Raw genomic sequence first — 141,172 nt, forward strand, 5'->3', positions numbered from 1 at the left:
CAAGCTTCCCACAGCCCTGGCCTGCTCTGGCCTCCACTCAAAGTTACAAAGTTTCAATTATAGGAGATAAATAAATCCCAGATACCAGGGCCTCCACTTGGGTCGCCAGGGGGTGTGGCCGGCCTGCAAACCACCACAGGCCCCAAGCCCAGGCTGCCCCACACCCCAAGGGAACCCCCACTCTGATCCAGAACACCCTTCAGGGCAAACCAGCCCCGCCACCCATGCATCAGGCCTCTATCCTATCTAATGAAAGAGTAATATGCAAATTGACTGTCACTCCAACACACAAGATGGCTGCCCCTATGTGGTCCAAGATGACTGCCCCCCTGTGGACACAAGATGGCCGCCACAAGATGGCCAGCAGGGGAGGGCAGTTGGGAGGAACCAGGCCTGCAGGGAAGGGCGGTTGGGGGGGACCCAGGCTTGCAGGGGAGGGCAGATAGGGGCAATCAGGCTGGCAGGGGAGCAGTTAGGTATCAATCAGGCTGGCAAGGGAGTGGTTAGGGGGTGATCAGGCTGGTAGGCAGAAGCGGTTAGGGGCAATCAGGAAGGGAGGCAGGCGAGCAGTTGGGAGCCAGCAGTCCTGGATTGTGAGAGGCATGTCCGACTGCCCGTTTAGGCCAGATTGGAGAGGGTGCAGGCTGGGCTGAGGGACACCTCCCACCCCCCCCCCCCCCGCCCCGTGCATGAATTTCATGCACCGGGTCTCTAGTTTATAATAAAATGGGAAATTTGTAATCACTGGACACTGAAAATGTGTGGTATAGAAAGGAAGTGTTTTCAGTTAGGTGGAGCTATCAGCAAGGAGGCTAGGTTTGAACTGTCCTATGGTAAGCAGAAGTAGGAAAGAATGGAAAATTCGTTATCTGAGGGCCTGGAGGCATTCTGAGTCCCAGGGAACAAGGGTCTCATAAGAGCTCCAGAGGTGGGGAGACATGGTATGAAGTGGTCAGTCAGCCACCCTGCCACATTCTCCCTATTAAGACCTGTGCCCGCAGGACAGGAGCAGCAAAAAAGACAATATATTTTGGCCTCCTTTGCAAGAGCCCCGCCCTGCAACTCTAGCAACAAACCCCGTGCCCATGCAGAGAGACAGAGTGAAGTGCTGGTAGACTAGAATGAAGTGCTGAGCAGGCTGACGGTGCCACCTCAATGTCATCAGTGAGACCAGTGCCAGTTTGGAGGTGAGGGGTGGGGCATGTTGGGCAGACGAGTGAACCAGAGAATCCCAAAGAAATGAGGTGGCCTTAATCTCCCAGACTCCCCACCCCTCATTAATACAATCAGCTTGGGTCGAAGAACTGTGAGACACTCTTCTAAAATAATGACAGCATGTCAGGTTTGCCTTCCCATGAGAACTGAGTGCAAGGGCTAGAGAGTCTCTTTCCCCAATACCTGTTCCATCCCAGTTCAGCAACTCCCACTCCCATACTTCTTTTTTTTTAAATATATTTTTATTTATTTTAGAGAGGAAGAAAGAGGGGCAAGAGATAGAAACATCAACAGTGAGAGAGAATCATTGTTTGGCTGCTTCCTGCATGCCCCCCCCCCCCCCCTGGGGATCGAGCCTTAAACCTGGGCATGTGCCCTGACCAGGAATGGAACCATGACCTCCTGAATCATAGGTCAATGCTCAACCACTAAGCCACACCAGCTGGACTCCCATACTTCTGATGAATAGCCTAAATGTTCCATCATCTAAGTGGTTTCTTACCATCTCAAGCCAAAATTCCTCTGCTTCCAAAATCTAGTACTCTCTACCTGATAATCTCATACCACTCATCTAATACACTCCAAGACTCCTCTACTCTCTGTGTCATGGATGTTCATGTCCACCTTGGGGTGGCTTTCTTGTACTGTTCCTACCATCTGAAAGACCCTTCCCCCTCCACTCAGAACAAGAAGGTAGAAACAAAACAACACTGGATTAAGAAGCAAAGAGCTAGGGATAAAGCCAAGATGGTGGCATAGGTAAACATCTATACTTGCTGCCTCTCACAACCACATCAAAATTACAAGTAAAAGGCAGAACAACTACCACCCAGAACCACGGGAAAGCTGGCTGAGTGGAAGTTCCACAACTAGAGAGGTGAAGAAAGCGTAGTGAGACTGGTAAGAGGTGCAGAGGTGCGGAAAGTACTGGCACCTGGATGTGCTACTATTTTAATCAGGAGGGAGATATAAGCTCCTGCTTGCTCTGAACTGCAGTGCCAGGCGAGACTCTGGGAACCCAGACACATACGGGGAGAACATGGGGTTGGAGGGCGCGGATGTGGAGATGCAGGGACCTCTCTGGTGCAGGGCTGACTGGCAGCCATTGCTGTTTGCTCTGCCCTGGTGATCCCCAGAGACCCCGCCCCACCCAAACTGTGTGCATTGGCTTTTGCATATGAATGGCCTGTCCTTTCTCCTTCTAAAAACCTGTCAAATTGCAACTGGGTCAGAGAGCCCCAGAGTTTCCAAAAGAAGGCCCAAGGCCCGGCAGGAGCAGCTAGCTTTGCTTTCACAGCTGGGCCTCGTCTGGGCACTTCTAAACCCTATACAGAGAGGAGGAATCTGCAGATGTCTCTGTAGCTCCTGCTGGGCAGCCCCAGACAGTGGCTGACCTTGCACCTCCTTGGAGATCCAAGAGCCAGTGTACCCAGTGGTCAGAGTGAGACCATACTGGATTACAGCTCTTCATAACCATAAGAGTCACATCCATAAGAGATACACTCAAGGGGCAGACTCAGTGAGCACCAAAGCCCCACTGAAGCAAGTCCTGCCCAATAAGGGTGTCTCCTGCACAACAGATCTTCCAGTGTAGACACAGCTGGTCATCACAGCCAATTGGACTGGAGGTCAATTCCTCCCAGTAATACCAACAGCAATCAAGTCTTACCTATAACAAGACTATGCAAACAGCCCACAAAGGGGTGCACCAAGAACATCCACCTCAAGTGATGTGGGAGGCTGAGCCCCTGAACCCTATAGGACACCTACAACACAAGGCCACACTATCAACTCAAGGAGACTTAGCAGCTACCCAGTACATAGAAACAAACACAGGGAAGCAGCCAAAATGTGGAGACAAAGAAACAAGTCACAAATGAAAGAAATGGATGAAAGCAAAATACTGAATATAGAGTTCAAAACCACGGTTATAAGGTTACTCAAGAATCTTCTAGAAATCTCCAAGAAATTTAGTGAGACCCTCAAGGATATGAAAAAGGACCAATCAGAAATTAAGCATACACTAACTTAAATAAATAATAATATACAGAGATTCAACAGCAGACTAGAGCAGTGGTCAGCAAACTCATTAGTCAACAGAGCCAAATATCAATAGTACAATGATTGAAATTTCTTTTGAGAGCCAAATTTTTAAAACTTAAACTTCTTCTAACGTCACTTCTTCAAAATAGACTCACCCAGGCCGTGGTATTTTGTGGAAGAACCACACTCAAGGGGCCAAAGAGCGGCATGTGGCTCGTGAGCCGCAGTTTGCTGACCACGGGACTAGAGGATCCTGAGAATCAAGTCAAAGATTTGAAACACAAAGAAGCAAAAAACACCCAACTGGAAAAGCAAAAAGAAAAAAGAATCCAAAAATATGAAGATAGTTTAAGAAGCCCCTGGGACAACTTCAAGTATACCAACATCTGAATTATAGGGGTGCCAGAAAAAAAGAGAGAGCAAGATATTGAAAACCTATTTGAAAAAATAATGACAGAAAATTTCCCCCACCTGCTGAAAGAAATAGCCTTACAAGTCCAGAAAGCGCAGAGAACACCAAACAAGAGGAATCCAAACAGGACCACACCAAGACACATCATAATTAAAATGCCAAGAGCAAAAGACAAAGAGAGAATATTAAAAGCAGCAAGAGAAAAACAGTTAGAGAAACCAAGATGGCGGCATAAGGTATATACCTGTACGTGCTGCCTCTCAAAACCACACCAAAACTACAACTAAAAGACAAAACGACTATCACCCAGAACCACAGGAAAGTGGGCTGAGTGGAAGTTCTACAACTAGAAGGAAAGAAAAAAGCGCATTGAGACTGTACAGGACATGCAGAGCCGTGGAAAAGCAGAGGTACGGAGATGCACAGGGAGAGGGCTGGCAACTGAGGATGCGGTTGTCTTTTTCAAGCGGGAGGGAGACATAAGCTCCCAACTGCTCTGAACTCCAGTTTCCAGCGAGACTCTGGGGACCCAGACTCCTATGGGGAGAAATTGAACTGTCTGGCATCAGGTCAGAAAATGAGGGTCGCTTTCTCGCAGAGGTGAGCGCAGGAATCATTGTTTACTGAGCTGGGGTGCAGGTCTCGGAAACACAGAAATAATTTAAAAAAAATAAAATAAAATAATAATAAATAAAAGTAAGTAAAATCAATAAAAAAATTTAAGTCAAAACAAAAAAATGCTAAAATATTAGCACAAACTTGATGGCTTAAAATAATATTAGTTTATTATTTTACAGTAATTAAAGTCAGAAGTCCAAAATCAGTCTCACTGAGGTAAAATCAAGGTGTCAGCTGGGCTGAGTTCCTTCTTGAGGCTTCAGGGAAAATATGTTTCCTTATCTCTTCCAAATTCTAGAGACTGCTTCTATTCCATGGCTTATGGCCCACAGCACACTGACTTCTGCTTCCATTGTCACATCTATATCTCTGATGTTGACCCTCCTACCTCCCTCTTATAAAGACCCTTGTGATTCCATTGGACCCACTAAGATAATCCCCTATTTCAAGATCCAAGGTCACATATTCATAGATTCTGGGGATTGGGATATGGACATCTCTGGAGGGCCTCTATTGAGCTTACCCCTATGCCATACACACTCACACCTCTCACAAATCAATAACAAAGACAACTTATTTTTTAATAGGTAAAAGTTATGAAGATTCTCTTCACCAAAGAAGATATACAATATGGCAAATAAGTACATAAAAAGATGCTCAACATCATTATTTATTAGGGAAATGAAAATTAAAACCAGAATATCTCTCTGCATACCCACTAAAATATTAAAAGACTATTTGTATTGGGCAGGATACAGAGCAAATGTGATCTTATACATTGCTGGTGGAAATACAAAGTGGTACAGACAATCTGAAAAACAGTTCAGCGGCCCAGCATGCCTGGCTCAGTGACTGAACCTATGAACAGGAGGTCACGGTTCGATTCCAGGTCAGGGCACATGCCCAAGCTGCTGGCTCGTTCCTCAGTGTGGGGTGTGCAGGAGGCAGACAATCAATGGTTCTCTCTCATCATTGATGTTTCTGTATCTCTCTCCCTCTCTCTTCCTCTCTGAAATCAAAAATACAATTTTTTAAAAAACATTGCTGAGAAAAAATAAAGCATACCTAAATAAATGGAAGCATATATCATATTCTTGGATTAGAAGGCTTATTAGTTAAGATGTCAAATCTCTCTAATTTGATGTATAAATTCAATGGAATCCCAATCAGAATACCAGCGTTTTTTAAGACATTGACAAAGTGATTCTAAAATGTGTACCAAAAAAAAAAAAGAAAATGGAAAAAAAAAAACACACAGAAGAGCAAAGATAGGGGACTTACACTACCAGATACCAAAACTTATTTTAAAGCTAAAGTAACTAAAACCCTATTGGCACAGGAACAAATTAACAGGCCATTGGAACAAAAGGGAGTCCACAAACAGACATTAATACAGTGACATCTGACAGATGACAAAGGAGCCATCACAATTCAGTGAGGGAAGGTGGTCTTTCAATAAATGGTGTTGGGTCAATTGTACATCCATATGTAAAAAAATAAACCTTGCCCTGGCTTGATTGGTTGGACCATCCTCTCTTACACCAACGGGTTTTGGGTTCGATTCCTGATTATGGCACATGCCTAGGTTTCAGGTTCAATCCCCGGTGGGGCATACCTATGGGAGGAAACCAAACAATGTTTCTCTCACATCAATGTTTCTCTCTCTCTCCCCACCCCTAACCCCTTCCTCTCTCTCAAAAAAATTAATGAAAACATATCCTCGGGTGAGGATTCATATAAATAAATAAACAAATAAATAAATAAATTGATGTAAATAAATAATGTAACATATCCTCAGATGAGGATTAAAATAAATAATGTAAAAATAAACTTGAGCTCTGGAGGGTGCACTCAGTAATTAGAGCATCGGCCCTCACACCAAAGGGTCATGGATTCGATTCCCTGTCAAAGGCACGTATCTGGGTTGCAGGTTCAATCCTCCAGGCCCAATTGGGATGTATGCTCGAGGCAACCAATCAATGATTCTCTCTCATCATTGATGTTTCTCTCTCCCTCTCCCTTCTTCTCTGAAATCAATAATAAAAATATACTTTTTAAGAATCACTACCTTTCTTCTCAGATGACACGCTCACCCATGTAGAAAACCCAAAATATTCCAGTTGGTGTAGCTCAGTGGTTGAGCATCAACAAACCTATGAACCTGGAGGTCATGGTTCGAATCCCAGTCAGAGCACTTGCCCAGGTTTCCATCTCCATCCCCAGTTGGGGGTGTGCACGAAGAAGCCAATCTATGAATCTCTCTTATCACAGATGTTTCTATTTCTCTCTCCCTCTCCCTCTCCGAAATCAATTAAAAAAAAAAAAAAAGAAGACAAGAAAATCCAAAATAATCAATAACAAAAACCTAATGGAACTAATAAGGAATTATAGCAATGTTGCAGGATATAGGTTTATATGCAAAAGTCCATTGCTTTCCTATACACCAGCAATAAACAAGTGAAATTTGAAATTAAAAACAATATACTATTTACATTAGCACCTCCCCTCTTCCAGTAAATTAAATACTTAGGCATACATCTGACGAAGTATGTACAAGTTCTATATGAGGGAAAGTATAGAAAAACAAGAACGATTAAAAATTTCAGCAGAGTACGTGGATGCTGCACGAACATGTTCCCAGGAACAAACTGGAATTACAACTAAAATACAGACAAACTTTCAGAATAATCAACGAAAAACTCGCAGGAAAGAACCCTGATACCCAAGGACCGAAAGTGGAGACTGCATAGAGACTGGTAGGAGGGGAAGAGGTGAGAAAGGGTGGGGTGGGAGCCCAGACAGCAACTGAGGTCCCAAAGAGATATCTCAGCCATGGGGGGCTCCCACTGAGAACCCTAGGATCTAATCCCCAAACTGGGCCCCCCAGCAGAGAGCACCAGAGCTGAGAAGGGTACCCACATAACATCTGGCTGTGAAAAGCAGTAGGGTGCTATCTGCCAGGGAAGGACAGCTGAAAGTTTAGGCACCCTCTTAAAGGACCAGCACACAGGATTCCCTGTGGAGCCACTCACCTTGTGCTCAAGCAGAGGGAGAGTGAAGTGGACTGGAGCTGTGAGAGCGAGGGCCAGGATTGGGGACTTGGGGAATAGAGCTCAGAAGGCAGACACCCCAAGTTTCCTGGGCTGAGTCATTCCCTCAGGCAGTGGAGGACATCTTTCCCACATAGACATTTGCCTTGCTTGGGGGGAGGGAGGAGAGAGAGTTGACACACACTATTGGAAAAACACCTTTCCCTGAGGCCACTTAAGAGATTAAAAATAACAACTAGCCTTCAGGCAGAAGCAACTGTCCCAACCTATTGAAAAAACTCTCACCACACCTGAGGACAATTGCCTGAGGGGCAGTTCAAGTTGGAATCCTATCAGTCTATAGGCTGAGGCAGTTTCTGGAGGCTCTGAGTCTTTGCCTGATCTAATTAGTCAGAAACAGCCTTAAACACTGTCCTGCACTAGAGATTGAGAGGTGTAGAGGATCTACCTAATACATAGTCACAAGCCCAAACAGACAGCCAAAATGAGAAGACAAAGAAACAACCCCCAAATGAAAGAATTAGAGAATTCTCCAGAAAAAGATAAATGAAGCAGAGATAAGAAATTTATCTGAAACAGAGTTCAGAATAATGATGGTAAAGATGCTCAACAGCATGAAAAAAGAACAGTCTGAGATAAAGACTGACACAATGCAAATAAAGAACACATTGGAAGGAATACACAGCAGATTAGGGGAAGCTGAGGATCAAATCAGTGAATTAGAAGACAGTTTAAAATATCACTCAATCAGAGAACCAAAAAGAAAAAAATAATTAAACAGGAGGACAGCTTAAGGGAGCTGTGGAACCATGTGAAACATGACAATATTAGAATAGCAGGTGTGCCAGAAGAGACAGAAAGGGAGAAAGGAATAGAGAACGTGTTTGAAGAAATAATGTCAGAAAAATTCCCTAACCTGGTAAGGAAAAAGTCACACAAGTTCAGGAGGCAGAGAGAACTCCAAGCAAGAAGAACCCAAATAGGCCCACACCCAGACACGTCATAATTAAATGCCAAAAATTAAAGACAAAGAGAAAATCTTATAGGCAGCAAGAGAAAAGAAAACTATTACCTACAAAGGAGTTCCCATAAGGAGTTCCGATTTCTCATCAGAAACTCTACAGGCCAGAAGGGAATGGCATGAAGTACTCAAGGTAATGGAAAGCAAAGATCTGAAACCAAGATTACTATATCCAGCAAGGCTATCATTCAATGTAGACTATAAAGAGCTTCCCAGACCAAAAAAAAAAAAAAAAAAAAAAAAAAAGCTAATGGAATACATTGCCAAGCCAGCATTACAAGAAATGCTAAAGGGACTGCTGTAATAATAAGAAGAAACAGAGAGAAAATCCTAGCCATACAGAACTAAAATGGCAAAAATAAGTACCTATCAATAATAACCCTAAATGTAAATGGATTAAATACTCTAATCAAAAGGTGTAGGGTAGCTGAATGGGTACAAAAACATGACCCAACTATATGCTGTCTGCAAGAGACCCACCTCAAAACAAAAGACACACACAGGATGCAAGTGAAGGGATGGAAAAAAAATGTTTTCAATGCAAATGGAAAAGAAAAAAAAGCTGGAGTAGCAATACTCATATCTGACAAAATAGACTTCAAATGAAGGCCATTACAAGAGACAACAAAGGTCACTACATAATACTAAAGGGATTGATCTAACAAGAGCATATAAACCTGGTAAACATATATGTACCCAATATAGGAGCACCTAAATATATATATTTTAAAAAAAGTTCTAGAGAGGACTTTAATGGAGAGATTGACAAAATATAGTCATAGTAGGGGACTTTAACACCCCTTTGACTTCCCGGGACAGATCTTCCAGAAAAAACTTAACAAGGAAACAGAGACTCTAAAGAACATACTGGATCAGATGGATTTAATAGACATTTATAGAACATATCACCTCAACGCAGCAAAATATACATTCTTCTCAAGTGCACATGGATCATTCACAAAGATAGACAACATGTTAGGACACAAAACAAGTCTCTACAAGTTCAAGATGATTGAAATCATATCAAGCATCTTCTCAGATCACAGTTGAATGAAATTGGAAATCAACTACAGTAAAAACTTCCAAAAACATTCAAACACATGTAGGCTAAATAGCATGTTATTAAACAATGAATGGGTTACCAATGAGATCAAGGAAGAGGTCAAAAACTTCCTGGAAACAAATGACAATGAACACACAACAACACAAAATCTCTGGGACACAGCAAAAGTAGTCCTGAGGGAAGTGCATAGCACTACAGGCATACCTCAAAAAAAAAAAAAAATCAGCAATAAACTATTTAACCCTACAACTTAAAGAACTAGAAAGAGAAGAAAAAGAAAAGCCCAGGGAAAGTAGAAGGAAGGAAATAATAAAGATTAGAGCAGAAATAAATAATATAGAGACTAAAAAAAAAAAACAAAATACCAAAAAAAAATCAATGAAACCAAGAGCTGGTTATTTGAAAGGATAAACAAAATTGATAAACCGTTAGCCAGACTCATCAAGAAACAAAGAGAGAGGAGACAAATAAATAAAATCAGAAATGAAAGTGGAGAAGTAACCACTGACACCACAGAAATACAAAGAAATGTAAGAAAATACTATGAACAACTATATGCCAACAAGCTGGACAATGTGGATGAAATGGACAAATTCCTAGAAAAATATAATCTCCCAAAACTGAATCAGGAAGAATCAGAAAACCTGAATAGGCCAATAACAATTGATGAAATTGAGCAGCAATCTAAAAACTCCCACCAAATAAATAAATAATTTAATAAAAATTAAAACACCCACCAAACAAAAGCCCAGGTCCAGACAGCTTCACAGGGGAGTTTTACCAAACATTCAAAGAAGAACTAACACCTATACTCCTCAAACTATTTCAGAAAATCCAAGAGGAAGGAACACTTCCAAATGCTTATTTTGAGGCCAGCATTATCCTAATTCCAAAACCAGATAAAGACTCTACAAAAAAGAAAATTACAGGCCAATATCCCTGATGAACATAGATGCTAAAATCCTCAACAAAATATTAGTAAATCACATCCAACAATATATTAAAAAGATCATACACCAGGATTAAGTGTGATTTATTCCACGGATGCCAGGCTGGTACAATATTCGCAAATCAATAAATGTGACACGTCACATAAACAAACTGAAAGGCAAAAATCACATGATCATATCAATAGATGCAGAGAAAGCATTCGACAAAATCCAACACCCATTTTTGGTAAAAACTCTCAGCAAAGACAGGGAGCATATCTCAACATGATAAAGGCCATATATGACAAACCTACAGTCAACATCATACTCAATGGGCAAAAATTAAAACCATTTCCCCTAAGAACAGGAACAAGACAGAGATGCTCAGTTTCACCACTCCTGTTTGACATCATACTGGAAGTGCCAGCCATAGTGATCAGACAAGAAGAGGAAATAAAAGGTATCCAAATTGGAAAAGAAGTAAAACTGTCATTATTCACAGATGACATGATATTGTACATAGAAAACCCCCAAAGACTCCATCAGAAAACTATTAGACTTAAAAAAAGGAATTTGGCAAGGTAGCAGGATAAAAATTAACACCCAGAAATCTGTGGCTTTTTTATACACCAATAATGAACTCACAGAAAGAGAAACTTTAAAAAAATCCCATTTACCATTGCACTAAAAAAATTAAGATACCTAGATATAAACTTAACTAAGAAGATAAAAGACCTAAATCCAGAGACAGAGAAACATCAACCAGAATGTCAAACCTCAGGGAAGGTAGGGGACAGTGGGGGTAAGGGGAAGAGATCAACCTAAGGACTTATATGCATGCATATAAGACTAATCAATGGACACAGACAACATGGGGGTGGGGGCATGAATGGGAGGTGGGGGGTAATGGGGAAATAAGGACGCATATGTAATACCTTAATCAATAAATAAAAAATAAAATAAAATAAAAGAAGGTAAAAGATCTGTACTCGGAAAACTACAGGATGTTTAATAAAAAGATAAAGATGTAAACAGATGGAAGAACATACCATGTTCATGGATTGGTAGAATCAACATCATTAAATGTCCATACTACCCAAAGCAATCTATAGATTCAATGCAATCCCCATTAAAATATCAACTGCATATTTCACAGACCTAGAAAGAACTCTCCAAAAATACATCTGGAATAAAAAAGGACCCCGAATAGCCACAGCAATCCTGAGAAAGAAGAATAAAGTAGGAGGGATCTCAATACCAGATTTCAAGCTGTATTACAAAGCCACTGTTCTCAAAACAGTATGGTACTGGCACAAGAACAGACATATAGATCAATGGAATAGAATAGAGAATCCAGATATCAACCCAAACCACTATGCCCAATTAATATTTGACAAAGGAGGCATGAACATACAATGGAGCCAAGACAGTTTCTTCAATAAATGGTGTTGGGAAAATTGGACAGATACATGCCAAAAAAATGAAACTAGATCACCAACTTATACCGTACACAAAAATAAACTCAAAATGGATAAAGGACTTAAACATACGACGGGAAACCATAAAAATACTAGAGGAATCCACAGGCAGAGAAATCTCAGACATATGCCGAAAGAACTTCTTCACTGATACTGCTCCTAGGGCAATGGAAGCTAAAGAGAAAATAAACAAATGGGACTACATCAAAATAAAAAGCTTTTTTTACAGCAAAAGAAACCATCAACAAAACAACAAGAAAGCCCTCTGTATGGGAGAACATATTTGCAAATGTTATCACTGATAAAGGTTTAATCTCCAACATCTACAGACAACTTATACAATTTAATAAAAAGAAGATAAATGATCCAATAAAAAAAATGGGCAATGGACCTAAATAGAATCTTTTCGAAAGAAGACAGAAGGAAGGCCAAGAGACACATGAAACATGCTCAAAGTCACTAATTATCCGAGAGATGCAAATCAAAACAACAATGCGGTACCATCTCACACCTGTCAGAATGGCTATTATCAACAAATCAACAAACGACTAGTGTTGGCAGAGAAAAAGGAACCCTCGTGCACTGCTGGTGGGAATGCAGACTGGTGCAGCCACTGTGGAGAACAGTATGGAGTTTCCTCAAAAAACTAAAAATGGAACTCCCATTTGACCCAGTAATCCCACTCCTAGGAATATATCCTAAGAAACTGGAAATACCAATCAGAAAGGATATATGCACCCCTGTGTTCATAGCAGCACAATTTACCATAGCTAAGATTTGGAAACAGCCAAAATGCCCATCAGCAGATGACTGAATCAGAAAACTATGGTACATCTACACAATGGAATACTATGCTGCCATGAAAAAGAAGGAATTCTTACCATTTGCAAAAACCTGGATGGAACTGGAGAACATCATGCTAAGTGAAATAAGCCAGTCAATGAAAGAAAAATACCACATGATCTCACTCATTTACGGATAATAAAGAACATTAGCATCAAACAGACTGTCAAATTACAGCGGGAAGGTTATGGAGAGGTGGGGGAGATAAGAGATCAACCGAAGGACTTGTATGCATGCATATAAGCATAACCAATGGACACAAAACACTGGAGGTGAGGGCATGTATGGGAGTGGGGGGGGGGCGCGGGGGCAATGGTAAGATATGTAGACGTATAATACCTTAATAAAAAAACAGAAAAAAATAAAATAAAAAATGTGTAGTAGCTGTTTTGCTCAGTGATATAGTTTATATGTGGTTTTTTTTTCAGTCAACAGACACCAAGAAATTATGTAAGGATACTTAACATTTTTGGTATTACTTTTTTTAAAATTGATTTTTACAGAGAGAAACATCAATGTGAGAAACAGTTGCCTCCCACATGTGCAAGGGATCATACCTGAAACCTGGGTATGTGCCCTGACCAGAAATTGAACTTCCCCATTTTTTAGTGTATTGGACAATGCTCCAACTAACTGAGCCACACGAGCCAGTGATTTGGTATTATATTTTTGACATAAATCATAATGGTAATGTTCTAATTCCTAGCTTGGGTGGTATATCACCAAGGTTCATTACATTGGTATGTTACATAACATGTGTGTGTACATGTATATACATACACACATTCTCATCTCACATTCTTTTAAATGATCCAAATATTATACAATTTTTTAATATTTAATAGCACTGGTAGTCTAAGAAGAAAAAATAGCAACTTTAAAACAACAAGGGGTTTTCATGTGTGAAGGATGGGCTTTGCATTAGGAAGATGAACCAGATGAGCTCAGGATGGCTCCTTTCGGCAATAAAATTTCTAACCTTAGCATGAGTCATTTACAGAGTATGGCGGGTGATTTTTTTTTTAAGTGTGCTCTCTCTCTCCAGCAAAAGGGGAAATTTTCAGAAGGATTTCGCATGACTCAATGATACTGAATGAAAATAATTGCATTGTTTAATATCTTTGATGAGAAAAGTAATTCAAATGGTGGGTGGAAGAAAGGGGTTAGGAAGAGGAGGGAAAATACAGAACATCTGTGCACGTTCTACATTGAATATGTGTTAAGTTTTATAATTGGAAGAATAGAACGTAAATAACCAGAAAAAAAATCTAGAAACAATAAGGTCCTGAAGAGATTGAAGAACCCAAAGCCTATTGCCCCTCCCTCCCCCTCCCGCCTCCCAGACCCCTCATCTACTCACTCACTGAATGGGGCAAGAACTTTTTTGATAGAAACCTTCCCCTCTTGTCCTTCCCCTTCCCTTCCACTCTTGTCTTTCCCCTCTCTTACAGATCTTTGTATTCTTAGCACTTTGTTCCCATCTCCACCATTGCACTTAACCACATTAGAAGGTGGGCACCATGCTAGAGAGCTAACATACATTTCCTCCACTTTAACCATCACAACTACCCTCATCGACAAATGTTACTAGCTCCATAACCTGCCCCAAATCAAATGATTAGTACATGGGCGACCCAATTCTGTGCTTGCTCCAATGCATATGCTCATTCTACTGCAATTGTGTTTATGCACAGCTTAAGTACTCGATTAAGGCGTGCTGACAGGAATTAAAAGACATAGGCTTATGCTATTTGCTTTCAATGAAGAAAAATATTCAGAAAAGCATTGCTTTAAAGGTGAACTTTTCTCTTCTATCCTAACATGTTCTGCCAAATAAAACCCAGTGGACCTAGCATTAAAAGAAACTAGCACGTGTTGAGAATAAGCAGGTGCATAAGCCAACAGCAAAATAACTGCCAAACCAGCAAGCCAGCACCCTGCCCTCCTTCCCTGTCTCCTGGAGTTTTAGAGGGTTTGGGCACGGTTACTTCCTTCTTACCCTACTTAGGAAAAGTGTAGAAAATAAACAGATTTACCCCTAGAGAGTCAACCAACTCCCCAAAGTATCCTCCCAGGGTCTCCCCAGTCATCTAACAAGAAATGTTATAGTGGTGGCTATACTCATTTGCTGTAAATTGCTGGAGAAGACAGTTTCATTTCTTCTGCATCTCTTCCCAGTAAAGTTTGGTCAGAAAGAACTACGATGAATTATTAAATTACATTAAGGTATTGAAATTTTATCTGTAACTGCCTTTTTGATTACCTATCTAAATGGGACAGTTTGTGTACAATAGCCAAGTGCCAGGCCCAGAGTCAGGGCTCAAAATAAAGGTTTATTATTATTGGAATACAAATTTATAATAGCCAATGATTATTTGATATCCCTCACCAGGCAATGCTAAACTGGGATGAAGCCCTCGCCGGTTTGGCTCAGTAGACAGAGCACTGGCCAGTGGACTGAAGGTCTTGGGTTCGATTCCGGTCAAGGGCACATACCTCAGTAGCAGGCTCCTGCGGGAGGCAACCTATGGATGAGCATGTCTCACATTAGATGTTCCTGTCTCGCCCCCTCCAGTCCACTCTAAAAATCAATGGGGGGAAAAAAATATCCTCAAGTGAGGATTCAAAATAATAATTTAAAAAATAAGCAATCAATAAAAGATAAACGGGTTAAGTTCTGAGCAAAATGAAGACCCTCTCCAGAAGGATCTTTTGGTCGAAAAGCTACTGTTCGGGTAACTAGGTGTCGCGGAGCTCTGACCCACCACACCGATGCTCTGCACTCCACGGGCAGGTGGTACACACTGGGGAATCAAGTATGAAGAAAATATACCTTGTTGCTGAAACCGGTTTGGCTCAGTGGATAGAGCGTCGGCCTGCGGACTCAAGGGTCCCAGGTTCAATTCCGGTCAAGGGATTCTTGGTTGCCGGCACATCCTCAGTAGGGGGTGTGCAAGAGGCAGCTGGTCGATGTTTCTAACTCTCTATCTCTTCCTCTCTGTAAAAAATCAATAAAATATATATTTAAAAAAGAAAAAGAAAATATACCTTGCACGGGTCTTTAGTAAAACGGAATGACTTCTTTCGTGAGTTGAAACCATTTCTGTTTTTAGGTATTAACCGAAATAGCAGTTTTATTATTGTCCCGGACGGACCATGAAATACAGCCGCGTGGTAAGAATCCTTAGCTCAGCGGGTCCTTTCTTGCAAACCGGCTGCCCCGAGGGTTTTAAAGAACTGGAGGCCGCACACCTTCCGGGCTCTGGGGAAGGCAAGGCTGCCCTCGCCCATTCAGGGCCTGGGGGTTAGCGCTCCTCACTCCAGGCCGCTCCCCCGCCCCGCCCCTCCCTGCCGTCCCCCCTGGTTCGCTGAGTGTACCCTCCGAGTGAACGCGGGGAGGCCACACCGTCTTGTGTGTACGGTCGGCTTTTATAAATGTGCGTGTCTAGGGTCCCGGGGACACCGACGGGCTGCCACTCACATCCGCCACACAGCTCTGCACGCACCCCGCGGCGGACTGCAATCCACAGGGCGGATCTGGGCGGCAGGCTAGGAGCTGGAGTGATGCAGGGGCATCGAGAAGGCTCTGGAAGAATCCGGTTAGGTCGGGAAGCGGGAAAGGGAGCCCTCGGGAGAGCGTGTGGCTGGGGGAAGGGCGGCCCCAGAGTCCGAGGGTCCCAGGAGTCGGGGCCGCGGACCCGGCCGCCTGCAGAAGGAAACTGCGCCCGCAGCACCGGAGCCCGAACCGGCTTGGCCGCCGCCGACTCCAGAAACTTCTCCACCCCCACCCCTTCGCCTCCCGCTCCCGCTCGGCTCCTCCCAGCCCCGCCCTCCGCGGTGGGGGGGGACCAATCGCTCCCGCGGCCGCTCGGTACCCGCCTTCTCCCGCTCCCCCGCCGCACTCGCCGCGGCCCGCGAGCGCCGGAGGCTGAGGGCTCGCGCCGCAGACCAGGTCGCAGGTCGGAGCCCGCGAGCCGGCGCCCGCGGCCCCGTGCGGACAGGCCGGCGGCCGGGAGGGTTTGGCGCGCGCCCGAGGCCCAGCTCCCCGAGTAAACGGCGCACGGAGCGGCTATGACCGCCGAGGAGATGAAGGCGGCCGAGAGCGGGGCGCAGTCCGCGCCGCTGCCTATCGAAGGCGTGGACATCAGCCCCAAGCAGGATGAAGGCGTGCTGAAGGTGAGGGCGGGAGGCGCCGGGGGCCCGGGGCCGCGGGGGGCCACCGAGCCCCGAGGCCCCTCGCAGCCGCCCTCCCACCGCGCCTGGAAGCGCCCGGCTGGGCACTGGGGAAGGGGAGGCGGGGACGGCCGCCTCTGCAGCCTCTCCCCACCGTCGCCGAGTGGTCGTGCAGCCCCCGACTGGTTGCAACGCCTTCCTGGACTCGGCTGCGTAGTTTGGGAGCGGCAGGGCGGCCGCCGGCTCGGAAGGGGGTGGCCTAGGTGCGCGCACCTCCCCTTGGCCCGTTTTCCGGCCCCCTTGGCAGCTGTAGTCGGGGCTCAGGCCCCCGGCCCTGCAGCGCCAACTCCGGCGTGCGCTCGCCGAGGGGCGGGGGCGGGGGAGAAGCGGGAGGAATGGGGCGCGGCGGTGCACGCGAGCTAGAAGCTAGGGGGCCTTGGGCAGCGTGCACCCGGGGCGGGCCTGCGCCAGGCCGCCCCTCCCTCACCTCGTCTCGACCCCCCAGCTGCGGCCAAACTGCCGGCTCCCTCCCTGCCTGCAGCAGCCGGGAAGGCCTAGGACCGCCGTCGTCGTCAGCGTGGTGCGAGCACTCGCCTACTAGCGCTAGCAATTAGGTGTTAGCGGGGACTTGAAGCGGGTTACAAGAGTAATGTCCTGACCGAGAGGCTTTTGTGCAACTTGGTGCCCGGGCCTGGCCGCGAGGAAGGTTCTGGCGCCCTCCGCCCTCGCATTAGCCCCTTTCTAAAGGTTGGGACTTAGCTAGGTCACCCGCTCAGCCACGCTGTCCCCTTCCCCCAAGCCCCGGGAAAACCAGGGAGCGGTGCATGCCGGGACCTGTAGTTCCCCTCCCACCTCGGATTCCCCACCCCCCCACCACCCCCGCCTTTCCTGATTTGGGGCTTGGGGTGTGGGGTGCGGTGCCCAGAGGAGGTGCTTTGCTTGGGAGGGTGCCTGCTGCTGTGTACCCGCCAGACTGCAAATAGCCAGAGTAAAGGGGGAGGTGTCAGGGACTCAGGGAGCAAGGCAGCTTGACCTGGGTCAGGACAACCACTGGTGGTTCAGAGCAGGTTCTGCGGAGTCCAGGATAGCGAAATCCCAGCCCGGATCTCATGCCCACCGCTGAACGCCACGTGTGTGTGCGACCTGGAGAAACTTCCAGGAGCCCAGCCCCTACCTGGTCCAGAAATGCATTGCAGATCTTGGAATCTCAAGTTGCTCTCCCCGTGGGCATGTGGCTTCCCCTTCTCTCTCCAGTGTCCTGGTGATTTCTACAAGGAAGGGTCAGTTCCCCTTTTATCCTCCACTCCTTTCCCTTAACTTTTCTACTCCTTAATCCCTTGTCCATTCTATCTTGGAAATTTTGCTTAAGAGGACAATGACAACACCTACCAGGTTGCCCATGGAGGGACCTTTTATAAATGCTAAGGAAGAGAAGCAGAGACTTATAAGTTCCTGGGAAATACCTGTAGCCCAGAAATGGAGGAGTTAAACCAGCCTACCAGTTCAGAATGCCCATGTTCTGAGTCAGAGTTTAGGGCCTGACACCTTTGCTCATCTGCAATCCTATTCTATATAATCCTCCTATATAATAAAAGGGTAATATGCAGATTGACCAGTTGGCAGAACAACTGGTCTGTGACGTGCACTGACCACCAGGGGGCAGGTGCTCAACACAGGAACTGCCCCCACCCGTAGGCCCAATTGGGGCCTGCCAGCCACCACCTCCTTCCCTCCCCACCACCACCCCATCCCCGCAGGTAGGCTCCAATTGACTGGCAACCTGGGAACCAGGAAGGGGGGGGGGGGGGGGGGGGGAGCTGCCACAGCCAGGGAAGTTGGCCCTGATCGCAGGCCAGGCCTAGGGACTGTACCCATGCACAAATTATATGTGATGGGCCTCTAATCTGGTATGTTCCTTTTGGACTTTTCATTTCTCATATTCCTCTCCTTATCTCCAAACCAGACCCTGATCTGATAGTCACTGGCATTTAGAAAGAATGAGAAAATAGAGCATAAATACTTCTTCTTTGCTGCTGATACAAATTTTACCAATTTAATCTTCCAACCACTCGGAAACGGATTATCATCACTACTTTACAAATAAGATCTAGAGAGTTTGAGTGTCTCCAGTTTTTCAAAACAAGTCATATCACACCTTAAGAAAGATTGGGAAGTCATTTGGCTTCTAGCCAAGCTTGGTATCAGAATCCTTTGAGGATTGGTCCTTTGAATCCATTTACAAGGAGGCAGAAGACCTCCTCTATGTTCCTGTCAGGGGTGTGCAGGCAGTTTTTTGCCTCTTTCTGTCCCCATCCCTGGGGATTCACCTTCTCCCCCTTCCTCCCAGGTCATCAAGCGAGAGGGCGTGGGCACAGAGATGCCCATGATTGGGGACCGAGTCTTTGTTCACTACACTGGCTGGCTGTTAGACGGTACCAAGTTTGACTCCAGTCTGGACCGCAAGGACAAGTTCTCCTTTGACCTGGGAAAAGGTAGGCCAAATCTAGGCTTGGTAGATAGGCTTTGAGGAGGGTGTAAGCTATTATGAGCGGAATCCATATTTTCAGAAGCTTAAGGAGGAATGGTTTATTCCAGACTGTTGATTATGTTGTTGTAGTTACTCCTTTTTCTTCCACTGTCCTGTAACTATATTGATTTCTCTCTCTTTTCCCTTGATCACCTCTGAATATCTCACTTCCTCTTCAGGAGTGAACTGCTGTTTCTTTAACTCCTTTGTTCTAGAGTTGAGTGTGTGTTGTTGTTTTTTTGTTTGTTTGTTTTAAGATGCCTGGGACGACAGCACTGGTTGCAACCAGGTTTTCTACCTTTCTGGTCCCATTTCAAAAGATTGTCCAACTTCCCCTTGGACATGGTACTCTGAGGCCACTGAGCCTTGAGTCACATCCCTACCAAGGAGGACCTGTTTGCTCTCTGTACATACAGGGGAGGTCATCAAGGCTTGGGACATTGCTGTAGCAACCATGAAGGTGGGAGAAGTATGCCGCATCACCTGCAAACCAGACTATGCCTACGGTTTGGCAGGCAGCCCTCCGAAGATCCCTTCCAATGCCACACTTGTGTTTGAGGTAAATGTCCGGCCAAAGACCAAGGCAAAGAGCCAGCGTTATCTCAGCTCAGGGTCTGGCTGCCCTCCAGTCCTTCCTGCTGCTTAGAGACAATGTAGCCAAGGCTGAGGGCCTGGCCTCTAAGGGGAGAAGAAAAATGCACATAGCTTACTGCTACCAGAATGTGGGCTGTAATGGAGATTTCCGGTAAGAAGAGGGGGCCACAAATCCCTTTTCAAACTCGAAGTAGGATAAAATGGGTTGAGACATGTTTATCTCAAAAGCAGTGCCCAGAGGAGATGGGGTATAACTTTAACTGAAAGGAGTCTGGAGGTCAGAATCTGCATGCAGTTATAAATGACAGTATAAAATATTGGCGCCTAGAGATCAGAGGTGGGGAGAGCTGCCTCCCTCCATGGGCCAAGGAAGTGAGGGAAGTTTTCACTGAGGAGGTGGAACTTGACACCATTCAGCCTGAAGGTAGTTGAACCCTAATGGCCACTAACACTTGGAGAATGTTCAGAAGACTACTGGGAGATGTTGGGTCATTTCTAATGCCTATCAGATTGGGCATCTCAATTAACCAAGTTAGGATTGTCTGGAACGTGTCCTTATTATGTGGAGCAGGTAGTAAATAGATCGATCTCCTCTGGTTAATCTCTATGCCTTGCCTCTGTTAACCAAAGTTAACCCTAGGGCAGATCTTGACAACTTAGCAAAAGTGTCACTTTGTCCACTCCTAGAGCAGCTGACCTAGGGACTCTTCTGAATAAAAGTTATATCTCACTGTTGATGAGTTAGTGCTGAAAGGAGTTGTGTCACCTTACATCTTTTCCCACAGGTAGAGTTATTTGAGTTCAAGGGAGAGGACCTGACAGAAGAGGAAGATGGCGGAATCATCCGGAGAATACGGACTCGGGGCGAAGGCTATGCCAAGCCCAACGAGGGTGCTATGGTGGAGGGTGAGACAATAGTCCGGTTTTAATGTGGTTTCTGATACTTAGTCTCTGGGTGGCTTTGGGCAAGTCACGTCCTCTCTCTGATCCTCTTTTCTTGTCTATAAAATGACGGATTGGACATACCTTCTTAATTATCCTTCCAAGTCTGAGAACACAGCCTGGGCCTCTTGGGGGCAAGAAGTGATACGGTAATAGAGGGAGGCTCATGGCATCCTTCTTCAATCATCTGCCCTCACACACCTGGTACATTGCCTCTCTTGCATGCCAGTCGCACTGGAAGGGTACTACGAGGACCAGATTTTTGATCAGCGGGAGCTCCACTTTGAGATCGGCGAGGGTGAGAGTCTGGATCTGCCTTGTGGGCTGGAGAAAGCCATTCAGCAAATGGAAAAAGGAGAACATTCCATTGTGCACCTCAAGCCCAGGTGAGGAATGGGCACTTTGTAGAGCAGGTGGGTGAACCAAGATCAGAGATCTACATGTCCACAGTGAGTTGTATAACTGGCCATGTGTATCCTTTCCTCTGCATGTGTTCACTTCCCCCACAGCTTCATTACTGTCCCCTGTGCCTCTGGGCACACCAAACATAGACCATTATGATCTCTGCTGTATTTGGGAATGTGGCCACAGTTGTCCACATCTCCTTGGGTCAGAACGTAATCTTTTCAGTCATGGCTGCTACAGGCCCTCCTTTTTTTTTTTTTTGTAATATATTTTTTAATTGATTTCAGAGAGGAAGGGAGAGAGAGAGATGGAAACATCAATGAGAGAGTATCATTGACTGGCTGCCTCTTGCATGCCCCCTACTGGGGTACAAGCCCACAACCCGAGCATGTCCCCTTGACTGGAATCGAACCTGGGACCTTCCAGTCCGCAGTTCAGTGCTCTGTCCACTGAGCCAAACCAGCTAGGGCGACTCTCTACTGACATCGAGATTTCCATCTCCCATGAATTCCTTCACTCATTAATGACATTTATTAAAACACACCTACTCAGTGCCAGACACAATGCTGAAAATTCCTGGGTATTCAGAGACATTGTTCCTGCCATCTATTGACTCATTTTTCATTGAGATGCCATTTAAATTCGTAATCATGCCAGTGTGTAGTATGAGTTATTGCAAGGGTATGTAAGATACTAAGAGACCAACTAACTGATTGTGTAAGGAGGTCCGGGAAGATTTTGCTGAATAGGAAACATTTGAACCAGGTTTCACGGGATGGGGAGGTACTTTCAGGAAACAGATAATAAAGCCTTTTCTGTGTGGAGCAGGTTAAATGTTGCTGAGATGACCTAGAGGGTTTTTCTTGTTTGTGTGTTTTGTTTTTGTCCCCACAGCTATGCTTTTGGCAGTGTTGGGAAGGAAAAGTTCCAAATCCCACCAAATGCTGACCTGAAATATGAAATCCAGCTCAAGAGTTTTGAGAAGGTGAGTTTGCTCAAGGTCTTCCCTATCCTGGAGTCAGGTCCCACCCTGCAAGTGGTTCTCAGGGGTAACTGACAGTTGTGTTTCTTCTTTGGGGGACGGCAGGCCAAGGAGTCTTGGGAGATGAATTCAGAGGAGAAGCTGGAACAGAGCACCATAGTGAAGGAGCGGGGCACTGTGTACTTCAAGGTAAGCCAGCAGCCATGGTCCCCCGATGGCTGAGGTCATTTTCTGGCAGGGAGTAGACAAGTGGCACCTGCAGTCTTCACTCAGTATATCTGAGCTAGCTGGTCTTGCTGGGGGCGGGGGGGGGGGGGGGGTTGGGCAGGGGTGGGCAGGACTCTCTTATGCCCATGGGCCCACTGGTGTCTGCCAGGTATGACCACCTGATGCCACTGGACCTGTGCCGTATGCCTGAGCCTCCCTCCCATTCCAGGAAGGCAAGTACAAGCAAGCTTTGCTGCAATACAAGAAGATTGTGTCCTGGCTGGAATACGAGTCGAGTTTCTCTGATGAGGAAGCACAGAAGGCACGGGCCCTTCGGCTGGCCTCCCATCTCAACCTGGCCATGTGTCATCTGAAACTACAGGCCTTCACAGCTGCCATTGAAAGCTGTAACAAGGTGAGGCCCCTTTAAAGAAGGCCTGGGAGCAACATTCACAGGCAAGGTTGGGGGTGAGCTGCCAGCATGTCTGAATCTTGCCCTCAGTGACTAGGATCGAAGTGAGCAGGGTAGAACGTTGGGAGCTCAGAGATTAAGGGTCCAGAGGCAGGGGCTGGGAGAAGCAAGTGCCTTAGCTTCAGAGGTGGGAGGCAGTTGACTCAGACATGGAAGGAAACACTGGATGGTAAGAGCTACTTAAATGTTTTGTTCACCCTGGTTCTTAGCCTTTCCCTCTCACATACTTGGTTTATTCTAAAGAGAATGGAAATGTTGTCAGATGTCCTTCTCCCATCTGAAGACCTGTCTTCCCTCTCTGCCTCTTGGACTAAATGAGGTCCTTTCCTAGACCTTGGTCTTCTCCATTTAACGCTCCAAGACTCATTCTTCCTGGAGTAGAGCCAGCTGTGTCCATTCTCCATCATCCTCTGGAACCCGGTGTTGGCCAGATAAGCTACAGGAGCTGAGGTCTTGCTTTGCTTCCTCCCTCATCATTAGGCCTTGGAGCTGGAGAGCAACAATGAGAAGGGCCTTTTCCGCCGGGGAGAGGCCCACCTGGCAGTGAATGACTTTGACTTGGCACGGGCTGACTTCCAGAAGGTCCTGCAGCTCTACCCCAGCAACAAAGCCGCCAAAGCCCAGTTGGCTGTCTGCCATCAGCGGATCCGCAAGCAGCTTGCACGGGAGAAGAAGCTCTATGCCAATATGTTCGAGAGGCTGGCTGAGGAAGAGAACAAGGTGAGGATCGGGACAGACACAGGGACGAGTAATGTCTCTTTCTGCCCATCTCATTTCCTCGTCCCTCTGCCCAACCCAGCTGTTGTGGGCTCTTTGTGATTGTTTGTGCCAGTCCTGGAAACCAGAAGTTGCCCTCATCCCTGAATCAATAGTGTGGGTGTTCCTCAGTGAAAACCCCTGCTGTCAGGGCCGGCATTCCTCATTGGTCAGGGCTGGGAACCTACTTGCAAGCTTTAGAGGTCAGGAGTTGGTTGCTGAGTGTGCTTTCCAACATAAGTTCTCTATGCCTTTTTAAAACACCGATTTTAAACATCTATTTTAAAATAGTAATACATTTACATAGTTCAAATTGTACAAAAGAATGTATAGTAAAAAGCCTCCGACCGTCCAAAAGCAACTGATATTACCAGTTCTTGTATCATTCCAGTATGTTACTACATGGATAACCAGATACATTTATGTTTTCTCCCTTTTTCCTAATAAAAAGTAGCATGCTCTACCTGTTTTCTGTACTATGCTTTCTTATTATCATACCTGGATACTTACTTTACATCAGCATCCAAAAGAGCTTTCACATTCTTTCTTATGCTTATATAGTATTCGATTGCATAGGTACATCATATCTCACTTACCCCACCCCTGTCTCTAGTCTTCGGTGTTCTAGACCAGCATTGTCCTGTAGAAATATGCAGGCCATAACTAATTTTTAAATTTTCCAGTAGCTATGTTAAAGAAAAGAAAGGTGAAATTAATTTTAATACTATTTAGTTGACCCAATTTATCTAAATATTAAACATGTTTAAATATTGCATTTATGTATTTTCAAACTAAGTCATCAAAATCCAATATGTATGTTATACTTAAAACACATCAGTTTGAACTAGCCAATTTAAAGTGCGTGGATAAGTACAGACTAAACAGTATTGCAATGAATGATTTTATAAATTCATAGTTTTGTGCAAGTGTATCTTTAGGACATATCTGGAAAGGGAACTGTTGTGTCCATGTAATTCTGCTGGAAATTAATGTGTATGTGTTTATACTTGGGGGATGAGTATTTGTGGGTACAGACTATATACATGGTGACAGGGTGCGAGGTGTGTGGCACCAGACCAGATGAGTGCAGGCAGGCAAGAGTTGAGGACATGAAATAAAAGTCAGCCTTCTCATCAGGTGACTAGCCAGATGAGAGCTGGAATTGACCCTCTTTCTTTTCGCAGGCCACGGCAGCAATAGCTGCAGGAGACCGTCATGCTGACGCAGAGATGAAGGACGAGCAGAAGGAGGTGGCAGGGAGCCCGCCTCAGGTGGAGACGGAAGCATAGCCTCTCCCCAGCCCTATTCCTGCAGCTGCCTGCTTCCCCTGCTCCCTACTCTGCTCCACTGTTTGTTTTGTAAAAACCGAAGAATTTTGAGTGAATTAGACCTTTATTTTTCTATCTGGTTGGATGGTGGCTTTGGGGGAAGGAGGAAAGGAGGAGTAGACTAGGGGATTGAGGTGGGGTATCATTTTAGGTGTTTTCATCCCCTCTTCCCCTCCTCCTTCCCCCATTACATATGAACGGATGTCCATCCACACACACATCAGAATGTTAATTTATTTTGCTTCTTTTTGCTATGCCTGTTTTTCAAATGGTAGAAGGGTGTTAGTAGGGATGTGGGGTTGGATGTGAAATCAGGGTGGAGAGGATACCTCCTTGGGCAGCCACTTTCCTCCTCCTTTCCTCCTCCCTGTCCATTTCTAAACATGTAAACTCCATGTGGGTGCTAGGGGCATGGGAAAGACCACTGTTGTGCCCACTACTTCTCCATTCCCTTCCTCACCCAGATGGTGTGGTTGATGCTGTCTTCTGGTGTCATGGTGACCACCCCCTGTGTCCCCTTCCAGTATTTTCCTCTCCAACCTGTTTCTCTTCTCAGCCAGGTTGTGACCCCATCCCCACCCCCCTCGGCCTCTTCTCTGCACGTTGCTGAAGGTCCAGGCTCACCTCAAGTTCTACACTTGAGCAATAAAGTGGAAACAATAAAACCTGGGTATCAGGCAATCTTTTTGTTTTGGCCTCAGAGGGTGGGCATGGGTGGCTACACTATGGGTGCAAAATTGACGGAGTCACCCATCACATCCCCAATCCTGCTTGAGATGCAGCACCTGATAGAGAAGCTGTAGTTGAACAGGTGCAACACTGCCATACAGGGCTTCCTGGGTACTGTTTAGGCTCCGACCGGGGCCTGTGCTGAGGCCTTGCCATAGGTTTCCAGCACTCCCACCCCCCTCCAAGCAGCCTGGCAGTTTTGCCAACTCGAGTTGTCTTCGCTAACACTTAGGAAGAGGGAAATAGGAACCTTAAATCTAACTTCAAAATAAACAAGGATCACTTGTGTATTTTGAAGTTAGATTTGGCTGTTTCCACCTAACTAATTCCATAGAAAGCACAAGCTTCCTTGATTTCTTAAGGGAAAATCCTGGTGTCACACCTATCAGACACCTTTTACACAATTAAAAGGGAAGAACAGTCCTCAAGCCAGGGAACACAGGCACTCAGGCCTGTTTTCCAGCTTCCCTGTGCCTAACAGGAAAACACTTTTGACCCTTCACTCCTATAGGCATGGGGCCCTGGAGAAGAAGCCAGGGGCATAAGGCAGTTGTGCTGGCCAAAGCCTACATCTATGCCCCTATTCTCGCCTGTTCATGCTATTGAGTAATTCCTACACAGTGACAGCTAGTCTGACTACCCACAGGCCTGTACAGTTCCTTCCAGAATTTTCTTCATATTTTTACTATTGAAGGTGAACATATGTGTGAAAAGTTTCACCTAGTCATACAGCATGGCTGGTGCTGGAGCCAGAATTAAAATTTTGGGTGTTATAGTTTCCTTATGTCACCACTTTCTCTCTTGCTGGATTCACGTCACAGTCCTACAGCCTGGACTCTGTGTCTGGGTCTTTTTGGTATTTCAAGATTAGACGTGGCCCTCCCTGCAGCCAACAATAATAGGTAACCATAGTTAACATGATGTAAACCTAGAACTAACCTAAGGGCCTCATGTGGATTAACCTTAATCTCTAACCATCCTACTAAGGAGGTATTACCCCCATTTTTTTTTATTAGAGAGAAAAAAACATTGGCTTATTCCACTTATGTATTCATTGGTTGATTATGTGCCCTGATGGGGGATCAAACCCAAACCTTGTGTATTGGGATGATACCCTAACCAACTGAGCTACCTGACCAGGGCAGTATCACCCCATTTTACAAGAGGAAACCAAGACTTGGAAGTTAATGAAAGATCTGCCTGGAATGTAAGATCTCAAACAAATCCAAAGTCGGCCATGCGGTTTCTGTGACCTTGGACACGTAGAGCCTCTTTCCTCAACTGCAAATAAAGGGAGAGGGACAAAGTGCTCCTTCCGGCTCTGAATGCTTCTGTAGGAATCCAGGAATTTCAAACAACTATTTGTGAGCACCCTGCAGCTGGACAAGCCTTGGTTTGTAAGGCTGTTTTATTGAAGTGGCCATGCCCTAGCCAGTTTGGCTCAGTGGATAGAGCATCAGCCTGTGAACTGAAGGGTCCTGGATTCGATTCCAGGCACGTACCCCGATTGCAGGTTTGATCCCCAGCCCTGGTTGGGGCATGAGCAGGAGAAAATCGATGTGTCTCACATCGCTGTTTCTATCTCCCCCTCCCAAAAACCAATGGAAAAATATCCTCAGGTGAGAATTAACAAAAAACACCAAAGTGGCTATAAGTCTAAGCTTAAAAATGAACCCACCATCTACTCCACTTCCCTCTGGGTCAATGCTCAAATTCATTACCCAGATAGTTGCACCTTCTTCACCAACACTTAAATCTTTCCATATGGAGAGAATGTGCTTGAATGAGGAAAACTAGTAGGAACCAGTACTTTTAGCTGTTAGTACACATTTGCAAGTAGTTTCTGGAAAAATTTAACCCTACTGCTGTTTCAAACACCAAGTTCTACAAAGTTTACCTCCTAAGTACATTATTTCAATCTCCATTCTGTCAGCCTCCACCAGAATCTATCACAGGCCAAAAACCCCTTTAGGGCCTAGCCCAGCCTGCCTTACCCACATCAATACACACCTGACACGCCTTCACTCTACAATAGCCACACCCACCCTGAGTGTAAGGATGAATTGTGTAGCTCATTTCAATTGGAGAAATAATATGTAAAAGACATTTTAGGCGGGACTACTAAAAAAATAGTACCTTTTTAGAAAGTGGGTCTAATTGTAAACCTGTCTTTTTATCCATCCAAATGTTGATCCATTTGTCACCTATCATCTATTTCTCAACTTATTCGTGAAAGAACATCTAGATAGAAAGAATACTGTTGGTTAAGCATACAATTTTAAATAAACAACTGGTTTATTTAAAAAATAGAATCAATGGAAACTTACATACCTTATTTCTTCTGCCTCAGTGACCAATCTTCCCTTTCCAAATGTAGTATACCTCTGAGCCTTGTAACCCTTAAACTGAAATGACAGTGGGCTGAGGGTAGTGTTGAATAAAGCCAATGTAAAAGTTGAACACATTCTAAGGAGGAGGAAAACTTGTCCTCTTTCTGGATATTGTTATTGCTGACTATAGCTGTAGTTCCCCAGCTGCTTGCTAGCCTCAGATAACTTGGATACACCAACTATGCTTATTAAAGCTAAGAATCATAATAAACCTTATTATATAATTAATACTAAATATGCCAATTTGGGAGATAAAGTGAGAATGAGACTCACAATGAGGTTCTGAGGAGGAATAATCAACAAAAAGCAATGCCTTCATGAACTTAAGAGTTCTCTGGCTAGAAGAGATCAGCATACCTTATTACCTACCCCCAAAAGCTATGCTCTTTGGACTGCCTGTTCCACTGCTAGAAGTGCTTCATGCATAAAATGGTTCTGGTTTTGTTTTTTGGTGTGGGTGTGGGTGTGGGGGGGGGGGGTGAAATTTACATAACAAAACATTTTTAATTTAGTGACATTTAGTCCAATTACAATGTTGTGCACCCAACACCTCTATCTAGTTCTAAACCATGTTCATCATCCTTTGTGTTTCAAGTCCATTTCCTCATGTTCTTCTGAGACAATGAAGAACTACTTATCATCCTTTAGTTAATGGTCAATGGAGTCTTGAACAGACAACAACCTTAATAAGTTCTAGGATCAAAGCTTTCCAGAGTTGGTCCTTTTTTTTTTTTTTTTTTTTTTTTCTGCGAGTTGGTCCTTTTTGATAGGGTCAAACTTGTGATAGGTGGGACTCAGTAAAGTTCTGAATAACATCATTTCACTCAACAGGGCTGCCCACACTTCTGCCTAATTTGTAGGTCAAGTAAGTTTGAGAATCAGGTTTCTGTACTTCAGGACTTCTCAGAACCTTTAGTGTGCTAAGGTGCACTGTGAACTACAGGGGGAATGGGAAAGAGAAAGTCTCTCAAACTGAGCCCATTAGAAAGGCCTAGGTCCTGCCCCAGGTTAGTGAGTGGCTCTGGGCCTCACCCATAGAGCTTTAAAGGTCTTGTTTCTTACCTGGGCATCCTAAGCAGACAGAACTTGATAGGAACCCTCTGACTACTCTGGGAGGAAGAAATGGACAAATTACCTCCCTAGAAATGTTTTCCTTTTAATGCCTCCCCTCCCATAGCAGGTTTCTATTGAAACTATTGTTTGGCTGTTTTGTAAAGAATATGCCACCCACACAACTGTATCCATGTCATCTAACCAGGAAGATGTACTGGTTAGGCAGTTCTGGGGAGTAAGCCAAAACTCATGCTGATAGAGTACTTGTCTAAAACAAGGACGGGCTATAGATGGTACCAGTGGAGAATGACCAACCATCCCATTAGCAAGAGCCAAGAACAAGGATGCTCCTTGGAGAGCCAGGGATCTGTCCACATGGATCTGCAGTGCCTAGTCCTGTATTCCACTTACTGTGAATTTAACACTCAATGCACTTAAAGTGATTGACACAAGGTGGGGAGAGACATGGAACGGAAAGATTTGATTCATGAAATATTTCTCTGGAGACTCATCTTTCCTCCCTTTCTAACTTTATTTGGCTCTCTTGACAAAAGCCAGAAGGCATGGTATCCAAGTTGTGATCATAAATGACATGACCTTCATGGCAAAAACAGAACAAACAGGAATAAGCACCCTCTAGGCACAGAAAGGTCAAGAACAAGTGATGAGGAAGACAAAACTAAGGCATTATGGAGAGCTGGATCAGAGTATGATTTAAGAGAACTGGGTCAGGCAAGGACACTTGGTGACAGAAGCAGGGTGATCCTCATCTGTTTTGTGCTGGATTATTTACTTATTTGTTTGTTATTTTACAATGTCATTCAAAGGGCTGGAAAAAGAGAAGACAGTGTAGAAACAGTAGGGAAAAGAAACATAATTCAAACTAGTTAACTTTGCATTTAGAGGTAAGTATTTTTAAACTGGCTTGTTTTTTCACCCTTTAAAAACTTACATGAAGTTTAGGGTTTGAGCTAGGATGAGAGAAGAATAGAGATGTGGTAGGGCAACATGAGGTAGCATGCAATCCCTCCATAAATGAGATTATGTATTTAAAGTACTAGGAACACCTGTGTAACCCAGAGCCTTTGCATGAAACTGGTCAATCCCACAGTACACCAAGAGAAACAGAAACTTCAGGATATCTACAGTCCCAGTATTTGTCTACACTAGGGGTGGGGAACCTTTTTTCTGCCAAGGACCATTTGGATATTTATAATATCATTCGAGGGCCATACAAAAATTATCATCTTAAAAATTAGTCTGGCCTGGCGGGCATGGCTCAGTGGTTGAGCAGTGACCTATGAACCAGGAGGTCACAGTTCAATTCCCAGTAAGGGCATACGTCTAGATGGTGTGCTCAAACCCCAGTGTGGGGTGTGCAGGAAGCAGCCGATCAGTAAATCTCTCTCATCATTAATGTTTCTACCTCTCTTTCCCTCTTCCTTTCTCTCTGAAATCAATGAAAAAATATTTTTATAAAATTAGCCAGCTATATTTGGTCAAACATTTCATTAACTCACCCCTAACGCCTTGCCAGGGTCAGACCAAATGATTTCTTGGGCCTTACAAGGCCTGCTGGCCTGACATTCTCCACCCTGGCTAGGCGTCTCCTGTTTGCTATTCTGACCTGCTGTTCCTTGTTCTCATCTTATCCGGCCATCAGATCCATTGGAACCTCTAGGACAAAATGTGCCGTTCCCCTCCTGTGTCCCCAGGAGCCAAGGTCTTGCCCTCCAGCATCTTCTCTAGGTTCACAAAGCAGAACAAGCCCTGGTCCAACCTCCCCAGGTGAAGTAGATATCCTCACTTTTCCAGTATTGATTCCTGAAAGATCAATGTGTAAATCAGCTTGGGCCAGCAGACCTAAACCTTAAAATGCATACAGCACCCGCAGAATTTAATAAATAATATTCTGACCCTGGCCGGTTTGGCTCAGTGGATAGAGCATCCGTCTGTGGACTGAAGGGTCCCAGGTTCAATTCCAGTCACAGGCACATGCCCAGGTTGCAGACTTGATCTCTAGTAGCGAGTGTGCAAAAGGCAGCCAATTAATAATTCTCTTTCATCATTGATGTTTCTATCTCTCCCTCTCCCTTCCTCTCTGAAATCAATAAATATACATATTAAATAAGAAATACTTTGGTGCCAGTTGAGAGCAACCAAAGGACTTGTATGTATGCATATTAGCATATCCAATGGACACAGGCACTGAGGCAGTGGGGGCTTGCCTGGGGTGGGAATGGCTGGGGTGGGGGGTCAATTGGGGAAAAAGAAGACAAATGTAAAACTTTAGACAATAAAAAATAATAATAATAATAATACTTCGGTGCCTTAATTGATGAGGCACCCAAAGAAAGACTGGACTTGATCCAACATGAAAAGTTTCCCTAAGAAGCCAGCCATGATGGTGATGTCCCATTTATATTACAGAGTGGGGCCTCTGAGGAAGGGAGGCAAGGGCTTTATGGTGGGGGCACACAAGGCAGGGCAGGTCCAGAATCTCAGTAACCCTAACTTGTACCCTGAGGACTTTACTAAGAACTATGACATAAATGATAGAAAGGATCTAGTGTTTTGGATCAAATAATTCTGGTTTGAGTTCCACCTCTACCATTTTCTTCCTTGTTATTTAATCTCACTGACCTGTTTTTCTCATCCAAAATAATCCTATGTAATAAAAGGCTAATATGCAAATCAACCGAACAGCAGAATGACCGGTCGCTATGATGCACACTGACCACCAGGGGGTCAGACGCTCAATGCAGGAGCTGCCCCCTGGTGGTCAGTGCGCTCCCACAGGTGGAGTGCCACTCAGCCAGAAGCCCTGAGCCAGGCTCACCGCTGGCAAGTGCAGCGGCGGTGGCAAGAGCCTCTCCCGCCTCCATGGCAGCGCTAAGGATGTCTGACTGCCAGCTTAGGCCCCTGGGGAGCGAGCCTAAGCTGTCAGTCAGACATCCCCCCAAGGGCTCCCAGACTGTGAGACTGGACTGAGGGACCCCCTTAAGTGCAAGAATTTCATGTACCGGGCCTCTAGTTATGAAATAATATGTGAAATGTGCTTTGCATCAAGTGGTTTTCAAACTATTGATCACAAAGCACACACACTGGTTTGTTTTTTTTTACATTAGCCAGTATATATACATATAAATATATACACTTGAAACAAAGGTTTCACTAAAACAATACTTATCTTATGTCACTAGATATTTTTTATTCTATTCTATTTTGTGTTTTTAAATGCTGGTTCAATCGACCATATAGTTTTCACAACTCCTAACGGGCAACTTTAAAAAAAACACTGCTGTAAACTATAAAATTGGCAGTTAATACGATTATTATGATTCTCAGGGATGATCTGATGACTGGGACTCTACAACTATCAGGGCGACAAAGAAAGAGGTCAAGGTTAATTGATCAAGCACTAGAGAGCCCTGTTGCCAAGGGAATGGATCAGCCTGGTTAGGATTGGTCTGCCCTCGCGATCCAGCCCTCGGGTGAAAACGAGTGGCCCACGCCCCTGTCACTCACATCAGTAGCTGGTCACGCCCCATGCCCAGCGGGCTCGGAAGACCCGCCTCCTTTCTAAGGTCAAGCGAGGAAAGCCGGGATTGGAGGTTTAGGTGGTGACGTAACTTTCCGCTTTGGGTGGCCTTCCGCACTGGCCGCGGCCGGGAGAGGCTCGGGGAGCATTTAGCGGGGTCCCCCCAACCCCTTAGCCCTTGGAAGTGCGATGAGGTCCGTTAGCTACGTGCAGCGCGTGGCCCTGGATTTCAGCGGAAGCCTCTTTCCGCACGCAATCTGCCTCGGAGACGTCGATAACGATACGGTCAGTGCATGCGCACTGCAGGAGACACCGGGGCCTCGCAGGGCCGGGGCGGGGCCAGGGAAGTGGAGGAAGTCGGGCGCGAGCGGCGCCTGCGCGAGAGGACTGGCGTGGCGGGCCTGGAAAGCTTTATAGATAGCGTAATGCCGGGCGTCCAGACCGAATCGTTCTCATTCCCTGGTCTGGTGTTCTGCTAGGAACACAGATGACTGACTCTGTCTAATTCAGTAACTTATTTGCCGTTTAGTTTGCTATTAAACCTTGCTGGCCAAATTCCTGGTCACTGCTCTGTCCTTACGCTCCCTCCAGGGGTATCACTTCTAAAACCATTTTACCTTTCAAAGCCTCATAATAGGCCGGCTGGCGACCTATGAATCGTGAGGTCAGGGTTCATTCCGGGTCAGGGCACATGGGGGGGGGGGGGTTGTGGGCTCCATCCCCAGTGTGGGGCGTGCTGGAGGCAGCCAATCAATGATTCTCATCATTGATGTTTCTATCTCCCTCTCCCTTCCTCTCTGAAATCAGTAAAAATACATTTTAAAGAAAATACAGTTTTTTTTAAAGAAAAGCCTCAAAATGGGTTCTAAAAGCACCTCTGCCGTTCTTACTCTTGGCTCCTTGAGTAAGGTGACCAGATTTTAACATTGGTAAAGCGGGACACCATTGACCGGGGTGGGGGTGGGGGTGGGGGTTCTTGATTAAAAATTTGATCTATATGGAGCAACAAAAATTTTCATAGAACGCAAAAATAGTATTGTAATATATTTTTTAAATTTCAACATAAGTAAAATTTACAAGTATAATAAATGAAAAATTATGTATAGTATTATTTTATTCTATGGCATGTTTCTCATTTGAGTGAATTTTTTTTAGTAGATTGCTGTCGTTTAAAAGGTCATGAATTTGCCGTCACGTAAGTTGTAAGTGTCACTTTCAAGGTCGGCGCTAGACTTTTTGCCGCCACTATAAAATATAAATAATAAGAGTACTGTCTGCTAAATTCAAGAAAATTTATGTACTTATGAAATAAATAAATAAATTACTTACCTAAATTATCTGAATAGCTGATTTGTAATGACATCACTTGTTTAACTAGCTTACTAGCACGCAGTACGATGGGTATCGTCTGAGAGACAGTTACAGAATGTTTTCGTCGTTGCCAATCCCAAAAAATGCCATTGTTCATTAAGTCCAAACAATGGTGGTCGAATTCTAACAACTGATCAACAATGCGAACTTTGATAAGCAGTTCTCGATAATCAGTTCTCGACAATTATTTGTTATTATTAAAGTTTAACATTATAAAATTAACAAAATAATATAAAACTCATATCCTGGCTAAATAGCCACATGGCCGCCGAAAACCGTATATTCCCTTCCGGTTCTCCCGCCGTTCCCTAGCTTGTAGTGCATTCTTTCCAAAAATTGGGACTTTTTTAAAACGCCACGGGACGAGGGACAAATTGTTAAAAATCGGGACTGTCCCGCCAAAAGCGGGACGTCTGGTCACCTTATCCTTGAGGCGCTGTATTTATTCAAATTTATTCTGGTAAACTAAGCTCCTCCAGCCAGAGCGACAGATGCATGCCCCCAGTACCCCAATCTGAACGTCTTTCTATGGTACCTGCTCCTTCATACACGCAAGTGTCTGGAAACTTTAAAGTCCTTAAGTGAGTTACAAAAATAATTTACATCTACCATTTCTTCCCTCGCGTAGTTCTTTTCCCCGTTTTTAAATGAATTAATAAGGTAAAGCAGGTAGCATCATGCCTGGAACACAGTTAAAAGTGTTAGCGCCATTATTGATAAATTTTTATTATATTTTTCTGCAAATATTTATTGAACTGCCCATTAGGCGCCAAGGATTGCTACATTCTGGGAATTAAATAATTAACAAGACAGATGCAGCCTTCAGGTAGCTCATAATCAGGTGGGGTGATAGTCATAGAATAACAAAATGTAATGAGATGCCTTGATTAAAACATATAAAAGGTTCTAGGGTGAAGCATCAAAGAGGATGGGGGCTATTGGTGGTGTGAAACACTCTTTTTTTCCAGATTTTATATTTTCATTTATCTCTGAAAAGTTAACATGGTGATACACGGGCAGGCTAAATAGCCATCTCAGCTGGTGATTAAAGAAAATGCAATTTATTTGAGGAAAGGGGCTGGGGGATGCGATGTCCCAAGGGAAGGGCTGCACAGCACGGAGTCAAAGGGTCATTGGGTCTGTGATGGCAGCACTCGGGCTGGAGTTTCATCCTCACACGCAGTCACTAGTGGGACACTTGTCATCAGTGGGTCTGGGGGCTGAGCTGGTGGGCTTAGAATGCAGGTGTGCGACCAGGTGCCTTCATGCCTTTAGGACAGTTTCATTCCTTGTATGACTCCTGGTGTCCCAGCACATTTTTCCTGGTCTTTTGTTCTCCTGTGGTGGGAAGCTTACAAATGGCCATTAAGGATTGTATTGCCTTATCTAACAATCTCTATTTATATTTTTAATACAGAGCACCTTATTGCCTTTTTCTTCTACCCTCTGTCCCATCTCCCTACTCTGCCTCCCTACTGTTCAGCACTGTCTTTTGCCTGAAAAGAAAAAACAAACAAAAAAAAGGGCTAAAACATCCTCCTCTCTTTCCAGATTCCTTTGTGCTGTTATGGAGAGGTATTTTATGAGGCTTCTTTTGGCTCTACCTCCTCTAAGAAGGAAAAAGTTATTCTCATAAATTTGTATTATGTTTTCTGGGCTTTCACATTTTTTCATATGCCAAGCAGTACAATTTTTATGAGAAAATTAAGGGAGGCATTTTTAGTGACTTTAGATATGCATTATTTTCCTTTTTATCTGAGTGTCTTCTTTGTTTACAAGGGAAATACATGCTTTTTAAAATTGCTTCATAGCCTAGCTCTTTTGGAAATTGTGCTTTTCTAAGTGAATAGACTACTACACACTCTGCTATGTTGGGTAGGTTATTTTTTCCCCCTGAGTTGTAAGTGCCATTAGGATAGGAATTTTTTGACTGTTTTTTAACTATTTTATTCCCAACACTTAGAATAGTGCCTAGCACATAATAGGGACTCAGTACATGTTTGTTGAATAAATGATGATTGTTATGAAAAGCAAATGTTATTATGTATCTCAAAGCAATTTGAAGCCCTCTGCCTACTAATAAATATAATTGAAAGAAGGCAAGTAGTGAGATAGTTGGCTAGTGATCAGATGTGATACACTCAGCCTATAGAAGTGTGGATAGAAATTTTATTATTGGTTCCCCAGGCCAGCATTTGGAGATTTGGGGCAGGAAAAAGACTTATTTTATTCTAATACTAGAGGCCTGGTGCACAAATTCATGCACGAGTGGGGTCCCTCAGCCTGGCTGGCGATCAGGGCCGATTGGGGCCTTCTTGCCCAGTCCCCATTGGGTCGATTGGGGCAGCTGGCCTGGAGGAGGGACTGCGGGAGGTTGGCCAACCATGGAAGGTTGGCCAACTGCAGGAGGTTGGCCAGCTGCGGGTGCATTGAGCGTCTGCCCCCTCTGGTGGTCAGTGCGCATCATAGCTACCAGCCAGTTGTCCCGTAGTAAAGGTCGCTTAGGCTTTTATATATATAGTAACCATTAGCCAAAAGTGATGGCCACAGTGTGTGATTAAGTGCTAGTTCTTTGAAACTAATTTATTTTCTGCTATGTTGGAGGGAGAGGCCATGAATAGAATACATTCCCTCTAGAACTACCCACCCAAGCCTGGCTATACCATGGGAGAGAGAGTCTCTACTTTCTAGAAGGATCTTACTTCTGTTCTTCTTTAGCATCTCTGACTGTTGGTGTACTATCCAGCTGGGGTTCTTTAGTGTCACTGATTGGCCTCCAGAGCCAGAATCAACCAGAGAAGCAGAACTGCTGGGAAGCATTATACAGTAGTCACTCCTTAGCCTCATTTTCAGTTACCTACAGTCAACAGAAGTCCAGAAATATTAAATGGAAAATTCCATAAATAAATAATTTATAGGTATTAAATTGTGTGCTGTTCTGAGTATCACAATGGAATCTTGCTCAGTTCCACTATATCCCGCCTGGGATATGAATCATCCCTTTTTCCAGTGTATTCTCACCATAGACATTACCCACTGTTAGTCACTTAACTGTCTGGGTTATCAGATCAAGACCAACTGTCACAGTATTGCAGTATTTGTATTTAAGTAACCCTTATTTACTTAATAATGGCCCCAAAGCATAAGAGTAGTGACACTAGCAATTTGGATATGCCAAGTAGGAGTGGTAAACTGCTTCCTTTAAGTGAAAAAGTGAATGTTCTTGACTTAATAAGAAAAGTAATCCTACGCTGAGGTTGCTAAGATCTGTGATCAGAACAAATCTTCTATCTGTGAAATTATGAAGAAAGAAAAAGAAATTCATGCTTGTTTTGCTGTCATACATGAAACTGTAAAAGTGATGGCCACAGTGCCTGATAAGTGGGAAGGTGGAAGAAAATATGTTCCAGTTGATGGTAACATGTTACCCTAGAAAGCATTGAGCCTGTACGAAAACTTCAACAAGGGACGCCCCTGAAATGAGTGAGCATACTTGCATAACTTTTATCATAGTATCTCTAATAATAAAAGCATAAGATGCTAATTAGACCAGACAGCTGAACGACCTTCTGGACGTCCTTCCGGACAACCTTCCACACAAAGCCAGGGCTGCAAGGGCCGAGGCAAGCCGCCGCAGCTGTGAGAGCAGAGCCCTTTGCACAAATTTCGTGCATCGGGCCTCTAGTATTGTTATAATTGTTCCATTTTGTTAGTAGTTGTTGTTAATTTCTTACTGTTATAAATTAAACTATCATAGTATGTATTTATAGGAAAAACATAGTGTGTATGAGGGTTCAGTACACTCTGCAGTCTCAGGCATTCACTGTGGTCTTTGAACATATCCTCATGGACAAGGGGGGACTACTGAGGTGCTGGAGAGCAGATAGGCTGCCCTGGCAATGTCCTCTTCCAGTGGCATTATCTCACTCTGCCTAGCTCACTGCACCTACCACACTGTTTTGTGGTTTTACTAGTGGCCCGGTGCACAAAATTTGTGCACATTTAAAGGGGATTAATTAGAGGAAATAATTTAATATTTCTATTTGCCCTTTCTCTATAATAGAAGTGTCAGAGATGAGAAAAAATTAGTAAAATGTATATGAAAACCTTCCTCCTGTCAGAGTCTGGGGCACACCACAGGACCCAGAGTCCAGTCCCCGCCCACCCACATGCACCTCATAATCGCGTGAGACCCAGACCCAGCCGGCCTCCACCCCTATTGGGCTAGATCCAGACCTGGCCAATCCCACCCTTGTCAAGCCCCGCTGGTCAGAGGACGTAGCCTCAGGTTCCCTGGCCCTGCACCAGGACAGGAGGCGTGGCCTGAGGTCCCCCAGCCCAGACCAGGGTGGGGGGCGTGCCTTGAGGTCCCCTGTTAAGCCCTGCCAGTTGGGGGACATGGCCTGAGATCCCCTGTCAAACCCCACTGGGTGAGGGGCATGGTCTGAGGTTCCCCCATCAAGCCCCACCAGGCGGGGTGGGCACAGCCTCAGGTCCCCCGGCCAGGCACTGGGAGGGGGGCGCAGCCTCAGGTCCCCTGGCCCGGTGCTGGGGTGGGGGTGTGTGGCGTGAGGTCCCCGGGCCGGGTGCCAGGTGGGGGGTGCCGTCTGAGGTCCCCTGGCCTGGTGCTGGGGCAGGGGGAGCAGCCTGCAGTCCCCTAGCCCAGCACCAGGACGGGAAGCTCACCTTGAGGTCCCCTGTCAAGCCCTGCTGAGTGGGGGACACGGCCTGAGGTCCCCTGTCAAGCCCCACAGGGGTGGGGGAGGGCATAGCCTCAGGTCCCTGCTGGTTGCTCATTAAGACTCCTTATGAGAACTTGGCCTCAGCTGTGGGTGCAGCCATCTTTGTGACAGAGTGATGGTCAATTAGCATATTCCCTCTTTATTAGATAGGATTCCTGTGTCTGTGCTCTTGTTAAACTATGAGGTCCTTCTCAGCAGGGAGTTTGTGGCATTTATCTTCGTACCCCTAATGGTTGTTTAGCTCTACCTGAAAACTCAAGGGCATTCTCTTTCATTCTGATTTTTTGTTTGTTTGTTTGTTTCTCTTTTTTTAAAATATATTTTTATTGACTTCAGAGAGGAAGGGAGAGGGAGAGAGAGATAGAAACATAAATGATGAAAGAGAATCATTGATCAACTGCCTCTGTCCCACACTGGGGATCAAGACCACAACCCAGGCATGTGCCCTGACCAGAATTGAACCAAGACTTCCTGGTTCATAGGTTGACACTCAACCACTGACCCACACCAGCAGGGCTGATTTTTTGTTTGTTTCTTTAAAAAATCTTTGTTGGTATTTGTCTATTAAGCAAACATTTTACCAAGACCTACTATAGATTCATTTGTTGAATGAATGTATAATAAAAGAATGGATTATATGAAAAGTGCTAAGATCTCTAGCCCTGGAGATATTTAACTAGAGGTTTAAAACCACTTGGTATTAGTGCTCACTGTATGCCAATCACTTCTAAATGCTTTCTTCTGTTAACTCAGTTCTCACAACAATCTTATGAGGTAGCTACTTTTATGATCCTCATTTTATAGATGAAAAAAATAGAGGCATAGAGAGCTGGATTCAAATGCAGGCAGGTGCAATCTGAGCCTCTATGTGCCATGCTTCTCTCTTATGTGTCTGCAGAAGTCCTCCAGGGACAGCTGTAATTGAAATATCAGGTGTATAGGATTTAATGCAAATAAACTTGTTTTATGCTTCTATGATCTAATATTCCCATAACTATTAAAAATCTAAGGTTCAAATAAACTAAATCATATTGATAAGTTCCAATTCATTGCTAACTTTTGCTTACTGTTTTTTTGTTATGTCTTTGTTGCCTTTAAAATGAAATCTCCTTGTAGAATTGTGCACCTGAAAGCTGTATAATTTTGTTAACCCATAAATGAAAAAAAAAATAATTAAATCTCCTGAGACTCTAATATTCACTCTATTTTGAGGACAGGAAGGGGATGTTGGATGTCCCCACAACGGAAATCATGAAGCTGTTAGTGGAAACAGGGTTTAGAGCTACCTTAATATTTATTATCGTTAGTCTCTGGAAAGGGTGGCCAGCTTTTGGGGACCCCTAGGAGGTGGAGTGCCCTAAAACAAATAGTGAAGAGGCTCCATGCAGGGAGCCTGCCCTCTTGAGAGCTTAGTCACCACTTGAGGGCACCAGAGACACAGAGCATGGATGCTGACACCCAGCAGCCCCTTCATGTTACCCCCAACCTCCATCCTATATTCACCCATTCACACCCAGAACAAAGGTCTTTCTAAAGGAGAAGGGCCCCAGAGCTGACATTTTCTTTTTACCTGGCCTCTAATTGAATATGAGGTTTGAAGTTAAATTCTCTAAAAGTTGAATATTTGGGATTGTTTTCAAAATACAGAGTGGGGCAAGAGTAGGTTTACAGTATGAGAAAGTTTGTTATTTTATCCTATATAATAAAAGGCTAATATGCAAATTATCCCCTTGACCAGGAGTTCGACCAGGGGGTGGGGCCAGCCAGCCAACTGCCCACAGCCCCTCGCCCCCAGTTGGCCTGGCCCTATCACTCCCAGTCGGGGTGGGCCAGCCAGATCCCCACCTGTGCAGGAATTTGTGCACCGGGCCTCTAGCATTTATACATATAAATTTGTGCACTCGGGATGGGGGGGAGGGGCGTCCCCCAGCCTGGCCTGGGCCCTCTCACAGTGCGGGAGCCCCGTGACGGATCGCCCCAAAGAGGTAGGCCCCGCCCACCCATCCTGGGCTCCTCGATGGACTGCCCCAAAGAGGTAGGCCAGAGCCGGGGGTTCCCGCCTCAGCAGCACACCAAGCTGCAGGAACTGCCTCCTCCGTGCAAGGCGGGGAAGATTCCAGGCCCTGCCTCCTCTACACGAGGTGGTGGGGACTCTCCGCCAGGACCCGCCTCTGCTGTGTGCGCAACCATCTTGTGACAGCATGAGGACATCACAGCGTCAGGGCATGACGACCACCTAGGCCCGTGGTCGGCAAACTGCGGCTCGTGAGCCACATGCAGCTCTTTGGCCCCTTGAGTGTGGCTCTTCCACAAAATACCACGGCCTGGGCGAGTCTATTTTGAAGAAGTGGTGTTAGAAGAAGTTTAAGTTTTAAAAATTTGGCTCTCAAAAGAAATTTCAATCATTGTACTGTTGATATTTGGCTCTGTTGACTAATGAGTTTGCCGACCACTGACCTAGGCTATTATTAGTGTATATATATATACACACACACACACACACACACACACACACACACACACACATATATACACACACACATATATATACATATACATATATATATTTGTTGTTGTTAATCCTCACACGATATGTTTTCATTTATTTTCAGAGAGTGGAAGGGAGGGGAGAAACAGAGAGAGAGAGAGAGAGAGAGAGAGAAAGAGAGAGAGAGAGAGAGAAACATTGATGTGAGAGAGACACATTGATTGGTTGCCTCCTACAGGGCCGGGGATTGAGTCTGCACCCCAGGTATGTGCCCTTGACTGGAATCAAACCCGGGACCCTTCAGTTGGCCAGTGTTCTATCCACTGAGCAAAACTGGCTAGGGCAACAGTTTAATTATTGTATTATTTTTCATACAGACAACTGTAAAACTACTTTGCCCCATTCTGTATGTCCTATTTGTAATGGACAAGTATGTAGGGCATTAAGTTGTTCAGATGTCAAACTTTTCTGGGATGGATTCTGTATTGCCCTATTCCTCTAATCTCCCCTACCCGCTCACACACACACACACACACACACACACACACACACACACCACCCTTCCCCACTATGGAAATAAAGAAACTGGGAAACTATGGCTGTGTTGGTCACAAAAAATTTTCAGTAAAGTTGATGAAGATTCAAGTTGATGTCCTGTGATTTCCTCAGGATGGGCCCAGTAGAGTTTGAGGTGGGTCAGCAGGATCCCATGCTAACTCTCTTCTCTCTCCATTTGAAGTTAAATGAACTGGTGGTGGGAGACACCAGTGGGAAGCTGTCTGTATATAAGAATGATGACAGCCGGCCATGGCTCACCTGTTCCTGCCAGGGAATGGTAAGTATTCAACTACCGGGGTGTCAGGGAAGGGATTTCTTCTGTCCAGGAACTGTCAAGGCTGAGACCCACACAGGGGCTCACCAGCATGTCCTAAACTCACCAGCTGCTCAGCCTAGGTTGTCTAATCTTATAAATTATAGTAGAAAATGAGGGCAGTATTTGAATACATCCAGAAACGTGATAGTCTGGCTAATTAGAGTTTTTGTTTTCTAAAGATTTTGTTTTGAGCCCAAATTGTCTTCAGGTCTTTGTATTGCCGTCTGGGTAAACCAAATAAACCTATAGCACAATAACTTGATTAACACAGACTATCAGCTTAGGTCATTGGCAACAGGTTTTCAGCGAATGATGGTAATTAGAAAACCTGCTTCTTCCAGCTTCATAGAGATTAGGGAGTACTGGTCTCCCTCTGTGTCTCATTGAGCCTCCCTTTCTTCTTTTGCAGCTGACTTGCGTTGGGGTTGGAGATGTATGCAATAAAGGAAAGGTAAGAACTCTCGGGGACCTTGGAACTTCAATGTTACTTAGATTGATTGCTGTCTCAAGGTGGAAATCAGCTGAGGGTAATGGCTTCGGCCCTGACTTCTGTGTTCTAATGATCAGCCTGTGCTCAGACTCCCTCCCCAGTCCATCTCTCCTATACCTCTGTCTCTCCCAGAATCTCGTGGTGGCGGTGAGTGCTGAGGGCTGGTTTCACTTGTGTGACCTGACACCTGCCAGGACCCTGGATGCCTCTGGGCACCATGAGACCCTAATGGGAGAGGAGCAGCGTCTAGTGTTTAAGCAGCACATCCCTGCCAACACCAAGGTCATGCTGATCAGCGACATCGGTGGGCATGGCTGTCTTTGCAGGCAGCTGGGAGTCAGTTGGTAATAGAGCAGATCTCCAGGGATTTGGGGGGAGGAGGAATAAACCATGGAAAGGAGCAAGAGAGCGTTGAGGTAGAGGAAGCGATTCTAAATGGAGGTGTCAGGGAAGTCCTTACTGAGAAGATGACATTTGATCAAGAATTTAAGGATGGCAAAGGAGTGAGCTGTATAGATACTGGGCTGATACTTTGGCCAGAAACTGTCTCAAAGGTGGTGGTAGGTATGTGGGATGAATCAGGACACCTCGAGTTGTGTGTCCGAGGGAAGCATTGACAGGACCATTTGGAGCAGATGGGTGGGTAGGGCCCAGGAAGAGGTAGGTGTCGTCAGGACAGGAAGGGCAGAGGAGCCTGCACCAGACTCAGAGTGTGTGAGGTGGCTCCACAACAGATGGGGCTTGAAGTCGTACCAGATAAAATGCCAGCAGTGATGTTAGCAGAGGAGTGGGGACGAGATGCTGATAGGATTTAAGCTGACGAATGCAACTTTGGCTCCAAACTTGTCTTATTTTCTGGATCGACACAGATGGAGACGGGTGTTGCGAGCTGGTGGTAGGTTACACAGACCGTGTGGTACGTGCTTTCCGCTGGGAAGATCTGGGCGAGGGCACTGAACATCTGACAGGGCAGCTGGTGTCACTTAAGAAATGGACACTGGAAGGTCAGGTGAGAGGCTGAGTATGGGGACCACAGAGCCCAGAGAAGAGAGCAGGGAGGAAGGCCTCCTGAAGGGGATTGTGGGAGAATAGTCATGGGCCATCATGCAGGGTGGAAAGAAGGGAAAATCACCTTGGTGGGAGAGATCTAAAGATCATTTCAAATCAGAGTCTTAGGGGAAATTGCTAGTAATAACTAATAGGAAGGAACCCAGTGCTAAGAACTGGGAATGTGAAGGTGGGTGTGGTGGGGCCTGTAGCAGGACTGGGCCCCACTGGAGGCATGCACAGAGGAAAGCAGGTGGTGTATGTGCAGAGGGTGGTGCCGCGCAGGAGCCCTGTGAACACTAGAATTCCTCCTGCTGCTACCTTGGAGCCTGGGGGACTGCTAGCAGGGGCTGCCCCCCTTCTCTCCCCTGTCCTTTGCAGGGTCCTACTTACTCTCTCCCCAGCCCCCTTTAAGCCTCTGTTTCCCAGTGCAGGTGGACAGTCTTTCGGTGACTCTGGGTCCCCTGGGTGTTCCTGAACTGATGGTATCACAGCCAGGCTGTGCTTATGCAGTTTTACTATGCACCTGGAACAAGGACGCTAGGCACTCCACTACCTCTGAGGGGACCATGGAGGGCATTAGGTAAGGGGTGCAGGCCTGTGGATGGGGTGGGGTGCATGGGAGCAAGATTGGGTCCCCAGCAGTGGATGATAGGTCTGCAGTTGGCAGAACTTCTTGAGCTAGGAACGGCACAAGCACCTCTCTCCTCGGAAGGGAAGACCTATATTTTGGGACCCAGGGAATCCTGGCTCTAACTTTGTAGCAACTGGAAGAGGTTCCAAGACTGTAGCCTGCTAGCTCCATCCCTGTTTCCTACTTGCTGCACGGGCCAGACAGGGTCAGCAATAGGATTCCTAGCTGGTTCACAGCTTGGTAGCTCTTACAGAGACGGGGCCACAAAGGTGCTGGAACACTAAGCTCACTTGGTCTGCCACTTAGTCCCCTAGTCTTCTGCCCACAGGGAGACCCCGGCTGCCCGAGATGTTGTGCTGCACCAGACATCCGGCCGCATCCACAACAAGAATGTCTCTACTCACCTCATTGGCAACATCAAACGAGGCAGGTTGCTGAGGGCAAACACTGCTTTTGGGAGAGGAGATGCAGTGTTTTCTCTCATTTCTAGTCCTGTCCCTTCCATCCTCCCTCCCTGCTCTTCGCCATTCCTCGCCCCATATGCTCTGATCTTGTCTTTCTCACATTTTCTTCTGGTCCTTCTACCCATAGGGCACACTGCTGAGAATGGTGGCTCTGGCCTCTTTGCCCTCTGCACCCTGGATGGTGAGTTCCTCAGATCAGCTATGGGCCAGTTGTGTGCCTGGGAGATCTGCTCAGGTTCCTGCCTGACCCATCCACCTGCCTCTCATCCTGCAGGGACACTGAAGCTTATGGAGGAAGCAGACAAGCTGTTGTGGTCAGTGCAGGTGGACCACCAGCTTTTCGCCCTAGAGAAATTGGATGTCACGGTGGGTGGAACACCTGGTGGAGAGGAACATTCTTACCTTCTTTTTTTTTTTTAAATATATTTTATTGATTTTTTACAGAGAGGAAGAGAGAGGGATAGAGAGTTAGAAACATCAACGAGAGAGAATCGTCGATCAGCTGCCTCTTGCACACCCCCTACTGGGGATGTGCCCGCAACCAAGGCACATGCCCCTGACCGGAATCGAACCTGGGACCCTTCAGTCCGCAGGCCGACGTTCTATCCACTGAGCCAAACCGGTTTTGGCAATTCTTACCTTCTTCACATGGAGAGAGAAGATTTTAGTGAGGATAAGATTTTAGTGAGGCCATTCTCACTTCACGGTTAACTCTCACCCTTTATCTTTTAAAAAATATATATATTATTTTTTATTTCAGAGAGAGAAAGGGAGAGAGAGGGATAGAAACATCCTATCTAATAAAAAGGGAATATGCTAATTGACCCTCACACCATTGCAAAGATGGTGGCACCCACAGCCAATAAGGAGGGAATATGCTAATTGACTGCCCCGCCCTCAATATGGTGGCACCCACAGCCAATAAGGCGGGAATATGCTAATTGACCATCACACCCTCAAAGATGGTGGCACCCACAGCCACAGGATGGCAGCACCCAGTCCCCTCAGCCCCCCAGCCACCCAGGGCTGGCCCGAGACACAGGCAAGCCTCGGCTGTCAGCTGCCCAGCTGCCCAGGGCCGCCCGAGGCTCAGGTAAACAGGTCTGGCCAAGGCTTGCGCTGCCGGCAGTGGCAGCAGCAGAGGTGTGATGGGCCATCACCTTCCCCTGATTGCCGGGTCGCCTCCCACCCCTTGGGCTCCCAGGCTGTGAGAGGGGGCAGGCTGGGCTGAGGGACTCCCCCTCCAGTGCATGAATTTTCATGCATCAGGCCTCTAATCAATGATAAGAGGGAATCATTGATCAGCTGACTCCTGCATGCCCTCTACTGGGGATCAAGCCCACAACCTGGGCTTGTACCCTGACTAGGAATCAAACCATGACCCTCTGGTTCATGGGTCGGTGCTCAGCCCCTGAGCAACACCAGCCAAGCTCAGCTTTACCTTAGGGCCCTCTTTAGACAGCTCTTACTCCCTTTGAAGTGAGTCATTCCCCTATTCCACAGTGCATAGCACTCTTCTCTGTGCTCTGGGGAATCTCTCTTTTTAGTTCCTTTCAGCAGCAGTAATCACTCCAAAGAGAAACATATAATTACTAGTACTTGGATCCAGAAGTTAGTCATCAGTCCCAACTGCAAACGTATGTTATTTTCTTGTCCTGTGTGAGTCTGTCTTTACTAAGGCTGTGGCTCCTGAATCCGCAGTGGGGGCTGTCCTTTGTGCTGCCGTCATGTGTGCTCAATGGTGTCTGAGAAAAGGCCTGAGGCTTGGAATTCAGGTAGAACAGGCCTGGGTTGGAGGCCTGATTCCACCACCTCCCAGCTGAGTGGCCTTGAGTACGTGACTTTATTTCTATAAGCTGAGGTTCCCTCAGGATCAAATTGGGAGTAATTGATCCTGAGGGAACTTCAGCTTATAAAGTGTTGCCCACTTCACAGGATTGTTGTGAGCATTATGTAAGGTGGCTCATTTGACAGCCCCTCTGGTGCCTGGCACATGGGAGAAATTCAGTAAGAAACATATGGTTGTCTTCTTTCCCAGCTGGTTGTTTGTCATCCAGAGCCAAGTCCACAGCTCCTTATACAGTATTTTATTCATCCCTGTCATTAAATCTCTTTCTGAAATGGCTCCTGGCCACCCCTTGAAATCTTGTCTCTGACCTATTTCAGGGCAACGGGCATGAGGAGGTGGTTGCCTGTGCCTGGGACGGGCAGACGTATATCATCGATCACAACCGCACAGTCGTCCGCTTCCAAGTGGATGAGAATGTCCGAGCCTTCTGTGCAGGTGGGCCCCTGCCCCATATCCCTCTAACACACTGTCTGCCTCTTATTTCCATTCTTAGTGTGTTCCCTAATGTGAGTCTTCATAAACAAATGAGTTCCTTAGCTCTTTCATTGGAGGGTGATGGGTGAGTGCTCAATTGCCATCTTTTTTTAAAAAAATATATTTTTATTGATTTCAGAGAGGAAGGGAGAGGGAGAGAGATAGAAACATCAATGATGAGAGAGAATCATTGATCAGCTACCTCCTGCACACCCCCTACTGGCGATCAAGCCCACAACCTGGGCATGTGCCCCACTAGGAATTGAACCATGACCTCCTGGTTTCATAGGTTGACACTCAACCACTGAGCGATGCCAGCCAGGCTCAATTGCCATCTTTACAGTTTTAAATAAGAAAAAAAAAATAGTGAGATCTCTATTTCTGAATATTTTAAAGAATGTATGATTTTGTTTTGTTTTTTTTAATTTTTATTTTTATTGATTTCAGAGAGGAAGGGAGAGGAAGAGAGAGAGATAGAAACATCAATGATGGGAATCATTGATTGGCTGCCTCCTGCATGTTTGACTGAGCCCGAAATCCAGGCATGTGCCCTTGACCAGAATCAAACCTGGTACCCTCCGGTCCACAGGCTGACGCTCTATCCACTGAGCCAAACTGGCTAGGGCAGAATGTATGATTTCTTATCTATCTGTGGGAAGACATCAGAAAGCTCTTTCCCATCTGAGTATATAAAAACTCTGTGAAGAACATGGTCTTAGCCCAGCGATGTTCAACCTTTTTCTTCTCATGGCACTTGTAAGCTAATCACTAATCTCCTGCAGCACATGAAAATATATATATTTTTCCAATCTGACAAAAAATATATATATAATTTTGGTTCTTTCACATATTTGGACAGCTGTTGTGCTGACTGTTGTCATTTTTTATTCATAATTTAAGGGAAAAGAGAACAGTGCACCTGACTAAATAGTCAGGTACTGCACATTTTATTTTTTTTTTTTTTTTATTTATTTTTTTTTTTTTCAGGGTTGTTCAGATCTTTTATTTATTTTTTTTTTATTTATTTATTTTTTTATTTTTTAAATTTCTTTATTGAATAAGGTGTCACATATTTGTCCTCATCCCCCCATTCCCATCCCACCCCTCTCCCCACGCAGGCCCCAATCCCCTGTTGAACTTAACCGTTGGATAGGCTTATATGCATGCATGCAGGTCCTTTGGTTGAACTCTCCCCCTCCCCCCACCCTCCCCCTACCCTCCCCTATCCTCCCTCTGAGGCCCGATAGTCCGATTGATGCCTCCTTACTTCTGGTTCTGTTCTTGTTCCTCAGTCTATGTTGTTCATCATTTCCTCTAGATGAACAAGATCAAATGTCACTAGATATATACTAATAAGAACTGAATGTGAGATGAGCAATAATATTTATGCTGACAGGCAAATGAATCAATCTGTAGCGAGCTTCCCCCTGGACCAACAGTTCTTTTGAGACCCAATTTCGATGACCAGTAGTTCCTTATGTGTACATGTCAGCACTGACCCCTCAGCTCTGGATGGTGGACAAATGGTGGTAATGGAGGTCCGACTCCCTCTGGTTTGGTCTCGGCCGAACCCAGGGGCACGGCGTCACCTGGACTAAGGGGCACGTGGCCTCACCCATACCCAAGGGGCGCGTGGTCTCACCCGGGCCTGGGACCCAGCCTCACCCGGATGGATCCAGGGGCGCACGGCCTCACCCGGACCCAGGATCTGGCTTCACCCGTACCCAGGGACGCTTGGCCTCTCCCAGACCCAGGGGCACGTGGCCTCACCTGGGCTTAGTTTCACAAGGCCTCACCTGGATCCAGGGACACATGGTATCTCCCGGACCCAGGGACGCTTGGCCTCTCCCAGACCCAGGGGCACGTGGCCTCACCCGGGCCTAGGTTCACGAGGCCTCACCCGGATCCAGGGACACATGGTCTCACCCAGACCCAGGAACGTTTGGCCTCTCCCAGACCCAGGGCCACTTGGGCTCACCCGGGCCTAGGTGCACGAGGCCTCATCCGGATCCAGGGACACATGGTCTCACCCGGACCCAGGGACGCTTGGCCTCTCTCAGACCCAGGGCCACTTGGGCTCACCCGGGCCTAGGTGCACGAGGCCTCACCCGGATCCAGGGACACATGGTCTCACCCGGACCCAGGGATGCTTGGCCTCTCCCAGACCCAGGGCCACTTGGGCTCACCCGGGCCTAGGTGCACGAGGCCTCACCCGGATCCAGGGACACATGGTCTCACCCGGACCCAGGGACGCTTGGCCTCTCCCCGACCCAGGGCCACTTGGGCTCACCCGGGCCTAGGTGCACGAGGCCTCACCCGGATCCAGGGACACATGGTCTCACCCAGACCCAGGAACGTTTGGCCACTCCCAGACCCAGGGCCACTTGGGCTCACCCGGGCCTAGGTGCACGAGGCCTCACCCGGATCCAGGGACGCATGGTCTCACCCAGACCCAGGAACGTTTGGCCACTCCCAGACCCAGGGCCACTTGGGCTCACCCGGGCCTAGGTGCACGAGGCCTCACCCGGATCCAGGGACACATGGTCTCACCCGGACCCAGGGATGCTTGGCCTCTCCCAGACCCAGGGCCACTTGGGCTCACCCGGGCCTAGGTGCACGAGGCCTCACCCGGATCCAGGGACACATGGTCTCACCCGGACCCAGGGACGCTTGGCCTCTCCCCGACCCAGGGCCACTTGGGCTCACCCGGGCCTAGGTGCACGAGGCCTCACCCGGATCCAGGGACGCATGGTCTCACCCAGACCCAGGAACGTTTGGCCACTCCCAGACCCAGGGCCACTTGGGCTCACCCGGGCCTAGGTGCACGAGGCCTCACCCGGATCCAGGGACGCATGGTCTCACCCGGACCCAGGGACGCTTGGCCTCTCCCAGACCCAGGGCCACTTGGGCTCACCCGGGCCTAGGTGCACGAGGCCTCACCCGGATCCAGGGACACATGGTCTCACCCGGACCCAGGGACGCTTGGCCTCTCCCCGACCCAGGGCCACTTGGGCTCACCCGGGCCTAGGTGCACGAGGCCTCACCCGGATCCAGGGACGCATGGTCTCACCCGGACCCAGGGACGCTTGGCCTCTCCCAGACCCAGGGCCACTTGGGCTCACCCGGGCCTAGGTGCACGAGGCCTCACCCGGATCCAGGGACACATGGTCTCACCCGGACCCAGGGACGCTTGGCCTCTCCCCGACCCAGGGCCACTTGGGCTCACCCGGGCCTAGGTGCACGAGGCCTCACCCGGATCCAGGGACACATGGTCTCACCCGGACCCAGGGACGCTTGGCCTCTCCCCGACCCAGGGCCACTTGGGCTCACCCGGGCCTAGGTGCACGAGGCCTCACCCGGATCCAGGGACGCATGGTCTCACCCGGACCCAGGGACGCTTGGCCTCTCCCAGACCCAGGGCCACTTGGGCTCACCCGGGCCTAGGTGCACGAGGCCTCACCCGGATCCAGGGACACATGGTCTCACCCGGACCCAGGGACGCTTGGCCTCTCCCAGACCCAGGGCCACCAGGGCTCACCCGGGCCTAGGTGCACGAGGCCTCACCCGGATCCAGGGACACATGGTCTCACCCGGACCCAGGGACGCTTGGCCTCTCCCAGACCCAGGGGCACGTGGCCTCACCCGGGCCTAGGTGCACGAGGCCTCACCCGGATCCAGGGACACATGGTCTCACCCGGACCCAGGGACGCTTGGCCTCTCCCAGACCCAGGGCCACTTGGGCTCACCCGGGCCTAGGTGCACGCGGCCTCACCCGGATCCAGGGACACATGGTCTCGCCTGGACCCAGGGGTGTGTGGGCTCTCCCAGACCCAGGGGCGCTTGGCCTCGCCCGGGCACGGGATCCAGCGTCATCCGGGTCCAGGGGCACTTGGCCTCACCCGGACCCAGAGTCCGGCCTCACCTGGACCCAGGGGCATGTGGCCTCACCTAGACCCAGGGACGTGAGGCCTCACTTATACCCAGAGGCGTGTGACCACACCCGAGCCCAGAGGCGCACAACCCCGCCCGCACCCGGGTCTCAGCGGGGCCCCGTCTTCCCGATCCCAATTCCTGCCGGTCAATCCCCCCTCAGCAATTCCCCTGGCCATCCTTCCAGAGCTCCAGAATGGCTGCTGCAGAACTCGTCGGGCGGCGGCTCGGCGAAGCTCCGGTGCACCCGGTGCATGGCGGTGGGCCAGTCTGGCGTCGCTGCGTCGGCCCTTGGGTCTGCATCGGTGGCCGGTCGCCGAGCATGCGCACCTGGCCGCTTCCGGGGCGTTGAGATTCTTGACGGACTCAGAGGTCAGCAAGCGCGGAGTCTCCCACCCCATGTCTCATAGGGGCTCGTCTGTCCGTGCTTGGCTGCCAGTGGAGCCGTCCCCTCAGCCGGAGACCGCCGGGGGAACTGCGCCGAGCACGTTCCAGGCCGCTGTTGTATCGCCTGAGCCATAGTTCTTTTGTGTCGCCTGAGCTGTAGTTCTTAAAGTGTGGTCTTTGGGTCACCGGCATCAGCATCATCCCACATATCCCTCTTTTATTCTAGTTGTAGAGCATCTACTCAGCCAGCCCTATGGTGGTCTTGGATGGTGTCTGCTCTGCTCTCTTGTCGTAGTCTCAAAGTTGTTGTGGTAGGCAACAATCAGGCTTCCGCCCCATGCCTCCATCTTGGTCCTCCTTTGTATAGTTAAGTCTTGATTGTTGTTGGTGTCACTGGGGGGGCTCTCTTTGTCTATAAAGGAAGAGTTGCTGTGCAGGAGACACGTTTATGGGCCGGGTCTTGGTGCAGCAAAGCTTTGGCGCTCACTGAATATTCCCGTTGAATGTGTCCCTTATGCACGTGGTTGAAATCTGGTGTCATCTCCCACAGACCACTAGATGCCCTCGTTTCTGGGTCTCCAATGGGGTGTAGATCAGCTACTGCCTTAGGCACTCAGCAAGGATTACAGCAAAAACTGTAGTTTCTTCCTCCTGTCTGAGTGGCCCTGGAGCAGTCCGACTAGAACAGCAGATCATCTGGTCCGCTGCCAGAGGGCAGTCCACCCACATGCATAAGCCGTTGCTTGGGGCGCAGGTGTGCCTGCAAGACTTGCGGGGCAGGTCTTCAAAACGTGCGGGGCGGGTCCCAGGGCGGGGCGGGGTCTCAGGGCGCCAACAGGCCATGGTGCGGCGAGCCGCGATGGCTGTGAGTCTGGTCCTTGTGCCTTCCACGTATCTAAGTCCCTTTGTTCCGCACTCCAGCGCAGCAAACACTGATTGCTGGGCGCACCTCTGCAAGAGTCCCGCCTCTCCCCGCAGGCATCTGGGTCTCCCGGGGTTCGCCAGAAGATGGGTTTCAGGGTGATGGAGAGCTAATCTCCCTTAGGTTTGGAACAAAAGCCCCTTTCCCCCGCCACCAGCCAGACCCACGCACCTCCACACCTCATCCCCTCCGATTTCGCTGGGTGCGAGGCAACAGAACAGCCTTTAACCTCCGCCGCCATCTTTTTCAAACTTCCCGATTTGTACTTCTTAATCCCTTCATTTCAGTCAACTCTACTGAAGTCTAGCGCCGCTGGGAGGTGCACGGAAAGGGCGCCCGGGCCTCCGTCCGGTGCACGGTGCGCGCGTCCCGCGGAACCAGGCGTACGAGGGCCGCGCGGCTGGGACGGGCGCCGGGCGGCCGCCGAGCTCCAGGCACCGCCATCTCTGTGTTCCGGACGTCGCCGCCGCGGCGTCCCCCCAATTTATACTTCTTAATCCCTTGAATTCAGTCAACTCTACTGAAGTCTAGCGCCGCCGGGAGGTGCACGGAGAGGGCGCCCGGGCCTCCGTCCGGTGTGCGGGGCGCGCGGCCCGCGGCACCAGGCGAGCGGGGGCTGCGCGGCGGGGACGGGTGCTGGGAGGCTGCCGGGCTCCGGGCGCCGCCGCTGCGGCGGCGTCCCCAGCGTCCCGGGCCGGGCGGCCTGCGGGGGCGGCGGAGTTGCGAAAGTTAGTGAGTTTCCCAGGGTTTCGCCCGGAATGGGGTTCAGTGCAATCGGAGCCGGTGCTCAGCGCACTCCGGAGCCTTTATCTCCTTCCTGCCAGTGAACTCCGGCCAGGTCATCAGCCGCCCCCTCCTCTCCGGTTCCATCCTCCCCGCAGGCGCATGTGCTCGTGTCTCCGCCCGTTTCTCCATACCTCAGGCTTTTACGGCTTCCCCGACTGTCCCCGTGGCCTTCTCCTTCTCCCCAGCTGTGGGCATTTCAGTCCACCAACTTTCCTGTGGTTCTGGACGATGTCCGTTCTGACCTCTAGTTGTATTTTTGAAATTGTTGTGCCCGGCTGCAGGTTAGGTGTTTAACCTATGCCGCCATCTTGGTTTCTCCTCAGGTACTGCACATTTTAAAAATTCTTGTGGCACACTGGTAGAAAATCGCTGTCCTAGAACATTCCCATTAGTTCCCAGTCAGGACCTTGGAAGCCAGCACTCACTCGGGATGACATGGAGATACGCGTGGTTACTAAAGTGAGAAGAATTGAGCAGTGCACTGGCATACTTACTCCAGGGCCTTTGCACAGGGGTGGCCACCTCAGAGAAACCTTCATTTCTGATTACATTTTGCTGATTTACCCCTTAGACTAGCAAGACTAGTCATTACACCAAGGCTGTCACTAAGATGATAAATCAAGTATCACTATTGCTATTCTGCCTGGGTTTTGTTACGATAGTTTTTCTGTGGAATAGGGCCAGATATTTTCTGTTTTACTTGTTTTACTGAGTTCCCATCAGAGAAGACTTAGAAAGAGAGCCTTTAGTTTTCAGTTTGGCATCTGGGAGGATCAAAACTGCTGACGCGTATTTTGTTCTTGCTTTCCCACCACTGGACTGAAACTTCTGGGCCTTTGTCTCACCACCCACCTCCCAGGCCTGTATGCCTGCAAAGAGGGCCACAACAGCCCCTGCCTCGTGTATGTCACATTCAACCAGAAGATCTATGTGTACTGGGAGGTGCAGCTTGAGCGGATGGAGTCTACCAATCTGCTGAAATTGCTGGAGGCCGAGCCCGAGTACCAGGGCCTGCTGCAGGAGCTGGGCCTGGGTGAGTCCCAGCAAGCGGCGGGGCTAGTAAATCGGGGGGTGCAGGAGAGCCACAGCCTCTTACCAGCCCCTTTCTTGCCCTCAGATCCTGATGACCTCCCAGCAGCCCGCACCCTGGTTCACCAAACCCTCTACCATCCTGACCAGCCACCACAGTGTGCTCCTGCAAGCCTCCAGGATCCCACCTAGCGGGGCTTCCCCGCTTAGCTGAAGAAGGATCCTCTGAACCTCTCTACCCCCAACGTATCATGGTATTGGCAGGAGAGGGAATGTATACTACAGAGGAGCATGGGCAGATGGCAGCAACCTGAGGGTGACTGTGAACTATAGATCTCATGGTCTTCTCAGTGAGAGAAGAGACAACTGGACTGTCTGCCCATTTCTGTGTACCTCACCCATCACATCCGCAGGGAAAAGGACCCTGACCTTATTCCACGTCACCTGGGACTGCCCCCTCCCCAACGCTCTCCAGCCTCGTATGGAAAAGACTTGTTTGTGAGGAGGGAGCACCAGTCTTCTGTGTGGCCCTGACACTTGTAAGGAAACTAGGCTTCAGGCCAGTGGAGCTGTGAGATAGGGGCTCCGTCCCATCCCCAGCCCCGTCTTCCATGTCATAACTCAAGGTCACTGACGGTGGTGATTATTGCAGGAATGGCAAACTGTCTGCTTTGTTTTTAGGGGCCTTTCAGGACATTTTACAGTCTGGTTTTTCTGTGTTCCCAGCAACCTGAAATGATTTTGCTCTTATTTTCCAAAGACACTGGGCCAGCAGCCTCTCGTTTTGCCACATTCTTCGAGTATTGTGCCGCTTCCTAGGCCTCGCTCCATTTCCCACCCCCATTTCCACAGAAACACCTTATTGTCTGTCAGACAATAGACATTTACAACCTGATGCAGAGTTATGATCCAGACCATAATCAGAATTCTGTCTTGGGCCATTTCTATCCCTTCTGCTCTTAATTCTGTGTGCTTTAAATCAGTATCTTTCAAATTGTAGGTTGCAATCTTTTAGTGGGTTGTGGTCTGCACTTTTTTAATAAGTGAAATAGAATACAATAGAATGAAAAATAAAGTGTATTGCTCACAGTATATGAAAACATTGTTTTGTTATAATTGTATGTGTATATTGAGTATAATATAAACTGTATTTCCTGCTTTAAATTATGTTCAAAGGAGTTTGAAAGATACTGCTCTCAATTATATTGACCCCAGCCTGAGGGGTCATTCTGGTGAAGGGTCCACATTCATATTTCCTTTTGTAAGGGAATAAGGGCTGAGTTATCATTCAGCTCTGGTGGGCGTGGAAGAAGAACAAAGGAGGACATCACCATAGAGAAATAGGTGTTTATTCAAATAGAGAAGCAGCTGAGCTGAGGGCCAGCCATCGGGCCTGGGGTCTGCAGTCTGCGTCTACAATTACAGAAGCAGCAGGAGGCAGGAGCGAAAGGAGCAGGGTGAGACCAGGAAAGCAGAGCCCATGGAGCAAGGCAGTGAGGGACCAGGGCCCTATCACACTGTGACAGTGAGCCCCTCTCCTCGCCCAGTAAGGGCGGGGGACGTAGCAGAGAAAGGTAAGGCCCGGTGTCACAGGGCAGTTCCTTGCATCTTGGTTCTTTGCTAACCTGCCCCACGCTCAAGATTTTGTTTCCAGCCTAAGGTCCTAGTTCCCTAGTCAGATTCGTTACACCACTCTCTTCCTCTACCACTCACCCATGATTTCAGAGGCTCAAACCAGCCAGAAAGACACTCAGGGGTCTAGTTTCTTAAGGTTTGGATTCTTCCTCACAGTGAAGTCAGAAGAGCCTCCTTGTCCCTTTGCTTTGGCTTAGAGCAGTGATGGGCAACCTTTTGAGCTTGGTGTGTCAAACTTCGCCAAAAAACTGAGCATAACTCGGGTAGTGTGTCACTTTGAGGAAAAAACATTATTTTGTTTTTTTTTTTTGTTTTTTTTTTAAAAAACATTATTTTGCAAATGTTTCATCCTCGGCATGCGGCTGCCTCAGCGGCCGCGTGTCATCAGAAATGGCTACGCGTGTCAGTGCTGACACGCGTGTCATAGGTTCGCCATCACTGGCTTAGAGCCTGCCAGGGGACAGAAAGCCACTGATTTCGAAACAAGACAAGGTCTAGCTCAAGAAGCCCAAGATGAGGGGTAGGAAGAAGGTCTAATGAGATGGATAGTTCTATAAATAAGAAGGACTACTGGTTAGGTGAAGTCTGAGTACTGACAACCCCTCCATCCTGTTCACCTTTGGGGGCAGCTCTCTGCAGGGCTCTTGCACACACTCGCTGAAGTTCAGGGACCCAGTGGGTGAAAAAGCAAGTGGAGGACAAATATCTGGAGCAAATACTAGAGGTAAACCCAAGGTTTTGCACAGGGTAATCAAATAATAACTGGCCTCAGATGTTTGCAAGCCCAGACAAGGTAACTAACAGAGCTCCCAGCCTTGTGAGCTGGCATTCCTCTACCAAGCCACCTTCCTAGTGTGTTGAATCATTCCGTTCAGTGTCTCCCCCACCCGCCACTCAGCTGTGAGCAGGCGTGTGCAGAATCAGAACAGTAGGCACCAGCAGGGCTGGGGAGCTGGTTGGGGAGGTGGGCCATCTAATCTGAAAGATAATGAGCCCAGAAAGTGAGGTGAGAGATGTGGGAGTGAAGGTAGTCAAGGAAGTTTGGGGTGGCAGGGGACAGGTGGAGGCCAGTTTCTAACACCATTTTCCTTGTATAATTTTTTTAAAAGGTATTTTAAAATTGATTTTTAGAGAGAGAGGAAGGGAAAGAGAGAAACATCGATGTGAGAGGGAGACATCTTCTGCACGCCCCTCCCCAGGGACCGAGCCCACAACCTGGGCATATGCCCTAACTGGCAACCTCTCTGTGCACTGGATGACACCCAACCAACTGAGCCACACTGGCCAGGATGCTTGTGTCATTTTCTGCAGTCCTGATTTGGCTTTGCTCTTCTCTGGAGGGGAATGAGAGAGAACAGGGAAACCAGAGCCCTGAGATCCTGGGCCCTCTGGGAAAACTCCTGGGGGATAGGGAAGTTGCCAAGAAGCAGAGAAGAATGTGGCCGACAGGGAAATGGAACAGCAGGATCAAGGTGGTGACAGAAGGCACAGACAAAGCGATCCCCAGCTACCTGGCTGTAGTAATGTCCCCAGACCCCACATGGCTCTTCCCTAAGTCACAGTACTTCCCCCTGGGGACTGATGGGGCCAGCAGTCACTGGCCAGGCTCTGGGTACAAAGGTAGGAAGGGCAGCTCTGGGAAGGGGGCTTTCAGCCGCAGCACTCGGTGTTCCAAGTCGATACAGCACTGTGGGGGGTGGAGGGGGAAATGTGAGGTTACCTCCTCAGGTAACCTGTCTCCCAGCCACCTCTTAATTGTTCCCCCTCCTGCTTCCCCATTTCCATTCACCTGGACCCCTGTCAGGGAAAGACCCAGTGCTCCACATTTTTCACTTGTGGGCAGATCAGGAACCTCTTTAGGAAGCAAAGCTGCAGTCCCACATCATGTCTTTCACTGGAACCTGACCCAGGCTTCCACACCTGTGCTTCCTGCCTCTCTTTCCCAGCCCTTGGTCAGGCCCCAAAGTGCTAGTGTCCTCCTTACCTTGAGAGAAAGCAGAGTCTGCAGTCCGAGACAGAATTCAGGACTCTCCACATCTGCAAGAGCCACATGAAAACAAGACTCTGGAGGGTACCCGGTGGTCACTGCTGCCCTCCTGTCAGTGCGTGCCCCTTCTTGCCCACTCCACCCCCCAGGTCTGAGAATCTTGGCACAGATATTGAGGATAGAGCACCTTTGGTGATGCCTTGTCTGGTGCTGACAGGGCTGAAATTCCGCCTTTGCCCCCCTTCCCCCGCCCTTCACCTCCCCCAGGAAAGAAGGTAGAAGAGATGAGAAGTGGGGTTTTGATTAAGGGAGGACTTACCCACCACCTGAGCTGAGCATGCCACAGTCTCCTGGCCTAGCTGTAGCTCCAGCTGCTCCACCTGGGGTGGGAGTCCAGGTGCTGGGTCCCTGTTCCCTAACCTGTGGTTGGGAAGCAAGGGTTATTGCCACCACAGCCCCAACTCCTGTTCCTTTAGTCAGCTAACGTCCCCCCCTCCACACTGGGTTCTCATCCAATCCCTGGCCCCTGATAGGGTCTAAAGCCTTATCTTCTCTGTCAGAGCCCCATCAACTAGATATAGTTCATATACCATAGGAGTCATCACCCTTTTAAAGTGTACAATTAAGTGGGTTTTTGTATTCACAGATATAGTCACTACTGTCTAATTTCACAATATCATCACTCACTCCCAAAGGAAGCCCCAATCCCCATCCACTATTTTGGGCCATACTCTTACCCCAGGCGGGTGAGGCATCCAGTGGAGATCTGGTTGTAGTGGGTGCCTGTGTCCACGGCCACCCTGAGAACCTGGTCCTGACACTGAGAAAGAGGGTTGTGGGAGAGTCAGTGAGTCCCAGGAGAATGGACTGGGGAACTTCACCTTCCCAGCCTTTCAGAAATGAATGAAAGGAATGAACTGTGTCTTTAAAAGTGGTTTTCATGGTACTTGTACAACTGAGAAAAAACTGGTTCAGATAAAAAAAAAAAAAATCAAAAAAAGGAAGTGAGCTGCATGGGATGGTGAGTCCATCTGTTTGGGAACAATTTGACCAGAAATGGATATCTGTTTGTCTAGAGCAGGGGTGGGGAACCATTTTTCTGCCAAGGGCCAGTTGGATATTTATAACATCATTCTTGGGCCATACAAAACTATCAACTTAAAAATTAGCCTACTCTATTTGGTCAAACATTTAACCAACTCCTAATGCCTTTGCAGGGCCAGACCAAATGATTTCGCGGTCCTTATATGGCCCACGGGCCAGACTATCCCCACCCCTGGTCTAGAGGAGTTCTTGGGAAGCTGAAGGCCACCAGGTTAGAGAAATCTAGTTGGAGTGCCAGGGGGGATAAGGAGACTGGGATATCTTGCTGGGACATTCAAATGTGAGCAAGAGAGACGTTCACCATGGGAAGCAAAGGAAGACACGTTCATTTTCTTTTGGACATATACAGACATTTTGGGTTACACTTGCATATCACAAACACATGGTTTTCTTATTCCAAACTTTTTTTCTTAAATCCTCATCTGAGGATATTTTTTCCATTGATTTTTTTAGAGAGAATGTGAGAGAGACACATCGATTGGTTGCCTCCTACACAGACCTCAACGGGGGCTGAGGATTAAGCCTGCAGTCGAGGTACATGCCCTTGATCAGGAATCGAAACCATGACTCTTCAGTCTGAGGACAAGCTGATGCTCTAATTAGTAAGCCAAACCAGCCAGGGCTCATTCCAAACATTTACTGAGCATCTACTATGTATAGATGTTGCTGGAAGGCACAGCAATGAATACTATTTTTTCAGAGCCTAAGGGAAGTGAAATGTAGCTGCTGTATGATAGCGTCTTAAGACCTATGAAAGGATTGTCAGTAAAGTGTCCTATGAGGAAAGGCTATTTCCTACTGGGGAACTCGAAAGGTTGCAAGGCAGAGGTAACATTTGAGGCTTAAGAGATTGTGGAATGTGGACATAAAATGATTGCAAAGCAGGCAGAGGAAATGCTGAGCGAAAACAGTGGCCTAAGAGCAGTGGGCATTTATTAGGAAGGTTCAGTATGGGCGGGTGGTTAAATGGCTTCAGAGATGATGAGGCCATCACATGAGCTTTTCCAGGAGGGTTGCATTATCCATCCATGCACACATTATTATGTAGAGCACACTGAAGATCATTTACATATTCACACTTAAAGATTATACTTTGATAAAGGAAAGGGAGTCATGGTGGAATTGCACAGAGGGAAGATGGTTTGAGGCAAAGAGTAAAGAAGATAGAGGATCCCATTTTTTGGTCCAGGCTTAGGAGAGAGGTTCCTTTTCTCCCTCCTTCCTTCCCTCACTACCAGGGCAGGAAGGAGAGTGGGTGAAGTGAGACAGTCACAGGCAGGATTGTTAAGGAAAGCCAGTGCCCTGGGAGGCCTCTCACCTTGCAATTGACCAGAAGAGCTGGAATCTCTGGCGTGTTCGTCTTCCTCCTGTTCTCCTGGCCGTGCATCAGGGCCTGCACCAGGGGAGACTCCCCCTGACTCCGACTCTGGTTTCCTTCTAACAGGCGTCTTTGGATCACGCTATGCGGCTGCTAGCTCCATCACAGAACAATGAAGGAAGATAGGTCTGAAGCCAAGTTTCCAGGCTGCTCGGTTCCCCACCTTAGATATCCCAGGACATTGTCTCTAATCCCACCCAGTCCTGAGTCTCACAGGAGTAAGAAAGGGGCAGGAGCTTACCCAAGACTCCCAGCAGTTAGATCATTATAGCAGAGTGAACCCAGTATCAAATCATGCCCATTTCCTGGGACCCCAATAATTGCTCAGCAATGAAGAAATGGGAAGGGAATAGCCCATCTGGGTTTGACTGATTAATATTGGCTGATGGTACATTTCAGGAACTAGTATTCTGCTTAGGGGAAATTCTGTCTCAAGTCTACAACAGGATTTTTGTTTGTTTGGGCATTTTCCCCACTTTGTTGACCTTATCCTTGAATGGGTTGCAGGTCCCAGGGTTGATGGTGTGATTAATAGAAATCAAAGTAACCAAAAAAAAAAAAAGGAGAAAGTTAAAATCTTCAAAATTGGATGCTGGGAGTCATCCTTGGACTCTCATTCACCTGCAACCCCTCCCCGAACCCTGACCAATCTCTTTCCAAATTCTGCCAGCTTTGCCTCCTGTGCTGTAGCCCATCCTGCTTGCTGTTGCTGCCTTTATCCCAGACTCACCCCAGCTCTCCTGCTTCACTGGGGTGCCTCTGCCTTCATAAGAACCTGCCTCCAGTACTGTCGCCTCTCAGCTACACCTGCTCAAAGCCAATGATTATCTAAAACCCTTGCTACTCAAAGTGTGGTCCTCATATCAGCAACTTTAACATCACTTGGAAGAAATGCAGAAAAGCTACTGAATCAGAAGCTTCAATTCTAACAAGATGCCCCGATAATTGGTGTGCTCATTAAAATTTGAGAAGTACCCAAATGAAACAAAACTAAACATGTTACTCCTCTTTTTAAAATCCATCAAACCACCCCCCCTCCCCATTGCTTACATGGTAGAGCTCAAACTTTTTAAGGAGATCCACAGCCCAGATGACCTGGTCACTCCCCGACTCTGCCTCATCTCACCCCACCCCACCCCACCCCACTCCCTGCCCCAGCCACCTGCTTGCACAGGCTGTTTTTCCACCTCCGTGCCTTTGCTTCTGCTCTCGCCTCTTCCGGAGACTGGATGACTAGCTCAACACACTTTGTTCAAGAACTAAACTATCAGGAGAAACGTCTGGGGTTCCACGTGCATCTGGTAATTAGCGCAGGTTTACCTTCTCCAGGGAGCGCTCTCTGACCTCTCTGTGCTCTTCCCTCCACACACAAGGCTGGGGTAGTCCCCTTTGTCATGCTCCTCACAGATGTTCTTTGTGGATTTCACTCCCCCATTAACTTGGAGAGTGCTTGAGATCAGGTCTGTACCTCATTCATTTCTCTGTTTTGCTGGGCTCAGCCCAGCATATACTTGCTGAAGAATACTGTATCCTTCCAGGCTCCACACATGCTTCTCCACCTGCCCTCTCTCCTTGGGAGCCTGGGATTGTTTTTCCACCCATGGCCTAATGAGGCCCTTGAGGCTGCTCCGCCTGCAAGGCTGCCAGCAGGAGACCCAACTCTGGGAAAAGGGCAGCGAGCTCTGGGAATGGCCAGAAAGAGCAGCTCGCAGTTCCCAGGTCTCCTCCCACCTTTCCCATGGGGGTGGCCCTTCTCCAGGGCCAAATAGATGGTCCCCTAAGGGTAGAGGCTGAAAGGTCCTAGCCACTGGGAGCAAAAAATCTGCTTCACTGTCCGTCGTCGTTTCTCACCTGTGCTTGCTATGCTTGCGAAGAGGAGGTTCTCTCAATTGAAATCTTAGTCTGATCGCTTTTCCTTTTGGGGGGCTGCTCGGTGGGACTAGGGGGTTGCCTAGCCTCTGGGCAAGGTTCTGGAGGGGGAACATTTGGCTGGGAGGAATATGGAAAGTAGGATGAGGGCAAGAAGGGCAGTGAGGGGTTGTGAGGTTCTCAGGGAGCAGGAGCTGCCAGAGTGGCCTGAGGCCCCCAGAAATGCCTTGGTGCCTCTCAGGTTGCAGGAGTACCCACCCTCCTCTCAGACCCTCTGACTAGGAGACGGGAGAGTGAACAGAGTGCTCCCAAACCTTTGTACAAAAGCCTTCCTTTCTGTTACGACCAAGAGGCCAGATATGCTGCCAGGTTCTCTGGATCCTACAGAGCTTCCTTTCTCCCAGGCTACGTGGAATAGTAGCTGAAGGAATGGTAATAATTAGTATTTACACATGGCTTTCTCTCACTCAGGTACTGTTCTAAGTCTTTTATGGGTTTTAGCGCATGTTAACTCTTGCAACAACCCTGTGAGGTAGATACTATTAATTTTGTTATATTTAATAGGTGAAGAAACTGAGGCAGAGACATAGAGTAACCTGCCCAAGCAGCAGAGCAGAATCTGAATCTAAGCAGCGTGTCTCCAAAGCCCGCGCTCCTCACCACCGTCTCTGAGGGGGATGCACATATGCAGGTCCCTGACCACTCACCTCCCACGGTGACTCCCCCACCCCGTTCCCCCTGGAGGCCAGAGCTGCTGCAGGAGGATGGGAGGAAAGGGGCCTGGAGGGAGGCTTAGAGGGAGGAAGGGGCCCTCAGGAGGCCAGGTGGCCTGGCAGGCGCCGTTAGAAATCCTGGTGCTTTGGCAAGGAGGGAGGCCTTTAATGCTTCGTTCTGAGGGGGGAAAGCCCATGAGTGGCCAGAGCTGGTGTGAGAGACTCTGGTTTAGGGAGAGGAAGGAAATCATAACCCTAAACTGGCCAATCCTCCAGGCCCTCCAGCTGTAATCAACTGCCCCAGAGGCTCCGTGCCCCTAAAAACCTCTACTCCCAAACAGCAGAGCTCACTCCCAGATAAGCCTTGGGTTTTGGGAGAAAAGCTGAGCAATGAGAATCGGGTCCCTCGGAGCCACAAGTCATGGGAATATTCCCGATGAAGAGCTGAGAATGATCAGAGGGAGCCCCTCAAGTTGGCGGGTCTGCCTGTTCCCACTCTCAGTGAGGGAGGGGAATATGAAGGTTTAGGGTCCCCAGTTAAATGTCATCACTCCCACCCTCGGGGTAGGGGGGAAAGAGATGGAGAGAGAGAGGGCCAGAGGTCTTCTGGGGGGTCTGGGGAAGGGGAGAGGGCTTCCTCACCAGGTCCTTGGAGGTGCCCAGCCTCTTGAGGCTGTCCAGGGGCAGCAGGTCGGCGGAGTCCTTGTGCAGGAACTGGGTGGCCTGTTTGAGCCGGCGCTGCTGGCTCAGGTGGGCTCGGTCCCGAAGCTCTGCCCCCTGTCCCCTCCTGCTGGAGTCTCCCCCCTCTCTTCTGGTCTCCTGCCTGGTGCTCATGGCCACTGGGAGACTTGAGGAGCTTGGTGTACCGGGTGGGGGCTTCTGAGAGGTCCTCCTGCCGTCCTCTGCCTCCTGTGTCCCTGTAGCTTCCTGCCTGTCTCCGTCTGGGCTGCAGCTCTCCTGACAGGAGGGTCTGGGCGGGAGGAAGAGGAAATAAATAAATAATGTGCAGGAGCAGCCGCGTCAGACACCAATTCCCAGAGCATACAGTAGAGGGAGTGAGATCTGCTGGAAAAACGCAGCGCTGGAGAGGGCGGGGGGGGCGGGGGGGGCCTGCCACTGGCGGGCTCTGCAGCAGCTCCAGTTCTGGGGTTCTGGCCAGGGTGGGCGGTGGAAGGGGGGGGTGTGCATGCGTGAAGGGCTGTAAAGGTGCTGTGGACTGTCAGGGTGCCCAAGCCAGGTTGTTTGAAAGGCAGTGTGTATCAGTGGGGGTGGCAGCCTGCGTGGGTGTGCTTGGTATGAGTGAGACATGCAGGCATGTGCATCCATGGGCCTGGGTACCAGAATGCTCTGCAGCCCTCCACCACCTCCCTACCCCCATCTCCTCCACCTGGGGTTCTTGCAGCCCAGGAGTTCGGGTGCAGGCCAAGAACTAGGTTCAGAACCAGAGGGGGCAGCATCAAAATGTCCTCCCTCCCTTTCCTCCCCTCAACAGGAGACCTTTCTGGGCTCAGCCTTTCAGTGTGGCCCATCAGTTCCCATTACTCTGGGGTCTGGGCTCCAGGGGTGGCAAGAGCAACTCTGAATCTTCTCACAAGTCGGCCCAGCTTCTCCCTCTGTTTTATGTAAGGCTCCTCCAGCCCTGGCTTAAAAGAAAAAAAAAAAAAAAGTCCTAATTCAAACAAGCAGGAAGTTATAAAGAAGAAGGGATACACCTTACTTGTGTGGACCTCCTTTTAAAAAAATACTACATGCCTTAACCGGTTTGGCTCAGTGGATAGAGTGTCAGCTTGCAGACTGAAGGGTCCCAGGTTCAATTCCAGGTCAAGGGCATGTACCTTGGTTGCGGGCACATCCCCAGTAGGGGGTTTGCAGAAGGCAACTGATCGGTGTTTCTCTCTCATCCATGTTTCTAACTCTCTATCCCTCTCCCTTCCTCTCTGTAAAAAATCAATTGGGAAAAAAAAAAGTGAAAATAAAAAAATACTACAAATACAGCTGAAGCTCCGCTTATACTTTTCCTTCTCCCTGTATGACATCCCTCCTGAATTTGGTGTTTGTTGCTCCCACACTTGTCTTTATACTCTTTATACATATAACTGTATGTATCCTGAGCAATACAGCATTTAGTTTTGCCTGACCCATCGCATATATTCTTCTGCAACTTGTCTTTTTTTTTTCTTCTCAATATTTTACTAGTGAGATTCATCCATGAGATACACATTGCTCTGATTCATTCACTTTAACAGCTGTATAGTATTCCTCTATATGAACATGTCATATTTAGAAAATTTAGGTTTTCTTTTTTCTTTCCTTTTTTTTTTTTCCCAACCAATGCTGCTATGAACATTTTTGCACATCTTTCCTGGGGACATGTATAAGCATTTCTCTAGAGTATATACCTAAGAGTGGAATTGCTTCCCCATTCATGGATAATGCCAAATCACCCTCCAAAATATTTATGTAAGTGTTCACTTCAGTCAGCAGTGTATGGAGTGTCCTGGGCTCCACTTCCTCACCCACACTTACATAGTGCTAGCTCATCTGTCTTCAGATTTTTCTCTCTGGCCTTTTGTCTTCACTATCATCAAAATGCTTTGGTCAAGCACCTGCTCGCATGTGGTGGACACTCACAGCATGAGTACCCACCAGAGCCCTGCTCCCCAGGGACACGGTCTGGTCCAAACACTACCAAGGCAAGTGCACATTCAGACAAACCAGGTATCCTCTGGTTTCCTATGGACCACTTTCACAACCACCACAATAGTATGAGGAAGAATTTGTATCATGAACCCCATTTACAGCTGAGGAAACTAGCTATGTGCTGTGGGTTGTGTCCTACCCAATTCATTTGTTAAAGTCCTAACCTCCAGTACCCCAGAAGATGATCTTGTTTGGAGACAGGGCTTTTACAGAGGTAATCAAGTTAAAATGAGATCAGTAAGGTGGGCCCTAATCCAATATGAGTATATGTCCTTATTAAAAGGGGAAATCTGGACACAGAGCGAGACATACAGGTAGAATACCATGTGAGCATGAGGGCTGAGAATGGGGTAATGCATCTATGAGCTAAGGGATGGCAAGAATTGCCTGCAGAACATTAGAAGCTAGGAGAGAGGCCTCAAACAGAACCTTCCTCACAGCCCTCAGAAGGAACCAACCCTGCCAACACCTTGATCGTGGACTTGTAGCCTCTACATCTGTGAGGCAATACATTTCTCTTCTGTGAGCCACCCAGTTTGTGGTATTTTGTTATGACAGCCCCAGGAAATGAATACACTAAGACTTAGAACACTTGCCCAAGACTCACTTATTATACAGCAGAACCATAGGAATCAAACCCTTGTGTTCTGTCTCCCAAGTCTCGCTCAGTTTCCATTATGCCAAAAGGACCTATGACCCAGCAGGTCACGGTTCTATTCCCAGTCAAGGCACATGCCCGGGTCACAGGCTTAATCCCCAGTAGGGGACGTGCAGGAAGCAGTCAATCAATGATTCTCTCTCATCATTGATGTTTCTATCTCTCTCCATCTCCCTTCCTCTCTGAAATCAATAATAAATATATATATATATATATATATATATATATATATATATATATCCTTAGCCAGTTTGGCTCAGTGGATAGAACGTTGGCCTGTGGACTGAAGGGTCCCAGGTTTGATTCCGGTAAAGGGCACATGCCTGGGTTGTGGGCTTGATCCGCACTAGGGGGTGTGCAGGAGGCAGCTGATCAATGATTCTCTCTCATCATTGATGTTTCTATCTCTCTCTATCCCTTTCCCTCCCTCTCTAAAATCAGTAAAAATAATTTAAAAAATATATATGATAATTTGATAAAAATGATAAACATGAAATGAAAACCAAACTATAGTATGATTCCATTTATCAAGTTCTGGACCAACAGATCCTGGCTTCAATTAGAGTCTGTTTTAGTGAAATATTTCAGTTCCTTCCCATGCCTTGACATCTACTACCACCACACATTTGCCTGGGATAAAGGTCGAAAAGGATCCACTGACACGTTGTGCTGGTTTCTGGTGGTTGATTCCATGGGATTAAGTGTATGCACTAACAAATCAGTGAGTGACCTGCATACTGGGATGCTGGGCAGGCCCCAACACTGAACGGTGTCTCCTCCAACTTTACTCTCAGCAATTCATTCCTTAGGTTTGAAAATTCTTCAACATCTTCAAGAGTCCTTTATTAATTCAACTAGAGGCCCAGTGCACAAAATTCGTGCACTGGGTGGGGGGTCCTCACCCTGGCCTGTGCCCTCTCACAGTCTGGGACTCCTCGCTCATTACCACCCGCCTGCTTGCTGCTCCTTACCACTCAGCTCGCTGCTCCTTAGCACTACTGCTGCTGCAGAGGCGGGAAAGGCTCCCACCACTGCCGCTGCACTCGCCAGCCTTGAGCCTGGCTTCTGGCTGAGTGGTGCTCCCCCTGTGGGAGCACACTGACCACCAGGGGGGCAGCTTCTGTATTGAGCGTCTGCCCCCTGGTGGTCAGTGTGTGTCATAGCAACCGGTCATTCTGCCGGTCTTTCCACTGTTTGGTCAATTTGCATTGTAGGGTTTTATTATATAGGATTTTCAGAGGAGTAATGCTATCAATGAACAAGAGTGAGATGACTCTAGGCACTTAGCAGGGTTGTCTTGGGCAGCCTAATAACAGGGTCAAGATGTCTCAGGACTCAAGTGCACTTAGGTCTGTAGACTGCATTCCAGGGAAGACTAAATATACCTGCAGTGTAGAATGAAGACTTTGGAATTTATGATTTGGATGGGGTGAGGTTGGGGACATGAGTTCCTCTTCTCTAGTCGGTCTGATAAGGCCTTTGTTGCCTGGTCCTAGGAAGCACTTGTACTCAGGAAATGCCATTCTCTGGAATGTAGCTGAGTCACCCTGTGTTCTTCGGTCCAAACTAATATTACCTCACTCACTATCTCACCATCTGGGATAGGACTCAGGAGTAAGGAGACTCTCTTTTGCCTTTTTATGGTCCTTGGTTTATTCCTTTGTAAATTTGTATTTTACCCAAAGTTTCAGAGTGAACAGGAATGTTCTTGCAATACAAAACTCTGAGCTCTTCTTTGTCAGAGGCGAAAGAAATCCCTTTGTTATGATGATGGAGAGCATCAGGGAATGTTCTGTGGCCAGTTGTAACCTCACTTGGGTTATCTGTGTCTTTACCAGTGATTCACCTCCGTTCTCTCCTCTCATTATTATTTTTTAAATTTTTTTATTGTTGAAAGTATTACATGTCTCCTTTCCCCCATTGATTTCTCCCAGCCCTCCCCTGCTCCTCAGCACAGGCTTTCTCCTCCCTATTGTCTGTGTCCATTGGTTTTGCTTATATGCATGCATACAAGTCCTTTGGTTGATCTCTTACCCTCACCCTCACCCTCCTCTGCCATCCCTCTGAGGCTTGAGGGTCTGCTCGATGTCATTATTTTTTTCAAATATATTTTTATTGATTTCAGAGAGGAAGGGAGAGGGAGGGAGAGATAGAAACATCAACGATGAGAGAGAATCATTGATCATCTGCCTCCTACACGCCCCCTACTGGGGATCTAGCCCACAACCCGGGCATGTGCCCTTGACCGGAATCAAACCCGAGACCCTTCAGTCCGCAGGCCGATGCTCTATCAACTGAGCCAAACTGGCTAGGGCTATTTTTTTAACCATTGAACTCTAATGACGAGACAGAGAGGGAGCAAACTTCCAGGAACACTATGAAGGAAGATTGTAAGGAATAGAAGAATCAGGTTTTCCTTTCCAAGATGCTTGGGAAATAGCTACAATTTCTCTCATGTATTTCATCTTGTGGTTCACATACAAGTGAATGGATACAAATTCAGAAATTTTATGAGAAAAAAATGGAAGTGTGCTATATGGCTCCCTCAGTACATTGGTTCTCCTCTGAATTACAAGTTTTTCTTTCAGAATGAATTCAGTAAAAAAATATTTATTGAGCCTTAGCCAAGTTGGCTCAGTGGATAGAGCATCGGCCAGTAGACTGAAGGGTCTCAGGTTTGATTCCAGTCAAGGACACATACCTCCACTGCAGGCTTGACTCCCCCAGCCCAGGTCGGGGCATGTGTGGGAGGCAACCAATTGATGTGTCTCTCTCACATCAATGTTTCTTTCTCTGTGTCTCTCCCCCTCCCTTCTACTCTCTCTCAAAAAAAAAAAAAAAAGCTGAAACCGGTTTGGCTCAGTGGATAGAGCGTCGGCCTGCGGACTGAAGGGTCCCAGGTTCGATTCCGGTCAAAGGGCATGTACCTTGGTTGCGGGCACATCCCCAGTAGGGGGTGTGCAGAGGCAGCTGATCGATGTTTCTCTCTCATCGATGTTTCTGACTCTCTATCCCTCTCTCTTCCTCTCTGTAAAAAATCAATAAAAAATATTTAAAATATAAAATATGTTTTTAAAAAAATCAATGTAAAAATATCTTCGGGTGAGGATTAATAAAAAAAATTTTAGTTAAAAAATATATTTATTGAGCACCTATGTTTCAGACTTCGAGCTAGACCCTGGGTGTGTATTGGTGAACCAGATGAAATCCTTGGTGGCATGGAGTTCACATTCTAATGAGGAAGGCAGACAGTGAACAACTAAATTCATAATGTGAGGAAGTGGTAACTGTTAAAGGAAAATAAAACTGGGTGAGAGGAAAGAGTGATGGGGTGGGGGCTTGGGTAGCTCTTTTAGAGCAGATGACATTGTGCAGGGATGAGGACAAAGTGAGGGTGAGGGCCTCGTAGGTACCTGGAGAGGGGGTATCTCAGACAGAGAAACCTTGCAACAGTGTGTTTAAGAGAGACTAGGCCAGGACAGTGCTTATGTCCCACACACAGCACAGACAGGGGCAGATTTCACCCACTCCATCTCCTCTGTCCAGCCTGGCTCCTCCTGTGACCAGTTATTCACATCAGCAAGACAGACAGGCGGGGTTAGGGGGTAGGGAGAGAATAGAGCTACCTGTCTACCCCAGGATGGAACCCTTTCCTTTTCTCCTGGGCATAGTGCTCTTCCCAGCTGGGCTCACTGCCCCCAAACACTGAATCTGACAGACCTGAGGGAGTCAGGGTTTTCTCTACAGAAAGAGAACACAGAACACTGCCAAGTGGGTTCTAAAAATTGCCGGAGGTCTTCATATTTCCAACAACGAGGAAGGCTGAGAGGGGTCCAAAAGGTAACATTTTCTTGGCCTTTACCCTCATAGGCCCCCAGTTGTTCTAGAGAACTTTCTGCCTTTAGATAACACCAGACTTATCTTGTATTTGCCATTGAACAATGGCAAGATGCAGAACTGTTAAGTCTGACAGTCATTAGCAATTCTACACTTGTGCTGATCAATACAGTGGCCAAAAGCCACATAATGGCTATTAATCACTTGACAGTGACTAGTCTATGTTGAGATGTTAAGTGTAACATACACTGGATTTTGAAAACAACACAAAAAACAATGTGAAGTATCTCATTTATTATTTTTACATTGATTACATTATTTTGTTGATAATATTTTGGATCTATTGGGTTAAATAAAATATATTATAAAATTAGACTTAACCTGTTGGAGGTTTTTTACTTTTTAAATATGGCCACTAAAAAATTTAAAGTTACATATATGCCTCCATTATATTTCTGTTGGACAGCACCAGTCTAAATAGACTCACACCTCATGTTTTTAAACCTGATGTAATCTACTCCAGCATCTCTCCACTGTATCAGGAAGTTCTTTAAAGCTAATCTTAATCCCTATAGCTGTATTCAAAATCTCTCCTTGTCAAGCCACAGTAGAAATGGAGGTAAACTGGTTCCCATCTTCCTCAAGGTAACCTTTCATGCCTTTAAATATCTTTGCGCCCTTTCTTTTAATGTTCATTCTCAAGGCTGAATAGTGCCAATTCTCATCTCTGGTAGGATGGGGACGAGAGTTCATCTGGCACAGTGAAATCATCCAGTCAAATGCCCTGCCGCATAAGGAAATTCCCAGAATATTTTTCATAGAGTGGGTTATTCAGAGCTACACAAGCAGTTCCCTTGAGCCCATGCAGGGTGAAGGGCAGCCAGATCTTTTTCGGGCTTTCTCCTCTGGCCCTGTCAGATCTGCTGAAGATAGGAATTAAACTATTTTCCAGAATTCTCCTGTCCTGCAAGGGTCCCAGAAGACTCGTGCCAATTTTGAAAATGTGTCATCTTACCTCCACCCCCAAAGACACATCTTCCAAAAACTACCAGGCTAAGGCAACTTTTTCTATTTGCCACTAGGATGATTTTATGGATGGCCAAACCAAGGCCAAGTGTTTGTCTCTACTGATGAAAGCAAACTGAACACAGATATTGAAAGGAACTCAGACAAGCTTGGTCAAGTATTCCAACTCAGTAATTTACTAACTGGGTGACTTTAGTTGAAGTACTTACTCTTTCGGAATCTGTTTCCTCATTTGTAAAACTGAAATAACATATAATTGTAGAATTGCTGTGAAGTTTAAATGAGAAGCAGAAGAGCAAAATGTTTAAGAGTTCTCTATACCTCATCTCTAAAATGGAGATTATAATGGGACCTACCTCATAGTGTTGTGATGATTGAATGAGTTGATTCATGAAAAGTTCTCAAAACATTACCTAACACATAGTTTGTTTCTTCTCTCTCTTCTCACACAAAATTTGTTCAATGAATTGTTCAGCAGGACTCCGGAGGACACAGAAGGAGACAGGCCATTGTTCCCTCAGCAACTGAAATGATGAGACACTGGACCAGCCTGCTGAACTCCCCACCTGATTTTTCAAGTCATGAAATCCAGCTGATGCCATAAACACTCACTCAAAGGCAATCACCCTTTCTACTCATCCCCTTTTCCTTCTACCCATGGGAATTATTTGCCAACCCCTCATCCCCTAGGTTCTGTACCCTAATCTTTTTTTTATTTTTTTATTTTTACTCGAGGAGTGAGGGTATTTTTTCCATTGATTTTTAGAGAGAGTGGAAAGGAAGGGGGATGGAGAGAGATAGAGACAGAGGAGAGGAAAAAAACAAAAAAAAACCACATTGATGTGAGAGAGACATATTGATTGGTTGCCTCCTGCTCTCTCCCCGACAGGAGGGCCAGGGATTGAACCTACAACCAAGGTACATACCCTTGACCAGAAATCGAACCCATGATCCTTTGGTCTGCAGGCCGATAACTCTAACCACTGAACAACTAGCCAGGGCTATACCCTAATCTTTATCCTGCAAGTTCCCTCAGAGAATCTGGCAAGGTTGCCCTACTTTTTCTAAACATTTTGGACCTCTGAGCTCCAAAAGACTCCAGTTTTGCCTTTCCTCTGGAGTCATCATTCCTCTTCCTTCTACTTGTATTTATCTGCTTTCTTTCCTGTTTCAATTTCCCTCCATTTTTTCTTCCTCCTTGCCTAAGCTGTGGGCCTGCCCTTTGCGCTCCTGGGCATGACTTCCACTTTCTAGTGGTACTCGTGCTAACAAAGTCATTGACCATTATATAGGAACCATGTCATGATACCTCGTGTTAGTGTTCGGCGAACATCCAGTGAGAATGATGGTGGGCTAAAAGAAGCCACACCAAAACTTCCACCTAGGAATCTGAACAATGGCAAGATGCAGCAGCATTATCTTACAAGCAGATGGCATTTGCAAGGGTATGTCTTGGTACCTGCAGAAAATGTGTGGCTGAAAACTAACCTGAGATGGGCAACCATATGAATAGCCACAAAAATCACCAGATATAATCATAGGCAGCAGCAATTACTTACATGGTGTGATGAAAAGAGTAAATGTATGTGGCTCGGTAGAGAGTACAACAAGGAAAGAGCTCAAAGGTGGAAGAGAAGCATGAAGACAAAAGGCTTGAGCAATCGAGTCAGTTATGAGTGGGGAAGGTGGAAGTGAGTTTGGGGCACGCTGGAGAGAGAATCACGGTTCTGACTTGTCATTTCAGGAAGCAGTGATTGAGGATTTTTTAAAAAACAAATATTTTTTAAATTGATTTTAGAGAGGAAAGGAGAAGGACAGATGGAAACATCAATGATGATAGATAATCATTTTTCTACTTCCTGCATGCCCTACACTGGGGATTAAGCCTGCAATCCAGGAATATGCCCTGACCGGGAATTGAACTGTGACCTGGTTCATAGGTCAATTCTCAACCACTGACCACGTTGGCCAGGCGCAATGGAGATTTTTGGTGAATAAGGACTGAAGATCCTCATTTATTGGCCAAGTGGCTGGCCCTGAATCTCTCCCATGGGTTCCTGGCCTCCACAGCTTCCAACACTCACTGACTCCCAACAACTCCTCAGGCCCTAAGCAATTCAAGAACCTGAACTGGCCTCAGCAGCCCAGCTCATGAGGCTAATCCTGGGCTTAGGGAAAGTGAGGTTGTGGAAGGGGAGGTGTTGACCCAGAAGTGGCTTTGAAAGCCTTTGTGCTAGGATTAATTAGGGTCTATGAAGCTGGTGGCATTCAGCATGTTGTATTGCAAATCAGCGAGCTGGACAAGTCACCTTAATGAGCCAATTAGTTAGGAGTCATCTTTCTTGTGCACAGGTTCAGAGCAGATTACCTCTGTCAAATTCTGAACAAACACAGGAGGGAGTATTTCTTTTTTATATCCTTTTAGTTCTTTGTGTAAGACAGCTTGTAACCTTGAGTACATACCATATCTGTATAGACAACTTTAACCTTGGATGAACAAACACTTGGCAGAATATGGGAATTATTATCAGTATCAGTGTATCAGCCTCTTTATATGGCTAGCTTGCAAGGTCAGAGAGTTAAGTTTATCTTTTCTATTATTCAAGCTAAAAACAAAGTTATTTTATAGTCTAAAAATAACAGAGTTGACCTACAGAATAAGAGACTAAGAATAACAGAGTAGTTCAAACAGCAGTTTCAAACAGCAGTTTTTCCAAAGGAGGGATTACTATGCTTCAAGCAGAACACAGAAAGTTCTGTGGCGTGGTGTTCTGGGTATGTTGGGGATGTGGGGGAGGGGACGCCATTCCTACCTCCCTTATTAGATCTACTCTCAGAAGTTGTGGTGAGAGTCCTGCCAGCTCAGGGTTGAGCATTGACCTATGAACCAGGAGGTCACGGTTCAATTTCTGGTCAGGGTTGTGGGCTCAATCCCCTGTGGGGCATGCTGGAGGCAGCCAATCAATGATTCTCATCATTGATGTCTCTCTCTCTCTCTCTCTCTCTCTCTCTCTCTCTCTCTCTCTGAAAGGAGGCAGAAATAGAATGTTGGGGAACTAGCTAGTATTGTAAGAAATATTAATCGTGCTCTGTTAACTGTGATTGTTTTGTTCTGATTAAAGAAGGCACATTCTAACTTGGCTGACAGCTGCACTCAGGACGTGGGAGTTTCACTTGGAAATGCAGCCCGCCCTCCCAGTTTGGAGCTGCCCATTATCATGGAAAGGTTAACGACTTTGTTGCAGAAACCAGAGCCAGAAATCAGAATCCCCAACCCATTTTTGCATACCTGCAGGCCTTTGCAGATCTCCAGCCTGCTTACCTGTTAACTGCCCATTTGGCCTACCCCTTGGCTATTTCCCCATGTAACCCCAGCCCTTGCATATCACTAAGGCCTTTGAAGATCCCCAGCCCTTTGTGTATCTGTAAACTGCCCATTTGCCCTTTTGCCTACTTTCCTCTGTACTTCTACCTATATAAGTGCTGGCTTATGGTGTGCTGCAGAGCAGATTTTTGTGGACGACCTGCTGCTCACCCATATTACCATCAATATTGGAATAAACGCTCATATATGATTCAATTCTGTCTGTGCTTAACTGGCTTGCGTCGTGACAGGCAGCATGGACCCATTGTTTGTCCAGTTACATCTTCTTCTCTGAAAAAAAAAAAAAGTTGTGGTGAGAGAACAGGTCGTTAAGACACACCTGGGTTACAGGAATCCCCAACTCCATCCCACCAAAGGCTTTCAAGAACTCCATATTCATTAGTGTATGTGGGAAGGTGGGGGTGTTCACAGTTGCTGGCAGGCTGAGCTGGGGATTGCCTTACAAAAATCCCCAGGCCCTGGAGGACAGATGCTAATTCTGTCTCCCAGATCTTCATGGCCCAGGTGCATTCAGGAATTTAAGGAGTCTTGCTTCCGCATCTCTGGCTGGCAGCTAGACAAGTCAGCCCTGGTAAAGTTGTAGTCTACCTGCCAGGAGGGAGGAAGCACTGTCCAGAGAGCAGAGCAGGCAAGTGGTGGGTGGGGTGGAAGTCCTGTCATGAGGCTGGCAGCCTCTGGGGTGGTCTGGGTCTGCCAAGGCAGGAGTTAGCTTACCTTTCTGCTCTTCACTAGCTCCAGGTCAGAGAGTGTTACAGAGATTCGGATCAATCAAACAATGCAGGAGAGTTTGGAGAGACACACTTTATTCACCGCGATGGGCTTAGAGAAAATGAATTCAAATTCGAAGCAAGGCTACAAGCAGAACTTCCCTTTTTATTAAGGAGCCAGCCCTATGTGCACTTAGTGGTTATCTCGCAGCTGGCCTTGAAAACAACACAGTTCTATCCAATTAAAAAATGCACCTGGCATGGCATTGAAATTATGGGCATATCTAGTCTCTGCCCTACAAGGTCAGACAGCTAAGTTTATCTTCCTCATTACAAGCAGGCTAAAGCAGGCTAGAAAGCAAAGTTATTTTTTAGAATAAGAGTCTGTCTAAAACAACAGCAGAGAATTCCAAACAGTAGTTATACAAAATAGGGGTTTGCTTTCTCAAGAGTAGGTGGCTTTCTCTGAAGAATTCCAATGGCCTCCTTCTTTCCACCTCCTAAGTCTTCATATTAACCCTTTATATATCCCTGGCCTCTCACTGTGGAGATGATAGAACCCTGGGGTCTTGGGCAAGTGGTCTAAGAATCAGAATGACAATCTAGGCCCTGGAGTCCTCGTTCACAGCCCTGTGTTTCCTATTGTACCACCAGGAAGCCAGGGACTGCCTGTCTTTGTAGCCTGCCTGGAGCAAGTTGCTTCCCCAATGGCTCTGGTTTACCTTCTAAACAGTTGTTTTCTAATGGACTACACAGCTCTGACAGGTTAGACTCCTAGGTAAAGGGACCTACTCCTTTCTATCAGCATTCCTAATCCAACGAGGGGAGAATGAGAATATTCCCAGAGCCCTGGCACTTCCTTGGAGTACTCAGGAAATTCTCCTTCACCCCTGGCTTCTCTCCACCCACCCCCATATACATACTGTGGAGAAAGGTGGCAAAGAGAAAGCCAGTTGAATAAAATTATAGATTTGGAACTATAAGGAAATTTGAAAACTCTCTACACACACACTATTTATTAAAATTATTTTTAAAGTTGTTTATTTTATTGCTTTGAGAGAGAGAAAAATTGATTTGTTGTTCCATTTATTTATGTATTATTCATTGGTTGATTTTTGTATGTGCCCTGACTGGGGATAAAACCCAAAACGCTGGTGTATGGGAATGATGCTCTAATCATCTGAGCTACCCAGCCAGGGCTAACATTATTTCATTTATTATGTATGTATTTATTTATTTTCCTTGTTAATCCTCACCCAAGGATATTTTCCTTTGATTTTTAGAGACAGTGGAAGGAGAGAGGAACATCGATGTGAGAGAGACACATTGATTGGTTGCCTCCCACATGCACCCTGACAGGGGCAAGGGATTGAACCTGCAACCCAGGTATGTGCCCTGGAATTGAACCTGTGACCCTTGGGTGTGTGGGCCAGTGCTCTAACTGCTTAGCCACATTGGCCAGGGCCTAAAATTATTTTTAATTGAGATGAAATACACATTAAATTTACCATTTTAAAGTACACAATTCAGTGGCATTTCATTCATTCATGATGCTGTATAACCACCACTTCTATCTAGTTCTAAAATATTTTCAGCCCAAAGAAAGCCCTGAGCCCATTAGGCAGTCAGTCCCCATTCTCTCCTCCCCAGCACCTGGCAGCTGTCAGTTTACCTTCTGTCTCTATGGATTTGCCTGTTCTACATATTTCATATAAATGGAATCATACAACAGGTGACCTTTTCTGGCTTCTTTCATGCAGCATGTTTTCAAGGTTCATTTACACTGTGGCATGGATCAGTACTTCATTCCTTTTTTAAAAAATTTTTCTTATTGATTGATTTTAGAGAAACAGGAAGGGAGAGGAAGAGAGAGAGATTTGTTGTTCCACTTATTTATGCATTCCTTGATTGATCCTTATATGTGTACTGACTGGGGATTGAACCTGCAACCTTGGTGTATCAGGACAATGTTCTAACTAACTGAGCTACCAGGCCAGGGGTAGTACTTCATTCCTTCTTATGGATGAGTAATATTCCGTCCATTTTTTTTTCTTTTATTCTAGGAATAATGGTCATAGCTTTATTTATGGAGAATCTACAATGTGTCAGATACTTTGCAGGTGCTTCACTTCCGTGATTTTACTTATTCCACTGATTTATATTCCCTAGTCCCGCCTAGGAGCACATGAAAAAACTGAAAGCCTGAGGGGACAACAACCTTCCCAAAGGTCACATAATGACCTTCCCAAAGGTCACAGAGCTGGTGAGTGGTTGGTTAACCGGGGATAGAACCCTGGTGGTGTTTTGATTCCCTGGTGCCTGTAGGGCTTGAGGAAAGGGGAGACAAAGAGGCAACTGGCAGAAGGCCAAGAGAAGCCCAGTTGGGGAAGATCGCCAACCTGGGGTATGACAGGGACAAGAAGAGATGAGGTGACTCTTCAGCAGCTTCCCAGCTGCCTCCCCCCTGCCACCTCCACTAGGTCCCTTGCAGGCCCTCCCCCATCAACCTCCACCCATCCTGGGTCAGCACCTTTCTAACGTGGTTTGCCTGCTTCCACTTTAGGCCACTTGTCCTCGGTACCCCATTGTAAAAGCTGAGGAATCTGGGGTCAACTGCAGCACATAGGCCCTAATGTAATGCTCTGGGGGAATCACTCTGACCTTTGCCTTGTTCTACTCCTGTCCCTCTGTGGAGGCCTGGTCAGCCTACCTCAGACTTGAGACTCTTCCATCCTCTAGCACCAGCCTACGCCTGACCTCTGCTTCCCCAAACCCTGTGTAGGACCTGCAACCCAGCAGAGTTACCGCCAGTCTTTTTCCAGACATCAAATGGTCCATGGAGGGGTAGAATTGAGGTTATTTTTGCCTAAAAAGCTTCCTGTACTCTGATAATCCCAGGCTTGTTCCAGGGGGCTATGGGAGTGGAAGTAACTTCTTTCTCACATTTCTTACAGTCTTCCCTCCTCCCCCAACCCTACACACACACACACACACACACACACACACACACACACACTGTCTTTCCCCCCACTTTTCATTCTGTCCCTGGGAATGGGAACCCCCCTCTGCTCTCCCTGCTCTCTCTCTCTCCCTTCCTCCCCTGCCCCGCTCCCCAATATTCCCACTTGCTATGAGAGAGTCCTCCAAGGAAGACGTAACAGTTTAGAGTTTCAGTAGAGTCTTGAGGAGCCTGGGCTACAAAGATGGCTTGAAGTTGGGGAGGAGCTGGAGAGATTCCATTCTAGGAAGCCAGAGTCCTTCAGCCACTCAAAGCCTTCCTGCTTAAGGTACATTTGCTGAGAACACTGGAGCCTGGGGGTCTGTGTGTCCTCCGTGGTCCTCACCCATCTGGAGGCTTTTCTAGGTGTGTCCAGGTCTTTTTCTCTTCCTGGAAAAGGCTTTGCTGGGTTGTGCCTTGGAGAAATTGTGGAGGGGCAAGGCAATGCGGTCCTTTATCAGGGTTTGGTAATTCTTCACGAGGTCCTTTCTCAGGGGTGCACTTGGCAACAAGGCCAGCTTTAGCACCTTCTCCTGATAGTGAGGCAGAGGGTTTGGGCAGGGCCTGCTCCTGGCAGAATCACTGGGAAGTGGGTTGGGCAGAAGCTGGAAGCCGAAGGGTTCAAACCTTCCACCAGCTGAGATGTGTTGGTACCTGTTGAGGGGTGAGGGTGTGGAGAGAACAGGAAGTCAGAGAAGAGATCAGGCACAGTGGAAGGGGTGAGAAGCCCTCCATAAGCTATGAGCAATCAGGCGATAGGGAATCCCTCTGTCTCTTTTCCTAATTGGAAATAGATCTATTCCAAATGACCTGTGTGTGTGTGTTTGGCATTAGGCTGGAATAATTGTGTTTAGCTGGTCAATCTTTTGACATATTGTAGGATATATCATTATCCAGTTTCTAACTATTCTCCACTAGGAAGAAGGGCAAATACAGCACACGTGCTCCTTCTCATCTCTGGTTAATATGATGCTATCCAAGAGCCCTTCCTGCTCTCACCTGCCCCCTTCCAATACCTGGTCTGATGGCTCCCTCTTCTACAGGCCTGTAGTATTAGATTCAACAGTGAGAATTTGACTTTTAAAAAAAATGTTTTCCTTAATTTCAGAGAGGAAGGGAAAGGGAGATATAGAAACATCAATGATGAGAGAATCATTGATTGGCTGCCTCCTGCATGCCCCCCATGGGGGATCGAGCCCACAACCCAAGCATGTGCCCTTGACCAGAGTCAAACCTGGGACCTTTCAGTCCACAGGCTAACACTCTATCCACTGAGCCAAACCAGCTGGAGCTGACTTTAAAAAAAAAAAAAAAAATATATATATATATATATTTATATATATATATATATATGTTATTGATTTCAGAGAGGAAGGGAGAGAGAGAGAGAGAGAGAAAGAACATCAATGATGAGAGAGAATCATTGATCGGCTGCCTCCTGCATACCCCACACTGGGGATCAAGTCTGCAACCTAGGCATGTGCCCTTAACTGGAATTGAACCTGGGACCCTTCAGTCCACAGGCCGATGCTCTATCCACTGAGCCAACCCAGTTAGGGTGAGAATTTGACTTTTTAAAATCCATAGTTGAATGGTGGCAAATTTCCTGTGGCTCAACATGCTTTGCACCTGGTTCACAGATAGCCCTGTTTGCTCTCTTCCATGTACAGCAGAAGTTATCAGGCCTTGCTACACAGCAGAATCATCCTCAGGATCTTAATACCATGCCAGGCTGCCCCCAGGCCAAGTAAGTTAGACTCTTCTGGGTGGTGCTCAAACCTCAACAGTTTTCTACAGAGGCCCAGGTAATTCTGATGTTCTACCAGAGTTGAGAATGGCAGAGTTTATATATAAATATTCTATTTCCCAGCAAGATCATGAGTATCTTCAGGCTCAGACCTTGTCTGAAATCTCTGGATCTCTCATGCTCAGAATGTGCTCTCTCATGGATCTATTTTAACCCCTTACAGAGCTGTTTAAAAGGAATGACAGAACATCTGGCACTATCATTTGACTGAGTTTTTTGAGGAGTGAGCTAAGTCTCCTTCATCTTTGTATGCCTAGTATTGGCACATATTAGCCATCAATAATCTTCATTGCAGTCGGCCGGTGTCGCTCAGTGGTTGAGTGTCAACCTATGAGCCAGGAGGTCACGGTTCAATTCCACCACCACCCCCTCCACCCCCAGTCAGGCCTGCAGCTTGATCCCCAGTGTGGGATGTGCAGGAGGCAGCCAGATCAATGATTCTCTCTCATCATTGATGTTTCTATCTTTCTCCCTTTCCCCTCCTCTCTGAAATCAATTCAAAATAATAATAATAGCCCTGGCTGGTTTTGCTCAGTGGATAGAGTGTCAGCCTGGGGACTGAAAGGTCTTGGGTTCGATTCTGGTCAAGGGCACATGCCCGGGTTGTGGGCTCAATCCCCAGTTGGGGGCATGCAGGAGGCAGCCAATCAATGATTCTCTCTTATCATTGATGTTTCTATCTCTCTCTTCCTCTCCCTTCCTCTCTGAAATCAATAAAATATATTTAAAAAATAATAACAAATCTTCATTGCAAGGACACTAGAGAGAAGCCAAGGCCCTGAATAATATTCTCTCAAAATCACCAATTGTTGGCCTTTTTCTTTTTTAAGATTGCAGATCTCCACAGCCTCCCCCTTCAACCCCTCAGTGTTTCTGTTAATGCCTGTGGGATCAGAATTTGAGACATTCTATCCTTATTCATCTCCTCCTTTCCTGCCACTCATGCCCAGTGCCTGGACTGGACCCAGTATGGCAATATCTGTGAGTTCCCACAATAGGGTGGAGGGGTGGGGGGAGCTGCAGGGTTCTGGAATAAGTCCTTTTGCAATCCTGTCTCTGATCACACCAGTCAGTCCTCCATCCCCTCCTTTCTGCCTTTCTTTCATATACATATATATGAAAGAAAGATATATCAGAGAGGAAGGGAGATGGAGAGAGAGAAACATCAATGATGAGAGAGAATCATTGATTGGCTGACTCCTGCACACCCCTACTGGGGATCAAGCCTGCAACCCGGGCATGTGCCCTTGACCGAAATCGAACCCGGGACCCTCTATCCATTGAGCCAAACTGGCCAGGGCCTTTCTGCTTTTCTGAAGGCTTCCTACCCTTTCAGCTTTCATTCATTTTCTCATGAAGCCTTCCTGGGGGGTGCTCCAGCCCACAGCAATCCCTCCGTCCTTGTCTCTTCTGAATTTCTGTAATAACATCAATTTTTTGTTTAGTGTGTCCATATGTTCATTAACCCATTTTATTTTCACATGTTAAGGTAGGCATAGTATTTACCATCCCCACTGTATCAATGGTGGAATTGAGTCTAGAAAAAGTAAGCAACTTGCCAAAGTGACACTTTAATCCAAGCCTCTCACTCTAGCTCTCAGCTCTTTCCATTAATAACTGACACCCTTACAACACCCACTCGGTCTCACACATAGCACTTAACATGTGAGAGCTTGCATTGATAGCTGTCTTTCCATGCATGTATGTAGCCATCTGCCTTTCGTAAGCTCCTTGAGGGCAGGGACTGAGTAACATTTCTGTGTATCCCCATGGCCTATAGTGGGTGTTAAGTACGTAGTAGTATTTCCTAATTTTTAATTAAATAATTGAGCCCTGACCGGTTTGGCTCAGTGGATAGAGTGTCGGGCCACGGACCGAAAGGTCCTGGGTTTGATTCCGGTCGAGGGCATGTGCCTTGGTTGCAGGCTTGATCCCCAGTAGGGGCCGTGCAAGAGGCAGCTGATCGATGTTTCTCTCTCATTGATGTTTCTAACTCTCTACCCCTCTCCCTTCCTCTCTGTAAAAAATCAATAAAATATATTTAAAAAATATATATATATATTTTTTTAAATAAATAATTGAGCCCCTCCCCTCGCTGTCTTTCCCTTGCCTCCATCCTTTCCCTCCAGATACATTCAGAAGAGTGTTCAGTTTTCAGAGGTGGGAAAGTTAGAGTACTAATTAGATATCAGAAACAGGAATCAGAGTGGGAGGGGTCACCTGAACATGGTAGGTGAGTGAGCTCCCTGAGGAAGGAGCGCCTCTTACTTCTTGAAGTTCTTTGGCGGCAGGATGTTGCCATTCGTGTCGAGTGGAGGTGCCCTTGCTTCACTCCTCAGCTTGAGTTTCTCCACTTCTTTTAGTTCTTTCATTATCCTGAAAATCACCTGTTTCTTTTTATTCTCATTCAAGAAGATAGGAGTACAGCTGATGAAGTTCAGAAAGGTGTTTTGACCCATCCAGGAGGGTGGGGGGATGGCGGGCTCTGCTGGGGGATGGCAGTGGGCCCTGGAGTCTGTCAGCCAGCGCCAGACATTGCTGTCATAGGGTCTGTCAGGCCTGCTGGGAAAGGTGGCGGGCAAGCGCCCCACGTCCAGCCACGTGTGGAAGCCCCAGGTGTGCTCGGTTTTATCCTTCCAAGGCTGGATTAGTTGGTGGCGCACCCTGGACTTGATGTCTGTGCAGGGTGGCAGCTTCAGGGCCAGCTGGTGGTAGGTTTGCCGGGTGAAGCCAGGCAATTCCCCAGGCTCATCCGTGAAGAGAAACTCACGCTCAGCCCTTGTGCGGTAGTCTGGGAGGGACTCATGGGCCAGGAACATCTAGAGAGAGACGAAGGAAGCGAAGCGTGGGGGCACTCTGCCTCTCCTTCCCGGGAGCAGCCCAGAGGAAAGGAGCTGCCAGCTCTCCTGGGGACACTGGCGGCCTGGCAGGGAGCGTGCCTCCCTTCCGGCCCCGCCCAGCAGCAGGTAGGTCAGCTCTGTATTATTCCCATAGAATGTTCATCTTTTGTTCTCTTTCCACCTACCAGGTTTGGGGTTGATTTCCCACCCTCTTTCAACTTGGATTTTCCCACTCTTCGCTTCTTACCTCCACCCATCCGCTTCATTCTGGGGCCCCCACGTTCCTGCTGAGGAACTCATGCTCCTAAAAGGGCACATCAGGCCTGAGGAAATCCTGAGGGAAACGGTCCCTTACGGAGCCAAGTGTAGGAGGGGAGTCTTAGCCCAGAGAAGGGAGCCTGGGTGGTTTCCTACCAGGACTCCTCCTAGTACTGGTTTCCCTGTCGTCGGTGCATTGCCCTTCTGGTTAAAATACAAGCAAGTTCAGCAAGCATCTAGGCTGTTTGCCCCTTGCCTTTTCTTGCCACACCCCCACGAAATAAACAGTAGCAAATATGTAGGCACTGCGCTAAATACTTATCCACATCTCATTTAATGTTCACAGCCCCGAGAGCAGGTGTTGTTACGGTTCTCATCTCAAAGATGCAAAGAGCAAGACACAGTGAATATCTCACACAGTAAATAACTCACCCAGAAAAGCCCGGGAGCAGCAGAGCTGGGACTGTGGCCATTTGTCTGCACTAATCGTGATGCTATGCTCTTCAAAAATGCCTCTCCCCCCAGTCCACTCTCCTAGGACTTTTCTGGTTCCTCAGACTCCCCTGGTTCTTGGGCCCAGGCCCCTAAATCATTACGATGTGACCAACGGTCCAGGAGATGTCATAACCAGGCTTCTCCTCTCCTCTGTTCTGAACCCCGTGTTCACAGTACCATACCACTAAGGGAGGAAGACAGCGGGCGTTCACAGACTGGAGATCTGCTGCCTTGGAGAAAGCATGACCCACCCAGGGGGACAGCCACTAGCCCAGTGGGGCACAAAAAGGTGGGCCTCAGAGATGGGGCCCTGCCCCCTACCTGCAGGAAAGGTTTCCTGGCCTGGGATGGATTACGTTGCCCTCTGGGTGATCTTCCTGGGTTACAGGCCATTCTGCTGGGCCTAATTGCCAGGAGGGGCAGCTTTATAGGGAAGACCTTCCTGGCAGCATTGTTTGCTGCCGGGTTGCTATGGTGCTGTTTCCTGGGTGGTGCCTCAGGGAGGAGGGCTCATCAGTCCTTTGGGTCCTGGCTGTCCAGGCCCAGAGTCAGGGGATGAGACAAGTCCTGACTGTGAAAGATGGAAATGGGAGCACTTCTGGGAAGGGACTGGCCTAGGAAGGCCTGCGGAGAAAAGCAGGACAGGCCGGCTTTCAGGCCTTGGGTTGGAGGTAAAGGTGGTCATGAGGCACCTTAACTGGGTTCATCCTTTCCTAATGTTCTGGAAGGTCTGCCCCCAGGTATTCCTTTCCCTCAGAGGGGACTGGCTGTGCAGGACCATTATTGGTAAGCAGCCATCTCCGTGCTAGAAAGGCCGTGTGCCTGTGCAGGCACCGCATGGGAGGTAGTCCATGCCAAAGCCCTTTGCACTCTCAAGTGCTTCATGTCTTCAGACCTTGCTTGCCCATCTTCATCATCACCCACTTTCTTTCCCAATCCCTTCTTATGCTAAGGGACCAGACGCCAACACACCACACAGAGCAACTCTTACACCCTGGATTTTATTGAGTAGTTACAGTAGTGTTCTTGCGCTGGCTCACATGCATATGGCCAGCCGGGGCCTAGGTGGCTCTTTGCAAAGCTGCAGTGCAAGCTACGGAAGCCAGGCAGGTCAGGACCCTTTTAGCCTTCTCAAGCCTCAGGCCAAGTTCTCATCAGTGCTAGTCTCTCTGGCATGATTAGGGGCACTATCAGAGAAACATCACATGGGCACACAGCTGGGCACCCACTCTGCTTCAGATGCATCCACCCCCCACTCCCAATTCAACTCTTGACACATTATAAGAGACATTTTTCCCAGGATTTCTTCTTGGAAACATGGGGAGGTGGGAGGGAAGAGCAGTAAGAGGGGCTCTGGCAAGCAGATCCTGCTTGTCTGGGTGCCTTGAGGCAGGCGACTTGGGCCTGGAGGAAAGCGTGCACTGCAGGTCCCCCTTCTCTAGGGACTAAAAGCAAGGAACAGGAAGCAAACTGAAACCCCTGTCATCCTACTCATCTTCTGATAGTCTGTGGATAATGATCTAAGGAAATAAGCTTACATTTAAAATTAGAGGATAATTTGGAGCATATACACTATTTACAGGACACCCTGCAAGGACAAGGGAAGATGAAACTGCTGGGCACAGAATACGAACAGTTTTGGGAGTTCCTAATCTCTTTTCATCCTTGTTTCTGCTATGCCCACCCTTCAGCTCTCACAGGGGGAATGAGGAATCAGATTCTCTAGGGGAGCATAGGGTGGCACAGAGTTCAGATACCAGGGCCTCGAGACTTGTAGAGGGCCCAGTGGTGACTATGGCGTGATGTCTGCCTTGGCATAACAAGGTGGGGTTATAGGGGCAGACAGTCCCTGCTTGCTGTCCTTACTCAGGCCTTGGATGGCCCAGCCACACAACTGCAAAGAGTAGACAGCTTGAGCAGCAAGGGTAAGGTCAGGTCTCTACCGCAGCTCAGGCATGAGCTGAGCCCAGTTGATGTTGTCAGGGCCCAGCAGGTCCTCCTCCAGGCCGGGGAAGCTGATGTCCAGCAGAATCTTGCTCAGGCTGTCATTCATTGTGTCCAGAACCAGGCCTTCTGTCAGGGAACGGTTGGCTGGAAGGCTGGCAACCTGTGGCTCCCCGACCATGGGGTAGCCTGGCTTGGGGACTTCCATTTCTGAGAGGGAACAGCTACTAAAGGGGTCAGAGTTGAGGTCAAAGGGCTCAGAATTGAGGAGTTCTTGGGGTGAATCAAAGAGGGGGATACTTTTCAGTGGGGTGGTACTGAAATCTGTCAGCCCCAGGGAGTCAGGTAGGGGGCCAAAGGCACCCTCAGGGGTTCGTACTGGGCTGAACTCTAACCCCCCAACTTTGGCTGGGGGTGTAAGCCTCCAGGATTCGGGGCTCAAGGGGAGGACAGATTTGCTCGGGGTAGAGGAGATGGGCAGCGTCTCCTTAATGGGTGTCTTAAAAGGTCCTCCCTCCTCCTGGGAGTAGCCAAGCTGGGCGGCGGGCACAGAGGGCTCTGAAGGGAGGGTGAGCTCTGTGGCTGGTCTGGAAGTCCCAGGGGCCTCTGAGAAGAGCAGCTCGGGCTCATCCACACAGGGAGGCAGCAGGTGCTGTTTCCTTCGAGACCGGCTCATCTCCCTCCCCTCTCTTCGTTTAATCACGAGCATTTCAGACACACACCGGGTTGGGGACCTGAGCCCACTGTAGGACTGCTTGGACTCTGGAGTGGGAGAGTGAGGGGAGTCCTCCTCCCAGGACTGAGACAGCTCCTCTTTGACAGATGGGCACGGCGAGGGCCACTCTATCAGGGGCGGGCTCTCCACCTTGATGGGCCTCCCTAAGAGTGGCACTTCCTCCCCGGGCTGTATTTCTTCTTCCTTGATGGACTGAACTGGAAGCAGAGGAGACAGCCCTTCTCCAAGCAGGAGTTTCTCCTCTTTCACTGGCCCTACAGTGGGCAGAGGGGCGACCCCCTCATCAGCTAGTGGCACCTGAAAGGGAAGCAGGGACAAGATGAGAGGGAGCTCTTGAAGCCTTGAGATTCGACCCAGTCACGAGGAGGGACATAAAATGATGACTAAAATAAGTGACACGCTGCTACTAATCCTCTTTTTGTCTTTTTAAATTCTTAAAAACGATTAAATATGAGAATATATGATGAAGGTGGTAGCTCAATTCCAGGGGGAAAAGGTAGAGCATTTAATACAGTGCTGGCATAATTAGTATCTAGCTGAGAAAAAATAAAATTGGATGCCTGTTTATACTATATACAAAGATAAAAGAATAATTAAAACCATACAAATCCTGAAAGAGAATCTAGAAGACTACATGTACAATCTGAGGGTGACCTTCTTAATCAAGACTGGAAACCCAAAAGCTGTAAGAGAGAAAAGAGATAAATTTGACTACATAAAAATGTAAAATCTTACTATGGCAAGAGAAACCATAAACCCAGTTAAGAAACAAACAATGGAAGTAAAAAAAAAAAAATCTTCAGCCTAAAAGACAGAAGGTTAATATTTTAATAAAATGAATTAGCACAAATTAACAAAACCCTATAAAAAATAGACAATGTCCATAAATACGCATCTCACAGTGAATAATCCCAAGTGAATAAACATAACCAGGTGCTCACACTTACTAATAAACAAAGATGAAATAATTTTATGTACATTAGATGGGCAAATATTAAAAAGATGAATAATGCCAATTGCTAGCAAAGACATAGGTCTTGTCATATATTGCTAGTAGAAATGTGAATTATCACATATTTTTAAAACAGCAATCTAGCAATATTTAATAAAATTTAAAATACCTCTTTACTTAGCAATCTCATTTCTGGGACTCTATTCCATAGAAATAAAAGCACTAGTAAGAAAATACTTGCAAAGATATTTATTGCAGTGTTGCTCATACGAGAAAAATATTAGAAACAAAATGTTACAGCCCATAGAAGTGAAATGGTTTGAAAAATTGTGACATAGCCACACCACGGAATATTATGTGACCATTAAAAGACAATGAACTATGATTCCAGGCAAGGGCATATACCTTGGTTGTAGGTTCAGGTTCCCCGGCCCTGGTTAGGGTGCGTGCAGGAGGCAACCAATCAATGTGTCTTTATCACATTGATATTTATTTCTGTCTCTCCCTCTCCCTTCCACTCTCTCTAAAAATCAATGGAAAAATATCCTGAGGTAAGCATTAACAACAACAACAAAAGACAATGAATTAGAGCTATGCCAGGTGACTTGTAATATAATCCCATTTTCAATGTTCCATGTGTTGTGTGTGTATATGTAAAATGGCTAGGGGGGCCCTGGCTGGCGTGGCTTAGTGGTTGAGCGTCAAGCTATGAACCAGGAGGTCACGGTTGGATTCCTGGTCAAGGCACATGCCTGAGTTGTGGGCTTGATCCCCAGTAGGGGGCGTGCAGGAGACAGCCAATCAATGATTCCCTCTCATCATTGATGTTTCTATTTCTCTCTCCCTTCTTCTCTGAAATCAATAAAAATATATTTTAAAAAATAATAAAATAAATAAGTAAATAAAATGGCTAGGGGAGCGCTGGGTGGAGGGGTGCTAAAGGGGAAAACTTGGGGGCATCTTTAACACTGTCAACAATAAAAAATGGCTATGACTACATATGTATGTCTATTATACTAAGAATAGATAAAATATGGAAGAAAGCAGAGTAAATTGTCATTATGGTTATTTGAGGAGCAGGGGTGATATGGGTGAAGGTGGGAGAGGGGAATCAAAAAAAAAAGAAAAAGGGGTAGAAGACTTCATTAAAACAAAAACAATATACATGCTACAATCATATTAAAGTACGTATGTAAAATTATGTATGGTGGTATGTATCATTTTATACATATATTTTAAATAATTTTTAAAAATTTAAAAAGCAACCCAAGTCTCTAAACTCCAGAGCCCATTCTGTTTCCATCTCAGTGAAGCGGGTGGAGCCTTTTCCCTACTTTGTTACAGATCAGCTCCTGCTCACAAAAACTTTTCTAGAGGGTTAGGTCCAGACTTGGTTGCTCATCAAAATATGGTCTTAACTTACCCTCCTCTCAAACTAGACCAATGATGCTTATCAACCAGGGGCCATTTGGTAATGTCTGGGACATTTTAATTTAATTTTCACATGGTTGGTAGGGGGGTGGTGCTCCTGGCACCTAGTGGGGAGAGACCAGGTGATGCCAATAAACATCCTTCAGTGAACAGGACAGCACCTCCCCCCCAGCAAAGAATTATCCATTTTCAAATGTCAATAGTATGGAGGCTGAGAAACCCTGAGCTAGACTGACCAGTTCACTCCACTATTACTGGGTACAAACTGGCATTTCCTGCCTCTATACTCTCTTGACTCTTATCTGTTTACCCAAATCCACTTCTAAGATATACTTCTTTTGCCTGGCCGGTGTGGCTCAGTGGTTGAGTGCCGATTCATGAACCAAGAGGTCACGGTTCAATTCCTGGTCAGGGCATATGTCTGGGTTGTAGGCTCGATCCCCAGTGGGGGGCTTGCAGGAGGTAGCCAATCGATGGTTCTGTCTCATCATTGATGTTTCTGACTCTCTTTCCCTCTCCTTTCCTCTCTCTATGAAATCAATAAAAACATTTTTTTTTTATTAAAAAAAGATCTGCTTTTGAAAATTCTTCCTTAAATACCCCAGCCCATCTATCTATATAAAAGGCTAATATGCTAAGTGTTCTTCCCTCCGTCTGGGTAATGACATCAAGTAGCAACACCTGTCTTCCTCTCCCTAGCAACGACTAGCCTCCTTGCAGTTTCTTCAGCCTAGGAACACCACTTGCTTTATAGCCAGATGGAAACACTTTACACTGTAATCAAATGTCTGTGAAGCGTTTTCCTGTGCCTCATCTCATTTGATCCTCACAGAAGTCCTGGAGTAGGTAGATTGGAGACTCAGTGGAATCCTATTTTCTTTTCATTAGCCAGAAAACAGAGATTTAGAAAGCTTAGAAACTTGACCCGACTGAAAAGAAGAAATGGTGGACCTTGAAAATGACTTCAGGTTTTCTCACTGCACAGAATATAGTCAAACACTGCTGCAGTTAATTATTTTACCCTTTGTTCTCCCTGCATGATCTACACTAATAAAAGAAAGATACAAATTGACTGTACCTCTGCGACACCCACCAGCCAATGAGAAGTGAGTATGCAAATTAACCCAACTAAATACACAGGCACGGAGTGAAGACTGAAGGCTCCGCCCCAGCGAAGACTAAAGCCTGAAGGCTGAAGGCTTGGCTCCACTTCGGCCAGAGCCAAGCCTGAAGGCTGAAGGCTTGACTCTGCTGTGGCCCGTGTCCTGGGTGCCGGAGGAAAACCGATGCCAGCAGCCAGGGGAAGGAAGACCTATTGCATGAATCTTCGTGCAACTGGCCTCTAGTCTACAATAATGATCTGCTTCGTGTTGATATTAACTGCTGTGTTGCTGACAATTACCTGAAAGAATTTGAGAAGTTGGGGTGCTTCACTGGGCTGGAAAAAGTTTAGCTAAATCAGAAAGCAGGTCTAATTAAGCAAGTTTATTCTGTATCTATAAAAGGCTAAGTTGACTCGCGCATGCGTGATACATATAAAGCTCTTGCTGGCGCCAATCACATGCATGTGTTTCCATCTGTCATTGTCCATCGTGAATTTGGTTGACACTTCTATTATAGAGAAAGGGCAAATAGCGATATTAAAATATTTCTTCTAGTTAATTTCCTTTGTATGTGCATGAATTCATGCACCGGGCCACTAGTGTATCATAATGACCTTGTCCTAATTCTTACACACTCATCAGGTATTTATGAGCCTTCTGACAACACTTACATTGTAGTCAAATTCCTTTTTAGCTTTTATATGCTATTAAATTTTCCTTTGTTTTTATGTCTTACCTACCCAATTTGATTTATAAGCTATTCAAGGAACACTCAGTAGAGTGTAGTTGCAAATGTAGGTCCAATGCACATAATCCTCAGAGAAAAACAGAAGCCACTCACCTTGGGGGCAATACGGACCCGCTTGCTGTGGCGGGCAAGCTCTGAGCTCATGAGTGAAGCTGCCAGGGGCAATGGCACCTTTACTGAGGGCTGTAACACCAGTGGCTGGTTCACTGGGAACCGAATGGGTACCAGGTATGAGCTGACCCGGGGTAGCAATGGCTTCATCTTCCGCCCTAGGAGAAAATAGGAGAGATGAGGGGTATGGGTCCAGAGACACACCCTTCTCAATCCCAGGAGCTGTGCTCTCCTCTGGGCTCAAATCCCTTTGAGCTAGGCACAGAATCCCAGAGTCTGATCCCCTAAAAATATGCCCCCAGAACAAGGATTAGGTCTGAGGCCCGCTCTCCCATACTAACGTGCGCCCAGTGGGAGTGCAGTTTTGATGGTCACATTCCGGCGGAGCTCAGGATTGGGTCGTTTCTGCTGCTGTGTGTGGCAGATAGGAAGAGAGAGAAACCTGGGTTAATAAGGCAGGGGAGGAGGTGGGAGAACCTACTGGCTTCTCTGGTACCGTGCACTGAGCTAACCAACAGCCCAGAAACCAAAGCTGCTCTGGGAGGATGCAGGTGAGCAATGCCACCAAGCCTGGTTAGTGGGAAAGGTGGACAGCATACAGGTTTATGGTGACAGGTCCTAGCACCTCATCCATGTGTCCTCACCACCCCCAGGGGATGCTAAGGCATGTAGCTCTAAGTGGCAAAGAAAAGCCAGGTTGAAAGTGAGAGAAAACATTGCTGCCTGCCAGACCTATGCCATGCACTGTGGTTGCTATCTTGCACCAAGCCCATGGCAGGTCCTCCTGCCACACCCGCTCTGCTCAATGCACCTTCATGATTGCCCATGTGAGGGAAAGGAGAAGTGGGCAAGAGCCCTCCACTGGGGAGATGAGGTGACAGTCACAAATTTCCTCACTCTAGAAGCTTGGGATTTAGGGCTGGCAGTCTTATCCCTGTCCACTAAAGCCATGCTAAGCAGTGAAAGGAAAACAAGGCCAAACCCCGAGCCAGAGGGAAAGAATCTTACTGATTCCAAGTGCTCGGGTGATTGTGGAGACCCTGGGTCCAGTGGCTGTGGTGGGCAGGCAATGTGGGAGAGAAATGAGATGAAGTTACCACCGGCATGGTCAATCAATCTGACCACATTGGGAAAAACACCTATTCCTGCCTGATGCTGAGGGCCACCCTGGTCAACTGTCCCTCCCAACAGAATGATTATGGGCATTCTGAAATCCCAAAACAATCACTTCTAAAGAGTTGTTCTGCTGGCTCGGTTTTGGTCTCCAGCCTAAAGAAGGGCTTTTAAAAAACAAGGTTTCTTAGACTTTCTCTGTAAGAATCACCTGAGATGCTTCTTAAAAATACATATTTCTGGGCCCATTCTAGACCCATTGAATCAGAAGCCCCAAGAGAGAGGCTTGGGAAGTTGTGTGGGTTTTTTTTTAAATAAATTTTTATTGATTTCAGAGAAGAAGGGAGAGGAAGAGAGATAGAAACAATGATGAGAGGGAATCATTGATTGGCTGCCTCCTGCACACCCGCTACTGGGGATCAAGCACACAACCAGGGCATGTGCCCTTGACAGGAATCGAACCTGGGACCCTTAAGTACACAGGCCCATGCTCTATACACTGAGCCAAACAGGCTAGGATGGGAAGTTGTTTTTTAATAAGCATCCCAAGCAGTTCTTATCCATAGGGCAGTTAGGGAAATGCTATCATGGGAAGTCCTCTTATTTGGATCCAAGTAGTCCTTTCTATGGCCTGGTCTAATACTAAAGTGTGTCATCTGGTATTTGTCAACTGTACTCAATTCATTGAGTTTTATGCAAATCAACTATGGGCTGGCTGGCGTCTAACTCTCCCCAGATCAGATAAGATCATCACAAGGATCACTGGTTTCCTTTTGAGATGGATATTACAACCTCCAACTCTGGTCCCATTTAGAAGAAACCAGGACCCTAACCCTAAACCTATTTTTTTAACTCACCTTAAACACCTGGTCCAAGGTCAAGTAACGATTGGCACTGGGGTGAATGGTCCAGAAGGAGACCTTGCCATTGGCAGATGTCTCTCGAACAAACATGTCATGAAGAGAAAGGTTATGGCGAATGGAATTCTGGAAGAAGAGACAACCGGTTATCAGCTATTTTAGCTTCAGAAACATCCCTTGATGTTGTTTCCTAAGGGGATATCAGCCTCAGGACTCACACACTGTACCCAGCACAGACTTTGTCGAGTGTCCAATTCTATCCCTACCTCCACACTGCAGAGCCATCCACCTCAGCCATAAACCCATCTATCCTATGGGGATAAAGGCGGTACCATTTCTTAGGTTTGTGTTAAAGAAAAGACTTGGATAGCTGTCAAGAGCTAGAAAAGATGAGTGAGACTTTGAAGCAATAAACCAATAGCAATTTAGGAGAGTGAAGAAATAAAAACTTGGGCCCTAGCTGGTTTGGCTAAGTGGATAGAGCATTGGCCTGGGGACTAAAGGGTCCCAAGCTCGATTTCTGTCAAGGGCACATGTCCGGGGGTTTCGGGCTCAATCCCCAGTAGGGGGCGTGCAGGAGGCAGCCAATCAATGATTCTCTCTCATCATTGATGTTTCTATCTCCCTCTCCCTTTCTCTCTGAAATCAATAAAAATATATTTTTTTAAAAAAGGAAATAAGGAACTTGGAAATTTAGTTGAGGTAAGAATGTGAAGTTAAAAGTTCTACTGTGGGGCCGAAACCGGTTTGGCTCAATGGATAGAGCATCGGCCTGCCTGCAGACTCAAGGGTCCCAGGTTCGATTCCGGTTAAGGGCATGTACCTTGGTTGCGGGCACATCCCCAGTAGGGGATGTGCAAGAGGCAGCTGATCGATGTTTCTCTATCATCGATGTTTCTAACTCTTCCTCTCTGTAAAAAATCAATAAAATATGTTTAAAAAAAAAAAAGTTCTACTGTGGGGAGAAAAAAACAAAAAACCTTTGGCTTGGAGCTGAGTATGTCAAAGGACCTGAGCTGTGGCTCTGACATTGTAGTGTGACCTAGTGACTCCCAGGCATCTCTGTTTTCTCATGAATAAAACGAAAGAAAATCCCTGCCTTCTAGAAATATTATGTGACAGTAGAGGAGGTGAATCATGAGCCTCACAGATAGCATTGTTCTTAAAAGATCTTTTCAGAAAGCTACTTAGTCACTCCAGCTGCTGTTCAGTGTAGCACAAACTGGGTTTAGTGCTACATAGAAGAGTCCTGGTAAACCTTAGGTAGTGACAGGTAAAGTGGCTGCGGAGTTCTTACTGATGATTTTGCCTGGATTCAGCAGGATCAAGTCATAATCCAAAAGTTACAACTGTTTATAGTTCTAGCATCCTTTATGTTTTTTTGTGTGTGTTTTTTTGGTATAGCAAAGGTGGAAATTTATTGAAGAACAAGTACAGACTCCCACGAAGGGAGGGGAAAAGGGTCCCCCCTTTACGTTTTATATTTTCTCAAAGCACCAGACATCAAGTATTGGACACCTGTGTAGACAAACTGTCGGACCAGAGTGACCTCCACGTGGGTTGTTATGGAACACAGTACCTTCCAGCCTGGCTTTGCCATATGCTTAAAATAGGGGAAGTGGTCCTCGATCCACGTGTAGATGTCCTTCAAGGTCATGCGCTTCCTCTCGGTACTGTTGATGGCGAATTGTATCATGGCCATGTAAGAGTACGGCGGCCGCTCAGATATGGAGTCCTGCCAGGATGTTGATCCTCCTGGGAGCTCCTCAACCTGAGGGTTATGAGAAACCAGAGGGAGAGAGAAAAGGGAATGTCATGGAAGAATTCACAAGACCTCCTCCAGCCCCCCTTGAATAATATTCCCTAGAGCAGTGATGGGCAACCTTTTGAGCTTGGTGTGTCAAACTTCGCCAAAAAACTGAGCATAACTCGGGTAGTGTGTCACTTTGAGGAAAAAACATTATTTCGCAAATGTTTCATCCTCAGGAGCAGCAAATGTTTCATCCTCGGCATGCGGCCGCCTCAGCGGCCGCGTGTCATCAGAAATGGCTACGCGTGTCAGTGCTGACACGCGTGTCATAGGTTCGCCATCACTGCAGAGAAACCTCTTATCCTACAAAAATCACACTAGGAACAAACTCATCCCAGACCACTATTCCATAGAATAAAAGTTTAGAATTAGAAAGGATCTTAGAGATGATCCAATCCAGTACGACAATGTAGAACCACTTCTCTGTCTTTGTTAATTTTGTTGAAGATATTTCCCAATAATAAGTGTCCAGTTTTTGGTAGTTGAAATGTCTCAGGAAAGTTTGGGTATATATTATGATTTATAAAACATTAATTTTATACAAAATCACACCCATATGGAGCCTTGGCTGGGTAGTTCAGTTGGTTAGAGCATCGTTCCAATATGCCAAGGCTGCAGGTTCGATCTCTGGTCAGGGCACATACAAGAAGCAATCAATGAATGTATAAATAAGTGGACAACAAATCGATGTTTCTCTCTCTCTCTAAATCAATAATAAAAAAAACCCCACCACACCCATTTTTCAGGCCTGGGGCCCATGAGACCTAGCTCTTACTCCAATTCTTTCTCCTGATGTGATGTGAATAAACCCATCTCATTTCAATGTTTGTGTGAAATATTTCTGAGTACAGGACAGAAAAATGTCTACAAAGTGTGAATTTGACGAAGTCTTAGGCAAGGACCTGATCATTCACATTTCAAAATATTAAGCTTTAAAAAAATATTGAGTTTTATGATATTTGTAAGTTTATATGTATTTGATATGTTTATATAAATAACTTTATAAAGTATACAGCTCAATTTTTACTTATGTACACATCCATGCAAATTTTCACTTTTAAAGGTTGTGGAATGAATGATTAAAAGGTATATACAACAGAATCCAGGTGTGTGGCAACTGTGAAAAACAACCCCAGGCCACACAATAAGGTCAAATCAATTTTGATTGTGCTGGGGAAATATTTAAAATTAACATCTAACTAACTTTATTTTCTAGTAACATATAAGAAAACTATCTGGATAAAAATGCTATATTTCTTGCATATGGTTGGGTTGCTCCTTTAAAGTTTGGCTTTCTAATCTAAGACCTTTTTATCATTTCCTGAATACCTGAGGGAGGAGTACTAAACTCAGTGCTGATAGAATACAGTGAGCCAGAGGAATTTGCCCTCAAGGATATTTTGCAGATGGGGGAGAAAGATCCCAAGCAGAAAGGTAGCTCAAAAGTTAAACAGAATTGCACTAAGTCAGTGATCGGCAAACTCATTAGTCAACAGAGCCAAATATCAACAGTACAACGATTGAAATTTCTTTTGAGAGCCAAATTTTTTAAACTTAAACTTTTTCTAACGCCACTTCTTCAAAATAGACTTGCCCAGGCCGTGGTATTTTGTGGAAGAGCCACACTCAAGGGGCCAAAGAGCCGCATGTGGCTCTCGAGCCGCAGTTTGCCGACCACGGGCCTAAGTGAACGCTAATACAAGAACTTGGAAATTCTGCTGCATAGACCACTTGGTCCATTTCCCTTCTTAGAAGTTCCCTGCATGGGCTCTCATGTCCCTAGTGAGTGACAGTTCACCTTAACCTGACTCGGCTCCAAGTGCTGATTTTCCTTTCCTTCCATCTCTTGCTTGATGCTGCAGGAGCCCAGGCCATCAGAACTCATCTTCCCAAGCCACTGGATGTTGGTCAGGCTGGTGTTAAGAGTGCAGCCTGCTGCCTCACCGCCAGCTATAGGGGAAATAATCCAAGATGTCACTGAGCTGCCTGATCTGATGCCCAGCAGGCCCATCAAAATTGGTGGATAGGGATCGCCTTTCCAAGAGCTCTATCCTTAGGGACAAGGGAATACATGCTGAATCTACTATGGCACTCAGGAGCTCCACCCCATTATGGATCTCAGGAGAAATTCAGGAGCATAGTTTCAAGTTGCATTTCAATCTGGGCCAACCTGAGCCTTAGAGATCAGTCAAGGCAACCTTATAAAAGAGTTTATAAGTATCTGCACAGAGAAAACCACGTTTCCTCCTCATGCTTCAGTTTTCTCCTTTATTAAGATAAAGATCCCTACTTCTTTATACAGTTGATGGGAAAGATGAACAGAAACAACAAAGAAATCCTTTTCCAATATAAAGAAGGCAATTAGAGGTGCTAAATGGTCATTACAACCCTTTGGACAGTGCCCACAGGATCTGGGTCAAGGTTTCAGAACGACTTTCCCCTGGTTCAGGCTACATGCTATCTATTGTAGGCATCAACATGACTGACTGCAGTCCTTGCCACCAAAAGGGCAAGGCTGAGCTCCTCACCCCTTTGCCTTGCAGACCACATACCACAGTTCTCCCATCTCTGCCCGAGAAGGGCTCCAGGTAGTCTAGGAAGATTCACGTCCGTAGCTGCAGGCTTTGGTCCCAGGGTCTTGGTGATCCCTTCTGTCCTCTTGGAATCATTGCTGGTTTGGGCTTGAGGTTGGGGTTCTGGAGGGTGAGTGGGGGCTCCCCCACAGCTAATGAGGATGAATTTGTTGGGCCCATTGCTGCCACTCTCCTTGCCTTTGGCGGTCAATGCTGTGATGATGCTCTGGATGTTGGCATTGTTGGGGATGGCCACCACTTGGGTGTTGGGCATAGTGGGGTGGTTAATAATCTTGATCCCAACTGGAAACTTGCAAGAGGTGGACTCTGCCGCCTCATTGGAGGCCTGTGCTTCACCAGGCTCTTGTTGGGCAGGGGCCCTTTTAGGCTCCTCCTCTGATGTTTCACCTGGGGCATTGTGAACAGGTAAGGGCAGCCTCCGTCTTTTGAGAATCAGTGGCCGATGGGGGCTGGTTTTCATTATGAATCTATGTTTTCACTCTCCATTGAGAATCACAAGAATGGACCCTGGAAAGTGCAAGGAGCAGCAGGATGTCAGAGATCTGTGAGGATGAGAAGGAGGTTTTGTTAGAGAGAGGTGTTCCTCTTCCTGTGACCAGGAGCGTGAGCCCAAAGGCCCCAGTGAACACTCCCTGGGCCTTTGGAAAGACCTCAGACAATAGGAGATGAATTCCACTGACAAAAGAAAGCTAAAACTGAAGCAAACAGAAGCAATTTAAATGGGAAAAGTGGGACTGAGTTGAACTTAAGTCAACACAGCCAAAGGTCTTCTGGAAGCTTGAAAATGTTTGGCTGCAGAAACAAGTGGGGTACTTACAAAAATGCAGAAATGTAGAAATGACTAGTATTGCCTACTAGAATTCAGATGGCTTGCAGTGACTGTAGGGACAGGAATACTGGGAAGGAGGAGTGGAAAACTCTGATCCCATAATCCATTCTAGGATAGGACCTTTATATCTTTATAACATCTTAGTTTATAAATAAAAGGATCAGTGTCAATACATTCAAGAGAGAAAGGCAGATTGTACCATTGCACTATTTCCACATCACTGAAGAAACATCCCCAGTCCACCCATAAAAGGGGAGCGCTCTCCCTCCCAGGAGCATGCCGGGGTCTTTCCCTTCCCCACAGGTATGCATCCCCTAAATTCTCAGAGACCACACCAGACTTGCAACCAGGGAGCAATGAGCCCTAGCAGCTGGTCCTAGGCAAACCCCCCAACGTGTCCCAAAGGCCCCCTTTTCTCTGACTTATTAATGAGTCAAAGCACCCCAGCCTAGGCTCATTTCCCCACCTAGTCTCTCTCCTGTTGCTTCTTCTATCCTAGGCCCTTCCTTGTTTCACTGTCCCCAGCTTTAATAAACATCCTCTAAAAAAAAAGAGGGAAGTCACAGGCATGAGTCTACAGGAGCTGAGTAGGTCTGTTGAGGACAGGACATTGTGGACGCCACTCATTCATAGGGTCATCAGGACTAGGAGCCAACTCCACAGCACATAACACACATTCAGCAAGTTAAAATGATTCATGCATCTAAAAAAAATAATAAAAATAAAAGACCTTAGATAAAAGGAAAGCTGCACCCTTTGAGGCTCATGGTAACATTGAGCAGACTGTGCACTGCATAGCAAGAAGGGGTACCATTCATTTCATAGGCTAGTATACTTGCATTGATTTCCAAAAGGAACATTTTGCTCTGGCCAGTGTGGTTGGAGTGTCGGCGTGTGCACCAGCAGGATCTTGGGTTCGATTCCTGGTCAGGGTATATATCTATGTTGCGGGTTCGATCCTTAGTTGGGGTATGTACAGAAAAGGCAACCTATCTATGTTTCTCACATCAATGCCTCTCTCTTTTTCTCTCCCACTCTAAAAATCAATAAAAACATATCATCCGGTGAGGATTTAAAAAAACAACCTGCCCAACCGGCGTGGCTCAGTGGTTGAGTGTTGACCTATGAACTAGCAGTTCACAATTCGATTCCTGGTCAGGGCACATGCCCGGGTTATGGGTTCGATTCCCAGTGTGGGGTGTGCAGGAGGCAGCTGATCAATGGTTCTCTCTCATCATTGATGTTTCTATCTCTCCCTCCCTCTCCTTTCCTCTCTGAAATAAAAAATACATATTTTTAAAAAGTACATTTTTCTTTCACAATTTGCAAAATATTTATATAGTGACATTCTAGTACTTGCAGGTGCTTATTCACATTTTAATTTTCTAAGCATGTTACTGTGTTAATTTCTTTTCCAGAACCAAGACTATAGTCCACATTTCTTACTAAAATGTGCTGCCATCAATATAAGGTAATTTTGTAATGTTAAAAAATAGTTTTATCTGTTAAAAAATTGTGCTTTATTGATTTTAATAGGTATATAGAATACCCTCTACCATTATGTAAAATTGTGCAATCTTATTTAGAGGTACTTTGACAAAGGAATGGGCTGTCTCTTTTATAGGATATCTAATATGGCCCTAAAAATGATCGTCTCATTCATGACATTTGCCATCTGCCCTTTCCGCTTTGCCTCCTCCCTTTCCTTTATATCTAGGTTTCCTCTACCTTCAAATCTCAGTTTTACTTCCACCTACTAGCTCATCAAGCCTCTCTCCCTCCCCCATCAATCAGTAGATGCTATTCAACCCCCCTTTCCGCCCCCCCAAAGATATCTCCTAAGGCTTAATTTTCCCTTCTACTTTCTGACCAGTCTCTTCCTATCATTGTCAACACTTTATCTAGCCCAGGAGCTTTCCAGAGTGACTCCTCTGACCCCACCCCCATATTGACCAGGGAAACCTTGCAGGGTTCTCAAGAACTAAGAGAAGGGTCCTTTAAGAGGCAGAGTGGAAGCAGTGTGGTATAATGGGGAGAGCACCTGGAAGCAGGTTTGTTTTTGACTTATTGCAAAGTCGGCTCAATCTTCATCCCAGCCACAGTCTGCCTAGGAAAGTAGGCCACCCGAGCCCTTCCAAGGCTGCGGGCAGGGTGCAGAGGTCAAGCTTCCAGGGAAGGCCGAGGGGTGCTTTGAGAAAAAAAATGAGGTCAGGACAGGGGGTTAGATGCAGAAAAAATGTGCACTCTCGCTCAGACCTCCTTCCTGAGTGGCCCCAAACCTCCACTCTTGTCCCACGCCCCGCGGCTAGACCCCCTGACCGCGGCCCCCAACCCTGTTCCCTGCGGGCGCCCAAACCCGGCTTTAGCCTCCATTCCTCGGCTCCCGCTCACCTCCCGACCGCAGTCGCTGTCGCCGCTGGGCTGTGGCTCCTAGGGCGGGCTCCGGGCTCCTCCAACCCGGGGGCCGAGCCAGGGCGCCGGGCAGGGACTCGCGCCAGGCCCGCCGGATCCCCGGCGGAGCGGGAGGGGTGGGGAATCCCGGGGGATCCCGGGAGGGGAGGGGGTCCCGGGCCAGGGGCCGGGGGTGGGGTCGGGCACCGGAGCTTTCAGTTTGTTCCGCTGTTTAAAATTGGCGCCGGCGGAGCGTTGCGGTCACGTGACGGAGCGTCGCCAATCGGCGCCGGCCCTTGTCTCCGCGTTCCGGGCTCGAACGCGGCGGCGGCTGGGGGATCAGCGGCCCGGACGCCTCCCGGCGGGTAAGGCGGCTGCGCCGGCTCGTGGGGAGGGAGCGGCTGCGGGAGGCAGGGAGGGCGCCCCGGGGCTCCGGCGGTGGCGGGGCCTGGGGCTCCGGCGGCGCCTGGGGCGGCCCCCTCGCCCTAGTGCAGCCCCGCCGCTCGCCTGAGCACCCGGCCCCCCGCCCGCCTCCCTCGGATCGGCCTGCCTTTAGGGAGTCTGCCCTGGTGGTTTCCGTGTACCAACAGCCAACGATCGTCTGCTTCCCCCGACCTTATCGAGAGTCCGAGGGCAGCATATTCTCTTAATCTAAGTTTCCAACATTTTAAATGAAAAACTGTGTTTTTATTGGTTTCAGAGAGGAAGGAAGAGGGAGAGATAGAAACATCAAGGATGAGAGAGAATCATTGATCGGCTGCCTCCTGCACGCCCCTCACTGGGGCTCGAGCCCACAACCCCCGGCATGTGCCCTGACCCGGAATGAACCGTGATCTCCTGGTTCGTAGGTCGATGCTCAACCACTGAGCCATGCCAACCAGGCAAGTTTCCAACATCTTAAAAAAAAAAATTACACACTATAAACCCTACCTTAGCTCCAGATCTTCAAATACTGGATCACCACCCCTCAAACCAATCTTTTCTATATAGTATTGCTAACTTATTCAACAAATGTTGAATAACTACTGTGTTCCAGGCCCTGCTAGGATACAATGGCAGAGGAGGTTTGAGTTTCAGTCTAATGGAAGGAAAGAGGGAGTACAGACGTTTTTGAAGGCTCACATAAACTAATGGGGCCCGGCTGGTGTGGCTCAGTGGTTGAGCATCCACCTATGAACCAGGAGGTCACAGTTAGATTCCTGGTCAGGGCACATGTTCAGGTTGCCGGGTGGATCCTAGTTGGGGGCATGCATCATTGGTGTTTCTCTCCCTTCCTCTTTTAAATCAGTAAAAATGTATTTTAAAAAATAAGCTAGTGGAGAGTTATAGCCGTGAAGTGATAAGTTAGAGGTCAGTGATAACTTTTGAGTATCTATAATAAGGAGATCTTGCCTTGGTAGGTCAGGGAAGGCTTTTCTGATTAACTAAAGCTTTGGTGGGATCTGAAGTCTTTATGCAAAGAAGGGAGGGAAACCCTCAAAGCAAAGGGAGTAAGGTGTGAAAGGTTGTGTAGCTGGAGGGGGCTTGGTGAGTACAAAGGCTTTTTTAAAAGGCCTCTGCAGGGGGTGCCAGAGTGGATTCGGGTAGAACAGTTAGGCTACGCTAATTATCAACGCCTGCATTGTTGGAACTTGAAGGGTGGTGGGGGGAGGTGGGGAGAGAGACGCGGAGAGGAGAAAGGGGCATTCTTGAAGACCTGTTGAAGAGGTGTTGGGTCAGATGGGAGAGGGCAAAGGGAAATGCTAAGGCTTCTGGATGTGCAACTGAATGAATTATACCATTTCCTGAGCAAGGGCCCTGGAGGATAATCACTTTTGTGGCTGGGGTGCAGGGGAAATGATCCTGAATCCAGTTTTAAACATATTAAGTTTGAAGTGCATTTGAGACATCTAAGTTGCTGTTAAATAGACAGCGGGATATATGAGTCCTGAGTGTGGAGAATTCTAAGCTAAATATATAAATACTCAAGTCATCTACCTTTAGGTGGTTATTGAAATGTTTGGCTCCAAAGCACAACCAGAGGGAAAGGCCTTAGAAAGCAAAAGGGGCCCAGCCAGCGTGGCTCGGTGGTTGAGCGTCTACCTATGTATGAGCCAGGTCAGGACACAAGCTCGGGTTGCGGGCTCGATCTCTGGTGTGGGGCATGCGGGAGGCATCATCATTGTTTCTATCTCTCTCTCCGTCTCCCTTCCTCTCTGAAACCAATAAAAATATCTTTTTAAAAAGAGAGAGCAAAAGAGACTTGACCTCTAATTACAGAAGAAAGAAGGGGGATGGCTGCAGGTATATGCAGGTTTGCATGATTTCTGGAAAATGAATGTCCTTTGATGTGCCCTGTATTCGTTGTGAAGTAGGCAATAGGTCATTTATTGATAGAGAAGGAGAGTTCTAAAGTTTTAAGAAAGTGGAAAAGTTTTAAGGTAATCTTCGTGTAAAACAAATTGATACATAAATATAGTAGGATTTCGACACAACAGTAGTGTCCACTTGAGGCTGGTTAATTTCAACAGTTCTCACCGTTACCCTGGCTACCAGTGTCCCTCTCCACTGGGTTCCTGCAGTAAGGCCTTCTGAATTCCTGCTTCCTTTCTCACCCCCTGTTCCCCAACCCACCTTTTCTCACAAAGCACCTCAAGTTATCTTTTAAAAGTATAAATCAGCCCTAAACAGTTTGGCTCAGTGGATAGAGCGTCGGCCTGCGGACTGAAGGGTCACAGGTTCGATTCCGGTCAAGGGCATGTACCTTGGTTGCGGGTACATCCCCAGTAGGGGGTGTGCAGGAGGCAGTTGATCAATGTTTCTCTCTCATCAATGTTTCTAACTCTCTCCCCCTCTCCCTTCCTCTCTGTAAAAAATATATATATATATCAATAAAATATATTTTTAAAAGAAGTATATATAAGCCTGGCTGGTGTGGCTCAGTGGTTGGGCATTGGCCCATAAACCAGTAAGTCATGGTTTGATTCCTGGTCAGGTCACATGCCTGGGTTGCTGCTTGATCCCTAGTAGGGGATGTGCAGGAGGCAGCTCATTAATGATTTTCTCTCATCATTGATGTATCTGATTATCTCTCCCTCTCCCTTCCTCTGAAATCAATAAAATATTTTTAAAGTATAAATCAGCCTTGGCTGGGTAGCTCAGTTGGTTAGTGTCTTCCTCATATGCCAAGATTGTGGGTTTGATCCTTGGTTAGGGTACATACGACAAAAAAATCCAATAAATGCATAAATAAGTGGAACAACAAGTCTGATACTTCTCTCTCCCTCTCTCACTCACTCCCTCCCTCCCTTCCTCTCACTCCAATCAATCAATAAAAACCCCCCACTATAAATCAGATTATGTCACTTCTCTGTCCAGAACTTTTCAGTGGCTTCCTATCACATTAGGAATAATCAAATCCAGAGTCCTTAACCTTGCCTTCAGCCCAGTATCACATGAACTGTTTCTGATCTCCTACCCTTTCCTGGTCAGCCCTGCTGACATTACTGTTTCTTGAAAGAGTCAGGCATATTCCCACATTGTGGTCTTTGCACTTATTATGCTTGCAGCCTGGACTATTCTTCGTTCACATCTTTTTTTTTTTTTTTTGCAAGAATTTATTGGCCACAGCAAAAGCACATTCAGATGGGATGTTTTTAAAGCTGGGGGCAGTGAAGTAAGGAAGAACTTAGCACTGAGGAAGTAACAGGAAGGCCAGGCTGGGCTGCTTTGGCTCACTGGGAAGTCAGAGAAAAGGGGCCTTGGAGACAGGGTCAGGGGTTAGCTGAGGACGAGCCGCTGCCCACTGCTCCTCTGGTTGGGGTCCCTTAGAGTTTAGGAGAGGCCTGCCTGTGGGGGAAGAAGAGGAGAAGGGGAAGGTGCGGCATGCTCCCCGGAGGAAGAGTGCATGCCGCTCACATCTTTCTATTGTTTGCTTGTTCTCCTTTCTTTTCGTTTTTAAAAATGTATTTTTGTTGATTTCAGAGAGGAAGGGAGAGGGAGGGATAGAAACATGAATGATGAGATCATTGATCGGCTGCCTCTTGCACACACACTCCCACCCCCACTGACTGGGAATCAAACTGTGACCTCATGTTTAAAAGGCGATGCTCAACCACTGAGCCACACCAGCTGAGCTTGTTCTCCTTTTTTATTCAGGTCTTTGCTCAAATATCGTTTTTTCAGATAAGTTTTCCCTGACAGCCCAGTCTAAAGTAACACCCAGTCAGCTCAATCCCTTATCCTGTTTGATTTTTCGCCATACCTCTTATCACTTCCAACTAAGATGTAAGTATCATAGGGTAGGTATTTGATTTTGTTCTCTGGTATATATATTTCCAGCACCTGGAATAGTACCTAGCACACAGTAGGCACGCAATAAATATTTGTTGAATGAATGAACTAATAGGTATTAGTTTAAAAATGTTAGTTTCTTGAGGGTAGAGATCCCCCCTTCCCCCCGTTTTTAACCTGTATCTCCACTGCCTAGTGACATAAATCAGGGTACTGTTGTTGTTGTTGTTGACTGAAAAACTGAATCATGAATGTATAGTGGAACGAAGCCGCCTTCTGTGGTTTTCTAAGTCTAGGATGCTCAGTTGCACCTCGCACTTACCTCTCTACCTATTGCATTCAAACTTCTGTCCCACCATTACATTGACGAAGCTTGTATTAAAATTGATCTGGTTAGCCCTGACTGGTATTCTCAGTGGTTAGAGCATCGGCCTGTGGACTGAAGGGTCTCGGGTTCGATTCCTGGTCAAGGGCACATACCTCAATTTCGGGTTCACTTCCCATCCCTCCCCTCCCCCCCGCACCCCCAGTTGGGGTGTGTTTGGGAGGCAACCAATTGCTGTGTCTCTCTCACATCAATCTCTCTCTCTCCCCCTCCCTCCCTCCTCTCCCTCCCTCCCACTCTCTGAAAAGAGCAATGGAAAAAATATCCTCAGGTGAGGATTAACAACAACAACAAATAAAACTGATCTGGTTACTAGAGTCAGTGGATACGTTTTCAGACTTTTTATTACTTTCTGGGTCCTGTTGATCCTGCCTCTGTCTCCAGCCTCCCATCTCCACTGACAACTCAGGTTCAGGCCTCGCCATTTTTCACTTAGGAAACACAGTACCCTCCTAAAAGTGGTCCTCTTACTTCCAGGGCACTTGTTTTCTCTTTTCACACTGTTGCCAGGATAACCTGTCTAAAAGACAAAACAAAAACCAATTATGACATTTATAAGACAATTAAAAATTTGAACATTTGATAATATTAATGGGAATGATATAATGATTGGGAATATCACATTTTCTTCAAATAATACAGGGGAAGGGGATGTGGTTAGGGGTGTGGATGGTGGGGGATGGTTGTTGGAGCTGAGTGATGGGTACATAGGGATTCATTATATTATTTAGTCTACTTTTGTGTGTGTTTAAAATGATCTGGGGCCCTAGCTGGTTTGGCTCAGTAGATAGAGCATCAGTCTGCAGACTGAAGGGTCCCAGCTTCGATTCCAGTCAAGGGCATATGCCTGGGTTGCGGGCTCGATCCCCAGTAGGGGGCATGCAGAAGGCAGCAGATCAATGATTCTCTCTCATCATTGATGTTTCTATCTCTCTCCCTCTAACTTCCTCTCTGAAATCAATAAAAATATATTTAAAAACATAAAAATAAAATGATATGGGATGAAAGTTTAAAAAAATCCAAGTGTGATCATATCTTTTTGTTTGAAATTCTTCAATGACTACTTGGGCTAAAAATCAAACTCATATGATACACCTGGTTTTTCTTTTAAAAAATATTTTTATTGATTTTAGAGAGAGAGAAATAGGGGGGGGGGGAGAGAGAGAGAGAGAGATATTGATTCCCATATGCACTGGACCACGTACATGAATCCGAAATCTGGGCATGTGCCCTGACTAGGAATCGACTGGCAACCTTTCTGTGCATGGATGATGCCCAACCAACTGAGCCACACTGACCAGAGCACGCCTGGTTTTTCTGAACTAACCCTGACACCATGTCCAGCTTCCGTTCTTGCCATTCATCTCTTCATACCTGTGTCCAGCTACATGGGGTTTGTGATTCCCTGAATTCACATGCTCCTTCACACTCTTTGTGCTTTGTGTGCGCTGCTCCTCAGCCTGGAGTGCCCTCCCTGCTTTCCCTTGCCCTTTATACCTAGGTCAGGTGTCATCCTCTCTAGAAAGCCTCCCTTGGGATGAGTGGAAGCACTGGCCCTATTATTGTAATTATCTCTCCCGCTGTTGGACTCTCAGCTCTTTGACACAGGGACAGTCTGACTTCTGTGTCCCACAAGTGCTTGGCACTCAATAAATGATCATAGAATAAATGATTTTTCATTGTTAAATTCTCAACACCAGCATGACACTTAACACATGCTCAATAAGTGTTCATTGAACAGATATTGCATGTGAACTACTGTTTTTGTTTGTTTGTTGGCTTGTTTGTTTTGTTTTGAACAACTTGTTAACTTGATGGTGTAGGTTAGGAAGCTGTACTTCCCACATCTTTCAGTAGGAGTGGTAAGTTGATAGTAGAACAGACTGGCAGAGTATGAGTAAGAGCTTTTGTTTCTTCTCTGCAGGCATGGGTTGGAATTGGAGCCTCTCCTGGTACCTGACTACACCCAGCACCATGTGGCTACTAACCGCTCTTCAATCACCTGTTGATGCCTCCCAGAAAAAAACGCCGCCAAACATCCCAGAAAGCCCAGCTGCTATTCCACCAACAGCCCCTGGAGGGCCCCAAACACTGCTATAGATCGCCACCGCTTCCCATCACCCACACTAGACAGGTGCCCAGCAAGCCCATTGACCACAACACCATCACTTCCTGGGTAGGCCATGGGATTCTTACTTTGACTTATTCTGTTAGGCTTCTCAAAATACTCATTCTTCTGCTCCTTGAAGCAGGGCCTTCAAAGAATAAGATTCCTAGGGCAGGGACAAGGCAATATACTCTTTCTGTCTCGTCAGCCATCTCTTCTGCTATATCTTCTTTTCTAATTTCAAACTGAACTCAGAAAGTTCAAGCTGGATTGGCTGGAATTGGAGTTTCTCTCCCCTCTGGCCCCTCAGCCCCTACATTCCTCTGAAAGAGCTTAGTATAAAAATTTCACTATCCAGTAGCTGGGTGAGAAAATCCAGATAAATGGCAGAACTAGTAAAAAATGAGATTGTTTCCTGAGCTAAGTACTCTGTTTACTGTTTAACAGATTGAACCTCGAAAAAAACCCACAGAAATGGCCTATGTCATATTTTGACAGCTTAAAAGCCCATAGAGCTACTGTATGTCTGGGAAGTAGTATAGCCAAAGGACCAGACTAAAGCATAACATCTGCTTAGGAGTGCTTAATAAATATAAATTTATTTGGGGGATTGCTTAGGAGAGACATATTTGCTCATGGTTGTAGAAGAAGCATAAATGTTAGAATCCAGTGGATGAGAATAATAATGAACATTTATTAAGAACTGATTACATGCCAGGTCCTGTGCTATTTGCTTTCAATCTACAATCTCACTCCCTATTCTTGCATTCAGCCATTCATTCTTTACCTGGGGCCTTTGTGCAGGCATTCTGCTAGGTGCTGGGATCAATGGTGAATAAGACTGCTGGTCTCTGCCCTCAAAGTTTAAAGATAGTTAAACAAATTGCAGCTGAATAGTGTGATAAAGAAAAGGAGGCATTGTCCCCTTTCTTACACACATGAGGAAACTGAAAGCTGGAGAGATCAAATAGATTGCCCAAGCTCATATCCCTTTCTATTAATATCCCATTAGACAGGTATTTTTGTTTTGTGTCCCTTACAATAGTGGGTTCCATTTATTAATCCTCACCTGAGGATATATATACTTTTCATTGATTAAAACATTTTTTTATTGACATGAAGAGACAATCTTTGATAGGCTTTCTCCTGCACACCCCCTACTGGGGATTGAGCCTGAAATCTGGGCATGTGCCCTGACTAGGAATCAAACCATATTCTCCTGCTTCATGGGTCAACACTCAACCACTGAGACACACCGGCCAGGCTCATTGATTTTTTTTTTTTAAGAGAGAGTGAAAGGGAGGGAAAAGGAAAGAAGGGGAAAGAGAGAGAGAAACATTGATGTGAAAGATACACATCAATTGGTTGCTTCCTGCTTTCACCCCAGTAGGGGGGCCAGGGATCGAACCTGCAACTGAGGTACATGCCCTTGATCAGGCATTGAACCTGTGACCCTTTGGTACAAGGGTCAACACTCTAACCACTGAGCAAAATCGGCCAGGGCTATAGTGAGTCCCATTTAGGATTCTGGTCTCTGGTCATTGGATATAGTTTCTTCCCTTAGGTTTGTTCTTGGTATGTAGCTGTCCTCACTTTTTTTTTTTTTTTGACCCTTAGGTATCACCTCAGTTTGATACAACACCAGAAAGCTGGTTCCCAGCCAACAGGAAAGGGAAACATCATCACCGAGACCAGGCAAGACATTCAAATCGAAAATCTGTCACCTCCAAGTTTCCACATCTAACATTTGAGAGTCTACAGTCTTCTTCCAGTTCAGCCACACTTGGAGGCCCCTTAATCCAGCAGTGCCCCAATCATTCAGTAAAGGACATTTCCGAAACGCCCTTAGTTCCAATGCTCAGTCCCCCAAGCTGTGGGGAAATGTCAGCACATGCACTTCAAGACTTGCCTTATATGTTCATTGCACCTGATATCCAGACCCCAGAGTCATCTTCTGTGAAGCAGGGGCTGCTTCCCCCAGATCAGAAGGAAAACAGCCTGCCAAGCTGCTCCCTTCACTCTAGCACTCCTGAGAGCCCAGAGCCTGGGCCTGTTCTGGTTAAAGACACCCCTGAGGAGAAGTATGGGGTGAAGGTCACGTGGAGGAGACGACGGCACCTGTTCACTTACCTCAGGGAGAGAGGGAAGCTCAGCAAAAGCCAGTTCCTTGTGAAAAACTGACTGGATTTCTGATATCAGTAATCTCAAGAAATTGATTGCTGTTGTTCATAGAGTTGCTAAAGTTCCTTTTCTGACTTACAGAAGAGTTCATCAATAGAATAAAATGGAAATAATACCAATAACATCAAGAAAAAAGGTATTTTAACCAGTTCCAAGATTTGCTTTTTAAAATTTATAAACAGTTTTTAGTGTTTTGTATTTTTCTTGTATTAACTGTTTAAAATTTTAAAATATCTTGTAGTAACTGTTTAAATTGTGTTTAAATAAATGGTTGCAGAAAGTTTTTAGAGAACCCTGCTTCTGACTGCCAATAATGCAGCAACACTGCCTCCGCCACTAAAGGTCTTAATTGTTTGATTTAACCCAGTGATGGCGAACCTATGACACGCGTGTCAGCACTGACACGCGTAGCCATTTCTGATGACACGCGGCCGCTGAGGCGGCCGCATGCCGAGGATGAAACATTTGCTGCTCCTGAGGATGAAACATTTGCGAAATAATGTTTTTTCCTCAAAGTGACACATTACCTGAGTTATGCTCAGTTTTTTGGCGAAGTTTGACACACCAAGCTCAAAAGGTTGCCCATCACTGATTTAACCACTACTCACTAATCCTTTAATCACCTCATTCAAACTAATTTATTCCACATTTTTGAGTACCAACTCTGTTGTGCTCAGTGGCAGCTTCCTCTATGACCCGATGGATGGAAAAAATCAAAGCAAACTCTGACTTTATAGTTGAGCAACTTTGGCTCTTCTGCAGAAAGGCAAGATGACGAAAGGCAGCAAGCCCTGTTATAGTGGCCACTGTAGAATCAGAGATATAAAGGGGACATACTTGGGTTTGCTGTTTTGATTTTTTATTTCCAACCAAAATAATCTATAAATATTAAATAGAGTGACAAAATGATATCTTGGAGTAACTGTTTAAAATGTATGAATATAGCCCTATCCGGTATGTATGGCTCACTTGGCTAAGCATAGTCCCATGTACCTAAAGGTCACCTGTTCGATTCCTGGTCAGGCCACATGCCTGGGTTGTGGGCTCAATCCCCTGTAGGGCATTTGCAGGAGGCAGCTGATCATTGTTTTGCTCTTACATTGATGTTTCTCTCTCTAATAATCAATAAAAATAATTTTTTTAAAAAGGAGTAACTTTAAAATGTATGTAAATAGCCCTGGCCAGGTAGCTCAGGTGGTTGGAGTGTCATCCCATATAGCAAAAGGTTGCAGGTTTGATACCCGGTCAGGCCACATAACTAGGTTGTTGGTACCCAGGTTTAGGGTTCAAGCCCCCATGGGGTGGGTACAGGAGGAAACCAATCAATATTTCTCTCTTCTCCTCTCTATCTAAAAATCAATATTAAAAAATCCTCGAGTGAGGATTTTTTAAAAAAGTATATAAATAAGTGTGGGAACTTTTCAGAGAACACTACTTCTTACTATTGTTGAACTGCCCAGTTAACAAAATGTCTTCATTGTGCTTTCACCATACAAACAGCATCTCACTCAGCTTTAGGAACCTACTCTGTCAGGTCCAGGCCAAGGTAGACAAGCAAGGATTGCTCTTTTTATTTTATAGATGGGAATTTAAAGTACAAACCATGTCCAGGGTCACAGCGAATGGAGGCTGACCCAGCCAGTGCAAAGCTCTGCTCTCCTAGCTTGTGCCCAGTTCTAGCCTTCTTAGAAATGCAAACCCAGCCGAAAACGGTTTGGCTCAGTGGATAGAGCATCGGCCTACGGACTGAAAGGTCCCAGGTTCGATTCGGGTCAAGGGCATGTACCTTGGTTGTGGGCACATCCCCAGTAGGGGGTGTGCAGGAGGCAGCTGATCATTGTTTCTCTCTCATGGATGTTTCTAACTCTCTATCCCTCTTCCTTCCAAAAAAGAAATGCAAACCCAATGTGGAAACAACTTTGACCTTAGAATGCTATTAATTACACTCAAGTGCGATAACTTTTTTAAGTTCTGTAAGTTCTAATATTACAGACCGCGGGTAGCGCTCTCTCCCGGTCGTCTGTGTACACACCGTGGAGGTGCGGGGAGGCCGCTCAGTTTGTGGGGGCTGGGCGGCTCCTCTGACCGACTTGCTCCCCAGCGGGGGAAACATTCTCAGTCCCTGCCCGCACGGTGGTCCAGGCACCCAGCCCCAGCGCGTCACCCCCGCTCGGGCGCAGGCGCCTCTGACTCGGAGTTCCTACGCCCCTTAGAACCCCACCCCGCCACGCCGGACGGCGGAAAGAGCCAATGAGAGAGGAGCGGCTGGTGCGTGGGCCAATTGGCGGCGGCAACAGTGCGGGGTGCGGTTGCCAGGGGGCGGGGCCCGGACACGCGCCAGGCTGGCCACCCCAGCCGCGGAGTCGGGAATCTGGTTGGTGGTGGCTACTTTCTGAGCGGCGGGGATGGAGGCGTCGCGCTGCCGCCTCGGACCCAGCGGGGACAGGTCAGAGAGGGGTACGGCTGGTCTGGTCTTGAGCGGGGAAGCGGACAGAAGCCAGGCAGTGCGGTCCTCTCCGGGCTCTCTGGAGGAGAGGGCGGTGGGCTCAGGTCGGGGAGGGTGGGGCCGATTGGGAGCCCCCTCGCTCCTCTGCCGCGGAGGGAGAACCCCCTTTTCCCGGGGCGGCGGCTCAGCATCCTGCTCCGGGATCAGGGACTTCAGTTCCTGCTTGGGAAACTCTGGGAGTTTTCGTGTCGAGCTCGCCTCGCCCGCTGTGGGCCTCGCTTTCTCTGAACGCGTTAGTCCTGTGCTCCACGCACCGCTTCGGACTGTCATCACGAGATGGGTAGGAGTCTTTCCCTGGGTCCTGGAGGCGGAAGGTTGCGGGTGGTATTTAATAATTTGCTCTCATGCCATTGCTTTAATGCGCTGAAAATGCAGACGTGTTCTTTTGCTGCTCTTCGCTTTGTAGTATTTGTCTCCTATTCAAGATGAGCTGTCTTATTTGCAACACACCCTCCCCCTTGTGTGTGCTCCTCTGTCTCGGCCATGTCCCTTTTTCTCCCGCTGCCAGAAATAAAACGATCCGAAATCTCAGCCTGTCAATTGTAGTTTGCCAGGTTAATGAAAAATTAATGGGGAGCGGCGTGAAATCACTGGCTTAAAACTTTGGCATTGTCTGAAGAGTCAAACCATACACACCAACTGTATCCCCCTCTTTTTTACTCCCTACCACGGCAAATACACATTTAGTGTGTAAGGATTTAGTCTGGTACTTAGAGTAGTAGATATGTAAGCAGTTCTAAACCATTTAAAAACGTTGTCAGGCCCTAACCGGTTTGGCTCAGTGGCTAGAGCGTCGACCTGCGGACTGAAGGGTCCCAGGTTCGATTCCGGTCAAGGGCATGTGCCTTGGTTGCGGGTACATCCCAGGTGCGGGGTGTGCAGGAGGCAGCTGATCGACGTTTCTCTCTCATGTTTCTAACTATCTCTTCCCCTTCCTCTCTGTAAAAAATCAATAAAAAATAAAAAAAAACCGTTGTCAGGAGCCCTGACTGGTGTGATTAGAACATCGGCCTGCGCACCGAAGGGTCTCAGGTTCGACTCCTAGTTAGGGCCAGTACCTGGGTTGCAGGTTCCATCCTGGCCTTGGTGGGGGCGCGTGCATGCCTTTTTCGTCTTTCTCGCATAGATGTTTCTCTCTCTCTCCCCCCCCCCCCTTCCTCCCTTTAACTCTCTAAAAATCAGTGGAGAAATTATCCTCGGGTAAGGATTAAAAACAAAAACAAAAAACAAACAAAAAATCATTTTCACGGGGGAGGCACCCATTTTCCTCTTTCATCAGTTTTCTGTGTGTGATAACTGTGCTCTGTGAAATTTGTTCACTGCACTTTTTTTTTTCAGGCGGGGGGAAAGTCTACATTTGCAAGTAAAAATATGGAGGTGTTAGGAGGAGGTAAAGTTAAAATTGAGCATCTTCGTTGAATTCAGATGGTCTTTGTTCGGTTGTAGGCACTCAATAAATCTTAATTAGTTAGATAAACTTAAGGCAATACATTTCACGGGTACCAGGTGTTTGATATGACTCATGATTTTTTTTGGGGGGGAAATGGAATTGACTTTGAAATTGAGAATGGCTAATTTATGGGATCTGAAGTTTAAAAGGATAATTTTAATGTTCTCCCCTTTTTTTTCTTCCCAAAGAAACCAGCTCTTTAATTTAGACATTGACATCAAAGGGGAATATGTGAGTCACCAAATGTTTCTCCTGCCCTAGGTAATATTAGTGCAGCCTCTATTACTGTTTAACTCATTTGTTGTTGAGAGAGAGTGGAATGTCTCATGCTTTATTGGCTCCAGGTTGTGTGTTTAATGTTTTTCATGAAATACATGGCTAGAGCTTTTGACATTAATACCTTTTTATTGTGAAGTATAATACCTGACTTTTAAGTTTCTTGTGATTTTTCTTCTTCTTTGAATTATGTGACTGTTTTACCATGAGGCAGATTTCTTTTCAACAAAGTAGAAAAATTATTAAAAAATAAACTTCAAATATTTTCCTATGCCTGAATTATTTAGTGAAAATTGGAGATGGAATTTGAAACAATACTGAGAACCTTTGATGAGGCTAGGCATTTGATATAGATTCCCTAGAGATGACAGCGGTTGGCTGGTGCTAGAATTTGAGCTCTCTCTGGCCTTTTGTTCCTGATCAAGGATTGTAGATGTGGTGAGAGAGACTTCTCAGAGTAGGTGACCTTGTGACCCAGAGATGACTAAGAAAATCTTTGTCTGCGGTTTATCCCTATGCCATGATTTCTCATTAGAAATATGAGCAGTAGTAGTGGCTGGAGGTTATGTCTTGGCCAGGCTTGTTATCCTTTCATATTCTCTTTTTCTTAAATGTTTCATCAGAGCAGCTACTTGGCAAACAGACCTTACCCAGCGCTTAAAAATACTTAGATTAGTAACTAATACATGACTGTAGTATGTTTGGCAAATATCATAGTGAAGACCTAATAATGTCTAACATGCATGTATTTCTCCAATAGTGAAAGCTACATACAGACCTAGAAAGGAAAGAATAATCTCTGAAATAAATTTCCACCATTCTTCTGTCTAAGCAGACAAACTCAAACATTTTTGGAATAGTTTTCATTTCTGGCTTCTCTTATTCCTTCCTATGGAAACTCTGCTGTTTCCCTGAATTTGTGCCCATTGAAAGAGAAGGTTGTTTTTTTCTTACCAAGAGGAAAAGTATGCTTGAATAGCTCTGAGGAGGAGTTGAAGCTGCCTTGCCTCTTTGTCTTTGAGGATTTTAGGACTAGAAGGGGCCTTGATAATTCCCTTAGTTCTCCTATTTGAGAGTAGTTCCACGGTGGAATTAAGGCTTCTTTCAAACTGAAATTTCCTGTCATCTCCTTATGCTGTATTTCTTCTGAGTAAATTCACTGGAATAAGCATATATATATCAATTATATATATATATATAATATACATATTATATATATATAAAATTGATTTTTTACAGAGAGGAAGGGAGAGGGATAGAGAGTTAGAAACATCGATGAGAGAGAAACATCGATCAGCTGCCTCTTGCACACCCCCTACTGGGGATGTGCCCACAACCGGAATCGAACCTGGGACCCTTCAGTCCGCAGGCCAATGCTCTATCTACTGAGCCAAACCAGTTAGGGCAGAATAAGGTTTTTGTCCTTCTCATTCTATTCTGCTTCATCAGTCATCCTTACAGTTTATACATAGTAATGAAAGCTGTAACATTTTCCTGGTCTGATTAAGATTAAATTCACTTTGTCCACATGCTGATTGATGTTCTGTCTTTATCCACTCATGTAATACTTGGTGTGAGCCTTAACCAGTTTGGCTCAGTGGATAGAGCATCGGCCTGCTCACTGAAGGGTCCCAGGTTCAATTCCGGTCAAGGGCATGTATCTTGGTTGCTGGCACATCCCCAGTAGGGGGTGTGCAGGAGGCAGCTGGTCGATGTTTCTCTCTCATCGATTGTTTCTAACTCTCTATCCCTCTCCCTTCCTCTCAGTAAAAAATCAACAAAATATATTAAAAAAATACTTGGTGTGAGTCTTTTTTTTTTTTTTTTTTTTTTTGGTGTGAGTCTTGATAGTGGGATTGTCTTCTTTGTCCCTTTGCCTTAGAAATTCTGTGGAAAACATTCATGATGAGCACTATGTCACAAGTCCCGGGACCTCTGGAGCAGTGGTCGCCAACCTTTCGGACCTCACGGATCACCGGTTGGCGACCGCTGCTCTGGAGGACCACAGTTCTGAAAAGGGTTATAGGAATATTTTTATTTTGTATAAGATGGCACTTACTGTTTTTATTATATTTTTATTGATTTCAGAGAGGAGAGAGATAGAAACATCAATGATGAGAGAGAATCATTGATCTGCTGCCTCCTGCACACCCAGTACTGGGGATGTGCCCGCAACCAAGGTACATGCCCTTGACCAGAATCGAACCCGGGACTCTTCAGTCCATAGGCTGACGCTCTATCCACTGAGCCAAACCCGTCAGGGCAGCACTTGCTGTTTTACCACATGGCATTGTGGTAAGGGAGAATACACTGGAAGCTTCTACTGGGCTCCTGAGTTCCAGGCCCAGCTTTTTCTCTCTCTAGTGGTGTGATCTTTTTATTTATTTATTATTATTTTTTTATTTCTTTATTGATTAAGGTATCACATATTTGTCCTCGTCCCCCCATTTCCATCCCACCCCCCTCCCCACACATGCCCCCACCCCCCTGTTGTCCTTAATCGCTGGTTGGGCTCATATGTCTGCACACAAGTCCTTTGGTTGATCTCCCCCTTTACCCCCACCCTTCCCTACCCTCCCCCCGAGGCCCGACATTCTGATCCATGCCTCCTTGTTTCTGGGTCTGTTCTTGTTCATCAGTCTATGTTGTTCATTATTTCCCCTAGATGAGTGAGATCATGTGCTATTAGAAATACACTTATAAGAACCGAAAATGAGACAAGCAATATGGTTATGGTGACAGGCAAATGAATCGGTCTGTAGTGAGTTTCTTTCTGGGCCAACAGTTCTTTTGAGACCCAATTTCAGTGTCCAACAGTTCCTTATGTGTACATGTCAGCACTGACATTTCAGTTCTGGATGGTGGACAACTGGTGGTAATGCAGGTCCGACTCCCTCTGGTTTGGTCCTGGGCAATCTGCAGTGATGCACAGCTGCTAACTGCTAGTATGGGAAGGCCACATCAGCGTCTTCCGTCTCTGGACTGCTTCTCTTCTGTCTTCATGACTGGAGTAGTCCTGTCGATTCCTCTCTGTTGCTGGAATCCACATGGTCTCGGAGTTGTTTTCTGAAAATATACAAACATATTCTCGACCAAAAGTTAATAAAGGAATATTTTCTATAAATTTGACTGGGGATCCTTTTTCAATTTTTGCCCAAATGATTTTCCTCTGGCTTGTTTTGTCACCTTGTGTGTTTTTCATGGGTGTCTTGCTTTTAGCCTTACAATTAATTTTCTAAAGTATTAATTTTCTAGATTCTAGTGGTGTGATCTTGAGCAGCTTATCCCCTTCTTTGGTTTCCGTTTTCTCCTCTGGAAAATGAGGGCTTCTTCAGATTTGCTCAGTGATTTATAATGAATTAATAAAATAACACACACACACACACACACACACACACACACACACACATTTGAGCTGCACATGGCTCAAATTTCAAAAAGTACAAAAATGATATTAAGTGAAAATTAGGTCTTTTTTCATTGTCTCCATGTCACCTACTTCATTCATTGGTAGGTTTCTTAGGGGGCCTTCCAAAATTACTCTATGTGTTAAATAATCCTTTCCAGACGTAAAATTTGATGATTTTTGAGTTTTAGGTAGGATATAATAGTCTAAAGTCTATAGCTACTTTAATCCTGGGCAAGATCTATTTTTTTTTTAATATGAATTATAGTTATTGCAAGTTTGTTGTTATTGTTAATCCCCACCCAAGGACATTTTTTCCATTGATGTTTTAAAGAGAGTGGAAGAAGGATGGGGAAGAGAGAGAGAGAGAGACTTTGATGTGAGAAAGATACATCGATTGGTTGCCCCCACATGCACCTGGACCGGGGCTGGGGCTGGAAACTGCAACCCAGGCACGTGCCCTTGACTGGGAATTGAACCTTTGGTGTACTGACAGACACCCTAACTACTGAACCACACCAGCCAGGGCATAGTTGCCGCAAGTTTTAATTTTTTTCTATGATAATTAATGTAGAGAAAATAGGGCCAAAGAGGAAAACAAGAATGGTTTTCCAAACAGGCTTCTGGAAAAATAAATCCCTCTATTGTTTTTCAGAACAAAACTTCAATAAGTATACAGTTTGCCTTTAATTTTAGGTTTTAGAATGAAAGAAGTTTGATAGAGAATTGACTTGTTTCCCGATTGAAACCTAGTTTAATTTTGTTGTGGTGATTTGATATGTCACGCAAGCTAGAAGCAAAACAGAGAGGAGTGTTTTGACTGAGTAATGTTCATGATCTATGTTTATAAAAAGGGGAGATCTGTCCAGGTAAAATGATCAACAATAATGGCTTCCATTTGTGTATCCTTTGCAGCATTTCTAGTGCTTTCATGTATTTAATCTCTTTTTAACTTCATAACTTTGAAGACGGAAGGGATGGTGTTATTACCTTTATTTTATAAACGGGGAAATTAAGCCCCAGAAAGGGTGCAATTTTCTTCTTCTTTCTGATTGTCTCTACTAAATGGGCTTCTAAGGAAATTAATTTTCATTCCTCAACTTCAGTTTCAGATTGTGGAGTCATCCAAGTAGAAGACAGATGAGCCTAGAATACTAACGTTTCTCCTCAGATGAGGAAGAATGGATTTCAAAGGAGTCTTTCTCTGGCAGTTCTAATTTGATTTTTGCGTGCTTTTCCTCAGAAGAAATGTTTTGTTCCAACCAGAGGTGTTCTCGGTGTCTCATTTAGGAATTGGACAAGGTGAATCTACTTGTCAGTTAACTTAGGGACAGTTACTTCATTAATAGCTATTGCTCCCATGGACACAATGAAACCTGAGGACTTTCTCACCATATATACTGTAATAAACTCCTCCCAAGGGCTTCTTCAAAATCCACTTACTAGCTTGGAAATTCTGCTACCTAAATATACCAGATGGTCTGGCTGGAGTGGCTCGGTTGAGCGTCCGGTGCACCAAAAGGTTGCTGGTTCGATTCCTGGTCAGGGCACATACCTGGGTTGTGGAAGGCAACCAGTCAATGTTTCTCTCACATCAATGTTTCTCTCTCTTTCCCTCAACTGAATGGACGACCGAACAGGCTGCATGGGGCAACCAGGCCCGCAGGGTGGGCAGTAAGGGGCAACCAGGCCCGGGGGGGGGCGGGGAGGGCAGTTAGGGGTGACCAGGCTGGTGGGGGGGCAGTTGGGGGCGACTAGGCCAGGAGGGGGGCAGTTAGGGGCGATCAGGCAGGCAGGCAGGCAGGCAGGTGAGCAGTTAGGAGCCAGTGGTTCCTGGTTGTGAGAGGGATGTCCAACTGCTGGTTTAGGCCCAATCCCCAAGGGGTCCTGGATTGGAGAGGGTGCAGGCTGGGCTGAGGGCCTCCCCCCCCCCCCCATGCACGAATTTCGTGCACTGGGCCTCAAGTCTGTATAATAAAAGCCTAAGCGACTGTTACAGTGGAATGACCAGAACGACTGGTTGCTATGATGCACACTGACCACCAGGGGGCAGAAACTCAATGCAGGAGCTGCCCCCTGGTGGTCATTGTGCTCCTACAGGGAGATCACCACTCAGCCAGAAGCTGGGCTCACGGCTGGCGAGCGCAGTGGTGGTGGCGGGAGCCTCTCCCACCTCCACGGCAGCGGTAAGGAGCAGTGAGCAGGTGGGCGGTAAGGAGTGAGGAGTCCTGGACTGTTCGACTGTCGGCTTAGGTCCAATTCGCTTAGCATAATGCTCTACAGCAGGGGTCCTCAAACTTTTTAAACAGGGGGCCAGTTCACCGTCCCTCAGACCGTTGGAGGGCCGGACTGTAGTTTAAAAAAAACTATGAACAAATTCCTATGCACACTGCACATATCTTATTTTGAAGTAAAAAAACAAAATGGCAAAAACACTCGCATGTGACCCACGGGCCGTAGTTTGAGGACGCTTGCTCTATAGGTTCATCCATGCTGTTGCAAATGATAAGAGTTCCTTCTTTTTTACAGCAGCATAATATTACCTTGTGTAGATGTACCACCATCTTTTAATGCACTCATCTGCTGATGGGCACTTAGGCTGTTTCCAAATCTTAGCTATGGTAAATTGTGCTGCTCTGAACATAGGAGTGCATATATCCTTTCTGATTGGTGTTTCTGGTTTCTTGGGATATATTACTAGAAGTGGGATCACTGGTTCAAATGGGAGTTCCTTTTTTTTTTCTTGCCCCACCCATGGACCTCCTGGATGACCAAGGTGTTTGGTATTATTGGTATCCATTTTTAATTTTTTGAGGAAACTCCATACTGTTTTCCACAGTGGCTGCACCAGTCTGTATTTCCACCAGCAGTGCAAGAGGGTTCCTTTTTCTCCCCATCCTCGCTAGCACTTGCCGTTTGTTGATTTGTTGATGATAGCCATTCTGACAGGTGTGAGATGGTACCTCATTGTCATTTTGATTTGCATCTCTCGAATGATTAGTGACTTTGAGCATGTTTTCATATGTCTCTTGGTCTTCTGTATGTCCTCTTTCAAAAAGTGTCTATTTAGATCCTTTGCCCATTTTTGATTGGATTGTTTATCTTCCTTTTGTTAAGTTGTATGTGTTCCCTGTAAATTTTGAGATTAAACCCTTATCGGGGTTAACATTGGCAAGTATATTCTCCCATGCAGTGGTCTTTCTTGTTTTGTTGATGATGGTTTCTTTTGCTGTGCAGAAGCTTTTTATTTTGATGTAGTCCCATTTGCTTATTTTCTCCTTAGTTTACATTGCCCTAGGACAGTGTTCGGCAAACTCATTAGTCAGCAGAGCCAAATATCAACAGTACAACGATTGAAATTTCTTTTGAGAGCCAAATTTTTTAAACTTAAACTTCTAACGCCACTTCTTCAAAATAGACTCACCCAGGCCGTGGTATTTTGTGGAAGAGCCACACTCAAGGGGCCAAAGAGCCGCAGGTGGCTCACGAGCCGCAGTTTGCCGACCACTGCCCTAGGCATTGTATCAGTAAAGATATTGCTGCGACATATGTCTACTATTTTGCTGCCTATGGATTCTTCTAAGATTTTTATGGTTTGCTGTCTTTTATGGTTTGCTGCCTATGGATTCTTCTAAGATTTTTATGGTTTCCTGTTTAAGTCCTTTATCCATTTTGAGTTTATTTTTATATATGGTGTAAGTTAATGGTCTAGTTTCATTTTATTGCACGTATATGTCCAGTTTTCCCAACACCATTTATTGAAGAGACTAGTGGCCAGATTATTATGACCACCCCATCAGTAATTCTTTGGGCCACCTTTTGCCTTCAATACTGTGGCGATTCTTCTTGGCATTGACTCCACGAGATGTTGAAAGGTGATGCGAGGAATCTGACACCATGCCTGATGAATAGCACTGTCCAGTTCTGTGAGATTTGATGGTTGTGGAACCAGCTGCCTGATGGCTCTTTTAACTTCGTCCCACAAATGCTCACCACAAATGCTCAATTGGATTGAGATCTGGTGATTGTGGGGGCCACCTAAGCAAGGTAAAGTCTCCCTCATGTTCTTGAAACCACTCCTGCACAATATGAGCACCGTGGCATGGCGCATTGTCTTGTTGGAAGAAGCCATCTCCATTGGGATAAGCGATCAACATGATAGGATGAATTTGATCAGCAACAATACTTAGGTATGTTGTGCTATTCAGACATTGTTCCACACGAATTAAAGGGCCCAAATCATGCCAGGAAAACATGTCCCAAACCTTAACACTGCCCCCACCAGCTTGAAGGGTTGTACACATGCATGTGGGGTGCATGCTTTCATGCTGTTTCCACAAAATTCTCACTCTGCCATCTGCATGATGCAACTGGAAATGTGATTCATCGAACCACGTGACTTTTTCCCAATGTTCTGTCCAATCCTTGTGTTTTTATGCTAATTGGAGATGTTTTATCTTGGTAATTGCAGACAGCAAAGGTGTTCGAACAGGCCTTCAGCTTCCATATCCCATACGATGCAGTGTACGGCTAATTTGCCTACAAACGTCAAGTGGTCATAATAATGTGGCCACTCAGTGTATCTTGACTCCATTGTATGCTTTTGTCTCCTTTGTCAAATATTAACTGAGCATAATGGCTTGGGTCTATTTCTGGGTTCTCTGTTCTGTTCTGTTGGTCTATATGTCTGTTCTTGTGCCAGTACCAGCCAGTTTTGAGCATAGTGGCTTTGTAATATAGCTTGATGTCTGGTATTATGATCCCTCCAACTTTGTTCTTCTTTCAGGATTGCTGTGGCTATTCAGGTCTTTTTTTATTCCATATGAATTTTTGGAGAGTTTGTCCTAGGTCTGTGAAGTATGCTATTGGTATTTTAATGGGGATTACATTGAATCTATAGATTGCTTTGGGTAGTATGGACATTTAATGATGTTGATTCTACCAATTTGTGAACATGGTATAGTCTTCCATTTGTTTATGTCTTCCTCTATTTCTTTTTTTCAATGTCCTGTAGTTTTGAAAGTACAGGTCTTTTATCTCCTTAATTAAGTTTATTCCTAGGTATCTTAATTTTTTTGGTGCAATGGTAAATGGGGTTGTTTTTTTAGTTTCTCAGTCTGTGAGTTCATTATTGGTGTAAAAAAAAAAAAACATAGATTTCTGGGTGTTAATTTTGTATCCTGCTACATTGCTGAATTCATTTATTAAGTCTAATAGTTTTTTGATGTAGTCTTTGGGGTTTTCTATGTACAATATCATGTCATCTGCGAATAATGACAGTTTACTTCTTCTTTTCCAATTTGGATACCTTTTACTTCTTCTTCTTGTCTGATCACTATGGCTAGCACTTCCAGTACTGTGTTGAACAGGAATGGTGAAAGTGGGCATCTCTGTCTTGTTCCTGTTCTTAGGGGAAATGTTTTAGTTTTTGCCCAGTGAGTATGATGTTGGCTGTAGGTTTGTCATATATGGCCTTTATCATATTGAGATGTGCTCCCTTTATTCCCACTTTGCTGAGAGTTTTTATCAAAAATGGGTGTTGGATTTTGTCGAATGCTTTCTCTGCGTCTATTGAGATGATCATGTGATTTTTGTCTTTCAATTTGTTTATGTGATGTGTCACATTTATTGATTTGTGAATATTGTTCCAGCCTTGCATCCCTGGAATAAATCCTACTTGGTTATGGTGTATAATCTTTTTAATATACTGCTGGATGTAATTGGCTAATATTTTGTTGAGGATTTTAGCATCTATATTCATCAGGGATATTGACCTGTAATTCTCTTTCTTTGTAGTGTCTTTATGTGATTTTGGAATTAGAATAATACTAGCTTCATAAAAAGAGTTTGGAAGTGTTCCTTCCTCTTGGATTTTCTGAAATAGTTTGAGGAGTATAGGTGTTAGTTCTTTTTTGAATGTTTGGTAAAACTCCCCTGTGAAGCCGTTCAGACCTGGGCTTTTGTTCAGTGGGAGTTTTTTGATTACTGCTTCTATTTCATCAGTTGTTATTGGCCTATTCAGGTTTTTTGATTCTTCCTGATTCAGTTTTGGGAGATTGTATTTTTCTAGGAATTTGTCTATTTCATCCACCTTGTCCAGCTTGTTAGCACATAGTTGTTCATAGTATTTTCTTACATTTCTTTGTATTTCTGTTTGTCAGTGGTTACTTCACTTTCGTTTCCGATTTTATTTATTTGTGTCCTCTCTCTTTGTTTCTTGATGAGTCTGGCTCTTTCTTCATATTTTTGGATTATTTTTTTCTTTTTGCTCTTCTGATTGGGTGTTTTTTGCTTAGTCCTATTCCAAATCTCTGATTTGATTTTCAGCATCCCCTACTGTTGAATCCCTGTAAATTATTGTTTATTTCAGTTAGTGTATGCTTAATTTCTGACTGCTCTTTTTTCATGTCTTTGACATTCTCACTAAGATCCTTGAAAGTCTCATGAAGATCCCCAAGTAACCTTATAACCATGGTTTTGAACTCTGTATCCAGTAGTTTGCTTGCTTCCATTTGTGACATGTTTCTTTGTCTCTGCATTTTGGCTGCTTCCCTGTGTTTGTTTCTATGTATTAGGTAGAGCTGCTATGTCTCCTGGAATTAGTAGAGTGGCCTTGTGTACTAGGTGTCCTATAGGAGTCCCAGTGGCTCAGCCTTCCTACCCACCTGAGCTTGGCACTGTGTAGGCTGTGTGCAAAGTCTTTTATTTATTTATTTATTTTTATTTATTTATTTATTTATTTTAATTTAATAAATCTTTATTGTTCAGATTATTACAATTGTTTCTCCTTTTTTCCCCCATAGCTCCCCTCCACCAGGTTCCCACCCTACCCTCTGCCCTTACCTCCCCCCCCCCACTGTCCTCATCCATAGGTGTACGATTTTAGTCCAGTCTCTTCCTGCATCCTCCATACTCCTTTCCCCCTGAGAATTATCAGTCCACTCCCTTTCTATGCCCCTGATTCTATTATATTCACCAGTTTATTCTGTTCATCAGATTTTTAATTCACTTGATATTTAGGTTCACTTGTTGATAGATATGTATTTGTTGTTCATAATTTTTATCTTTACTTTTTTCTTCTTCCTCTTCTTAAAGAATACCTTTCAGCATTTCATATAATACTGGTTTGGTGGTGATGAACTCCTTTAGCTTTTTCTTATCTGTGAAGCTCTTTATCTGACCTTCCATTCTGAATGATAACTTTGCTGTGTAGAGTAATCTTGGTTGTAGGTTCTTGCTATTCATCACTTTGAATATTTCTTGCCACTCTCGTCTGGCCTGCATAGTTTCTGTTGAGAAATCAGCTGACAATCGTATGGGTGCTCCCTTGTAGGTAATTAACTATTTTTCTCTTGCTGCTTTTAACCTTTTGCACTCGGATGTCGAGTGTGACTCGACACGGTTAGCATTAGAATAAAGGAATCGAGAAAAAAGCAAGCGAGTGCAAAGGGTTAATATTCTCTCTTTGTCTTTTGCTCTTGGCATTTTAATTATGATGTGTCTTGGTGTGGTCCTCTTTGGATTCCTTTTGTTTGGGGTTCTGTGCGCTTCCTGGACTTGTAAGTCTATTTCTTTCACCAGGTGGGGGAAGTTTTCCATCATTATTTCTTCAAATAGGTTTTTAGTATCTTGCTCTCTCTTTTCTTCTGGCACCCCCATAATTCTGATGTTGGTACGCTTGAAGTTGTCCCAGAGGCTTCTTACACTATCTTCAACTTTTTGGATTCTTTTTTCTTTTTGCTTTTCTGGTTGGGTGTTTTTTGCATCTTTGTATTTCAAATCTTTGACTTGATTCTTGTGTTCTTCTAGTCTGCTGTTGGGTCTCTGTATAATATTTTTTATTTCAGTCAGTGTATGCTTAATTTCTAGTTGGTCCTTTTTCATATCCTTGAGGATCTCGCTAAATTTATCGGCCTTTTCTAGGAAATTCTTGAAAAACCTTATAACTGTGGTTTTGAATTCTATATCCAGTCGTTTGTTCTCCTCCATTTCTTTCATTTGTGATCTGTTTCTTTGCCTCAGCATTTTCGCTGCTTCCCTGAGTTGGTAGGGTAGCTTTGTGTGCTAGGTTTCCTATATGGCCCAGTGGGTCAGCCTCCCCAGTTACCTGAGGTGGACACTCTTGGTGCAACCCTTTGTGGACTGTGTGTACAGCCTTGTTGTAGTGAAGTCTTGATTGTTGTTTGTATCACTGGGAGGAATTGACCTCCAGACCAATTGGCTGTGAGTATCAGCTGTGTCTACGCTGGGAGACCTTCTGTATTGGAGACAGCCTTATAGGACCAGACTTGCAAAATTGCAAAAGCCTCTGTGCTCAGCTTGGATGGGGCGGAGTCTCAGGGCTGAGCAGACTGTCTTGGCTTCCCGTCAGCCCTGCCCTTGTGCCTCCAGACCTCTGCCTTCCACAGCTCCCCTGAGTTTCCGCCTGACAGTCCAGATTCCCCCTGTAAGAGTGTGGGTCCCCCAGGGGCTCGCCCGGAACTGGGTTTCAGTGCAGTCAGGAGCTTCCTACTCCCTTCCGCTAGGGAAAGCCTGCGGCAACCTCCGCAGTCAGTCTTCTCTGCGTGTACTTGTGCACATGCGTCTACAGACCCCTGCCCTCCGCGGCTCCCCCGAGTCTCCAAGTCTCCGTGTGCCTTTCTCTCTACCTGACAGTCCAGACTCCCCCCGTATGAGCCTGGCTCCACAGAGTTTCGGCCGGAACTGGGGTTCAGTGCAGGTGGGAGCTTCCTTCTCCCTCCCGCCAGAGAAAGCCAGCCAGGCACTTGGCCGCCCTTCCTCTCTGCGTGCATGTCTCCGTATCTCAGCCCTTGGTGGCTCCTCTGATTCTCTGTGAGCTTTTCTCTTTCCTTCTAGTTGTAGAATTTCCACTCAGCCAGCTTTCCTGTGGTTCTGGATGATGTCCGTTCTGTCTTTTAGTTGTTGTTTTTTGTTTTTTTAAAAATATATTTTATTGATTACAGAGAGGAAGGGAGAGAGAGAGTTAGAAACATCGATGAAAAAGAAACATCAATTCAGCTGCCTCCTGCAGGGGATGTGCCCGCAACCAAGGTACATGCCCTTGACCGGAATAGAACCTGGGACCTTTTAGTCCGCAGGCTGACGCTCTATCCACTGAGCCAAACCGGTTTTGGCCATCTTGGTTTCTCCCGTGTGCACAGTCTTGAAGTTGCACCTTGTTTGCTGTTGGTGTCACTGGGAGGAGTTGACTTCCAGGCCAATTAGTTGTGAGGACCAGCTGCAACTACAGTGGGAGAGCTGCTATGCAGGATACACTCCTGTGGAGCAGGAGTTGTTTCTGTGGGGCTTTGGTGCTCACTGAGTCTGCCTCTTGAGTATGTCACTTGTGGATGTGTAGAGTTGTAATCTGTTATGGTCTGAACTGTCCACTGGGTGCACTGGCTCTAGGGAGGTGCAAAGTCACCCACTGCCTGGACAAAAACTAAACTCATTTCCCCTAAGAACAGGAACAAGACAGGAATGCCCACCTTCACCACTCCTATTCGACATCGTACTGGAAATGCTAGCCATAGCGATCAGACAAGAAGAGGAAATAACCGGCATCCAAATTGGAAAAGCTGCTGTAAATAGCTTGGGTGGGGCTGCAAATTGGACCCCTGGGGCGGGGTCTCAGGGAATCTCCAGGTTGTAGCAAACAGTGTGCTGGAAGCTGATGGAGACTCAGATATGGCTGCCAATCAGCCCTGTGATAGGGGAGGTCCCAGCACAGGAACAATGGCCCCTGTGAGCAGCCCCTGTCTGGGACAAAGCTGCCCCTGAGTTCCTACCCTGATGCCAGACAATCCAGTTCCTCCCTGTATGTGTCTGGGTCTCCCAAAGCCACCCAGTGTTGTGAGCCTGAATAAGTTCTTGCGCCAGCAACTGTAAATGGAACACCTGGCTCTCCAGTAGCCTCCATGTCACTCAGCCACAATCCCCGCTGGTTTTTATAGCCCGTAGTTGCAGGGGCTTCTCTCGCCAGCTTTGGAACCCTGGGCTGGGGGCCTGGTGTGGGGCTTGGACCCCTTGCTCCTCATGGGCAGTCTCTGCAGAGATGATACCCATCCCAAATGAAAAAAAGGCACACATAGCTGTCAAACCAGCTGGTACCAGGCCTCTGCCCCTCCTACCAGTCTCAAAGGGCTTTCTTCTTTACAACTCTAGTTGTAGGACTTCCCATTCAGCCAGCTTTCAGAGGGTTCTGAATAATGGTTGTTTGTATTTTAGTTGTAATTTTGATATGGTTGTGGGATGTAGTGAGTAACAGGCATTTACCTATGCTGTCATCTTGGTTCTTTCTTGAATTCTCATTTTGGTTTTGATTTGCATTACTGTAGTGATGAATAATTAGCATTTTTCATGTGCTTATTGGTCATTCCTAAGTCTTTAGAGATATGTCTATTCTTTTACTTTGTTCTTTTTTATTGGGTTATTTTTTTATTATTTAGTTGTAAGAGTTCTTTATATATTCTGGATACAAATCCCTATCAGCTAAATGATTTGCAAATAATATTTCTCAGTCTGTAGATTGTATTTTCACTTTCTTTTCTTTTCTTTCTTTTTTTTTTTTTCTTTCTTTCTTTTTAAAAAAATATATTTTATTGATCTTTTACAGAGAGGAAGGGAGAGGGATAGAGAGTTAGAAACATCGATGAGAGGGAAACATTGATCAGCTGCCTCCTGCACACCTCCTATTGGGATGTGCCCACAACCAAGGTACATGCCCTTGACCAGAATCTAACCTGGGACCTTTCAGTCCGCAGGCTGACGCTCTATCCACTGAGCCAAACTGGTCAGGGCATATTTTCACTTTCTTGATGGTGTCATTTGATGTGAAAACATTCTTTTTATTTTTTTTAAGTAGTCCAGTTTGTTAATTTTCTTTTTATCCCTTTTGCTTTTATAGTCATAACTAAAAAAATCATTGCCTAGCCCAAGTTTACAAATACTTATTGTTATGTTTTCTTCTAGGGTGTTTTAAAGTTTCATCTCTTATATTTAGGTCTTTGATTCATTTTGAGTTAATATTTGTGTATGCCGTGAGGTAGGAGTCCAAATTCATTTTTTTGGTATATGGATGACCAATTGCTGTAGAGCCATTTGTTGAAAAAACTATTCTGAACATTTTTAAAAACTAAGTGTCATAGACTACTTTACAACTAAGCACCTCTATATCTACCTTATTCTTCTTATTGATCACAAAGTATTATTTTTCATAATTTTATTAATTGTTCCAAGTATTGACTGACATCAATATTAGGTTCAGTTTTATTTCCTGTTGAAAACAGTAACATCCTTTTTATATATATCTTTGTGTATGTAACAGTATTTTGAATGTTTGGGGATACAAGTTTAAATTTTGGTAGAGGTTGCAAAATTTCCCCCAAAAAAGGTTATAAACTTGTTCTTCAATAGATATGAATGCCCATTTTGAAATGCAGTAATATCATTCATTCTTGTTGCTCAGTCCCTTGTATGTAAATATTGAGTACACAGGAAGCACTTATTAAATATTTGTAGGTGATAAATATAAGTGTAAAACTGAAGGGCTATCTATAATTTGGATCAGAATCAATTAGGTAAACCCAGGAATACAAAGCCAATTAAAGCTTTATATTCAACAACTAACAGCAAATTTACGTGTCAAAGTAGAACAATGGTAGTAGCCAAGATTATATAGCTAACATCATTTATATCCTTTGTAGATGAAGCAAAGCACATTATTTTTTGAATTCAATATTTTTACTGGCAATGTGATAGGGAGGTGCCACAAAAACTTTATTAGAAATATATAATAAAAGGAATTTTTTTAAAAATATGTATTTTTAAAAAGATGAAAAATGGTGGTGGAGTAAGTGGATGCTACACAGACATGCTCCCAGGACCAAACTGGAATTACAACTAAAATACAAAAAAACCATCCTGAATAATCAACTGAAGACTAGCTGGAGTGAACCCTGATAACCAAGGATGGAAAATGGAGACTTTATAGACTGGTAGGAAGGGCAGAGGCGCAAAAGGGCTGGCCAGGCTCCCACAGACAGCAGCTAAAGTTCTGGAGCGACATCTCAGCTGTGGGGGGGTTGCCACTGAGAAGTCTGGGGTCTAAACCCCAAGCTGGGCCCTCCAGCAGAGAGCACCAGAACTGAGAGAGGTACCTATATAACATCTGGCTGTGAAAAGCAGCAGGGTTGCTGTCTGCCAGGGAGAGACTGCTAGAAATACAGGCATCCTCTTAAAAGGCCAACTCACAAAATTTTGTGTACAGCCACTCACCTGGTGTTCCGGCAAAGGGAGGACAGAGTAGACTGGAGCTTTGTGAGCAGAAGCCAGGGTTGGGGGCTCTGGGGTTAGAGCTTGGAGGGCAGACTCTCTGGTTTTCTGTGCTGAGTTATTCTCTCATGCTGCAGAGGACATCTTTCTAAGACAGACATTTGCTATTTAGGCAGTTTGCCTGGTGGGAAGACAATTACCCCACCCTATTGGAAAATCCCTTACCCCATGCTGTGGAGTTTCTGAGGCCCATTAAGAGACTGAGAATAACAGTAAGGTGCAGCTGTTAGAGGGCACGGGCACCATGAAAACATGGGAATGAAGCCACATAGGGGCTCTGCGAGGGGAGGGGCTAAGGGAGGCTCACTGAGGGAAACTGGATGGATGGAGGAGGGCCAGGTAGACGCCTGGAGGGCCAGGTAGACGCCTGGAGAAGGGCATCGGGCAGAGGGGACAGCACATGGAGGGGCAGCAGGATGAGCAAGAGGCTGAGCGGAAGGGGGGTCCAGGCTGGGTCGGGGGCCACATCCTGCAAGGATTGAGGGCCCGTGAGAACCTGGTGCCCCCTGAGTGCCGGGGGAGGCACCGGGGTTGTGGGTGAGGACCTGCTGGGCTGATGCAGTGGGGACAGACCTTCTGGCTTCTGTGTCAGTTGCAGACTGAGAGGGAAGAGGAAGAAGGAGGCAACAGTACCCTCCCCAAGGGCGATGGGGAGACAGTGGAAACTGTGGCAGCCGAGGTGGCGGCTTTGGGGTGTGTTGGAGGGAAGCCAGAGCATCAGGAATGATGTGGGGGCAGACGGGGGGAGAGGAGGCCCCATGCTTGGCTGGGCTCCTGGGAAGGCAGAGTCTCTGCCAGCTGCCGGTAGGGAGCCTGGGGTCAGATCCCCTCTATTTTGAGGGTCTGACTGTAAAACCTAAACCTTGGTTTGAGCTCCACACGAGGGACGTGGAATGTTCACGACCAGCCTCCCACCATGACTTCCAGGCAGCAGGTCATTCCCACCTCGCTGCCCTAATCCCTCCACGTTCCTCACCCCCCCCCCCACACACACACAAGCTCTATTCAGTGATGACAAGTACTTATTAGAAACAAGCAAATGGTTTTATTTTGGGTATAAAAAACAACAAAACAGAATGTACAGTATTATGGAAAGCAAATGTTGAAAACTAAGAAAATTAAGCCCCCTTGTGGACACACAGATCAGCTGTGCCTGGAACCCGGGTCACACATGACACAAAAGGGCTCAGGGTCCAATGCAAAGGGCTTGCCCAGGTAGTCCAACTCCAATACCCAACTCCAATTTCCAGGACAGAGAGGATCCCGCATCACAGAACAGAATGGCCGAGACCAGCCCCAAGTCCTCTGGCCTAAGGCAGTGCTTGCGGTGCTTCTGGAGAAAGAACTGCTCCTGAGATGCTGGGACAGGGCAGTCAGCATCCAGATCGCTGCTTCTAACTCCAGGGGCTGGGGTGCTCCCAGCTCTACCCCTACCTCCCCGTCCACGTCCCCTCCCAGGTGAACTGTGGATGGCCCTTCCCATCCTCCTCCCTCCTCAGCTCCGATGGCAGGTCGGGAGTCATGCGGGGAATCTGAGGGCCTTGAGGAAATTCCACTTGAAGAGCCAGAGACAGTGTCTGTCCACCTGTCCCCTGGCTGAACCGATGAACACAGATGCCTCATGAGTGCATGTTTAGAACCAGTCCCTCTCCCTCCCCCCGACTCTGCCACTCCATAACTTCACTGTTTTCGGCAAGATGGCCTCTGGAGTGTTAATTCTCTCTACTTTAAAATGAGAACAAGAGCGCGGTGGGCATGGCTTAGTGGTTGAACATCCACCTGAGACTCAAGAGGTCAAGGTTTGACTCCTTGTCAGGGCACATGCCCGGGTTGTGATCTCAATCCCATGTGGGATGTGCAGGAGGCAGCTGATCCATGATTTTCTCTCATCATTGATGTTTCTATCTCTCTCACTCTCCCTCTCTGAAATCATTGGGAGATATCCTATATAATAAAAGCCTAATATGCAAATTGTCCCCTCGACCAGGAGTTCGACCACTTGCTATGACATGCGCTGACCACCAGGGGGCAGCACAGAACATGGCAGGCATCAGCACTGAGGCGCTGGCAGTGGGTGGCAGTGGAGGCGCTGCTGGCCCCAATGGGCTGGGTGATCCAGGCCACAGCTGCTGGGACCCCAGGGGCCGGTTGGACTCCCCGTGGGTTCGCGCAGAAGCCAGTCTGTGAGGCCGGCTGGGTGAGAGCGTGCTGCCCACCCGGCTTCCATGCAGCACTGCTGGGTGGCCCAGAGGCCCACCCTGCACCCTGGCCCGTGGCGTCCGGCTGCACTCACAGCATCTCTGCGTGGGGACTCGGGTGCAGTGACTCAGGCTGGCAGGGGGTCACGCAGGGGCCCGGAGGCCCAGGTGCTTCCCAGGGCTCAGAGGTCAGCTGGGACCTACTCTTCCATGCCAGACGCTCTCACCTCGATTGCTGGCCAGGCCTAGGGACCGCACCCATGCACGAATTTTGTGCACCGGGCGTCTAGTTTTTTATAAAAACTCTCAGCAAAGTGGAAATAGAGTGAACATATCTCAACATAATAAAGGCCATATATGACAAACCTACAGAGAACATCATATTCAATGAGCAAAAATTAAAACCATTTTCCCTTAAGAACAGGAAAGACAAGGATGTCCGCTTTCACCAACCTTATTCAGCATTGTACTGGAAGTCCTAGCCTCTGTGATCAGACAAGAAGAAGAAATAAAAAGCATCCAAATTGGAAAGGAGGAAGTAAAACTCTCATTATTCACAGACATGATATTTTACATAGAAAACCCTAAAGACTCCACCAAAAACTACTAGATTTTTTTCCAAGAAGGGGTTTATTCTAATTAATTAATTTTAATATATTTTTGTTGATTTCAGAGAGGAAGGGAGAGAGAGAGAGCGAGCGAGAGAGAACACTGAGAGAGAATCACTGATCGGCTGCCTTTTGCACACCCTCCACTGGGGATCAAGCCACATCCCGGGAATGTGCCCTTGACCGGAATCGAACTGGGACCCTTCAGTCTGCAGGCTGACATTCTATCCATTGATCTAAATGGCTAGGGCAAAACTACTAGATTTAATAAATGAATTCAGCAATGTAGCAGGATACAAAATCAACACGCAAAAATCGATAGCTTTTTTTTATACACCAATAATGAATTCTCAGAAAGAGAAACTTAAACAATTCTATTTACCATTGCAACAAAAAAAATAAGGAATAAACTTAACCAAGGAGATAAAAGACCTGTACTTGGAAAACTACAGGACATTGAAAAAAGAGTTAGGGGAAGATATAAACAAGTGGGAGAATATACCATGTCCATGGATTGGTAAAATTAACATCATTAAAATGTCCATACTACCCAAAGCAATTTACAGATTCAATGTAATCCCTATTAAAATGCCAACAGCACATTTCACAGATCTAGAACAAATACTCTAAAGATTTATATGGAACCAAAAAGACCCTGTATATCTGAAGCAATCTTGAGAATGAAGAACAAAATTGGAGGAATCACAATACTAGGTATCAGGTTATACTATAAAGCTACCATAATCAAAATAGCCTGGTACTGGCACAAGAACAGGTATATAGGACATTGGAACAGTATAGAGACCACAGAAGTGGATCCCAGCTATTATGCTCAATTAATATTTGACAAAGGAGGCAAGAACATATAATGGAGTCTCTTCAATAAATGGTGTTGGGAAAATTGGACAGATACATGCAAAAAATAAAAGAAAAAGAAAAAAAAAAGGAAAAGAAACTAGGCCACCAACTTACACCATACACAAGAATAAACTCAAAATGGATAAAAGACTTAAACGTAAGTTGGGAAACCATAAAAATCCTAAAAGAAATCATAGGCAGCAATATATCACACACCTCTCTTAGCAATATGTTTACAGATACATCTCCTAGGGCAAAGGAAATTAAGGAGAAAATAAACAAATTGGACTATTCTATATAATAAAGAGGTAATATGCAAATGGTCATTACGCCGTGACGCATAACGACTGATCACCAGGATGGCGGGGCAGCAAGCTACAAGCAGGGGAGAGCTACAGGAGGACGGGGCAGCGAGCTACAAGTGGAAGGAGAGCTACAGGAGGGCGGGGCAGTGAGCTACGTGCAGTGGAGAGCTACAGTGGTGGTGGGCAAGGTGGCCAGCTGAGGCAAGCGGCAGCGAGCTACTCGTGCATGGATTTGTACACAGGGCCAGTAGTTTCTTAGTTAAAAGGCCCGTGGCCATCACGTGGTAACACCATAACCCTGTCAATACCAAATGAGCAGTGGCTCTTACCGCAGACAGGGTGGGGTGCAAGCTACTAGCGGCGGAGAGCTATGAGCGAGCGATGGAGGACTATGAGCAACAGAGGGCGGGGCAGTGAGCTATGAGCCGAGATGGGCTGGGCGGCCAGCTGAGGCAAGCGGAAGTGAGCTACTCTCGCACGATTTTGTGCGCGCTGGGCCTCTAGTATAAAAATAAAAGCCTTCTGCACAGCAAAAGAAAACATCAACAAAACCAAAAGGGAGCCCACTGTTTAGGAGAACATATTTGGCAATGATACATCTGATAAGGGGTTAATATCCAAAATATATCAGGAACCTATACAACTTAACGAAAGGAAGACAACCAATCCAACAAAGGACAAAGACCCTAAATAGACACTTCTCCAAAGAGGACATGCAGATGGTCAAGAAACATGAAAAAATGCTCAAAGTCACTGATCATCTCAGAGATGCAAATTAAAATTACAATGCAAATTAAACCTCACATCTGTCAGAATGGATATCATCAACAAATCAACAAATGATAAGTGCTTGCAAGGATGTGGAGAAAAGAGATCCCTAGTACAGTGATTGTGGGAATGCTGACTGGTGGGTGCAGCTATTATGGAAAACAGTATGGAGTTTCCTCAAAAAGTTAAGTATGGAACTGCCATTTGACCCAGTGGTCCCACTTCTAGGAATATATCCTAGGAAACCCAAAACACCAATAAGAATGTATGCATCCCTGTGTTCATAGTAGCACAATTTACATTAGCTAAAATCTGGAAACAGCCCAAGTGTCCATCAGTAGATGAGTGGATAAAAAAGCTGTGGTATTCCCAGCCAGCGTGGTTCAGTGGTTGAGCATCAACCTATGAACCAGGAGGTCATGGTTCGATTCCTGGTCAGGGCACATGGCCAGTTTGTGGGCTCAGTCCCCAGTACAGGGCATGCAGGATGAAGCCAATCAATAATTCTCCATTGATGGTTCTATCTCTCTCTCTCTATCCTTTCCTCTCTGAAATCAATAAAAATATATTTGAAAAATAGCTGTGCTACATTTACACCATGGAATACTATGCAGTAGTAACAAAGAAGGATCTGTTACCCTTTGAGATAGTGTGGAGGGACATGGAGAGTATTATGCTAAGTGAGATAAGCCAGTCAGAGAAAGACAAGTATCACACGATCTCACTCATATGTGGGATCTAATGAACAAAATAAACTGATGAACAAAATAGATCCAGACATAGAAGCTTATAACAGACTACTGAATCTCAGAGGGAAGGCGGGGAAGGTGGGTGGGTGGGAAGTGATCAACCAAAGAACTTGTATGCATATATATCTGCATAACCCATGGACACAGACAATAGGGTGGTGAAGGTAGGAGGGGTGGGGGGGCTAGAAGGAATCAGTGGGAGAATAAGGGGACATAAATAATACTTTCAACAATAAAGATTTTTTTAAAAAGGGGTAGTGGTTTCCCTGGGTGGGAGGGTTGCTGAGAGGTGCCTTTGTGTGTGTATGTGGGAGGGTTCTGGACAGAAAAAAACATATATTTTTATTGGTTTCAGAAAGTAAGGGAGAGGGATAGAGAGGTAGAAACATCAATGATGAGAGAGTTTAATTGATTGCTGCCTCTTGCACACCCCTGGTCAAGACACATGCCCAGGTTGCAGGCTCCATCCCAATAGGGGTGTGAGCCAACACACTATCCACTGAGCAAAACCGGCTTGGGCTATCATTTTCTTAATTGTTTTTTATAGTCCTACAACTACAAAATGAGAATAATATCTGATTTTTACCTACTTTTCAAAGTCAAAGCAAAGGACCGATGATGAATTAGATTTCTTTCAGGCATAAGTAAGAGCTATCTTTTTCATCTAACTTTAAAATTTATTTATCAAATATTTTTCTCACATTAGTAATGTTGATATTGCTAAAAAGTATTGATGTTTGTAAGTTCTTTTGTAATTTTTCTTTTGAGTGTTAGAAGTATGGTCTCTAAAGTCATGAAAGTAATTACTATGTGTGTCACTTAAGAGCTTATCAGAGGCATTGTTTTGGTAGTTGCTCTGTTGTAGTGAAAACAAAAGAATTCCCAGAGGAGTGTAGAGTGTATCTCTAGACACAACAGCTATAACATAAACATGGTATAAAAGACACTGATGTGGATAAATTTAGCTTCATTACCTACACGCTTGCACTTGAACCAGAGGTGTGTACCTACTTCCTCAACAGATCACTGCCAGAAATGTCAAGTGTCTTCCCAAAACTGCGCAAGTCACTCTTGAGGGTGTTCTGGGAGTTCATGTTGCTGACTGTGATAATAGCATCAACTTCCATTTCTAGTTTAAAAATAATCAACAAGACTTAAAGTCTTTTTTTTCTCTTCATTTTAAAAGTCAACCATTTGAACCCTCTGGCAATGGGCAAGGAGACACGTAATTGGTGGTGTTGCGGTTACTTTTATCATTTGGGGTAAAACAGACGTACAGTCCTTAATTCATCCTATCTTATGCCTGTGCTGGTGGCCAGAGCTGTTTCATGCCTGGGGTACATAAAAAAAAAAAAAGCAACCATTTGGCCCTTTGAGCATAGTTTGAGTGAGCATGTACAGCAGTTAGCACAGCTCAGATACATGTGATCTTAACTCAGACACTGGGTTGATTAGTACATAGCAGAACATTGTTGGCTCCTATAGTGATTTTAAACCTTTTAAATTGTTTTATTCTTAGTCACACTTAATGGGATACAAAGTTGACTTTTAGTATACTTTAAAAATGTCTGTACATGATATAAAATTCAAAAAGATAAAAAACAAGGCTGCTTCCCGTCCCTTTACCAATTTCGTTTTCACCCTGAGGGCAACAGTGATACAGCTTCTTGTGTATTCTTCCAGAGATTGTCTCTGCATTTCAATTGAAATCTACACTAATAAAGAGAAACACGTAAATTGACCATACCTCCGCCACGCCCACAAGCCATGCCCACAAGCCAATCAGGAGCGAGTATGCAAATTAACCCAACCAAGATGGCTGCGGCCATGGAGCAAGCAGGAGGCTTGGGTTTCCCCAGCTATGGAGGAAGCCAAGCTTCCTGGCAGGCCCTGGCCTTCGCTCAAGGCTACAAAGTTTCAATTATAGAAGATAAATAAATCCCAGATACCAGGGCCTCCGCTTGGGTCGCCGGGGGGCATGGCCGGCCTGCAAACCACCACGGGCCCCTTGCTCAGGCTGCCCCACGCCCCAAGGGAATCCCCACCTTGATCTGGGACACCCTTCAGGGCAAACCAGCTGACCCCCACCCGGGCACCAGGCCTCTATCCTATCTTATAAAAGTAATATGCAAATTGACTGTCACTCCAACATACAAGATGGCTGCCCCATGTGGACACAAGATGGCCACCACAAGATGGCCAGCGAGGGAAGGCATTTGTGGGTGATCAGGCCAGCAGGAGAGAGCAGTTGGGAGGGACCAGGCCTGCAAGGGAGGGCAGTTGGGGGCAATCAAGCCTGCAGGGGAGGGCAGTTAGGGGTGACCAGGCCGGCAGAGGAGGGAAGTTGGGGGTGACCGGGCCTTCAGGGAAGGGCAGTTGGGGGGGACCCAGGCCTGCAGGAGAGAGCAGTTGGAGGTGACCAGGCCTACAGGGGAGGGCAGTTAGGGGTGACCAGGCCTGCAGGGGAGGGCAGTTAGGGGTGACCAGGCCTACAGGCGAGGGCAGCTAGGGTCAATCAGGCTGGCAGGGGAGCAGTTAGGCATCAGTCAGGCTGGCAGGGGTGTGGTTAGGGGGTGATCAGACTGGCAGACAGAAGCGGTTACGGGCAATCAGGAAGGCAGGCAGGCGAGCAGTTGGGAGCCAGCAGTCCTGGATTCTGAGAGGGATGTCCGACTGTTTGTTTAAACAGGCAGTCGGACATCCCTCGAGGGGTCCCAGATTGGAGAGGATGCAAGCTGGACTGAGGGACACACTGCCTGTGCACGAAATTTGTGCACGGGGGCTCTAGTATATACATATTTTCCTTTCATAAATGGTAACAAATAGTACCCCCCCATGTTTCCCACCTTGCTATTTTCCAATAATTAAGATAAATCAGTCTTTCTGTATTTATATCGGTGCAACAGTAATATCTACAAAGTCATATGAAGTTTAATTTATAATCATACTGGATACTTGGCTAAAGTCAGGAAGTAATAAGTTAAGGAGCATGAAAACAATAACTGTAAGTTTTCCTAAAGATGAGTTTCTCTAAGAGTATGCATTGCACTTATTAGTGATCAGAGATGTTATATTTAAGTATATTTCATTTATTTGTTTATTTATTTCAGAGAGAGGAAGGGAGAGGGAGAGAGAAATAAACATTGATGTGAGAGAGATACATCCACAGGTTGCCTCCCCCACGCACCCCACCGGGGCGGGAGGGAACCCACAACTCCGGTACATGCCCTTGACCCAGAATTGAACCTGAGACCCTTTGGTGCGTGGGCCGACGCTCTAACCATGTAGCCACACTAGCTAGACCAGGCATCCTCAAACTATGGCCCGCGGGCTGCATGCTGGTGTTTTTGCCGTTTTGGTTTTTTTACTTCAAAATAAGATATGTGCAGTGTGCATAGGAATTTGTTCATAGTTTTTTTTAAACTATAGTCCAGCCCTTCAACCGTCTGAGGGATGGTGAACTGGCCCCTGTTTAAAAAGTTTGAGGACCCATGAGCTAGACCATACCAACATATTTTTAACATTTCAAAAACTGTTAGAAAGAGAAGTATGAAATCATTATATACAATTTGGCTTTTTATTTATTGGGAATAAGGAAACAATGGAACTCTGGGAGGTGGCAACTTACATGTTTACATTGTACTTGTCCTTTCTGTTTATTTTATCTGTCAACTTGGTGGCTTTTTTATCTTTACACTGACAAAACAATTCATAAATATAATAATGGAGGAAACAAGAATGATTATTTTTTAAAATATTTTTTATTGATTTCAGAGAGGAAGAGAGAGATAGAAACATCAGTGATGAGAGAGAATCATTAATCGCTGCTTCCTACATGACCCTCCAGGCCAATACTGGGGAATCAAGCCAGAAACCTGGGCATGTGCCCCGACTGACCAGGAATCGAACTGTGACCTCCTGGTTCATACGTTGACACTCAACCACTGAGCCACGCTGGCCAGGCTATTTGCTGATTGAACTTAATGAAAGGAAGCTGAATGGCAGTTAGCTAAGAGTAGAACTAAGAAGTTTTCAAGAAAACAAGGGAGGAAAGATTTTCAATAAGGAGCTGGTAGTTATTTTTGTCAAATACTTTAGAGAAGTGAAACAGGAATGAAGAATGAAAATAAACGATTATTTTTGGCAGTTAGGAAAATAGTTTTGGAAGAATGATAAGGGAATAAAGGCAAATTGCAATAGTTGAGAAGTGAATTATAGTTGAAATGGTGACAGCAAGTGTTGATTCTTCTTTTTTTTGGGGGGGAGGTGTTGATTATTCTGAAGTTACTTAATGATGGAAAGTGGAGAGAGCTTCATAGCTTTTTGGATAGATAAGGTCTAGAAGGTATCTTTTTAAAGAATGATTGTGAGCTGAACAAAGAATCTGCTAGAGATGGAGATACAGAAGCAATAGTCAATATTCATTCTTAGGAAAGAGGAGAGCCAGAATCAATGCACCGGTATCGAGTTTACTTTATGAAAGAGAAACCTCTTCTGTGATAGGAAGAGAGAAGGAGAGTATGTGTGTGTGGTGTATGTATCTGTATATATTGTTTTTTTAAAGAATAGTTTATTGATTTTTAGAGAGAGAGGAAATGAGAGGGATAGAGAAACATCGATGGATGTGAGAGCATAATATGGATCAGCTGCATCCTGTATGCCCCCTACTGGGGATTGAACCCACAACCCGGGCATGGACCCTTGGACCCTTGGCCGGGAATTGAAACAGTGACCCTTGGTGCATGGGATGAAGTCCAACCAACTGAGCCACACCGGCCAGGGCAACAGAGTGTATATTTTTATGAGTAAGGTTGGAGGGGGGATAAGAATTTACTTCTGAAATTGTCCGTATTTCCTCAAGAAAGAAGAGCTTTGTGGTCATTGGGCACTTGGGCCCCCTTGAGAAAGTAATAACAGGGTTACTGAAACCTAATTCACATGATAACTTTCATTCTCCAGTTTACATGCTTATGTATTTTATATATTTTTGTGGCAAGCCTAATTTTAGATCATCTTTATATCCAAATATTTATAAAAGGTCTGAAGTATGTGCATGGGAACACATTTAACATAGTTTTGATGTTGGAGATTTTTCATCATTAACCTTTTGCACTCGGATGTCGAGTGTGACTCGACACGGTTAGCATCGGTAGCAGCTCTTTTTATACTCTTTGAATGTATCAATAATTTGAAATATAAAAAAATCCAAATAAATAATTTTGTATGAAAAGAAACTCCAGTTTTTTATTCTACTGCCACGCTTTGTAAAATCTGGGGTATTTAAAAAATTAAATCCCGAGTAGAATAAAGGAATCGAGAAAACAAGCGAGTGCAAAGGGTTAAGGTTTGTAAAAGTTTGAAATACGTAATTTGCATAGGTTTAACATTAAACTTTTTGAAAATGAATCTTTATTGTTCAGATTATTACAGTTGTTCCTCTTTTTTTCCCCCATAGCTCCCCTCCACCCGGTTCCCACCCCACCATCTGTCCTTACCCCCCGCCAATGTCCTCATCCATAGGTGTACGATTTTTGTCCAATCTCTTCCAGCACCCACCACACCCCTTTCCCCCTGAGAATTGTCAGTCCACTCCCTTTCTATGCCCCTGATTCTATTATATTCACCAGTTTATTCTGTTCATCAGATTTTTAATTCACTTGATTTTTAGATTCACTTGTTGATAGATATGTATTTGTTGTTCATAATTTTTATCTTTACCTTTTTCTTCTTCTTCCTCTTCTTAAAGAATACCTTTCAGCATTTCATATAATACTGGTTTGGTGGTGATGAACTCCTTTAGCTTTTTCTTATCTGTGAAGCTCTTTATCTGACCTTCCATTCTGAATGATAACTTTGCTGGGTAGAGTAATCTTGGTTGTAGGTTCTTGTTATTCATCACTTTGAATATTTCTTGCACACTCCCGTCTGGCCTGCATAGTTTCTGTTGAGAAATCAGCTGACAGTCGTATGGGTACTCCCTTGTAGGTAATTAACTGTTTTTCTCTTGCTGCTTTTAAGATTCTCTCTTTGTCTTTTGCTCTTGGCATTTTAATTATGATGTGTCTTGGTGTGGTCCTCTTTGGATTCCTTTTGTTTGGGGTTCTCTGCACTTCCTGGACTTGCAAGTCTATTTCTTTCACCAGGTAGGGAAAGTTTTCTGTCATTATTTCTTCAAATAGGTTTTCAGTATCTTGCTCTCTTTCTTCTTCTGGCACCCGAATAATTCGGATGTTGGTACACTTGGAGTTGTCCCAGAGGCTTCTTACACTATCTTCATATTTTTGGATTCTTTTTTCTTTTTCTTTTCTGGTTGGGTGTTTTTTGCTTTTTTTGTATTTCAAATCTTTGACTCGATTCTTGCGTTCCTCTAGTCTGCTGTTGGATCTCTGTATATTATTATTTATTTCAGTCAGTGTGTGTTTAACTTCTAGTTGGTCCTTTTTCATATCTTCAAGGATCTCACTAAATTTATTGGTGGTTTCTAGAAAATTCT

The 141,172-nt window shown here is 46.0% G+C and overlaps 7 protein-coding genes across 15 annotated transcripts in view; 4 read left to right on the plus strand and 3 right to left on the minus strand.

Moving 5' to 3' along the window:
• The first annotated feature begins 16,553 nt into the window (after nt 1-16,553).
• Nucleotides 16,554-25,727, plus strand: FKBP4 (FKBP prolyl isomerase 4). Its single transcript, XM_008143728.3, has 10 exons — nt 16,554-16,848; nt 19,193-19,337; nt 19,789-19,931; nt 20,752-20,872; nt 21,138-21,294; nt 22,208-22,298; nt 22,401-22,484; nt 22,732-22,917; nt 23,455-23,694; nt 24,915-25,727. The coding sequence occupies exons 1-10, from the start codon at nt 16,744-16,746 to the stop codon at nt 25,017-25,019; spliced, it is 1,377 nt and encodes a 458-aa protein (XP_008141950.1). The 5' UTR covers nt 16,554-16,743; the 3' UTR covers nt 25,020-25,727.
• Nucleotides 25,728-32,881: 7,154 nt separating this feature from the next.
• ITFG2 (integrin alpha FG-GAP repeat containing 2) lies at nt 32,882-55,408 on the plus strand. 2 transcript variants are annotated; one of them, XM_008143729.3, is made up of 12 exons: nt 32,882-33,056; nt 42,112-42,207; nt 42,656-42,697; nt 42,869-43,040; nt 43,606-43,745; nt 44,218-44,366; nt 44,746-44,843; nt 45,009-45,062; nt 45,156-45,247; nt 47,048-47,165; nt 54,089-54,262; nt 54,347-55,408. In XM_008143729.3, exons 1-12 carry the CDS (start codon nt 32,961-32,963, stop codon nt 54,448-54,450), a joined length of 1,335 nt encoding a protein of 444 aa, XP_008141951.2. In that variant the 5' UTR covers nt 32,882-32,960; the 3' UTR covers nt 54,451-55,408. The 2 variants fall into 2 exon arrangements, with proteins under 2 accessions (XP_008141951.2, XP_054574753.1); XM_054718778.1 differs by lacking the exon at nt 54,347-55,408 and having other exon boundaries at nt 45,156-45,195; nt 54,089-54,256.
• Nucleotides 55,409-57,487: 2,079 nt separating this feature from the next.
• On the minus strand, nt 57,488-63,940 carry NRIP2 (nuclear receptor interacting protein 2). Its single transcript, XM_008143837.3, has 6 exons — nt 63,587-63,940; nt 60,303-60,455; nt 58,618-58,700; nt 58,200-58,300; nt 57,878-57,930; nt 57,488-57,580 (listed from the first exon to the last, which is right to left on the minus strand). The coding sequence occupies exons 1-6, from the start codon at nt 63,776-63,778 to the stop codon at nt 57,488-57,490; spliced, it is 675 nt and encodes a 224-aa protein (XP_008142059.3). The 5' UTR covers nt 63,779-63,940.
• Nucleotides 63,941-78,395: 14,455 nt separating this feature from the next.
• On the minus strand, nt 78,396-84,048 carry TEX52 (testis expressed 52). Of its 2 annotated transcripts, XM_008143838.3 has the most exons (3): nt 83,977-84,048; nt 82,331-82,881; nt 78,396-78,909 (listed from the first exon to the last, which is right to left on the minus strand). In XM_008143838.3, the coding sequence occupies exons 1-3, from the start codon at nt 84,046-84,048 to the stop codon at nt 78,618-78,620; spliced, it is 915 nt and encodes a 304-aa protein (XP_008142060.3). In that variant the 3' UTR covers nt 78,396-78,617. The 2 variants fall into 2 exon arrangements, with proteins under 2 accessions (XP_008142060.3, XP_028004304.2); XM_028148503.2 differs by lacking the exon at nt 78,396-78,909 and having other exon boundaries at nt 82,297-82,881.
• Nucleotides 84,049-84,640: 592 nt separating this feature from the next.
• Nucleotides 84,641-97,550, minus strand: FOXM1 (forkhead box M1). 4 transcript variants are annotated; one of them, XM_054719714.1, is made up of 8 exons: nt 97,016-97,550; nt 96,262-96,413; nt 94,233-94,424; nt 92,651-92,779; nt 91,689-91,733; nt 91,022-91,088; nt 90,663-90,838; nt 84,641-86,632 (listed from the first exon to the last, which is right to left on the minus strand). In XM_054719714.1, the coding sequence occupies exons 1-8, from the start codon at nt 97,515-97,517 to the stop codon at nt 85,595-85,597; spliced, it is 2,301 nt and encodes a 766-aa protein (XP_054575689.1). In that variant the 5' UTR covers nt 97,518-97,550; the 3' UTR covers nt 84,641-85,594. The 4 variants fall into 4 exon arrangements, with proteins under 4 accessions (XP_054575689.1, XP_008141953.2, XP_008141954.2 ...); XM_008143731.3 differs by having other exon boundaries at nt 91,022-91,091; XM_054719715.1 differs by lacking the exon at nt 84,641-86,632 and adding an exon at nt 90,190-90,329 and having other exon boundaries at nt 91,022-91,091.
• Nucleotides 97,551-100,588: 3,038 nt separating this feature from the next.
• On the plus strand, nt 100,589-118,254 carry RHNO1 (RAD9-HUS1-RAD1 interacting nuclear orphan 1). Of its 4 annotated transcripts, XR_008556568.1 has the most exons (5): nt 100,605-100,642; nt 104,415-104,543; nt 106,859-107,110; nt 108,659-109,358; nt 117,967-118,254. XR_008556568.1 is itself a non-coding variant. In XM_054718782.1 (4 exons), exons 3-4 carry the CDS (start codon nt 106,943-106,945, stop codon nt 109,220-109,222), a joined length of 690 nt encoding a protein of 229 aa, XP_054574757.1. In that variant the 5' UTR covers nt 100,605-100,642; nt 104,415-104,543; nt 106,859-106,942; the 3' UTR covers nt 109,223-109,617. The 4 variants fall into 4 exon arrangements, 3 of the variants coding, with proteins under 3 accessions (XP_008141956.2, XP_054574757.1, XP_054574756.1); XM_054718782.1 differs by lacking the exon at nt 117,967-118,254 and having other exon boundaries at nt 106,859-107,068; nt 108,659-109,617; XM_054718781.1 differs by lacking the exon at nt 117,967-118,254 and having other exon boundaries at nt 108,659-109,616.
• Nucleotides 111,593-141,172, plus strand: part of TULP3 (TUB like protein 3) — an 82,899-nt gene continuing 53,319 nt past the window's right edge. Inside the window, exon 1 of the mRNA XM_054718779.1 lies at nt 111,593-111,668. Coding sequence (XP_054574754.1) covers nt 111,628-111,668 — 41 coding nt within the window. The 5' untranslated portion in view covers nt 111,593-111,627. The remainder of the gene's footprint in view (nt 111,669-141,172) is intronic.

The sequence above is a fragment of the Eptesicus fuscus genome, chromosome 7 (assembly GCF_027574615.1).
Source record: "Eptesicus fuscus isolate TK198812 chromosome 7, DD_ASM_mEF_20220401, whole genome shotgun sequence".
Taxonomy (NCBI): domain Eukaryota; kingdom Metazoa; phylum Chordata; class Mammalia; order Chiroptera; family Vespertilionidae; genus Eptesicus; species Eptesicus fuscus.

Coding starts and splice junctions, on each gene's coding strand:
- RHNO1 (XM_008143734.3), top strand. CDS start 106,943: ATGCCTCCCAGAAAAAAACGCCGCCAAACATCCCAGAAAGCCCAGCTG. Junction 107,111..108,658: donor ACAACACCATCACTTCCTGG/GTAGGCCATGGG, acceptor TTTGACCCTTAG/GTATCACCTCAGTTTGATAC.
- NRIP2 (XM_008143837.3), bottom strand. CDS start 63,778: ATGAGCACCAGGCAGGAGACCAGAAGAGAGGGGGGAGACTCCAGCAGG. Junction 58,301..58,617: donor GGATGCCTCACCCGCCTGGG/GTAAGAGTATGG, acceptor TCCCAACCACAG/GTTAGGGAACAGGGACCCAG. Junction 57,581..57,877: donor AGACTCTGCTTTCTCTCAAG/GTAAGGAGGACA, acceptor CACCCCCCACAG/TGCTGTATCGACTTGGAACA.
- FOXM1 (XM_008143731.3), bottom strand. CDS start 97,517: ATGAAAACCAGCCCCCATCGGCCACTGATTCTCAAAAGACGGAGGCTG. Junction 92,780..94,232: donor TGGCAAAGCCAGGCTGGAAG/GTACTGTGTTCC, acceptor CTCTTCTTCCAG/AATTCCATTCGCCATAACCT. Junction 86,633..90,662: donor GGGTCCGTATTGCCCCCAAG/GTGAGTGGCTTC, acceptor CTTCCCTTTCAG/GTGCCACTAGCTGATGAGGG.
- TEX52 (XM_008143838.3), bottom strand. CDS start 84,048: ATGGCCTGTAACCCAGGAAGATCACCCAGAGGGCAACGTAATCCATCC. Junction 82,882..83,976: donor CCAGGAAACCTTTCCTGCAG/GTAGGGGGCAGG, acceptor GTCTCTCTCTAG/ATGTTCCTGGCCCATGAGTC. Junction 78,910..82,330: donor CCGCCAAAGAACTTCAAGAA/GTAAGAGGCGCT, acceptor ACCCCTCAACAG/GTACCAACACATCTCAGCTG.
- FKBP4 (XM_008143728.3), top strand. CDS start 16,744: ATGACCGCCGAGGAGATGAAGGCGGCCGAGAGCGGGGCGCAGTCCGCG. Junction 19,338..19,788: donor CTCCTTTGACCTGGGAAAAG/GTAGGCCAAATC, acceptor CTGTACATACAG/GGGAGGTCATCAAGGCTTGG. Junction 19,932..20,751: donor ATGCCACACTTGTGTTTGAG/GTAAATGTCCGG, acceptor CTTTTCCCACAG/GTAGAGTTATTTGAGTTCAA.
- ITFG2 (XM_008143729.3), top strand. CDS start 32,961: ATGAGGTCCGTTAGCTACGTGCAGCGCGTGGCCCTGGATTTCAGCGGA. Junction 42,698..42,868: donor ATGTATGCAATAAAGGAAAG/GTAAGAACTCTC, acceptor TGTCTCTCCCAG/AATCTCGTGGTGGCGGTGAG. Junction 47,166..54,088: donor TGTCCGAGCCTTCTGTGCAG/GTGGGCCCCTGC, acceptor CCCACCTCCCAG/GCCTGTATGCCTGCAAAGAG.